We start from the raw sequence: 121,896 nt of genomic DNA on the forward strand, positions 1-121,896 counted from the left end.
AGTAGCAGGCAGTATTTAAATAGGATTTAAGAAAAGAGAGGAGGAGCTGTGTGGATAGTCTAAGTCTGCCATGTATTCCACAGTCCAGGATGCAAGGCACAGCTCCTCACACTGTTAGGAACAAATGTGATGAGCCTGAGACCTGGGGCTCTGGGGACCAGGACAGGCTGAGCTCTGCTCTGTTGTCCTGGTGTAAATGATGCCACAATCAGGGATGGGATCTGTATTTCCAACTCTGACTCTCTTTGTAGTTAATGTGAAACCTATGGTAGAGGAAAGCATTTAGAGGAGGAAACACTCTGGTTTCTAGCTGAGGTCGCCCCTTGCATGCCTTAGCTTCACTGAATAAAGTGAGGTCCATGGGGTGAAATGCTTTGAGAAAAGAACCATATAAAGCTATATGTTTATGGCCATCTATCATCTTCTGCACTGCATGCAGCACGCTGTGAGCAGTTTCATACCTGTACCCACCCTCCAAAGTGTGTTTCCTCGTGGCTTTTTATGTTTTAGCAAAATGTCTGGTCAAATAGTGAGCGATGATTTCCTTCAATTGTCGCTGCCATCCTCCACCACCCTCAAAAATATTCATTCTAAAGGAAATTTAAAAAAGCTTTTGTTTGAGAATTCCCTCCCTCTAATTGAGTGCATTGTACAAAGATCAAAGCACTGTTTTTAGTGGGGCTTAGTAGGCAGGAGTTTTCTGAACAGACTCCAAGCTTTTGGTGTAGAGTGGGTCAAGATGACCTTTGCTTTCTCCCCCTTCTCACATTCATACATTAGGGAATGGCAATTCACATTAGCTGGCATCGCCTAGACTTAATTTTTAGATCAATTATTCTTATAGTTTTCAGACAGAGTGGGAGAGTAAACAGTGCTCCTAAACTGCACACATTTGAATCACAGAACTTTGCTCTAGAAGTGGGAACATACCTCTCAAAGGGTTTTGATGGATATGCTTCACCTCTACCAGCTTTCCACTCAAGGGACCTGAATGGAGAGAAGTGGGTAGACGACTGAGCCCACAGCAAGCAGCCATCTAAGAGGTCCAGATTTCACATGTGGCTGCCCCAGTTTCCTGAGGCAGCACTCTCAGAGGTGGACAGAAGCAAATAATAGCTCATTTTGTATTCCTGAACACAGAAGTAAAATGTTGAACTTTGACAGAAATATTCATCACAACAGGGAACACTGTGAAATGAAACCAAGTAAATTTTATACATTTTTATACAGGGAAATTTTACACGGTTTTGTAAAGGGAAAATCTCCTCACAGAGTGCCAGATACCAGTCTTGGTTTGAGTATTCCCTGAAATGCTAAATCACTAAATAAGGAAAGGAGACATCTGGTTTAGTATGACTGGTTCCAAAGCTTTGTGTAGCTAATGACCTTTGGAAGGAGCCATTCATCACCTGTAGGAAGTCCTGCATATGGACAGGCTAATATGTTATCAGAGGAAACCAGTGGTGGGATGGCTTCAGAGAAACGTCCTTGATGGGAAAGGGAAAAAAAAAAAAAAAAAAAAAGTTGAGGAAGATAATGTGAGGGTTTACTCACAAACAGATGCTTTTCTTCGCTGCCAAAGTGTCAACCCTGTTAATGAGGGTTTAGAGAGTCTCTTGCCAAGTAACTAATATTACAGTGTGTGAAAAAGCTCAGGTTTTCTTAATGCATGCCTCTCAATCTTCAGCCAAAACCAGCTGAATGCTTCCTCATTTAATACTTGGTAAAATGTTTTATTTAAATGTACCATAATGTGCTCAGTGTTTCTATTACATTCAAATGCAATTTGGATGGTTTAAACCCTGAAAATACCATCACTTTGGAGGTTTGTTCAAGCTACCCAATACATCATATTGCCCTCCACTGCTATATTCGGGAGTATTTTGTGGAGAGACAGTAGTCCAAAACAGTATTCATGTTACAGTAGTTTCCCAGTCTCCAACAATTTTTTTCCCTAAATTTCAAAGTCTGCAACAATCCATCTGGAATTTTACATCCATGATCTTCTGGAAGAACAGGCCTTTCTTTCTGGAAAGTTTGAAGTAAAAATGGACAAAGTGCCTTTGAGACCTGGAGGTTCAACAAATGAGGTGTTTTCTCTCTTGGAGAAGTTGCCCAGTTTGTGTTTATTTTGGCTCATCTGATCGTGTATGGCTAGACCAGGGAGGATCAATGCTTTTCACCAGCTCTTAGTAATGTTGTTTAGAGACAAGGACAGGAGGCCTGGCCCAACAGGCGCAATTAACAAAATGGGCCAACATGCTTCAGTTTAAAGCTGAAAATCTTAACAAGAAAGATCACTGAGTCCAAGAAGCAACTAAATTAGATTTGTCTAATTGGACGAGGTTCCCCATATGGTACTCTATGGTGATTTAGAAAGGGGGAGGACAGTTAAACCCAAATTAAATGCAATACAATTTTTCCACTGATTCACTTTGGCCTTCCTCCCTTGCAGAGCCATGTCGCAAGGCTGTGGGAGCTGAAGTCCTGCTGGGCTGCAGCTCTTCCCCTGGTGCTGCCTCTCCTTCCCATCAGAGCAGACAACATCCTGCCTCCGCTGAAGGTCCACAGCCACCCTCACACCCACCTTGAGTTTCATTAACATTAAGCTTATTTTCTTCACCTCATGAGGGACAAGCTCCTTTTGACATTTTTAGCAGTTGTAAGTCAGTTTCCCTACCCCCCAACTGTTCTTTTGTAACTATTTGGGCATAACATATTGGAAACACGCAGCCTGGCTGAGGAAGTCCCTGGACCACAAATTGTTAAATCCTGTTCTATGCTTACTCTCTCCTACACTCTTTCTTAGGCATCTGCTATTACATGAGGCTCAGAAACAAGACATTAGGCTAACAGGACCTTTGTACAATCATGTTCATGTTCTTGCACTCTTACAGTGCATCATTTGCTCTATCCTACATTAATTGTAGGTCTGCACAAGTGATAAGACTGTATATTTTCAGGAAGGGTGTTTCTTCTTTTAGGTGGAGCACTGATCCATCTGTCTTTATAAGCTATCCTTTGTGTCTTATTTATAAAGGAAGTGAATTTGGAACTGTCTTCTCAGCACAAAGTGTGATTGCAATCGCAATAGCTCAGTCTAATCAGGTTGTTAAAAACAGCAGAGACAAGACAGTGACACTGGCTTTAGCAATCACACCAGGAATAATGGTCTCGGGGAGTTCGTATGGGGTCCTTGCCACTCCATAATTTGGTGTAAAGTATCCTGCTTTCCCAAGCAGGATGCCCAGTGTGAGCCTAAGCTAAAAGCATCTCAATGACAAAAGATGTTCTGCACTTCTATACACAAGTTTGTCTCTTGGGTGTAAACTTCAGTCTACAGACACTGGAAAGACTGAAGTCCTGCTGAAGCTGTACAGCTTCATTAGTATAGGACTGCAACATTTAGCAATGAAGTTTGAAAAACCCTCAATCCTTCACGACACCAAGATGTCTTTGAGGAGTCACAAGAGACTGAAGCAACCCTTAGCCCATTCTTTCCCCAGTCTGACAGTGGAGGGTTGGCAAAAGTCCTCTGTTTTGCCCTGCACAAACTATTAAAGACTAGCACAAAGTGACACATGACAAATGTTCCCTCCAGCTGAGAGATTACCAACATGTAATAATGCGAGATCTATATAACAATAGGAAAAGAAATAATAATTTTTTCTTTTCTAATGAAAAATATATGTGTCTATACTAACAATATTTTCATGACCTTGGCCAATTGGCTTCAGTAAATATCATGCAAAATGTCTCCTAGGAAGAATTTAGGACACCGAAGAGTTTGGGAATTGCGTATGAGTTATATATAAAACAGCCTTCCCTCTGAATTAAAAGCCAAGGTGATGGAAGAGTATAGTTCCTGAATGTGACACTCCACGACCACAAGGCTGCCTGTGTTTGGTTGTACACACACAAATGCCAGGGAAATAGTAAACGATTTACAAGGAAGTAAAAAAATCATTTCAGGTCCTGGATGGGAGTATAGATGGGAGAGGAGCGGTATAGTCAAGGCCTGCATCTCTTGATCTGCAGCCTTCTAGGCAATGCAACTGTTCTTTTCAATTTACCACATAAGCTGCCTGTATAAATAAGTTATTTCTGTGCAGTACAAGGGTACTCTCTGCCTCTGGAAAGTCTCAGTCACTTGGAAACAGAAGTGGCAAATGCTGGCTGTACTAGCATAGTCATTTTTCCATCACCCCTAATGGAAGTTGTTTTCTGTCTCCAATCTCTTTTATATGAATGGTCTGATTTTGTAAATATATATATGTGTGTGTGTATGCAAAGGAACCCATTGAATCCAATAGCAAGAAAACATGTTTAATATGCTCATTTGGGTGCTGTCATAACCTTGGTATTTTTGAGATGTGTGAGCTGCCAGCTTCATAGTTGAAAACCTGTATACTAAGACCTTCAAAATCCTGAGACCACCTTAAAAATCACAAGATGGTTGAAAAATTAACAACAGATTTTTACTAATTTGAATTCCAATGATTTGAGCATCACGGTTCATATTTATCAGAATCTTTTTTTGCAACAACAGTTTGTATTTTCGCTTTCACGAAAGGTGAATTCTTGTGTAGTTGCCCATAGGAAAACAGTCATAAAAATTCATAGAGACTAGTAATTTCTCTTTAGTCAGATGCTTACACAGATACGTGCAGACTAAGATGCTGTGGTCTCATTACAGGTCTTGCAATGGTCTGTTTTGCTAAAGGTCCATTGGCTAGAATAAGGAGATATGTATGAACAAAGTCAACTTTCAGTCAAAAATAAAAAATTTCTCGGCATTGACATTGCAGAGAGATACTCATACGTATGAAGTGGAGAATCAAATGGTGATTCAGATCTTAAATGCATGACTTTTACAGCGAGATGCCGAAATTTATGAGCAAGTCCCTTGGAAATGAAGGCCTTTGGGTTGGGACATTAGCTGTACTCCAAAACATTCAGCTGACCTGGGGAAAACCTGGTCTGTAGGTAGGTGCACAGGCAACACCCCTGCTTATACACATGCTCCTGTTACAGGTTTATGTGTATAAACACAGGCCTGCCCATGCTTGTTACAAAACCCTGACTGTTAACAGCAGCAAGTACTAGGAGCACTGAGAATTGTTTGATTTCTCTAATTCTGAGCAAGGTTTTCCACCGTGAAGCTGTCCCAAACCTGGGAGGCATCACAACCTGGATTCATCTCAGGCAGCTGTGAGGTTAACCTTAAAGCTGCCACTTAAAAGCCACCACACAGAGCAATTTCCCAGCAGGACTGGAGCTTCAGCAAACTCTCCTTCCCACCAAAGAAAGGGTCCCCAGGCTCCAGCAGATGGGATTGAATCCCAAGTAAAGCAGTCTGGACTCACACTGGTCCTCCCAAGCTAAAAGTTTATCTGTTCATGGGGCCTCCCTCAAAGCCATCCTGCTCTTGAAGAGGAAGATCAAAGTCATACACTTTTGAGCCTTGCTGTTAGGAAGGTGGCCATGGGAAGCCAAGTTCTGGCACTTTCCAGACAAAAAAAAATAATCTGGTGCATCCAGGGGCATGCAGACAAAATCACTTCTCATGCATGTATATATCGCAGCTGATTCTTGACTCCAGGTCTTTAAATAATAGTTCACACTGTAAAGGCAACAATTAATAGAGGTAGTGTAGCATTCTTGGGCAGGATAGCTGAGGTTCTGTGATGTGTATTCAACAGTCACAACAACACATGCTTTGAGATCTCTGACGTCTGTTTCCATTTACCACTCATATGAGTCACTGACCAGGATTAAAGCTGCAGCCTTTCACTTCCTCCACTCTGAGTGCCTGTTCCTTGAGTTATGGTGCGGGTCATATCTGTCCCCATCATTCCCAGCAGCACAGGATGGCATAGGCACATGCACAAGTACCTGCAGGATGCAATAGGGTACCGAGCACTGCGATCTGGGGAGTGTTTCCCTGTACCAGAGAGCACCACATCACCTCAGCTACAAACACAAGTGAAAGCTCTTCTCTCACAATCAAAGAGTTTCATCAATCTGTATGGAGCCTGGATGTATCTAAGTAGCCTGGCTCCAAAAGAAAAGTCTATAACCAGGTTCCAGAGGCAGAAAGTTCAGCCTGTGCTTTCTGAAAGCCGTAGGACAAAGTGGATCACTTTTCCTACGGAAGGTCAAACCATTGCTCAGCTCCTACCTCTGCCCACAAGGACCTCAAACAAACTATCTGTTAACTTAGACTGCACACGGGTGAATGATGGGCAGCCCCTCCACAGGGCAGAGGCTTGAGGTCATGGCTTTTAATACAGCTATGAACAGCACATCGATATTTACTCCAGGCTGCAGAAGTGCTGGGACTTGTTCTTTCTTAGAGCTGGTGCATTCACACATTCCCCCGAGCTGCAGCGTGGCTTCGAAGCCTCTTCAAATGCAGGCTGGAGCTCCCCGCGTGGCCACAGGCCCACCAGCAGCAAGGCCAAATCCTGCTGCTGAGAAAGAATGCAGTCAACAGCCCCGTGATGGAGCAGCCTGAATCCATTTTCCCAGATTTTTATTCGCGGGGTGTTTTTGTTTATCCAGCTCAACCATTTGCATTTGCTGCTTTGCTGTTTCGTCTCACAAGAGCTTGCTAAGCAATTCTCCGGGGCTGTGAGCATTGGCACGGCGCAGCCTTCCACCAGACAGTTGCTGGGACTTTTCTCCAGTTCTGCAGTGAGTCAGTGCAGCACGCTCTCCTCCCCTCTTTTCTTTCTCCCTTGTGAGCAGAGACATTTGTGAGACACAAAAGGATAAAAGTCCTCCTGTGAACTGCTGGGCGAGTGCTGACACTTCTTGTCGCACAACTGATAGGACTAAGTTTATAAAAATAAAACTCCACAATAAAAAGCTCAGAAGATTGTTAAACTAGAGAAGAGCATTTTGCTCAGCTGGAGGAGTCTTTTGGAAATCTCCCCAAGGAACTGGGTTCACCCTATTTTCCTTCTGTTGAGCCAAATCATTTTTATTTTCATCAAAGCACGACTTCCAGAAAGGCATTCAGTGTTGATTTGGAAATGTCTTGCTTCCCCTCCATAGTTTGTGCTATGTGTTGATCAGCCTTGCTGTTTTAATTATTTTTTTGCATGCCTTGTGAATTTGACTGCCTTTAACTTCCAGGCTGAGCTTCTTCTTACTGGTTCTTGTTCTGCTGCAATCTGGCTGAATCTGAAAAGTCCTCATAGTGCCCGGTATCTCTGGAATGTACTTGGACACTTAATCAAGGCAACTCATCCTTCAGTCTTCCTTTTATTGTCCTATTTATCTGAGGATTGGAGGGAAATCAAGCACAGGGTGACTGCCCTGGGGAAATCATAGGTACCTGGGGCTGTGTCCAGCTCTGGAGGGATAGCCCCAGCACATTGCAAGGGTTCACTCATCTTTTTTTTTTCTGTATTTTTTTGGAAGCCAGGAGATCCTGGGAACCACCCTAGTGAGGGCTTCTTTCTTCAGCAACCCCAGGATCCTCTGGGAACACATCCCTGCCCTGAGAGCATGTGGGCTGTGTTATGAAAAAACAAAGGGCCATGATGGTATGGCCTCTCAGTGAAAGAGGGGGGACCGTGATCCCAGCACAGAATCCAAAGTATTCACCCAGGAACCCGTGTTTATTTGTTTTTCCTGAAACAAATAAAGGGGAGCTTCACTCCCCTTTACATGGCTGATCATACTCCATCATTCACATTGGTACATCTGGCCTTAAGGTGACTGCCTTCCATTTTCTGTCCTTTCTCTCTGCATCACAGACCACACATTCCTGGGAGAAAGATCATGGTCTCGCTACCTTTGCACAGCACCAGAGGCACATGAAGAAGTTGCATTCCCAGCATAAGATATGCTACTTTTCGGTGGGCATAGGCATCAAATCTTTTTCTGGTGTATACTTCACACATATTTGCTTCCTGGCATGTCCAGTAACATTCTGTGCAAGCTGAAGCAAGGCTCCATGACTCAGTTTCCTCAACCACTGAGAGCACTCCAGGAAGATAATCGGTGTTATCCATGGGGGCACACGCACTCCTGTTGGAAGTGGGACCAGGGGTATGGTAAAAAGGTGTTCCTGGATCTAAGCAGTGTTACTCTGATAAGAAATTGCTCTGGTTGCCAGCAATTGCCTCTTCTTGATTTCTTGTCCATGAACTGAGGGCTTCCTCAAATTTCATAGGGAAAGAAATAGACCATTCTTGCAGTGGAAAAAAAAAAAAAATTAACAGCAAACGCAGAAAGATCCCATTTTTCAGCTTATTGGCAACAAATTTTTGCACCCTTTCACTCTGAAATGGACCTAGAATTCCTTCCCTCAATTTTTCTTGTCTCAAAATCCAGGTTGGTTTGTTGAAATAAGAAGTAAACATAATGACTTTAATGGGATGAGCTTGCGGGGCTGTTGGCTGACTGAGGCCACCCAGCTAGAGTTCAGCATGAGACAGTCTACACCTTATAAGGCCAAGAGATGAAGGCATTTAAAACAAAAAAATAAAGGATCTGAACATGTTATTTAAATCACGGTGCAGGCAATTTTTTTTTATTCCTTTTTTTTCCCTTCTGGTTCATGACAAAACCTGAAATACGCAAGTGAATGTAACGTCTAACATTTGTTAAACCCAGACTGAAGGCCAGCCAGATAGCACTGAAAACAAACTGTGAATATTTTAAATGGAGTGAGATATACATGACAGAGTAAATAAAGGGCACATACCACATAAGAAAAATTGGACAAAGTTCAAATGCTATTCATCTTGGAGAAAGGCTTTTGAGCAGAGTGGTGCAGCTTGGAACACTTGCATGTGCATTTTGGTCCATTATGGTCTGCCAGCTTTAGGGGCATGAAGAATTGTATTATTAAAATGAAAAAGAAAAAGAAAAAAAGAGAGAGAGCGAGAGAGAGAGAGAAAGATTGGGAGTGACTGCACCCAGGTATTGCATGCTCTTAGGTAAGCATGACTCTGAAGAGCTAGGAAAAAAGAATAGGGTTTGTATTAGGCAATAGATGGAAGTGGTCCAACATGTCAAGAGTTCAATGCTACTTCGAGGTCTTAAGTGCCAATAAAATAAGCTCCTAAACTGCTGAAGGCACATGTCCAGCCCCGAATGCTTTCCAGTTCCTTAACAGCTATTATTTTTATTGTTTGATATGGCATTTTTAGCTCTACTTACCAAGCACAGAGATAGTCCCAAATCTTTCTTGTTTTGTCTTTCTTCGGGTGCTCTTTTAATTGACTGCGCTTTGGAAATTGAAGTTACTGAACAGCCATTCCTGTTGTGCATAACGCTACTTTTCCAATATTAAAAGCCTCTCTCAGTCTGCTGTGAATTCAGTGGAAATAGCAGCTATGACAAAAGACAACATATACAGTACATACAAGATGGAAAAAAAATGGATTTTACTTACCTATGAATCAAGACTTTGCTCTATGCATGCAATAGACCAAACTGTATGACTGGACAGAAGCTGCTTACAAGAAGAAAATGACCATCCACAAAAGTGGAGAAGGATCGGAGAGCAACATTAGCCCTTTTAGGAATATTGGGACTGGGCTTTGGAGAGGTCAAATGGAAGTGGTAGCTCCACACCACACCGTAATTCCAAAACTTCCATTGGAAATTTTAAATCTCTCAGTGGAGAGCTTTAACTTGAAACAACCCGTCTCAGGAAGTTTGCAGTGAATTTTGTTCCTGTGAGAGCTGCCGACATACTGACAGATCAGCAAGTGATTTGACACATCTCTACCCGTGGACTCCTGCTCCTGAGCCATCCTCACAGCCCCTTCCCCAAAACCTGCCTTGCCAGTCTTCTCCCTCTGCCAAAAACTGACAGCTCTTGGCAGCCTGGCTCAGTGTGGCTGTTGGTTTTAATCATGTTGCTTAATTTCTGTTTTCACTTCATGTTCGTGTGTCTGTTGCCCGTGAACTCTGCATTTTAATAGCAGCGCATCAAAAGAGCTGTTTAGATGCACTTTGGCGTCTGAGCAGGGAAGGCTCATTTGTCATCTTCCACAATATCAGACATCTCTCGCCTGTTTGGCCATCTCTACAGGACCTGTTTGCAAGGGTGGAAGGCGACAATATTTCTCCAAAGAATCTTCTCTCAGTCAAATGACAGGGGTCTTTGTGCTACCTCATGGGAGTCCCTCTCACCCCACACTGCCCTTGGAATAAAAAAGCAGAGAAGCACACTGCTTAAACATGCATATAAAGCTCTGCTGCACAATAGATTAACTGCCATCAGCTTTCTATTTACTGTGAGGAAAAACAGTAGAGATTTTTAATTGATAATTCAGAAAGACACCCCATTGAATGGTGTTAATAATTACATCTGCCTATTCTGAGCTCTTCATCTACGCAGGGGTAATAGAGCCTTGTCCCTCAGGGACTGGAGCCCAGCTGAGAAGGCGGGACACCAAGCAAAGGAGTTGTAATTTGTATTTTGTCAACAAAAGCTGCTTAATCCTCCAGAAAGGCATCCTTCAGAGAGGCAAGCCTTTGTCCCAGGGTTTTCAGAGTGGAAGGGGGGAATGGGGAGGGAGGGCGAGAGGGAGAAAAGGGAATTACTGGCCACATGTAATTTATGGTTGAAAAGGTTCATTTATAGCTATCCCACCGTTGTATGCTTAGCCTGAGACCCTACTAGCTTCTCATTCTCTCATCAAGTTTGCCTTTTGTGGCTATACGAATGGTAATGATTTGAGGAGAGGTTGGTCATGGTTGTTAAGAGTCATCTAGAGTGATCAGAACTGAAGTCTCAAATTGATATTCGTGTTTAAATACATTTCACCAGCATGAAATTTGGGATCCCTGCAATAACCATCCAGAAGCAGGCAGCCATGATTCAGGAATATGCATATATTTATTTATTAGCCATGTTTCAGTTTGTATTCAGCAACTTTCATATGACATGAAGGATCTTTAATATCTGTTAGAAATTATTAAGTGCATATGAAGAATAAATACAAAATAAAAAGACCGAGTCTCAGACCTAAAGACCTCTGAGTTATGATGATGCAAACACAAAAACAGGTTTTGCTTTGGGATCAGAAGAAACCAGAAGACAACTATCTCTTGGTATACACATGTATATGTGTGTTGTATCATCTGTTCATTGATGGGTGCTTAGTCAAGCTGGAATTAGTAACACGTCTTCCTTTGCAATCAGCTCACTCTGACTTTGAGCACAAGCCAAACGAATGCCTACAGGATAAAGGCTAGAAGAGGAAGATCCTCCTTTTTCTTCAGTATGGGAAAGCAAAGAGGCTGGGAGAAAGGAAGTCCATATAGGCATGGGGCAGTAGTGAAGATAGCATTCAGCAGGATTTGAATTCAAAGCACAGTCTGGGAAGAGAAGTGTTTCTCACTTCCATTTCTCAGGAGGAAAGCAACCTTCTCCAGGAGTTCAGAGCAAGGTCTGCAGAGGTTCTTTCTTTCCATCTTGTCCTTCTTCTGTCCATCTTTCTAAATGAAACTGCACAACCCACCACTTGTCTAGGCTATGCCTTCTTTCTACTTTGGAAGACAATTGTTGCAGAAAGTCTAAGTAACATGAAGTTACCAGCCTAAGTTCAAGACTAGCTGATGATTTAGTTTGAGAGCTTCCATTCTCACTTTAAAGGAAGAACAAAAGTAGCAAGGGCATTTCTGGGATAGAAAGAAAACGTATTTTACAAAACCAATCAGTAAGTATTTCTGCAACTGCCTAATTATTCATATGGCATTGTTTCAGTGCACACATTCAACAAGAAACTCATGAGCTAGGCAGTTATTCTTCTCTCTGCAGTATACACCATGGACAATGTTTTTCATTTGAAGGAATTGTCTGGGAGAGCAATGGGAAAAAGCAAGGATTACGCCACTCTCATTGCACCACTGTCATTGAGCCCCTTACCCTTAAAACTTCAATGAGGTTGTGCCCAGCCTACAAATCTATAACATTGATGTCCTCATAGCTAACCAATCTATAAGCATGTTAGAGTACTTTTTCATCTGTCTTTTTAACAAATAGAGAGTTGAAGGCCATCTCTGAATCTCCATACTCTTGTCAGGTTTTTCTCAAGTCTCAGTGCTTCAGAAATGCAGAGACAAATAATATGCATGTGCATATGGACAGTGCACAAATCATTTCTGGAGTGAATCCACTGAAGGCAAACTCCAAGTAAAGCAAGTAAAATCATTACCCAAGTAATGAATGTATTCCCTCTGCATTATCCTGGCTAATATTGGCAGTGAGCGTCTCTTTGGAGCAATTGGTTGTCATGCACCTGTAATCATGCTTTAACACAGCAGCTTCCTTGTCCAAGCCCTTCCAACCACATTTGACCTTGCATCTGAACCACAAGGGCCAGCTTATTACCTGGTTACTAACCTTGGGACTGAGTAACCTGTCCTGAGTTAACAACTGAATCAGGGGGAAAAGGAGCATTGCAGGGAAAAAAAAAAAAAAAAGGAGAATTGCAGAGGAAAAGGAGAGCAAGGTGCAGCACGTGTTGAGCAGGGTGGATGCCTGGGACGTTTTTGGGTGGCTGAAGTGCATATGGTATTGGGTTACGGTTGAGTATCGACTGATATTGATGTATGCTTGCGTTGATATGCTACAGCCACAGTACCAGGGGTTACCTGTCTGTGTAGAGGCGTCACTCTTTGTTTAGTCCCTTCGGTTGTTTGGTAACTATTTGCTTTGCCTTTCTTTGCCTTTATTATTAGTGAAGGGGGACCAGTACATTCTTAATTGGTTTAAAATAAAATAAAAATAGGAACAATATCTTGAGGAAATCATCCTGCTCTCACAAAGCCACCAGTGACCCAGTAGAGGTGCTGCTGAGATTGAGACCTAGACCTCCCCCCCAGACACTTGGCTTTTTATTGCTCTGTATTTTCCTGGTTTATAAGCAAAACCAGAAAGCTTCTTCTCTCTTATCTTTCACAGGATGATGGCCGAACATCAGATCACTTAAAAACCAATTAGCCAAAAGCCTTTCACTCAGGCAGGAGCAGGATCAGCTTGACCAAAACATTGTGCTCTGCGCCTGCGTTTGTCAGGGGATGACTCCAAATAACACTTGGGTTCTAGTCACAAAACAAAACCAGCTAATGTTTCTGCTGAGCCAAGACTGTTTAAGGATTTCATATGCAGCAGACCAGCTTCAGACAGAGGGACTGTGCCAGACTGGTGAATTCTCTTAAACACTTCAGTTTGTCTAAATCAGAAGGGGAAAAAAAGCCACTTTCAGCAAGGGACTTAAATAGCTGTGCTAATTTACCCCGTGTTCCTTAGGCAGTGTGCCGAAGGGAAGTCTTTTCCCATGTTTACAATTTTGGTCATGGAGAACATACTAGGAAAAAGCCAAAATTCAGTTCATCCTGTCATAACTTACCAAACACTGCTCATTGCTAGCAGCTGGAGTAGCCTCTTTTGGGGCTTACAGGATCTGGTCCCATCTAGCTTTTCTGTGATTCCCTACCTTTCAGGGAAGAAAGCATGTATTGTCCTGAAGAAAACAGGCTTCGGGTTATTCCCAGTTCTTTTATCTGCTTCCTGTATTAACCAGGAAAACCATTTCACTGCCACTACACATTTCATTATCAGCCCTTATCTTGCTGGCTGAAATTTTCTCACTGCTTATTTCTGTATCCTGAGAAGCGATTTCCCCAGAAGTCGCCTTTTCCCAACAAATTGCCAGCACTGTGACAATTTTCCATCTTTCCTCCCCCTACCCTACCTCATTACAAGATATTTGTGCTGACAGATGAAGGTGGGACCAGCAGGCATCTCCCTGCACTCAGTTCCACATCTCAGGATGTGCCATCCCTGCCAGAAACTGCCCAAGCACTGTTCAGGCTATGCCCAGCCTTACCTCCCTTGGCTCCTTCTGGAAGCCTGTTTCAGAGCCATGCTGCTCAGGTGGCTGGAAAACATCTTCTAATTTCCTGACTATGTTTATTAGTGACCAGCTTATATGCATTTGTTCTTCTGCCAGCCCTGCCTTTTGCTCTTTTCCCTCCTTCGTATTTACTTCCCTGATGTATTTATAGACAGCAATCACGCTCCCCTCATTTTGCTAGGCTTAACAAGCCAATCTCTTTTAGTCCCTTCTCATAAAACAGGCTTTCCAGGCCCTGATTATGCGACATCCTTGTTGCTTTTCTCTGCACCTGTTCTTGTTTGAATTCATCTCTTCTGATAAAGTCAAAACAGTTTAAAATCACCGAAACATCCCCCTGACTGAAGCACTGGGCTTGATTAGTTTTCAGCCAGAAACATTACAATAGGCCTTGATATTATATTATAAGAGCTATAAACAAAAGCAGCCAATTTTTTTTTTTCAGATTCAGATATAATCTAATTAGTACTTGAAGGACCAAAATGCTTAATAAAGTGGCTATTCTGGCTACCCAGCAGATGTGTGGCTGTGATTGGCACGAAGCAGATGCTGGCTCTGTCTACGACATTGCTCCATTCACTGCTGGGGGAGAATCTATTTATTTAACTCTACTGGTTAACCTTTATTTTTTAAGGTTTTCTGTATCATCCATCAAACCGGGAGGATTGCTTTTCACAGGTGCAAATGAGTCATCACATGTGTTCCAGCTTGGAAAGCATTCAAAAAACTAGGGGCTAGGGCTAAAAAAAAATAAAAAATAAAAAATAAAATAAAGGAGAGAGAGGGAAGAAACTACAGTCTCATGGCCCTCACTGGGATGTGGCTGTCCCGCGAGAAGTGGGGATGGTTTTTCTTCCACCACAGGTTTTGTGCTGGTTTCTGAGATCCTTGTCAGCAAACGTCAGAGGCTCTAAAGCTGAGCCCGACCCGCAATGAAACAGTTATCCCAGCCTTAAAGGCAGGATTAGCTCCCCGAAGTGGAGCAGAGAGCCCCTCTGCACTTTTTAACACCTCATGAAGAGATCTGGCTGCCAACAAAAGGAAAATCCTAATGTGTAAAAAATGCATAATAATAAGGACTTTGGCTGAGTGGAATTCCATCACGGATCAGATGAAATTGCCTTGTGCAAGTCGCTGAGGGCTTCATGCTATGCTAAATGACCTTTGTACCATGTAAAATGGGCACTGCTGCAGGATGCGGGAGAACCAGGGGCTGGGCTGCTCTTTTCTTTTCCCCCCCTATGGAGTTCAAGCTTGTCAAGAATACAACAAAAACGAGGGGGAGAAAGAGAGGGGAAGAAACGTCCCATTGAATTTTTCATGAATGATTTTTGTCAGAGGAGAAGGAACATCTGTGTTTATGAAGGATCCGGTGGGGGGGGGGGGTGTGACACAGACAAGGCAGGATGTGACCGACCGGTCCTGGGTGCCCAAGAGCATGTGCAACACCTCACGTGAGTTGTAAAGAGCAACCTGCACTGCAATTTTTAAGGCTGTAGTTGAAAAGGACCCTGCCTTTGCCTGCCTGAGGCTCCCTGCTGTGCACTTGTATAGGGGTAGATGATCCCCAGAGGGTTTGAGGCCGAAGTTTCAGAGGTCTGGGCAAGGTGCTGATGCTCAGCACTCTAAAAATCAAGCTTCAAAATGATGAAAAAATCCACAAGCATCTCACTCATTGGGGATGCTTTTTGGGTTTTTACGAGCAGGCAGGACCATGCCCTTGTGCGCACAGGACATAGGGCTGTTCCTGGGGGCCTGCAGGCCCTGGGAGAAAGTTTTCTTTCCCCACTTTTTTTTTTTTTTTTTTTTTTTCTGGGGTTTCCTCATCTTCCTTGGAGGAACCTGACACTGGAAAGGGGAGGCAGGGAAGGATGTGTGGTCTGGTCCTCCCAGAGGTGTTAACTGACGGTGGCCTGGGATCACCCATTTGGGGCTGCACTTAGCACCAGATTAGAGACCAGGAATGAGAGTCCCCCGACTCAGACGCGCAGGAGCAGTGGGGTTCTTTACCTTTGTCTGCAGTAAGGGCTGTAACCATTTTCATAAAGTTGAGGGGGAATTTTACTTAATGAATTTCCTCCTCTTGCATGGCTGAGGACACCTGGGAGTTCTCCCACAGCTTATAGCACAACTTTGGGTCTTTTACTGAAAGTTTGTTATGGGGAGCAGGGGAGATGCCTATGGTATGCGAGCACAGCTACTGAAGGCATGTGGAATAGCTACTCAGTGGTGGCTTTGGGACTGAACATGTGTTGCAGAGCTGCCTGGGGTGGAGGACTGGGCTCAGCATCAGGGCATTTATTGCCAGCCCTGCCTCCATCCCATTTACCCCACTAAGGACCGGGACCAACGTGCTAGGAGCCACACAAGCACGCTGCAAAGGCTTATACCTGCTGACCCAGTGTGCTGCTAACAAATAAATAGTACAGAATGATCCTTTAATAACAGAGAAAATAAATTGATGCCCAAAACAGACAAGAGGAATCCAAAGATATTTCAACAATCGTGTTATGCATGTCTACTGAAGCAGACTATGGATGTCTGCTGTCATTCGCCCCGTGGCTTTTTATTTGATCTGGCTGTGCATCAAATTTCAATTTTCTGAAGAACTCACCATTCAAACCATGGTCAGATTTCAAAATAAATGTTTTTCACCAGAGCTCCCCAGGTCAGCAACCACTGAAAGTTTGCCCAGAAGGCTGATGAAGGGCTCTGGAAGAAGAAGCAGGACTGCTGCAGGCACACAGCACCCAAAAATCAGCCCTTGATTTGCTGTCAAGACTTGTATTTCTGATGCTGCCTGCTGCTCCCAAATAATCCCACACTGCCCCACACCTACACACCCACATCTCCCAAAGGGTGAACAAGCCTGAACAGGCAGAGATGAGTATCAGCTCAATGGCAGCAGATACCTGAACTGCTTCAGCCTCCTGACTGCTCCCCATGCAGCTCTTTAGGCAAAGATGCCCCTGAGTAGAGATAAAAACTCACGGCACAAGCGGTGCTCCCGAAGGTCAAGTGGCACAGAGAAAAGCCAGCCAGAGAGGAGACACAGAGCTGGACTCTTGGCTTCTCTTTCTGTGCACTCCACTGCCCTTTTGCATGACTCGAAGCTGTTTATTCACTCTGCCTCCAAATCTCTTTTCACCTATCTGTGGAATTCATGCCGATCTGCCAGGAATTTTTCATGAGTTAATTTGGTTTGGGATGCTTGGAAGAGCTGCTACTGAAATGTGAAGGGGATTTTTTTTTAATATATATTTATATATATTTATTATTATTAAACCTTGTTCCTCCCCCTGCCTCTCTCTCCCCACGCTGCCTGTGGCCAGAAGGTAGCTCTGCTCCTTACGGAGTGAGCGATTCCACAAATCTCCCTTGAACTTTCCTCCTGAACGGCTGGTATCAGATTCTGTTGGAGATCTGATCCATCTGGAGATAACAGGAATAATTTATACTTTACAGCAGTTCATGCTCTTGCCCAGACATTCCCAGTGCTGAGGCAGGGAGGAGTCTACCTCTTGGAGGACAAGCAAGAAAAATTGCCCCAGTGCCTCTTTTCCTGGTGGTGTCAGAAACATTTGACCCCGGTGACATCTGATGTCCCTTCCCTAGCTGAGATGGCCTCTGAACAAACACAGGGAGCACAGGGACCATCCTCACAACTCTTCCTTCCACGCTGGCATCCCTTTTGGAGTGATTTTGCTGTTGATGCATAGCTGAATACCTGGGCAAAGCCTAAGGGAGGTGGAGGTCTCCTCTGCCCCACCAGTGCTGCTCATGGTTGCACACCCATCACAACAAACGTGGTAGCACCAGGGCGGCTGGGCGAGTCCCTTCACCTCTCTAATCCTGAAACGAGGTCCTGGTACCCCCTGGTGAGGCCCTGAGGACTGTTCCCCAGGCCCATAGCGGGACCTTTATGTATTTTTTTGTTGCACTGTGCCCCACGGAGCAGAGCCAGCAGTGCTCTTCCAACCCTCGCGGCCCTGCGGACACGGCACGTTCACCCGCACGGCGCCTTCCCCCCATACCAAGCAGTTCCCCACACAGCAACCCCTTTCTTCTTCAGTTCAAAGTGCCCTGGCACTTCATCTGGAAAATCCTTTAAATCTACATTACCTCTGCCTTATTTAATCTTTTCGGGAGCGCTGACATCCAGTGCATGAAAAAGAGATTTTGGGCTGAAAGGAAAGCTGCCCCCGATCACTTCTTGGGGCTAAGTTACAAACTGAATTGGAAACTGGAAGGTGAAAAGAATATGTTACCTTTTAAGTGTCACATTTTCCTCTGAAGAAAAAAAAAAAAAAGCCTTTTAACTGAGCTGTTGCAGAAGGAGTAGAAATAGCATCAAGCCACGGCCCTAGATTTTGTTTTGTGCTTTGAATGCTCCTAAACAGGTGTCTTTGGGTCTCATTTTTTTGTTTGTTTTCCTTTTTTTTTTTTTTTTTTTTCCCCCAGAAAACAGAGCTACCAGGCACATACTCTGATTCAGAATTTGAAAATCCCTCAAACTGGGGTTAGTTTTATATCTCTGTGCTGAAGCACTGATGTGCAAGTGCCCATTGCTTATGGCACTTCATAGCACAAGGCAGATTCATCCTCAGCATCAGCAGCATAGGAAGGGCCCTGGGCACACTGAAAACTTCAGAAGGAAAAGCAGAAGGGAATCTTCAGGCAGCACCAATGCAGCTGAACACCATAAGTCTCTATTTGTGATAGCACAGGAGTGCAAACCGCAGCACTACTTGGGGCTCACTTGGTTTTAATTTGAGGTGTCACAGACTTTGTGTGTCCCACTTGAAGGATGTGCAGGGATTTCTTGCACAAACTGATGGAAAAAGGGTTTGTAGGTGCCAGTGGCAGGAGGTGAGCACGGGGGCAGAGACAGGATGGGGAGATGCAGAGACGCACTGTGCAATTCAAAAGAAGATGGAGGGAGAAGAAAGACTTGCTGGAAACAACGTTCCATGTCTGTTTCTTCCCTGTATATCTCATAAATACCATCATCTGCAATCTCTTTTCTTCCCCTTTCAGCTGCACCAGGATTGCTTGGCTGGACTTGGGGTCACCAGCCCCTAGGGAAATTCCTATATGGTGACTGTTCACTGGGCTCCTTGCATGGGCAACCCTGTCCTCCCTTTTCTGAATTTAGGTTCTGGCAAAATTCTCTGCCTCCTTTTTCTCTTTTTGTTCAGGACATTCAGCTCAGTTTTGACAGAACTTCACTTTAGTAGAAGTTTTGACCAATTAAGAAGAAGAAAGCCATCATTTCCCTACAGAAAAGATAATCACTGTTGTTTGTGAGTGAACAGACTGTAGGACCCTGATAAGAGCAGTGTAACAGAATAAAAATACTATTTATATATCAGACAGGCTGACAAATGCTGATTAAAATGTCTCCTTTCACAATCAAATGACAAATATAATATAAAGGCATATTTTCTTATCTATTAAGGAGCTTTCATAGCAGCCTAGGCCAGAAACCCTGTGATATTGCACAGTATCCAGTAACGGGAGAGCTCTTTACAGAAACAGGCATGAGCTACAGGATATCTTGGCTCAGCCCTTCCCTCTGACAGTGACTTAAGAGGTCCTATCATGGCTCTATTCTGTTATTTATGCTTGGGCATCTAGTGCTGTTGGGCTTGGCCTTCAGTGTCCTTAGTTCAGTGTCCTTACTTCAATGTTCAGTGTCCTTACAGGGGAGCCCTGTCCTGGCGCACCAGTTAAAGGTTTGTTGGTCTTCCTCGGGAGGCTGGTGAGCTCCTGTGCATGCTCCTTCTGCAGTGAGCCCACTGACTAGCAAAACCAAATACAAACAACCAGGAGCAAATTGCGTTGTCTTTACTCAATAAAGCTGATGGGCATGTGGCGTGGGAGCAAGGCAAGCCCCAGGTCAGGCTGCCGAAGACTTCCCCATGGGTATCAGGTGGAGCCTGCCCTACCTACAGCTCTGTGGTGCTTCATCTTGTTCCCATCCCCTCTGACAACCCAGAGGGGTTGGGAAGCCCTGGTTCAGACAGCTCTGACTCACCAGTTCTCCCAGCCTCCTCCTGGAGCAGGAGTGGAGAGCAAGCCCACACCAGCCCCAAAATGATTGTGTGTTCTCCCCCACGGCAGCTGCATGAGGATGTGACCATGGGGAGATGGAACCACATCGCTGCTCCTCATCCTTTCCATCCCACCCGTTGCATACAGAGGACAAGCACAGGGGGTCCTGCTCATACCTACCCCTGGACCTACAGCCCAGGATGCTCAATGTGGTGGCAGGAGACCAAGACTAAGAGGACAACAGCACAAAAGGACGGTGACAAAGCAGGGAGCTCAGCTTGCATCCCTGGGAATGAATCCCAGTTCACCCCACTGGGAAGGAGACCCCCGCCCCATAAGGGAAAACACTCTCACTCAGCACCCATTTTGCCAGTGCTTATGCAAGCACAAATCTGCCATTGCTCCTCACCACCATCAGCCTCTGCCTCTCCTAGGGCACCCCAAATGTGTAGCTTGTACCTGGGGATGCCTGAGGCGAGACAGGCTTGGCTCCCACAGCGGGCAGACAGGTGAGCGCTGCTGGTACCGCGGCTCCTCCGGGGGAAGGACTGCCTGATTTATCTCCAGCCAAATCCTCCCTGATGTAAATTGTAGGAGCTCTCTTGGCAGGGAGCCCCATCCCCTTATATAAGCTGAAATATTGCCCTGTGAGATTTGGCCACGGCTGCCAGATTGCTGAGCTGTCTGTCTTCAGAGAGGGCCCCAGGAGAGGAGGGAACGGTTGTGTTTGGGCCACTTTTGTCTGCAAGGTAAATATTATTGAGCTTTCTGGATGGAGATGCCTCCGCTCTGCTGTGCTAAGATGCTAGGAATTCAATTTGACCCCGTAAATGACTTTCACAATTAAATGTTTGGTCTGGGTGGGATTTTGAGGGGGAGAGGGGAGTTTATAGGCTCATGCACGCACACACAAAAATTATTTTTTTTTAAAGAAAAATTGAAAATGTCACAGCACTGTGTATGTGGATAATAGCTTTTCAGATGCTGTAATCCCTTACCCCTTCTGCCCTTCTTCCCCTCCTTCCCACACACACACCAGCATCCCAGTCCCCACCAGAGCCAGCAGACTGGCTGGGGTTCAAAGTGTTCCTTACATGATGGCAGGTTTCAGAAGAAAGCAAAACTGGTGCTCTTATGTTTGGGTTTTGGTCTGCACTGTGGCTGCTGACACTCCCCAGTCCACTGCTGGCTGCTGGAACCAGAGGACTGGTGCAGATGCTCATGGGGGACATGCAGCGGCTCCATCTGACCTCAGGGACTGGCTGGCTTAGGGCTTTGCTTGTTCCCAGTGGTCCTGCCACCACGTCCACCCAGCCAAATTGCTTCAGCAGCATTTTGGCAGCCACTGAGCTCACATGGAGGTGAGCAGAGAGGGGCTGAGGCTGTGGAAGTGGGCTGTCTCTGGGGTACCTATCCTGAATTGTGGCTCCTATTCTATTCTATGGCACAGCTGGTAGGAAAGGTCAGTGCCCAAACTGATGGCAAAGCGCTTTTCAAGCTACTCCTATGCTCACAAAGATTGGGCTTGAAGCCGTGCTCATGAAGAAGGAGCAGGAGAGCCAGGTCTGGACTTCTGGACTTCTGGACCTGGTGACAACTCAAAGCCCCATGCAGCAACCACAGAGGATGATGATTGTCCCAGCTCTCTGAGGGAGACCTTTCCCTTTCTGTCCTTGACCTCCTGATCCCCTTCAGGAAGACCTGTTGCAGCACGTCCTGCCCAACCCTTCTTAAAATCACCGTGCTTTGAGCCTGGCTCAGCTTTGCTGTTTCTGCAGCACCAGGAGAACAGCTGGGATGTGCTTTTCTCTACCTGCAAGGGCAGTGAGGAAGCAAATCGCTGACTGTGCTCTCACTGCCTTCCTCAAGGACTCTTCCACTCATTGCAGACCCCTTTTCACCAGGCAGCAGAGAAGATCCTCACCTGAACCCCCCAAAAAAGCAAACCGGGGACTTGAAGCCTGAGATGCTGAATGGGGTAAACCCCAACTTTACAGTAAAACAGCCCCCCAGCCACTACTGTCATGTTTCTCAAGGGCTGGGGTCCATTGTTAGAGAACAATGCAGCATTTTTATAAAAGAGGAGAGCACAGCTAATAAGTTCACTAACTGAGAAAAACACAGCCTTTTAATATCTCTCTTTGTGACTCATAGTGTGAGAGCCAGCTGTTACTACTGGAGTGAAATTCCTTGCTGATTAGTCTTTTAAAGGGCTTCCCAGATAATTAAATAATGATTTCTCTCCCCATTCATTCCTAGTGACAGGAGAGCCTGGCAAACCCACTAAGCATGGAAGGGCAGCATGTTTTCCCAAGCCTTATAGGAGCTTAGCTATTCTGTGGCTAATCCGGTGCTTAAGCCCAGCCGTGGGTCCCTGCACCAAGCAGGAGGCTGCCCTGCCTTCCTGATGCTCCAGGGGTGCCTTGGGTTTTGCTGCCGAGACTCCAAAACAAGGCTGTAGGCCAGGGTCCTGTTTTCACCTGCAAAAATATTACAGGAAGGATGGCCTGACCTGGCCAGGCAGATAAATATAATTTTTTTTGCCTAAACCTGTGAAGGAACCAAGCTTCTCCTGGGGTTTGCATGAGCTCAGCAATGTTGAGGATGAATCCATCTCTCTTTGTGCTTCCCAGAATGTGTTCAGGGTCACTACTAGAACAAACCAGCATCTGAAATGGAGACAATATAGGGTATTTCTGGGATAACCTGAACACATCTGACTTTACCACCAGATTTCTGAGTCACGGCACCATTCACAGTGTATTTGCTCAGACAAGTGTTTGAACTACACAGCCACATGGCCACCCTTGTGTACCTTGCCATTGGCCTGGTGGAGTTGGTCTGGATCTCCACCAAAGCACAGAAGCTGAAGGAGAACCCCCCTATTCATCAGGTGCAACGCTGGGGCATAGCTGATCAATGTAGCATTTGGAGTAGGCATGCCTTTACTTAAATAACTGCATCCTCACTTTGTTTCAACTCATTTTCATCTTCATTTTTAGAGGCTTCTAATCTCACGCATTACTAAATCAGCAGGAAATTTTCAGGGCTTGATACCTCTGCAGAAATTAAGGTCAGAAATTTGTTATTTTCACCACCAACAGAAAATGACTTTTCCTTAACACATATTTTACCAAAGAACAAGAGTGGCTTGTAGCTTCAGTTCTGCTGAAACATTTTTTCCAGTGAACAGATGCTTTTATTTAATTGAAAACCAATCAGAAATATCAGCTGAGACAGAAAAACATTGACCAACCGTATAAATATGTGGAAATGAACTTGTGAGGTTTACCCACGCCTAATTGAGAATCTGTTCCCATGGTTAATTGAGTGTCTGTTTAGGGGCAAGATAAGGGTGGGATAGATAAAAAGGAGGAAATATTTAAGAAGCAAGTGCTCTATCAGCAGCATACTGTAATGAGAGTCTAGCAAAAAAAAAAAAAAAAAGATTTTTTTTTTATTATTTTTTTTTAACTAAGAGCCATCTGGCCATCTTGGCAAGGAGAAAAGATGCACCATTAGCAAAAGGCTCTTTCTGAAGAAGTTGTTCCAACTGAAATGCAACCCACAAGGCGAATGTAGGCATTTGGAAATGTTATAGATATATCAGCACTGCTATAACCATTGAATTGACAGGTAAACTGAGGTAAAAGGTTGTTTGAGTAACATGAGCATAGGACGAAATCTGTCAGTGGTAAAGGCACAGACCCTTCCCATCTCTTTGCTCTGATGGTGAAGGAAGCATCACCCAGCTATAATACAACGAGGAGATGGGGAGAGCTCTCTGATGGCAGATTTTGTATGAACTCTCCCCAAACCTGCAGCCTTGGAAGCAGTGGGCATTGCAAACTTTTCCATGAAAGCCTGGCTGGGGGAGGATTCTCCTATAGAAAGCTTGCATTTAAATAGCATTGAGCACTTAGCTTGACAAAAGGCAGGAAATTCAAAGCAAAGGGTGACACTCTATCTTTAACTTACATTTTTATGCCTTTTATTCCTTTCTTCCCCACAGTGCAAATCAAGGACAGGGGGTCAAATTGATCCCTTCGGGAACTCCCTGCATTCAGTAGTGCTCTACCAGAAATGTTTGGTGGCCCAAATCATCAGAGTGTTTTTTTTTTTTTATCTTTTTCTTTTTTTTTTTCTGGGAATAGGAAACTTAGACATGATTTTCAGATTCACATAGCAGAAGACCTCCATAGCCACCAGAGACCCAGCAGCACGGGTCCCAGTCCCCTACCCCTGAAGAAAAGGTTAACACCAGACAGAGATGGTAGGAGACAGGATGCTTTGTAAACTGATAGTGTTCCCTTTGATCTGAGAAAAGTGAGGGAAGGCAGAACCTTTTCCAGATAACCCGTGGAAAGAAAGCAGTTCAGAGCATGAAGGCTGAGCTTCAGCAGAGGCTGGAAGAAAGAGGAATCTCTTTTGAAAAGATAAATGCTCCAAAACCCCAAAGCTGAGCTCCCCTGGCAGGAGCTATCTTCTCTATCCACATTTTTAATTCAACAAGATATTATTTTTACGTATGTTGAAACAATTTTAAAATGCCGAAAAATAAAAATAAAAATAACCATAACACAATAGAACAAGGTGAATTTGGGGGATTGTAGAGCTCTGCCTGGAGTCTCAAGCATCAGGAAGAAGTTCAAACTTAAGGTCAAAGTGCTACCACCCCTAATTCATTTTTATTAACTGTGTCCTTAGGAAAAAAAAAGAAAGAAAGAAAAAAAAAAAAAAAAACACTAAAAAAATCTCTCAAGCATCACACTCAGCCCATCAGACAATGTCATTTGCCACAAGACAGGTCCCTATTGATCTGCCTGTACATTTCTAAGGACTCTCAGTGCAGGGGCATAATGGAGGACACCTTACCTGAGCAGTTTAGGATTCTCTTATCCTCAGTGCCCTTGACTCCCATGAGCCAAAGGACACCTGTTAGTCTCCTCCTGTGCAAGGGCAGTCACTGCCTACCTCATCTGTCTTCAAGGACGGTAGGGGAAAAATTAGTGACTTTGAGAGAGAAGTTGGAGTTGTAGTGCCTCTCTATTCCTCCCACTGGTGAGGATAAAACTGAAATAACTGAAGACTGTCACAGCCTGCACTGGAAAACACATCAGAAAATCCCCCTGTGCTGTGGTGAAGTCTGCCCAGGCTCAGCCCCTGGACCAGACTCCTGTGACAGGTACATGGGACAACCTCACTGCTTTAAGCACGTAATGCCATCAGGGGATGCATAAGGCCTCCCTGTAGTGCTGTTCTCGTGCACTGAGAAGTAGATTTTTCCAGCAGTAAGTAGCTCACTAGACAGGGATGGATTTCACTGTAGCAGCTTTGCAGCTGTAAGCATGATGCACATCGATACCATACAACAGCTCAGCCCTCCCAGCACAGGCTGGACTTCTGCATGAAAGAGCAACTATCAGCTAACTGAGGGGGCTTTCACGCCAGCAGCAGAAACCCTCCAAAGGGATTGCCTTGCTGTTTCAAAGGGAGCCTCTGGGTGAATAATTACCCTAAGGTTGCATCTTGGCCTTCCTAGCCTTGATGGTCCCTTTTTAACCGCACCGGGAGGGGAGCAGCAAGACCACAATGATGCTGTTCATGTTTGCAGGCAGAGCTGCGTGTCCAGATAACTCCCCTTCTGTTCGCCCACCAAGCACAGCCTTGGCATTGTGGCTGACACTAAAAGGCTGATTTCTGGTGCCTTCAGCTGCTTCTCGCAGCCAGTCCCCAGCAATCTCGGCTGGAAGCGTATTGATAAAGCAATGAAACCCCAGCCGTGGGAGAAAGGTCCTCAGCCAAGCTATTTGGGGTTTTGCCTTTTTTTTTTTAACTACCAGGGAAAAATGATAATCGAGTCTCTTTGCCATTCTTAATTGGCAAGGGGAAAAAGCAGTGCAAGAAGTAATTAGTGGAGGCAACTTTCTTTTAATAGGAGACCACAGTCGGCTACCCCAGGCGACCCAAGCACATCAGATCGTGCAGGGACATTCAAAAGTCAGCCACAAAAGCAGAGGGACTCCTCCGCATCCAAATGTTACTGCCCCCCTTATATTGCACTATAAAACCGAGGTGTCAAAAAGGCTAGAGATTTTACACTTCGTGTCAGCGTTTTATAGTCATTAGACTAATTATGTCGGTGTTTTTACCACCTTTATTCTACTAATTGGCCTAAAAGCCAAACAGGGACATCATTACTTTACACAAACAAGCAATTATTGGGCTATAAACACACCCTGGTCTGTGTTCGGGGGTGAGGAGAGAGCGCTCCTAATGCTCTCTCTGTGGTGCCTGCCACAATACCAGGCATTACAGATGCACTTGACTTCAGGGCTGTTGACAAAGAGGCCTCAAAGCCGCTGATACACGAGAGAAACTGGATATTTGTTACCTCCCTACAAACAGATTAAGGAAAATGGCAGGGGTCCAGGTTCAGCCCATGCGTTGCTCTTTCAGTGCCAGGGTAGCTTGGCTTCGTTTTGGGTTGGGCTTCGTCGTGTATTTGCTTTCCTAGAAAGGGACAGCTCTGCGAGCAGAGCCAGAATAATTTGTTTATGAGACACCCATGAGAAACGTTTTATTTCCAAGAAATTTGGTCTCCTTGCAGGCTACTGGGTGAAACATTAGCTATGAGTTTCCAAGACTTGTCATTGCCTAGAGCCCTGTGAAATACATCTGCTTTGTCCTAAAGGGCAGCGCCTTCCCAGGTTGTACTGCCTGGCAATTCCTCACCGGCTATTTCTCTCCTAGCTGGGCTGTTTCAGCAACTGCTTCCAAAAACCAGTGACTGCCTCCTTGCTGTACTGCTGGCTACACTATTTTGTTCTATGGCTTGACACATCTTACGCATTTAATCACTGTCTGTGTTTGAAATTAGACTTGGAGGAGAAGAAAAGTTGGCAGGAGGAAAATTAGCCAGCATTAGGAGAACCAGGGAGTGTGTCACCTTCACCTGGCAGAGATCTGGGCTCTTTGTCACCCACAGCAAGACTTTGTGGTACTGTAACTCCTCCTGGAAACCACATCACACCTATTTCCAGCAGCTGTGGGTGCAAGGGATGGTTTGGAGGGGCATGGAAAAAAAAAAAAAAAAAAAAGTGAAGTCCCACATGCATACGCTGATATTACCATACTGGCAATATCAACAGCATCATGATCTAATAATTTTATTTTGCCTCCATAAAGATACCTTAACATGTTACCATCAGATGAAGTTATAGACTTGGATTTATCTTTGGTGACATGTAAAGCCCACATATTGACTGTTCCTTGACTTAAAGAGGCCATAGAGATTCTCTGTAAGCACTGGCGTCTAAGGAAAAGACTAGGGAATTGGAAGGGGGAGGATTATTTCAGGCAAAACAGGGAATGATGTTGCACCTCCCAAAATTCTCTTCACAGTTTCCTCCCAAAATTCCCTTCCAGCTTCCCCTGACTGTGATAGTTCTTAAATCTGATATTAAATTGAAACACAGCTTTGTTATGAACCGTTAAATAATAAATGTGCTTCATATGAGGGAGCTCTGATTTTTAATGTTGGTTGAAACTATCCGTGTAATTAAGCTGAATTGTGATGCTGAAAACGTCTGTGTTTAGCCTAAGTAAAGTGCTGGAGACTGAGACCTCCCCAGGCTGCTGAAGGGCTTTGAAATCCTCGTCTCCTCTCTGTTGTTTTATGCTCTTTCCCTGAAAGGCATCATCGGGGACTCTCACTTCGAAACTGATGACACATTAGAGTTAAATTACACATGAAGTAGAAGTCAAATGCTCAGTATATCCCAAATGTGTTCTGCAGAACGACGCTGGCTGCTGTATTTACTGAGCACATCAGATCTCTGACTCTACGGTTCCTTAAACTAGCCAAGTTTTTGTTTGGTTTTGTTTATGCTCCATAAATCCATTTAAACCGAGCTATAATAGTTATTTTTAAGCTATCTCTCAAACGTTTTTAAGTAACTTCTGTAATATCCAACAGAGCTGGCTGCTCTCCTTTGGAAATAAGAAAACTGCAGCTTCAGGGAGAGAGGCTATCTGAACAATGTCTCCTCTAAGCAGCCCCGAAGCACCGCATTTCCAACTCTAAAGGGAATTTACATGTGTTTTAGCATCAAAGGTGGATCCGACGCTATCATCTAGGGACTGTCATGTTATCTAAGCTCCCGCATATCAGGAGCACGATAACATTGTGTGGTTCACAGCTGCTCCGGGAACTACATATTTTCTGACTTAGCCCAGGCTCGGATTTATATAAACTGCCCGTGATAACATCTGCCCAGGACCCTCCTTTGAAAATGTGCAGAGATCCTGCCCAGCTCCATGCTGGAGCCTGCAGAATGAAAATCAAGTCAAAACTGGAAAAGAAAAAAATATAATAGTAATTAAAAAAAAAAAAAAAAAAAAAAAAGTGGCAAAACACTTCTCTTTCCCCAGCCTTGGTTTCGCGATGCCCATCTCAAGCAACACGTAAAAATGTTTGGCGGTGAAGGTAGAACAATGAAGATGTCAAGCTTCTTGGGAGCGAGCTGCTGTGTCTTGTCATGCTTGGACATGAACGGGGAAAAAAATGTCTTTATTACCCAGAATGGTAACCTTGAAGTGCAGCGGCTGCTTGATCCTATAACTTTCCCATTAGAAGAGGGCGCCCACAATCTTAATGAGGCACAATAAGTAGATTATGAGACCGCCTTTGTTTTGCTAAACAGCAGCTTTTCTGCACAGAGCATCACAAAGGTGTGCAGGGGCCTGGTGCGTGGGGCCGCTGTGACCGATACGCCGATTTGTTCGGTAGGGCTGGGGAGAAGAATTGAAGAAGACAGCACCAGTGTGCAGCAGAGCCACGGGGGGCGGGTGCCAGAGCTGCCGAAATTAGACTCATCAGTATAGAGGCTCTGCCCATTGTATCTGGGCTATAAAGCTGTCAGAGGAGAGCCCGGGTGAATGTTCCCTCGTTCCTACCCTGGCGCTTCCTCCACTCTCAGCGGAGAGCTAAGCCCCAGGATCTTTTGTTTGCATGAGAAACCACTGGCATCTTACATTTATAAGGACTTTTAAGGCTCTGCTATGAAAAATAACTTTGTCTCGAAAATACAGGGGATTTGGTGGTTGCTGTTGGGTTTCTTTTAACTGCCTGCAAACCAGCTAGTGAGCTTGTGTTCTTTGAGAAGTCTCTTTTGCAGAGACATCAGTGGTTATTTAAGAGGCAAAAGAGAGCATAGCCTTTGACCAGGCTGCAATCTTTCCACCTTGCATATTCATTTCAATGCCTGGGTAAGGAGACTGCTCCAGGGGCAAAAAGCAGCCAGATTCCTGCCTCTGTAAAAGGGCTGGATCTGGTGAAAAGATAAGAGGAAAACGGTGGGAATAGCAAGTGGGCTCATCATTGCCAAAACAGGCTCTGTAGCAATGTTTCTGCAGCCATTCCTGTGCTGGATGGATGGGGAGAAGGGATCAGTAGTGGTTGAACCAGTTTGCAGGCTGAGGTGTAGCATGCAAAATTGCATTCCTGTTCTCTGCTGGTTTTAATTACGGCTTCCCAACGTTTGAGGATCAAGGTTGTGGAGCTGCAGGTCAAATGAGGACCCTGTAGCAAGGTTGTTGATGTGAAAGTAGAAAGGCTGCACAGCTGAGGAGAAAGTTTTGTCAGCCCACTCAGATGTTTGTTGGCTGCTTGTCATTGCTCCGGTGGAAATGTAGATATATGGAGAAGAGTCTCTCCTATTTTACTTTGGCATCTTCATATGAATCTGGCAACAGACAGAGAGAAAATATAAATCTCGGGAAATCAAGTAGAAATAGCTGGGTTTTTGGATGTCTGGGAAGCTCTGGTTTGTGTTACAAATGCACTTCTGGTTCACCTGGTGAAGGTTGCTCAGTCCCAAGTTTTACCTCTTCTCATCCACATGGGGAAGGGCATGCTGTGAATTGCAGTGCAGAACATCCCATGGCCTCTGGCAAGTCCATCCCAGACCTCCCTCATTCCTTGGGCTCTGCTGCTCAATACTAAGTATTGAAAGCCTGGCCACAAGGCTTTTGTAAAAGATTTTCTCAGGCTAGAATGAAAATTTCATGCATTCAGTTCTTTTGATGGATCTGTAATTATTTGCTGGGGAGTTTCCCTGCAAGTCCTTGGTCTGGATTTGCATCTGGAATTATGTTTTCCTGTTGATTTAGTAAGTTCTGAGTTTTCTAACCTCCCCCCCCCCCCCCCAGAACTAATGCAAGTGTTCCCACTGAACGGTGGCAGCAAGAAGGACAGAAGGCATTTTCATCTGCAGTTTGTCACTGAGCACTCCTTCCTGAGTGTGATTACTACTGTTTTAATGCTGGTTTTAACCATCATGGACTGAGACCCCAATATGAGAACTGCTGGATCAGAGCAGATAGGAATTGGAAAGCTAGCTCCTTTCCCAGAAAGGCTGAGTTGGGACACCGATAACCAAACATGAAGCCAAGTAGCCAACTGTGTCATCCCCAAGAGCAGACATTTTCTTACCTAGTCATTTCTCACAGCACAGGAAAGAAGACTCAATTACTTGGTCATATCAAGCAACTCTTGAACCAGTGGCTGGGATCATCTCAGTCAGATGAAATTAAGTGCAGCAGGAATGTAATGGAACTGATTAATGTTACAGCAAAAAATAATGCACATAGGGAATGGTTTTAGATGTCAAGTATCTTGAATCTTCTCTGTATTTGCTAAAGAGAACTACAAAGCAATTCTTCCATACCTGATCCAAGCAGCTACTAATGCATCTTACCTACAATGAGGCAAGTTGCAGGTGTCTTGTCAGGACCTCTCAGTCATACATTTGCTAGCTGTAGCATTGTTTTGGGCCCAAGTGGCAATGAGTGACTGAAAAAATCCTCCTGGACACATCATCAAAAATTAATCTCACAGTCTTTCCTTTAAACTGTCCCAAAGAAGTTTGGAGAATTTTCCCAGAAGATTTCCTCCTTGATCTCTGAAATCCCTGGTTGGTTTATTTTTTCCTCCCCACTGCTGCTCCCTCCTCGCTCTGGGAGCTGCCTCCTTCCAGCACTTGGCCAGGGATGAGGGCTCAGCTCTCAGTCATGGCACAGCCTTTGCATCTTGGCAAACGCATCGCAGAGCATCACACAACAGGCAGTATTTTTAAAACCTCTCTTTCCATGGAATCCAATAAAATAAAATAAAATATTGCAGCCTGATCTCTGAGAAACCCGGGAAGACCTCTTCAGTGCTGGCATACCCAAGACCATCATTATGAGCAAAGAGTCCATTACCCCCTTCTCCAGGCTGTAGATCCTTGGAAAACCACTCTGAGAGCCCACCCTGGACCCCTCAGGAGAGCAGGAGATGCAGGAAGGCAGCTGGGGATGTGGTAGCACCAGCATATTCCAATATAGCAAACGCAGCCTCGGGCTGCCCGCTCACACCCAGGACTTCTCTACAGAGCATCTAGGGACGTGTTTAGATAAAAGATATTGTTGAAAATCAATCTTGTTTTACAACCTTTTTGTTGTTGTTGTTGTTGTTGGCAATACATGGGTTGTTGGAAAGGGGACAGTTAGAAAACAAATCAGAATCTGTATTGTTGTCCAAGGGGTAAAACTATTGTCCAAAATCAAGCATAAAACTTGTTAACAAGCAAGTGCACTATTGGATTTAATGGCAACAGGAGCAGGCAGAAAATTATCACAACTTGCCCCAAGCACTCTGAATGCAGCCCTTATGAACGAGCCCCTTTGCAGGGATGTTGTTTTATTCCTTTCCTGTTAATTTTTTAAGGGTTTTGTCTTATTTTTAGCAGCAATCCTGTTTTGTTTTTTTTTTTAATTTTTTTTTTCCTGATATATTTCTGTAAATAATAATCAGCTCCTTTGTGGCAATGGTTCCATATTGGCAGTGGTGTGTAATGCTTTCTTGGAGGTGGCAAGAAAAAAGGGAGTGATTTGTTTCAATGGGTTATTGTTGAGTGAATGCAAATATCTGCAGCCACTGGAGCAAATAGGAGCAGGGGATTAGGCGCAGGAAGCTGGCTGAGTGGCATAGGCCATCTGTCCCGGTCCTGAGAAAAGAGGAATCTTGTTTGCAGTGTATGTTAATTAGTTAGCTGATTGGTTCAGCTGTCACCTTTGCAGAGTGAAAGCGCATGGACACAATTAAATGCATGTCCATCTATGTTTATCAAAGCACGTGTTTTTAGGCTGCATTGGTTTTTAGGTGTAATTTTGTCTTCTCAGGGACCACAAGGATTCCTTGCTATTGTGCCCACAAATGAAGGGGAGGAAAAAAAAAAAAAAAAAAAAAAAAAAGGAAGAAAGAAAAAGAAAGAAGAAGAAAGAAAACACCTTAATTAAGACATGATCTGGATTGTTTGCTGAAGCGTCTCTGACCGCATTCTTTAATGCACTTGAAATTATCCATTTGCATCAATAGGCGTTAGCTGAATTTATTTCCATTCAAATGTATTCCCTTGATGTTTCTGCAGAAGGTGGTAGGTTTGGAAATACATGTATGGCAAGTTTGGGCTCCTACAGTGCCCCCATTCAAACACAATGTCAATATCCTACACTTGAAAGGGACCCGTTAGTTAAAGTAAAACACTCCCCGGTTTGGGGTGGGTTTTGTTTTTGTTTTCATTACATTGACATCTCCAAGGCAGCATCGCCAGTAACTTTCCTTGGGAAGAAGTTGTCTGCTTGCAAGCCCCGGGGAGTTATTTCCCATGGTGTCATTTCAATTATTTTTGATTTATTTGTTTACTGTCTTCCAGTCCTTGTCAATGCACAATGGGCCACGTCTCCCCCTCCACCAGCATTCAGGGCCCTGCCCGCAGGGTTTTGGGATGCTGCAGAGTGCCGTCAGAGCCACCAGCACCTCGCGTGCTTTAGGGGCTTATGCAGAGAGGGAAGGCGAGGGGAGAAGGCAGGTCAGGGGCGAGGGATCCTCCCCGCTCAGAGATGCCGGCGTTGACCTTCACACAGAGGCATGAAAAATCTTCTGAGGTTCCCAGTCAAAGGCCTGGAGGAGCAGCCGGGGAGCTTCTCTTCTGAAGCTGCTTTGCAGCAATGGAGGATTTTTCCTCACTTGCCCTTGGAAGAGGAATCTGTCACCAAGCCCACTTGGCTCAGGCAAGTCCCAGGGAGAGGAGCTGCACAACCAGGCTGTGTTCACAGCCTTGGCTCCCCAGAGGGCATGACTGGAAGGGAACATGAGTGGAAAAGACACAAACATCTGTCGCAGCCTTCCCATCCTCTGGTCAGATCTGGTCCCTGCTCCCTAGGTATAAAACCAGCCAAGGGACACATCTCCATCCCCTGGGGAGATGACCCCCTTGGTGTGCTGTGCCCTTCACCTGCATGTGCCCACCTGCAGGGACTCCCCAGAAGCCAACAGGCTGAGTCACAAGGAAGAAGAAAACTCCAGGAACTTCCTTTATTGCAAGAACAAGTGCAAATACACTCAAAGGTCCAATGGCCAGAAGAAGGGGAGGGGATGTCCACATCCAAAAGTTGCAGCTCCCAGTTGTAAGCCATGTAAAAGGAATATGCATCTGTATGTTAAGGGCTTGCATCCTGCCTGGGGAAAATGCACTCTACTGGGAGCCTGGAGTTGGGTGAAGCAGGGCTATGGGATGTCTGTGTGGTGATAGGGTTGTTCCCAGCTAATGGGCCATTTTAAAAACCTAGGATGTTTGAATATTCATCTCTGCAGAGATAAGACATCTCCCATGCATGCATAAATTGCTAAAGCATGTAGCAACCTTCAGAAGAATGTATGTGATACCTTCTTGTCCTGTTTCATAGGAGTCACCCCTTGATAAGATGAGGGCTTCCTTTCTTCCTTCCCTTCCTTCCTTCATTCCTTACTTCCTTCTTTACTTACTTCCTTACTTCCTCACCTCCTTCTCCTTTTTTCTAACCTGGAGTACAAGATATTCAGCTATACGGAACCTCTCTGTCCTGTAGGAAAGGTGAAAGTGAGGATGGGTGAAACCACTCTCTTTTAGTTAGTGATGCTAGATCCCACCAGGAGAAACACCTAGTCAGTGTCACCAGTGTGGCCTTTGATGGGTAAGATGGGCAGTCATGGAAGACTGCTCAGCCCCTGGCAGAGTAAATTAAACACACACCCCTGGCCGTACTCCTCTTTTTCTGTATGATTCATGGCTCCTGGCCAACTGAAATATTCACCAATACCTTCCATTGGCATCACGCTCTTCTGGGTTGTGTGCAGATATGTGTATCTTCTTCCTTTTATAAGACAAAGCACTAAATCAGCTATATTTATAGAGAATCAGCAGATGGCCAGCAAGCTGTTAAAAAAAATAATAATATCTGTCAGGCTTGCAAATCTGAAAGGAGAGCTCAAGCAAACCTCAACAGCACCTGATGTGATTAATTTCTGGAGCTGTATTTTCTCTGTGAAACTATCCAGGGCCTCTAGCGCACAGAGGGAGCAAGAAGTTACATGGGTGCCATGACAGCAGCATTTAAGAGATCCTGGGGCATTCTTGCAGCCCCCAAGTGTCCTTACTGCTGCCCAAGGTTGTGCTGAGACTCCTGCGTTAAAGAGGGGAACCAAAGGTGGGCTGGGGTTTGGTTTCGATGTGGGATGACATGAGATGGATGCAGCCTGGTTCCTGCACCCAGCTGCTTGGGGCTGGAGTGGTGCAAGGGTGACCTACTGACTATGCTATTTCATTGGCTCTTCTGGAGATTACTGAATGTCCCAGGCCTTTACAGGGGCTTTTGGGAAGCCTGGGAGAAACCCCTGGGAGCCCCAATGTGAAAATAAAGAGAAAAGCTGCTGATGCTGAGGAGGACAGACACAACCCATGACCATTGCCAACAAGTGAGGGTCAGATGGGAGCCCTGAAGGAGCAAGCAGACTTGCTCCCAGCATGATCTCAAAATGTCCCAACCAATGCAAGACTGGAATTATCCCTTTTTAACTTAACCACTCTGCACAATGTTTCCTAGCAAAGGGATTCATGTCACAGTGCTGCAGTATTTTATCTCTTGTCCAAGCTCGCCTATAACCACTCTTTAAAACCCAGCGAGCAGTAGGCATAGGGTGTCACTAAACAGGGCCTAAAAATGCATTTAATAGTGAGGACTGCCAAAAACCCTAATTAAGACAGGTAACACTGTATATTAACATCAACTGGGCAGAGTAGCCCCTGGGAGTTTCGCCTCATAGCAAGTGCAAAAACACAACTTGTCCTCTCTCCAGGAGGCTTTAGGACGCATTAGCCAAACTGTTTTAAAAATACACTTTTCCTTCTAATTTAAACCAGCTCACTGCAGCCAGTTGCTTTGGAGTCAGAGTTTTTACAGGCAGAGAGTCAGTTTTAGTAAGGGATTTAATTCATGGCAGAACATCGCATGACAGATCTGTCTGGCATTGGGGCTGGGAGCACCGCTGTGCAGGAGACATGTGTCATGCTGGGGGTCTCAGCACCCACTGGGTGACACCGCCTCACTCGCATCCCACTGAGCAGGAGGAGTGAGTTCATGCCCGAAACTAGCCAGTCCTTCCTAGTCATTACTCTTAATTGCACTACTACTCGATTCCGGACTGTCAGAAAATTATCCTGATTTGCCACTGCCTTTCACAGAGGTTTATACCAGCACAAATTGAGTGCTAAGTGGGTGTAAATCAATACCAACCCTTGAGCTGAGACTTCTGGCATGGCAGCTTTTCCATACATTTTCTCTAGCTGTAAAGGATACCCTACGAAGTGGAAAATCAGCTCCTCCTTCCCTAACATTGCACACAGGACCCCTAACACAGGGAGCAGTTCCCATTTCCCAGCCTGTCCTCAGCAGTGTAGCTCATGTGCCCACACACGATTTTCCTTGCAAACCCTCGCCACCTCACTTTTTTAACTCCGTGTTTCCAACACTGGGTGATAGCTGAACATCTCCCAGGTTGTTTGTCTTCAATGGAGATTGGTAATGCTCTGTGTTACAAGAACCCTCTCTCAATAGCCAAGTTTTTCCTCTGAAAAAATAAATAAGGCTCCTCTCCCCACCCCTCAGAGAAAAACCCTTCCCAAAACCCAGTGAGAATCAAAGAGCTTAGCTATCCGGGAAAGCTTATTTCTTAAAAGGGACCGATGAAGTTATTTTGGAAGACAACTACCGGAGGTATTGCGAGACCGTTGATATCCAAAGCTGTCATAATATTTGACCCTCAGAAAATAGGAACATCCATCCCCTGGGTAAACTGGCTGCAATAATATCAAACAGGGAGCAGGAAAGAAAACACTTGATGTCTTTCGGCAGAGGGAAGCGGTGCTGCAGCAGCGCTCCTGGGCCAAGCACACAGGTACAGCAGAGATCAAAAGCCAAGCTGCAAGTGCTTCCAGTCAGGAGCCTTTCATCTGCAGCTCTGCAAGCGTTTAAAGATGAAAGTCCTAGAGTTTCACTGGGAGTGACGAAAAACATTCCTTAGGACCTCGCTTGAAAGCATGGCTGTCTGGAGAATGGATTTATATTTTGGGGTTTGCTCTTTTCTTGTTCCCCCCTAACACCCATAGGATTTGTTATACATGCCGGGACAAATGCAGAGGTAGGTCAGCTGCAGGCAAAGGTGGCTTCATGCTCCCCTCTGCAGCACTAGGACATACCCATGTCCTTCTCCACCAGCCGAGGGTTGCAATCCCCTTCAACCAGACATGTTGTACCTCGAGCACTGTTTTCAGTGTTGGGCCTCTCACTACAAGAAGGACATTGAGTGTCCCAAATTTTTGCAGAGAAGAGCAAGGGACTAGAAAACAAGACTTATGAGGAGCAACTGAGGGAACTGGGGTTGTTTAGTATGAAGAAGTGGAGGCTGAAGGGAGACCTCATTGCTCTCCAGAACTATCTGAAAGGAGATTGTAGCGAGAGCGGTGTCAGTTTCTTTTCTCAGGTGACAAGTGATAGAACTCAAGGAAATGGACACAAGTTGTGCCAAGGGAGGTTTAGAGTGGAGTGGATGTCAGGAAGAATTTCTTCATGGAGAGGGAAACACTGGAAAAGGCAGACCAGGGAAGCAGCAGAGTCCCCATTCCTGGGGGTATTTAAGATATGTGTGGATGTGGCACTAAGAGACATGGATTAGAGATGGGACTTGGTAGGTCAAGTTGATGGTTGGACTTCGTGATCTTGAAGATCTTTTCTAACTTAGATGATTCTATGTGTGCAGGTAACATAGTTTTATTCCCCCAGTAAAAAAAAGTTTTTTATTTAACCTTCTCCCTCCATCACAGGTCTAAAGAGACATGTGGAGATCTCCATGTTGAGCAGCCAGGGAAGGAAGCAACTAGACCACAGCTGCTGCAGGAAGCATTGGCCATGCAACTATTCAGTGAATTCTCGCAAATGATGGTTCTGTTCTCAGAAATAAGGATCACTCAACATACGCCTCACAAACAAGAAAAAAAAGAGCAGGGGGGATAAATTCATGGGATAATTTATTCACAATGAATAATTCAAGCAGAAGTGACTACTCCAAAGATCAGGTCAAAAGTTGAGTGCTTGAATAAATGAATTGCCCTTTCACAAATATATAAAAAGCAGAAATCTCAATATTTATCATTTGCAGACACACAAATATTCCAGAACAACATTTTCTAATGAAGTGGGGAGGGGTGTTAATAATAAATTCTATTGATAACAGGAGTTAGAAAAGCAAATAATAACTGACTGGAACATGTTTATATATGAAAAGTGACTTTTCAAACAAACTGTCAACAGTGGACTGCATTATAAGACTATTAGGAAATAGGAACTCTGTAAATAACTTGCCGACCCAGGCAATTACTGAACCTACTGCCAGTAAATAAGCATTACCTTGGAGCACGAAGCAAGCTGTCGCAAGCTTGGAGACATATGGCGAAAGCACAAGCAAAGAGGTTGGAGATCCCCTGCTGAGACCAGACATGCAGGCAACTGAAGTAATAAATGGAAACCCTCAGAGACATCTCCTGGTGTCAAAGCCCAGTCCCCACCCTGGCTCGGTGCGAGCAGGGTTTTGTAGCCACTGCTGCCCAAAGACATGGGGCTGCCCACCTCCAGCCCAGCCAGCATGGCTACTATGTTCCTCTCCTTTTCACCAGAATCAGCCACATCTAGGCTCCATCTCGCTGGGGCAGACACATGTGAAATGCTCAGCTGTAATGTGCATGCCCCATCAGATCCTTCTCTGCAGTAAATTGCCCATGCAGGCTTGCTGTGCTTTCTTGCAAAGACATTGTCTGTGGTTCCTCCAGGGCTTAATCCTACAGAGATCCAAACTGTGACTACTGTCTCTAGATGCAGTCATAACTTGAGTAAATGTCAAGGCCCCACTGTGGCTCCTCGTGACATTTCACAGAATGATAGAATATCCTGAGTTGAAAGGGACCCACCAGGTTCATGAAGTCCAGCTCCTGGCTCCACACAGGGCCACCCAACAATCAGACCCTACGTCTGAGAGTGTTGTCCAAATGCTCCTTGAACTCCATCAGGCTTGGTGCTGTGACCACTGTCCTGTGGAGCCTGTCCCAGTGCTCGACCACCTCTGGGTGCAGAACCTTTCCCTAACCCCTAGCCTGACCCTCCCCTGTCCCAGCTCCATGCCGTTCCCTTGGGTCCTGTTGCTGTCCCCAGAGAGCAGAGCTCAGCGCCCACCCCTCTGCTCCCCTCATGAGGGAGCTGCATGCTGTGAGGCCTCCCTTCAGCCTGCTCTGCTCTGGGCTGAACAAACCAAGGACCCTCAGCCACCCCTCACACATCTTGTCCTTTCATTAACAGCCCTGCTGCTATGTCATGGTGGCAGATCTGCTCATTTCTGGTAATTATGGGTGCAGATCAATACAGAGATCCGGACTTTCCAAGTCATATCACCCAAGTTATTGTCAGTGATGCTTGCTCATGGCTGATCTAAGACCTGACTGGAATGTGTCCATCCTGGGCAGTCCTCTGCCACCTTGCTTCCAGCAGAGCATGACCTTCATCTAAACTAAGGGGAATTTGGTTCACTGGAGTTTGGACAGATCATAGTGAGGGTGCAGGTCCTGCGGGCCAGCCTAGTGTGATCCTCAAGTCATACCTTGAGAATGCATGAAGGCACTGGGTGGAGAGTGAAATGCAGTTTTTGCTTACTCCCTGCATAGCTGCAGTGAGCCCAGCTTTCAGAGGATTGCCTCTGGTACATGGGGTGTGGGAAAAATAACATGAGGCACCAACAGCCCAAAGTGAAAAAGGAGGTGGATGAGAGACTGAGGCACAGCCAGCTCAGGTGCTCCTCTCCATTTGTAATGGGGGTGCAGGCTGAAACCCTCACAAATTCTGGCTTCCTATGACTGCCCCAAAGAGAAACCAGCTCCTCCAACCACCCTGGAAAACAGCTTGGGTTTATTGAACTACAGACGACTGCGAAACACTGCCCAGATATTTTGACAATGCAGCCGGGGTTTATGGCCTCGAGCAGGGGCTCTGCTGGGATGGAGAGCCTGGGAAGGCTGATCTGGTTATTGCTTCTCTTTGCTGCCAAGGACCATGGACCATAATTTGGTGGCCAAGGTAAGACTTTCACCCTACTACTTATGCAACCACAGCACAACCTTTGTGTTCAACTGCAGATCCAGATCACAAGAAAGTTGAGAAAGTTGGTTTGATTTTTTATTTTATTTCAAAAAAAAAAAAAAAAAGAAAAGAAAGAAGAAAATAAAAGAAAAGTCCATTCTCGACTTGGCAACAAGAATAACAAACACATGAGTACAAGAGCTGACAGCCTTAATTTGCGGTTACATTTCTACAGCTTCATCTCAGTAAAGACTCAGGGTGCAGGGGAGGCAAACAGTATTCCTACCCTATAAAAGAGGTACAGGGGGGAAGAATGTGGTCCAGTAATTATAGAAATGGTCTGGAGTCAGAAGGACTCCACTACGAGCAATTAAAAGGAAAATTAACTATAAGAAAAGTTTTCTTTCGGTTTTATAGCTAAGCCCACAAATAGAAGAAATACTGTACACTCAAACTCCAACAAACAAGCATGCCTGATTTTAATGAGCAAAATGAAGGGCTTGTTTTATGGGAAGTGTAACGTAATAGTCCCAGGGTAAGGGAGCCTATTTCTCCATGGTTCTGCACTGCATACAGTTATTCCAAGTGGTGAGAAGTGAGTGTAAAATGCTACTGAAACTGGACTTCTTCCTTGTATCCTCCTGTGGTCATATTCTTTCCCTCTTGTATGCATGCCTGCATAACTGTTCTAAATGCAAATCAGCAGATTAAAGCAAAAGTACCAGGACTGTGGATAGGAAAGGAGGGAGAAAGAAGGAGGGAGATTCTGGAATCACCCTCTGGCCACAAACTGCCTGAATGATCCTGGTTGAGTCACCTAGTTCTGGCTAAAGGTGGGCTGGCAGGGCTCTGGCAGGGGTCCGGAGCTCCACATCACTGGTGAAGGACGGGTGCTCAGGGCTTGCAGCCCATGCTGTGGCCAGGAAAGTGAAAATCTGGCAGCAGCAAAGGTGCAGCCCCAAAATTTCCCCAGGGGAGTTGCAGGCTGTTGAGGTTTCCCTGCACATCTTGGGTTTCCACCTGTATGAGGGGCATACAGCACCAGCCACACATATCAGCAACTGCATCCCCTTCCCATCAGACACACGTATGAACTGCTGTCATTTACTGAGCTCTCACTCACACCAGTCAAAAATACTAGCGATGCTTACAGCCCCCACTGCCACCACCCTTTGCCCCAGAGACTAATCCGTTCTTACTTGCTCAAACTTACTGAAATGAAAAGGCAACTTGGTGTTTATAAATACAAAAGAAAACACATAATTCATTTGCCAGGGAAAAGGTCTTAGGGCTATATAGCAAAAATTATTTCCAAATTGACTCCTTCCACCCCACCAGTTTCAAAGAACCAATTTGTTGGCTACTTCGTTGCTTAATTCAAAGAAAAAAAAAAACCTCATTTTTCATTTCATTTTTCTTGTGGCAAGAACAGAGCAGAGGCAAGAGCAACATAGAGCAGAAGAGAGAAAGGTCTGAGCAGCAGCTGGTTATGAGTGAAAGCAATAATCTTCAAAGCTGGCTTTCATTTCCCAAAGCCCATATGATAAAAGACTGATCTCATCCAGAGTTACGCTTTCTCCTCCTTCTCCTTCTCCTTCTCCTTCTCCTTCTCCTTCTCCTTCTCCTTCTCCTTCTCCTTCTCCTTCTCCTTCTCCTTCTCCTTCTCCTTCTCCTTCTCCTTCTCCTTCTTTCTCCTTCTCCCATTTTTGGGTACTGCCAGGAGAAGCTGCCCTGTTTGGAGAAATACAGCCTGCTGTTGCACCCCTCAGCCTGCTATGATACTCGTGGGCATCCTGGACAACAATTTCCAAGGTGGTAAAAACCCAGGGCCTCTTGCTGGAAAGATGCATTTGGCCACACAGCAAAGCAGCACATTAGCATGTCCAGGATCATCTCCAAGCAACTTGCAACACAGGGGCTGAGGGCCACAAGGCTTGTGGAAATGGGTTCATAACCATAATTATTGTACCCTTATTTGTCCCACATCTGCCACCAGCATGCGTCTTGCAATTTAGAATTTTTATTGAACCACAAATACCTCTGACCTGTGTCTGGGCCCATTGCTGCTATTGATGAAGCACACGTTGTGCTGGGTTGCAAATCGCGAGGCACCAGCTGCAGAGTAGCAGCTGGCTCTGCTGGAATGACCCCAGCTTCTGCCAACGGCCAACAAAACTCTATGTGTAAATACATCACACCACAAAACTCGATGGATTTGCTGTTCCTCAATAAGACCAACCGATGATCTCACCAACTGCATCCCCCTTCCTACGTCCTGGCTAGATAATGAGCAAGCTTCTTCACCCACTGGTTCGCTGGAGGCTTGGAGTGCTGAGCAGAGGGACAAGAAGACAACATTGATTTGACACTCACCTCCAAAAGTGAGTATGTTTTGTTTTTTTTTGACTAACACCAAGTATGCCAGAAATCGATGATTTTGGAACATAAAATTCCTTGCAAATTCAGGGTCATCTGAGCTAACAGTTTCAGCTAGAGGAAAAAAAAAAAAAAAAAAAAGAGAGAGAGAGAGAGAGAAAACAGTGGGAGGGGAATTCTGAAAAAAAATTTCGAAACACATTGTTTCAACATCTTCTAAACAAAATGGGTTGTTTTTTTTCTGAAATACCAAAATGTTTCATTTCAACATTTTCACATTCATATCTCAAAACAGCTTTTTGTTTTAAAAATGAATATAAATCAAAAGAAAACAAGGTTAAATGAAAAGGTTAATAAATACAATAAAATATTTGGGGTTTGGACTGAAGAAACTATTTGGGGTTGACCCTACAGGAATCTTTTCCTTTTTTTTTTTTTTTTTTTTTTCAGTTTGCCAAGAAAACTCAAATAATTTGTTTTGGTTTGACCCAAAACAATTTATTTATCGTTCCTGGAACCCAAAATCCATTAATCCATTGTTTACCTAGATCAACACATCAGCTCCCTGGCACCTTTTTCTTGGGGGAATTAGGAAGATCAAGAGGGTTAAAGAAGACCACATCGAGCTGGCTATGAAGAGGTTGTTACTGTGGGTCTGGACTTTTTGATCACAGTCAAGGTGGTTAGGTGCTGTGGTAGTCACAGTGCCCTCAGGACATGAACCGATGTGGGGAGAGGTGGGATCTTTTATTTATTAGACCAAAATAAAAGATCTAATAAAAAATATTATCTACAACAACAAGACATACTTTGCCTGGAGGACGAGGCATGGCCTCTGCTGAAGCACAGCTCTTTCCCAGGGGTCACTGTACCATCCTGACCAACAAATTTTGGACTTTTTGGAACGAAAATCAGCAGGTCCAAGTTTCTTGGCTTGCCCTCTGCTTGGGAAAATAGGGAATAAAAAACATCCCTGTTGAGCCCCTTGGGAGATGTCAGGCAGGCACTGGGATGATGTAGAAGCCCCAGAAATGAGACCTAGCCCCAGGTTGCACTCCTTGCTGTGCCATGCCGGGGACTCCTGCGTACATGTTATTCATTTTGGTTGCGTAATGCTGCGCTGTAAGACCTCATCAGCTGCTATTCATTACTCAGGCACAGCCCTTCTTGAATAGAAACCATAGCAGAAAATAGATCTTGGGATGTAAAAACTGACATCTTGAATTCATAAACCAAGCGACAGCATTCTTGTTTAGAGTCTGAGGGTGGCCTGTTCTGAACTCGCCTTTTTTTATACCAGATGAGTCTAACCTCAGAGTCAGGATGACTCCAGCAAGTATCATTACCCCAAAGCGAAGAAAAGAACATGAGTCAAGTCTACACACTAGAGTCACTACAAAGCGCCCAAGCAGGGGACACCAAGTCTGATCCTGCCATCCATCCAGACCCATCGTCTCTCTGTCATTCTGCTTAGTCCCAACAACAGCAACAACAAAGGGTGTGATTCTGGGCTGTAGTCAGACTGCTTTGCTCACACATGCAGATTTTCAAGCTAGGATAGTGCTCTGGAAACCCCCAGGTGCTAGAAAATACTGACAAAAAAAAAACAAGACTTCCATCTTCCATCTACCCCACTACCAAACCATGTCCACAGCTCTGAAAACACGAAGGAGTTGTTCCAAGGATGATTGCCCTCTCTGCTAACACCAGGCTAAAGGCAAAGCCCGGTCTGTAGCTGAAGAGGAGGCCTAGAGACACGAGACCTTTCGAAGCGCCAGCATCTCTCATTGAAGCTGTGACAACTCCAGCCCCACCACAGAAGTCGCATCTTCTTGCTGCTCTGCTCTAACTCAGCTAAAGGAGATTCATTTCTCCCCAGGTAGGTAGATGTCCAGCTGCAGGCTTAAGAGTATACTTGGCATACAGAAAGAAAGGCTGCAGGAATCAATACCCATTACCTTCCTCACCCAGAGCCAGGTAAAGGAGAGGAGCAAGCTAGATGATTTCCATTAGGCGATAGAGGGACTGGGGGACGGACTCAGTGACCTCTCAAGGTCTTTTACAACCTGATTTTTTAACAGTTTTATGAACCTATTTCATCAAGACATGGCTGTGGGGAGATTTGGGGTTTATGCCAGATTTCCTGTATGAGCCCAGACAAGATGTCTAACCTCTCCCCACCTTTACAAAGGCAGGGTAATGCACACTGACAGACCCATTTCTGCTACTGATACAGTTGGATAACTGTGCTGGAGACTGAAGTATCTGGCTGGCCAGCAAGCACTGAAAATTTGCAGGAGTAACCTGAGATGACATTAATGTCTTAAACACACCTCATCGTTGTCCCTAATCAGCAAGGTCCTTTCCAGCAGCTCCTTGTGCTCTCTCTGCTCGGTGCCAGCATCACCCTTTCACAACCACTTTCAGGGGCAGCTGGCAGTGCAAGTCTCTTTCTCACCTACTTGGTAGGAGGGAAGAAGTCAAATATACAACGTAAAAACGCATCCTGTGCAGCAGCCTGGTTTAAGCATGTTGTCACTGGGGTCTGTCTATTTATTCTTTATCAGCTCTTTCTACTTTCTATCAGCTCCATCTTTCCTCACATATTTTAAATCTGTATCTAATCCAAGTACTGAATCCATTTATTTTCTTAATACTTTTATTCCCTGAACCGTGTTTTTATGGTGGATAGCCGTCACTGCAAGCACAGTGCTGAAATGAGGCACTTATTGGCTGCAGCTCCAGGGATTTTAACCGGATATCTGCCTTTGTTTAAATTAAGTAAATCAGGATGTTTCCCAAACACCATAAGGACAGAAGTTCAGACTTCTACTGAAATCAAGTTTTTGACCTCAAGCCAAAAATGTTTCCGTCAAGGACGTTCCTGGATGTATCCATGGAGTCTGAAAATCCCCCTCAGCAGGTCCCCGGGCTCTGTGGCTCAGCCTGTTGGAGGCACCAGTTCTGCTCCCCTTGGTGGGGTTGCCTGCCCCCATCAAGCACAAAGTGATTACTGGAAGATGAACTTGTTGTTACTCAAGATTGACTGAGATACATCCCACACTTCAAATGCATTTTTTTGGGAGTACAAGTCTGTAGTTTACGTACTTAGAGCCAAATTAATCCATTTCACCCCCAGATGAAAACAAACCTGCAGCCATGACGGGGTACGGCTTGTTGTTATAAACACGTCTTCGATATGGGGTTTGACAAAGCCGTGAACTGATGGATATTGAGTTCCCAAGTACCTTTTCCTACGGGAATGTTTTACCTTCACTTTTTACTCAGTGAGGAGTACTGAAAGTACTGAAAGCTGGACATAACACTTAACTTAAAGTAAAATAGAGATTGGAAGCCCGGAAGCTAGGCATATAACTTCTAAAAGGAAGAAAAAGTGGCAGATGGACAAATCTTCTAAGCAAATCCATGGCTTTTGGAGACTAGAGAGTCCCAAAGGCTTTTAAATGGATCTGTCCATCCTGGGATGTGCAATCTGATTTCCTTATGAGGACCAAACCACGGTGGCCCCACCATAGTCCACAGGCACCCAAATGAACCAGAGTTCCAGCTCACCCAAAGGAAAAAGAGACTGCTTTGAATATCAGGAGGAGAATGAGAATGAATAATTTCTTTCAGAAATTGACCAAATTATTGGAAATGCTGACAAAAGCTAAATGCAAAATAAACTACATATGTGCCCAGTACTGGGACACTTTGAACTAGCAGGAGCTTTGCTGTCCTTCAGCCACAGGCCACTGACAAAGAAAATAGAAACTGCTGATGAAATTAATCATTAATTGTCTTAATTAAACAACTGAGAAAAAGCTTTGTCATCAAATGTCCACCTTCCACTTGTTAGGGAAAGCTAACATGTCTGCAGCACAGGGCCAGCTTTAGACAGATTGCTTAAACAGATTCCCATTTGAGACTTTGAGGTGCTCAGCTCAGTTGTTTCAGTGGGAGGGAGCTTCATTCTCAAACCATTACCTGGGCTTTGCTCTTCCAATTGCTCTCCTCAAAGTCATCTGGTCTATTTAAGGCAAGAGGTGCTTCTCCTAATGAACGATGTTAGTAAAACATGACCAGCAGTGCTTACTTTAGCGTACCTACAGAGGTCACTTGGCTTTGAAGACCTTGTTAAATATGCTTTATTTATCTCAGCTAATGTCAGGGTGGTGATTCACCCTGGAACATCTCACAGTGTTTCTTCATGCCAGCAAAATGAATGAGCATCATTAATGTTTTAAATGAAGGTGCAGAGTGCATAGTTAAATGTGAAGTTGGGTGAACGCTTTCATGCAGGCACTGACGTCATGTGGGGATGTTTTTCTTCGCCTCTCCTCCTTGGCATTGCCCAGGACTTCACTTGGAGAAAAAGTGTGCAAAGATGCAACACAGGCCTTGTGTGGCTCACCAGCAGTACCCTCCATCATTTAGATTTTACTAGCAGTGCAGTTTTTTAGATGAAAGCAGTACTGACATATAAGTAGAGCTCAAAATCTTGTCCAGATCAGCAAAAAGAGGTTAAGTAATTAGCTGTAAAATAAATAAATAAATAAAATTTAAAAAAGCAAACCTAATGAGAAGCCAGGTAATGCCTAACTCAATGTGATATTAGAAAGCAAAGGAATCTCAGTGAGGCAATTTACATATCTTGGCAGCAATGTGCAGCTCAGTAGGAATGTCTGGAAGGAAATCACATCTGTAGTCAGCACAGCAGTGTTAACCAAAATTTGAGCCTTAAAGATCCACTGCTTAAAGTCATATCATTCAGGCTCCACTTTGTATGTTATTCCCACGTTAACAAATAGGTAGAAAACCAGAAAAACCCTCCAAAGCTCCAGACAGACAGACGACTTCAGGTGCAAATGCCTTGAGAAGAATGATGTACCTGATTAAATGAATTTATTGCAGAAAGTGCAGAACTTGATCAAAGGCTCTTCTGCAGTGGAGATAACTTACAGACATACCTTGAAGCATCTTTAAACCTGCTAATCACTGCATCGACAGCAGACTAACCCAGCAGCACAGTGGAGTGACTACCTACATACTTATAATGTTCTTTGGGTGGGTTTTGCTACTATTTTGCTCTGCACCTGCAGCTACAGATACCTGGTTTGAATCCAAGGTAGAAGTGTCTGCTTGGCATTACGGCCACAGCTGTGATGGCAGAGTGATCCCAAAGACCTCATCAGATCTGAATGCCCAGCATCACCCAGTAAGGGAAAAACACACAGACAATATGTGTTAAAAATGAAAGCAAAGCAACTGCAGAGGCCGTCCTGCCGCCAGACAACTGGAAGGAAACCCAGATGGAGACAGCTACAAGCCACTCATCAAAGAAAGCTGGAAGAGAACATTTATGGGACTTAAGCAACTCAGAGGACGTGCAACAAGCTGCTCAAGCCAGACAGGGGTGACCAAGAAGTTGCCTTAAGCCTGTGATGGTGAGGGAAGCATTCAAACTCAGATTCTTCAAAGCCTTGTAAGTGGGTAAGCAGAAGCACTGAAGACAAAAGGAAATAATTCATTTTTCAGCTTGTTTCCACTACCATCCTTCAGTGCCTTCAGAGCTAAAACTAAGTGCCTGAAGCTCAGCTGTGTAAACACAAACCAAACCAAAAACCAGTCTGCTATTTGAAAATATCTCCACTAGCTGCTCATTTGCAACTATTTCAATGCCCTAGCCTACGCTGTGAGAATTTAAAACTTGCTGGACACCCAAGGACACGTCTGTGTGGATGGAGCCACGCTGAGCTGGGAGCAAAGGGCTTCCCCAGCAGCTGGAGCTCAGAGGGCCAGGGGGACAGCACTGCTCTGCGTGATGGCCCTTGAGCAAACGTGCTTTCAAGGGCAAATGCTGTATCTTTTCTTTCACTTCTTTAATCTTATCAGTGCAGCCTAAACCTGGTCTAACAGGCCATCCAGGGGACAGCGATAGCCTCAGGGGTGGACATGCAACTGGAGAGCGCCTGCCAAGTATGCAGATGGTTGTTATCTGCAACAGCATTGCTGTGCAACAGGCTGAGCCGGGGCTCTCTAGCCATCTCTGAAGAAAGAGCACACCCCAAGAGCACGGTGCTTCCGTCCTCAGCCTTTTGAATCTGGCCTCTGCAGAGGCTGCCTTTGATCAGAGCATCACCGAAGCCTTGACAGACTAAACTCCACCAGGCGGATCCTCAGATGCAGTGGATCAGTGCGGCTCCCCTAAGTGTCAATGGAGTTATGGCGTAACTCCCCTGTGGAAGATCCAGCCCTGTCTTTCATCCAGCTTGAGCATTAGTGATAAATGCAGCCCATTTCAAATGCCTTTGTCCATTGCACTGGAAGAAAGCTGATTGTGAAATGGGAATTTGCAATGCTAACAAAATCCTGAGGATGGGCGGTGGAGAAAACTAACTGCAAACACACAAGGCCAAACCCTCTCCTCACTTAGAAATTTCACAGCATCCCAAGGAGATCACAGCAGGGAGGCAGAGACAGGGTTTGAATCCACCTCACTGCTTTAGGAGGAAAATCCGTAGGCACAAGGCACCTGGTGCCACAGGGGTGATCGCTAGCTGCTTTGTCAGCCCCCAACCTGCCAAACGCCCACACTGGCTCCAGCCCAAGGTGAAGGTGTTGTGCTGTGACATTTTGATGCCAGTGTTGTTTTCCCCTCACCTTCATGCAATCCTGGCCTTTCCGCTAAGTGCTGGTGCTCCCATGGCACATTGCAGCATCGGAGCATAGCATCGTGTTGGTGGGTGGCAATGAGCCCTCGTTAGGAATTTGTTTCTTCTCCCCCTTTCCCTCTGCCCACTCAGCTTCTCTCTGCTTTCTTGCACCTTCTCCCATTTCTGAGAAACCTGCCCCAGGCCTGGTCCCTCCATCTGTGATGTTTTTCTTCTGGAAGTAAAAATGGGGTTGGTTTTGGTTGCCGGCAATTCCTAAACTCAGTGTGAATATGAAGAGGTGAGAAGTGAAATCTAGTTTTCCACCAATTCTGGCCCAGATTGCAAGGATCCCACTTCTTGTATTTTCTGCCTGTGTGAACAGGCTGTGCAAATATATTTGGTGAAGAGAAGGGTTAGCTTCATTGCTTAGCCACAAAGTCCTCGGGTTCTGCCCTTTAAGGTTTTGGCATCCTGGGGGAGCAAAAAATAATATCACAGACCAAGGTGGAAAACACAGAAAATGGCAAGCACCCAAAAATTAACAACAGGTGATTTTGGCAAGACAAGACATCACCTTTTCAGAGTTGGACCTCCTCTCTCTCCTACCCCAGGTCCTCTCTCATAACAGCTCTCAGGACACCCTCGTGCTCCCCATAATACCCTCCAGCATTTTTTTCACCCAAACAACACCGTGTCTTCTGACTTGGATTCACCAACAGTAACTCATGGTGCCAGAGCACAGCCAGCTCCCAAAATACAGGGGCTTTATAGAAATAGAGATAGGTCTGCAGGCATGATGCTGGTGCAGCGTTTGGTTCCCTTTCATGTGGGTCATTGCAAAGGCAACGTGAGTGGGAGACATTTCAAACACAGGCTGGGAAAAAAGATGGAGTGCAACAGAATAAAAGGCACTGGAATAAGGACATATAAAGCACTGGAATAAGGACAAGTAATTATTGCACACACTACCCAAAGGAGCATTAATATTTTTTAGTCTTCCTCCATCAGGCACCTTTGACAGGGCAACAGTTAAAGCCCAAACCTTTCTCATTTTTGACCTAATAACTGTCACAGTTTGAATTTTTCCCTGAAAATTTCACCAACCCTGTTCAGTTAAATTCACAGATCTTTTAAAGTTTTCCAACATCACCAAGTAAAAAAATAAACACTCACAATGTTAAAAGCGCCGCAAGAGGCTGTTTGATTTGGGGAATTTTCCTCATTCACTCTCTGGCCCAACCATATGGTTAGCATTTTGACGTCCGCCCACGGCTGGAGGTGGGATTGTCCTGGCTGTGCTGGTGTGCAACGAGCTGAGGTTGCAAACAACGGGGCAGCTGTGTCTCAACACAAAAACTCTTCCACCTGCAAAATACATGGCAAAAGGAAAGGCCTTCCTCAATTTGGCATTGTTGGAAAGGAAAGCCAGAGAACTGGAAAAGAAAAAAGAAGAGGAAAGAGGAAGGAATCCAATGGCAAGAAATTATTTGTTCCCTTTTAGACCACCATTGGCCTGAGGTCATGAACATACACCATGGCTTCCAACTCATTTAACTGTTGATGACGTGGAGAAGCTGTGTCCTTCATGTAGTTCGGGTACATATTTGCTGTGGTCACCCATACTGCTTCTCAGAGCAGAGGGTGGGCTCAGGACAGAATCCACGTAGCTTTCCTCCTGGATGCCCTGAGAAGGTACACCCAGCTCCATTACGATAAGCCACAGCATCTTATTTTAAATTGTGTTTATTAGCAGTTTGACACATTACACTAATATTTAATTACAAATTTTTCCATGAAACCTTTCACTGATACGCTGATACATGCTGAAACAATATTAACTTCATGGTTGGCCTTAACAGGACCAATATTCACTAGGTTTCTGAAATCTGCCTGAGCCTATTTACACAAGAAAAACATATTTTTCCAAGGCTGCAGTGAGGTAGGAACAAATATGATATATTTCACACTTTGTAAGAGAAACAGAATTTAAAGTTAGAATATGACTCCATTTCCTAACACAAAACTCACATATTCCTCTTATCCTTATTCTGAACACAATATTCCTCTGGCAAAATAATCCATCACCAGCCATTGGTCTGACTTCAAACCTTTTGGCAATGCTTACAGTTTCCTGAAAAGTCAACATTTATTTTCAACTGTTTGAGTCAGGCTACAGGTAATTTATTGGCTGAAATCAAAATATGAAATCAGGTATTTTGAAAGCTAATGTACAAATCTGGATGAAATCCATAGTTACATGGTGTGTTTTTAGATAGTAGTAATACTTTTCACCAACAATTGTCATCATTTGCCGTGCTTATCCCTCAATTATATTGTTATGTCATTTACTTCTGCATAGTCAAAACCTGTGTTTTAATTTTAGAGCTGTCTCACAATGTGCCATGAAAGAAATGTATGAAGTAGAAGTAGCATACTTTAGTCATCTAGCATGTCTCTCCATCGACCTTATCTTTAAAGAAAACTATAATTGGATAATCTTTACTTAATGTAAACTTCAGAAAGCTGGAAGCCATTTCAAGATTGCTCAGATTAACTGCGGCTACCTGTGAGAACACGCTCGACATTTCTACGAATTCAGGGCGGATAAAATCAAGTATCTCCAGTATTTATGGAACGATTTTGGCAAAGAAGTGACTGGAAATTTGTCACACAGCCTTCAAGAAAAAATGATAACTTCTCTGTAGTGTCCTTGTCTTCCTTATTACCCTGCGAGCGGCTCAGTTTGCTGGAAGCACAGCGTCATTCTCATTTTCTGTTGGCTTGCAGACAGGGCGCTCCCAGGTTAACTCCAGCACTGTCAGCTGCAGGGAGGAAGATATTTTCAAAGTTCAGATTGTTTGATTTGGGTATTTTTTTTTCCATTTGCAGATATCCCTTTTAGCCTGGCTGCACAACTGCCCCTAGAGAAATCAAGCTGACGGTGGATTATCCCCCTTGCACTGCATAGTCAGATAGAAACTATTGCAAATATTTTCATATTTCTATGGTTTGAGGCATCAACAGCCACAGAGAAAATATGCCCTTTTCAACCAAGTTCTTACTTGTGTTCTCAATTGAAAAGGGAGCTAATATATTCCTGGCAATATGCAGCCTTTTGTTTTACCATGGCATATTATTAATACTATGCCTGAATTTCGGAAAACAACACAAATTCGCTGTCCCAACCAAGTGACTTGGATGAACCACAGTGGATACTGCAGCTGCCCACTCATTGTTGTTTCTCAAGTACCCAGCTTCATACACTTTTCCTTCTTCCTCCCAGAAAAACAAGGCTTGCACTCCTGTGCTGGGCTGGAGACATTTGTACGATCTGCAGTGTTTGCATCCTGCCTCCCATGAGCCCATCAAGAGCAATTAAGAAGCAATTAAGAAGCCATTTCTCTGTAAACTACATTAAGCCTTTTGGCAATTATTGCTATTTTCCTGATTCATTTGAACTCTTTTCTCTACACTTTGCATCAAGTTTGGCAACTCATGATTAAGAGGAGTAACTTGATTTATCCATTTATGTTTCCAGCTAATGTTGTAGTCACTGTCCACGTAGGGATATCGCTAAAACAATTGCAAATACCTAAATAATATTTAGATTCAGCCTTGGAGCAAACGCTTGTCCCCCCTCACCACCAGACCCACAGATTCCAGACACTATAGAGGCCGAAGTAGACAGTCTGTATAAATATATGGCCAAAAAAAAATCATATTTAGTTACAGAAGAATAAATACATAGCAGTTTTCAATCATTTTCACTGTAGTCTGTTGGTCTCTGGGGTACTCTGACTTCTTCTGAATGGTCTACAAAACTTAACAAGAAAAATGAGCCTATTGTCAGTAGTCTTCAATTTAAGTATACAAGGGTCTGAACCTCTGCTGGAAAAAAATGTGGATGTCTGCAAATGAAAAAGATGAAAAACCACTGACTGAAAACCACTGGTTATTCTGGCTGCCTTTTTTTTTTTTTTTAAGGAAGACTAGGGTTATGCTGTAAAAATGCCTTCAGAAGTACCTATATCCATTTCGATAGAAATTGAGATCTTTCAGATTTAAAGCTGCTGTGATGATGTGAAACAGCATCGGGTGCCGAGCCTGACCTCAGGCAGGGCAGTGGTTTGGAGAAATGAAGCCTTCAGTGACGACAGCTCAGAATCGGAGAGAACAAAGGTGAAATCTGCCTCTGCTGTTCCCAGCTCTTCCCCTTGCTCATGGCCAGATCCTGCAGTACTCAGCATGGCAAGGACACAGCTCTCCACCATGGGTCTCCCACCAGCTGCTCCCCATGGACTCAGAGGGATGCTGCCTCTCTTACCAGCCCCACAGTGAAGCCTTGAAGCCCACCTCCACCCAGAGAGCCACACCTGCTAAAATGGGGTGAAAACTCCCTCTCTTTGGCTGCTGAACATCCAGGATCCCTCTGTTATCCTCATAGACGGGCACCACGAGAAGCAGTTTAAGTTCAAAACCCCATGTTTTGGAAGCATCTGTCTCTCTCTATTGGCCATAGGGACAGCCCAGGTCCATCAGATTCCTACCTCAGGTGCTTGGCTGACTTTACTTGAACTTTTGTGGATTTTTCAGTTTTTGCAGACAAGGGTGGCAAACTGTTGCAAAGCCAGGAGATGCTCAAGGAGGGTGGGAAGATTCCAGAGTCAGGCAGTTAATGGCAAATCTGGGAGTAAACCGTGGGTCTTCTCCATAAAAAAAGAAACACACACCTTTGACCAGCTGGTCAATCGTTTACAAGGTTCTCGAGATGAGCGGTACCTGGCATCCAGTGTTTCTAAACGCTCATAAATGATTCATCCGATCTATTGACCTAAAACAAAATCAGTGAGAAAACCATGGCAAACCATGCCGGCCTTGCAGGACTGATCTCTACAATACATCTGTCCCCTAGCACTTCTATGGTCACATTTTATGTGACTCGGGGATTACTTTCAGAACAGATAGAGCTCAGATGTGTCAGCACTACAGGTGAAAAAATGGGGCAAAATCCAGCTGGTGAGGGGGCCTGGCTACCAAATTCTCGATGAATGAAAGATGAGCAATTTCTTACGATGAAAGCGTAATCCAGAAGAGAATTTCTTTCTTGGGAAGAGCTCCCAGCATTGACCTCACCTCTCTTTAAGAAGCCTGCTGGCTATTTTGCAGGGAAGAAAGCACTCTTTTTTACTAAACACAGCCACCTTCCCATCTCCAGCAGTATCACCAGGACACCCACCCCAGCCTCGTGGCTTGGCACACGCCGGCAAGGCTGCTCACACATTGCAAACCCTGCTATAACTCAAGCAATCAATTACCTCCCCGGGAAAGCCGCTGCTAGAGCATCGCAGTGTTCCTGGAATGTTTGGAAATACTTGTCAAAACACGACTCCAGTTTCATTGTTAGTTCTATTAACATGCAAACATTTCCCTTGTTGATTAAAGGCATTGGCTCCACGCAACATCTTAAAGTCAATACCTACCTGCCTCCTATCCAATTTCTTATGTAACTGCCATTTTCCACACCGCAAATGTTTTTCTCCTAATGATGAATGAAACGATTTATGCCACAATTACTATGCGGGGATGGTGGAGGCCAAACCTCCCCGACCACGGGTTGCATTCTTCATCGCGTTTGATCTGGACATCCAGCGTGCTGCGCGAGGGGAATCACGTTTCTGCAGCAGCACAGGATCCCTGAGCCAGCTATCACTTTGCTCGGATGAAGCTGGATGTGGTTCCACAACTGAAAGATGCGGACAGGGGGGTGGCATTTGGGAAGGCTGTTTGCCTTCCTGGACTCTGCAATGATTGTGTGTGATGTGGAGATAATGACAAAGCTCTCCTTGAGGATAGTTCCTGCAGGAGTTATCCCTGTTTATAAAGTATCCTGAGTCGCTTTTCCACCCCGAAGCTGCATGAAGGATCTGGAATGCATGTGCATGTTGCTTCTTATATCAAAGGGATATGAGAAAGTTAGGGAGCTGCTCAGTTCTGCAGCACAGCCTATCACAGAATATTTATTTCATACAGCAATACACGCCCGATACACGCTATCTCTGCAGGGAAATACACCCAGAGCAGAGCTTGCACCGCACTCCCTGGGAAAACAAAGCCACCACAGGGATTGCAAGGAGATGGATGTACAAGTCACCTCTCGATGTGGCGAGGCAGGAGGCAGGCAGGGCACTGTGTCAGCACTGCTTGCGGAGCACACAGGCGGTATTAACGCAGCGCGAAGAATGCCCGATTTGTCCCCGTACTCCAGCCTCTGCCTGCAGCAGGACAACGTGCCACTGAGAGAGAACTCACCTGAGAGCTGGGGTGGTAATGCCCTAATATTGCCCCACAGGCATCGTTCTGTGGGTGGCAGAGGAATAAAGAGGTTGTGGCTTCATTTTAATGCCCCCCAAAAGAAGAGTGTCCTGCTAGCCCATGTGTGCAATGCTCCAGCCCCACGCTTGCTTGAACCATCCTGTGCAGTGATGGCACAAGCAGATCTGGCAAGCAGAACTGATCATTGCCTCCTCCTCTCCAGGCTCCAGAGCTTTGGCATTATTCACTCCAAGGACCAGGAAAACCCAGCCTGTGCTGGCGGCGAATGGCACCTCAGAGAGGTATTTGTCAAGGGGACCCCGCAGCAGCCCCACGCTGCACGTGCAGCAGTTCTGCTGAGTCAACAGTATTTCAAGATCGGTTTGAAATCTGTGCTTCTCACACCCTCCACAGGCTCTCTCCAGTTTTTTTTTCCTCCCTGCTTCCTCCAATCGTTCGCTCACCAGGCTGCCAAATGATCTTACCTCTGCCAGCACCTCCCTGTACGCAGCTCCTGCAGAAGAGGCATTGTGCGTCTCTGTGGATCACTCCTTCCTTTTTCACTTCAAATTGCTCAGCCCCTGCTGGGACCATCTATTTCTCATCTCTCCACGCTGCTCCATGGGGCAAAACTTGTATGGGGTGAGGCTGTGCTGCAGCCACCTTGCAGGGGATCCATGTGCAGGCACAGAGAAAGCCTTCATGGGGTGGCTTAACCCCGTGCTGCGTTTGCCCTGACAATCATTTGGACCGTTAATCTTAGCAACAAGGATGATGGGCTGGAAATTCAATAAACCCACTCAGAAACGCAGTCCTTTGGGCTGGCTAGCTAATAAAAACTGGTTTAGCCATTCCAATGCACCTGACTGATATAAATGGATAGTGACGTAAGCTCTGGAAACATATCCCGGGGTCTGCCTCCGCTGCAGCTCTTAACCCTTTGGTGCTAAGGGGTGGGCAATTTGGGCTTCTACCCACACACACTTTAACCAATATTTCAATCCAGTCTCCTGTAACCTCACAGCAGTCCATCAGGCTGAAGGAGCAGCTTGTTAAAGAGCTGCTAAAGCAGGGCTGCAGCACTCAGCCTGGCTCACGGGTCCTAGCTGTGATAAGAAATATTTGGTGATGTTTATTCTGTGTACCTAACCCGATACGATTCAGGCTCGTGTGACCACGTTTCGCTGTAATTCTGGTCAATCTCGCCCAGCACATTAAAACTTGTAGCAAAGCTCAGCCTTCTTCTTTGCTCTGCCTTCAGTATTAATGCAGGAACTGTTTCCTGCAGCGTGCCCTCAGCATGCTCATGCCATCCCAACCCACATCATCCCGTGCTCTCATCCAGCAACGTCACCAAAGGTGACTCATGAGGAGCCCTGGCGCCAAGGGCTTTTGGACAGGCATCTCACAGCCTGTCCCATCCCCACCTTCTGGACGGAGAGGCAGAAGGGACTGCTCACAGCACTCACACCTGCAGTTGATTTTGCTGACAGCAGCCTGCATTTAACTTGTTTTGAGATCATCAACGGGTCGCACTTTCGGAGGGATTAGCAGCCTCCTTCTGGGCAGGGCTCTGGAAAGGTACAAAGAGGGGTTTTAGCCCTGTTTGTGCCCTCAGAGCATGCAAAGCTCCCCAAGCCCCTTCCCAAGAGAGCCACCTTGGTGGGATCTGGGCAGGCGGAGGCGATGGTGATCAGCTCAGACACCGAGAGCATCACTGATCACATCGTATTTCAGCTGCTCGCTTGGAAGAGAGCAGCCGCTCGCCATCCCTGAGCTGCTGAAAGGGGGTTGATTTTCATCACTGACAGCTCTGGATATTAAGAGGCTAACCGAATATAAAGTTCTGGGCAGGGAAAGCTTATAAAGGGTAAAAGGAGAACAAACATCAGCAGTGAGAGTACCCCAGCATGCAGGGGAGTACACGCTCCTAGCTTGAGGTGGAAGGAAAACATTGGGGCTAAATATATGGCTTATAACGTAGTAGTCCTAAAACAATGCAATTGTGTTGTGCAGGATTTACTAGTACATGGGATTTTTTATAGTAAGAAAGTGGCTGAGATGCAGTCCAGAGCCGTCGTTTCCAGCACACGGCACTGCAGCCCAGGCTCCGCTGCGGTGGCCACACGGTGACAAAGCAACACCAGGAAATCTGCGCTTAATCGGGTCTGCGCGTGCTGCCCCGGAGGTTACCCAACGGGAAACCTAAAAATATCCCACTCTGGGGAAAACTGTGAACCTTGAAGTCCTTCATGCAGGACTATCCCAATCCCTCTTTGATTTCCTGTTGTAAAGGGCTTCCAAATGTTATAAGCCTTTAGTTTTCCTCCAAATGAAAAACAGTTCAAAACCATTAAAGGACTTGATCTGAGATGCGGACCTTCATCTCCCCACAATATTAAGACTTGCCTGGTTGGGATCGGCCATTTCCATCCTATTACCCCGCTCTAGGACAATCATGAATGCCTTTGGCTTCACCTGACATAGTGGCATGGTCACAGCATATAAAAACCACCCCAAATTATAACATTTTGGCTTTAGCTGCGGGCTTAGGAAGCTCCTGATCCTCTCTGCAGCTCTGCTCTTGGAGAATGGGGCTCATATTAGTCACAATAACGGGTGTCGCTCTTCCCCTGCTGACTTCACATGAGATCAGAATCTGGCCCTGCTTTTCCAAAAAGTCATCTTCAAAACAATGACGGCAATGACGGTGCGGTGTTGTCCCCACTATAATTACGCCACTGCCGCTGTTTTTATTTTTATCGATTTTCTGGCACCTCCAGCGCAGCAGTTGCGAGAGCAAACATCGTGCAGCTTGACACGCTGCCAAGGCATCTCTGTGACGGTGAAACCACCACACTCTCCTTTCTCCGTCTGCTTTTCCCTCCATTGTTTTCATTTGAACTGCCGGTGTCACCGGTGAGGGTCTCCGCTGACATGTAGGATTTCCTCGCGGCGGCCCCATCTCAATGCCTCCCCACACAATGCGGCAGTATTGAGATGTCAGAGTCTCCCTGCCCCTGATAAAGGTGTCAGGATGGATCCCGGTCTCAGCAACAACAGTGCCAACCCCAAACCTCTCCACGGCGCTGGGAGCGAAACCTCCCCGCTCCCCTGGATTTCAGCACAGCGCTGGGACCCAAAAAACCCTGGCTCAGCTCTAACACGAGCTCTCAGTCTTTTTGGGCCCCTGATGCCAAGCGTTTTCAGCTCTGATAATATTTGCATCTATTTTTGGTGAACGAGCTGCTACTTCAAGGGGATTAAAGCAGAGCTGTGACTTCTCGGCGCGAAGCAGCTCGGGTGGCTCGCTGGCAGTGGCTGGTGCGCGTCGCTGTGGCTGGGGGTGCCTGAGATGACTGCAGCACCCGAAATCACAGCTGCTCAGATACAGGAGACATCGAACCAGGTTTTACTGGAGTAGCTGGTCGGGTTAGCGACAGCAGGCACGCAGAGCCCAAGGGGGATGCGATTACTCCCATCCACTCGAAACCAGCGATGCTGGGTGTTTGGAGGGAGTCCCTGGGAGCGCGGGCAGCACACCGGGGGCTTTGCCATGGGGCACAGCAGGACAGCCCTGTGGGCACGGTGCCTTTCTCCAGCACCCATCCCGGGGCTGAACCAAAGCCCTGTCCCACCTGGGCCCCCCCATTACCCCCGCTACCACCACCCCCGTTCACCCAAACTGCAGCAGCTCCCAAAACGCACTCTTGCCTCTCCAGGAGAAAATCCCCAAATAGTAAAAATTAAAAATAAATAAATAAATAAGAGTGCCGCGACACAGCGCCGGGTCCCACACGCACCCCACTGCCCTCCCCACGTTAACAAACCCCCCTTCCCTAAGAGACGACCTCCCCCAGTCTCACATCCCAGGGCGGTGGGGGACGGGGAAGGGGGGGAGCATCTTTTTGGGGCCGGACTCCCTTCTTTTTGGGGCCGGGCTCCCTTTTGGGGCCGGGCTGCTTTCTGGGGCAGGGCTCCTTTTTGGGGCCGGGCTCCCTTCTGGGGCCGGGCTCCCTTCTGGGGCCGGGCCCCCCCCTCCCTCTCCCTCTCCCTCTCCCTGTCCCTCTCCCTCTCCCTTTTTGGGGCCGGGCTCGGAGGGAGGGGAGCGCGGGCGGCGGGCGCGGCCCCCCGCGGCTGCGGGGCGGAGCGGGGGCGGCCGGGGGCGGGCGGCGGGGCCCGGCGGGCGGGGACAGCGCGGCCGCCCCGCTCCGCGCCCGAGCAGCGGCGGGCAGACGCCGGAGCGCCGCGGCGGAGGAGGGAGGGAGGGCGGCCGGCACCGCGGCCGGGACCCGGAGGACGAGAAGGAGGAGGAGGAGGAAGGGGAGGAAGAGGAGGAGAAGGCAGCAGCGGCTCCATGCGCGGTGCGCGGCCGGCCGCGGGGCTTGCGCAGGTAGGCGCCGCTCCGTGCTGCGCGCCGCGCTCAGCGCCCTGCCCGCCGCCGCTGCGGGAGCGGTGCTTCGCGATCTCCCGATTCTTTGTCTTAGGGTCCCGCATTTTGTCACTATTTGTCTTTCTTATCGGTTATTTTGGCGTTATTTCTTTTACTATTTATTACATCCTTACTTTGTTATTCTTACATACTTCGTTAGTTATTTTCTTACTCTTATTTCATTATTCTCACTTACTTTATCACTCTTATTTATTTCATTATTCTTATTTATTTTCTTGCGCTTAGTTCATTATTCTTATTTATTTACTCTTGTATACTTTATATACTCTTAGTTACTCTCACTCTTACATACTTCATATACTGTTACATACTTCATATGCTCTTACACGCTTCATATACTCTTACACACTTCATATACTCTTACTTATTTCATCATCCTTATTTATTTCATTACTTATGCCATTATTATTTATTTCATTAGTATTTATTTATTCCATTATTAATTATTTCATTACTTACTTCATCATTTTTACTTACTTCATTACTCTCGTTCCACTATCCTCCTTTATTTCATTGCTCTTATTTCATCATTCTCATTTATTTCATTACCCATACTATCCCATTACTCTCATTACTTTTACTTACCCCATTCCCCTTATTTATACCATTCCTACTTATTTCACTATTTCACCTTCCCCCACCCCTTTTCTCCCCTAGGGGGGTGGCGTGTCGGGGTGTGTATGCCCGGAGGGGGTTATGCATCGGGGTGTGCGTGCACTGGGGTGCGTGTGCCCGGGGCTGGGGCTGTTGGGGTGTGCATATTGGGGTGCGTGTGCCGGGGGGGGTCCCGTGCCCCCCCTGAGCTCCCTCCCTGCCTGTCCCCGCAGCGCGGCGGCGGAGCGGAGCGCTGAGCGGCGCCCAGCATGCGGCCGGGGGATGTCTGAAACGGGAGGCGGCCGAGGGGAGGCAGCGGCGGCCCCGCTCCCCCGGCGCCGTGCCGGAGGCATGGGGGCGGCCTGGGGCTCCGTCTGGTGCCTCTGCCTGGCAGCGGCCGTCGGAGGGCTGCCATCGGCTCGGCGGAGAGGCGGAGGAGCGGCGGAGAGGAGCGGCGGGCAGCCGGCAGGTAAGGGCTTCGCCTCCTTTGGTCGGTGGGCAGAGGTTGGATAAGGGGGCTGAGGGAGGCGAGGAGGTGGCTCAGGGGGTGGTTGTCCCCCCCACACCCCGTCGAGTGGCCTAAAAGGAGGGAAAAAAAGTCACCGAGTCTTAAAAAAATTTATACGCATCACCCCCGGTTTGAAACGCCGCCTCTCGCTGATACGCCTCAGCTGCTACCTGAGTCGCTGTTTATTTTTCGAAGCTGTTTAATGGACGGGAGCCCCCTCGCAGCCCCCCGTCTTCCAGCTTGCATGTACCCGGCAGAAAAGTTTCCATTGTTCACGAAAGGGTCTGAAGCCTGGTTGCCAAAAAAGTGACAGGGGAATAAATGGGCTTCGTGGAGGCTGGGGGTGGGGGCATTACTTTCATACCCCTTTTGGTTAAAGCTATAAATCACACCGGGGGTTGGTTTTGTTTTCAAGAAAGTCCTAATAAAACACCAGATTCTTAGTGTAACTCGTTTGGCTCATTTTTCACAGCCAAAAGAAATGATTTACGGGGCAAACATCGCCACCGCCGTGTCAGGGCGGCTGAGGTGGGTGCGGGCAGCCAGCAGCAGCCCCGTGTCAGCACCCAGGTGTCACAGCCTGCTGCGGGTCTCAGCAGTGGGGCTGTACCAGAGGGCCAGGGGGACAACATCCTATTTGGGACAGCGGGGAGCTTGGCCATGCGTTGGGATTTCCCGCAGAAATCCTTCTGATGAGGCTCATTCGCTGCAGAGTCGCTGGGAAAGCCCCCCCAGGAGCCAGGATCGGGCCCCCGAGCGGAGGGCTCCAGGGTCCCCATGCCACCTAGCGATGTCCCAAGGCTGTCCCATCAACCTGAAGCACTGGGGGCTTGCAACGGGGGCTGTGAGGGCAGGCACTGCAATGCCACGTGCGCGGGGAAGCAGCAGCCGAGCATCGCCCGGCGCCTCAGCTGGGCAGCAGCACCCGACCCGGGGTGGGAGAGAGGTTGTGCAAAAGCAACTGTAAAGGATATAAACCTTCCGCGCCGAGCAAAAACACGTTTTGCTTTTCAGCCTTTGAACAGCATGGTAAAAAAGCAAATTCTTTCTCCTGGTCAAATGGGCCATGGGGTATTGGCTCATTACTGAGGGTTGTTGTTCGCTGGGCTTTGCATTTACAGTCTAAGGCCTTATTTTCCATAAAGGGGCTTGGAAGGATTTTTCCCCAGTGATCTAATTCTCCACACGGGGCTGTGAAGGCTATAACAGCTACTGCTTTGTGCCTATACTCAGCTACATAAAACACACATTGAAGGGAGGCATTCTCGAGGTATGTGTATGTTTGCTAATATGAATACTCGCTATTAGCGGAGGTGGAGGGGGTGCAGGTTTTAACATCTCCGCAGGGAGGTGTTCGGCTGTTGGCAGGAAGGAGGCAGATGGCGGGGCTGTTGCTGAATAGAAGCTAAACTAAAAACACCAGGGGCCTCATCTGGGCCGAGTTTCTCTTCTCTCCCTTTCTCGGGGCTGCTGCAGGAAGAACAATGTCAATTTTTTTCCACCCCCCCCTTCTTTTTTTATGAATGAAAGTAGAGAGGCGAGGCAGGATTGAATGTGTATGTCATTCAGGGGCTATGACAGAGATGATTAGGGAGGTCAGTGAACTCCTTTGCAGCCTTGAGCATGCGGTCACTCTATTCAGCAGCCACAGAATAGACATCAATATAAAAAAGCCCGTCCAATTTGCATTAGTATTCAGATAAAGATATTACTCCGTACGATTTGTGAATGTCAAGTAACGCTGGCTGTTTTCTTAGAGAGCAGACCGACTGAAACAGCAGCGTTTCACTTTTAAAAGCTCCTGATAACTGGCCTGTCTCCTGTAGCTGGTTTGTAAGTGTCTGTCTGCCTACAATATACGTGAAAAAAAGGGGAATTTCGGGGCTCCTTAGCATTCGGGAGTTAGCAACCGGAGATGTGTACGCGCATTGAAAGAGTTGTACAGAGAGCCAAAAGGGTGGAAAAGGTGCCAATATGGGATTTAGCCGAGCCGGGACACGTATGGATTCCTGTCACTTCTCTGTTTGGAAGTGGCAGGAGATGCTCTGGGTTTGGACGGTTTGCTTTATGCAGCCAGCTTGTGCCCGGTGGTGGGTACGAGGTGCACGCTGCAGACGGCCTGGCTCTGTGTACCTAAATATTCCAAAGGTCACCCTGAAATTGCCCTCACCACACGGCACTGGAGCAGGGCTCAGGGTTCACGTGGTCCCTTCAGGGAAGTGTTTTTAAACCCTCTAAAAGAACCCCTGTACAAATTGGTGGTGCTTCTGACTTCATGTCCGAGACCTGAAACCGTTTAGATTCAGTGGGCAGTTAAGAGATAAAAAGTTGTCCTCTAATAATAGCAGCTAAAAAAGGCAATTAAGCCTTTAAAGTTGAGACTGGCATGTTTTATTGAGTAATAAAATAAGAGGACACGAGTGAAGGATGATGAAATATGGCTTTTTTTGGTTGTCTATCCCTTACCTGGCAAAAAAAGTCTGTTCCAGGGCAGAGGCTGACTCACCAACATGCTCGCCAGTGGCTGTGTAACCCCACATCTTCTACACGTATTGGCAAGGGTCACTCCAATTAAATCCGAGGGTGTTTTTTTTTTCTTTTAATTAAGGCTTCATTAACAACCAAGGGGTAGGGAACGTGATGAAAGTAAATCTGAAGATTGTGTTAGCGAAGTGTTGATCTGCTAATTAAATCATGCAATTAAACTAAGCCACTCTGACCAGCACGTTAACTTTTATGACTCTCTCCAACAAATCTTCAGGGCTGTTGGAGAAAGCGTACCTGTCCAGCAGCCTGCTCCAGCACGGGTTTTGAAGTTTTGGTGCAGCATCCCTGCTGCGCCAGGACAGTTCCCATCCAGAGGGACCCAGTCCTGCAGCCTGGACAAAGCGAAATTTCATGTGAAATTTTGGGAAGGGCTTTTTCCGCCTCCATAAGGCTGGGAAACAATTTTTTCCCCCTTCATGTATAGTCAGTAAAAGTGAACTTTGATTCTGGACTGTGTGCTCAGAGAGCTGTCCTCTCGGCACGCTCACTGCGTGCGTCTGCTCTTTCAGTCAGGGACCCAAAAAGGCAGGGGGGTGACGCTGATTTCTGACCAGTTAAAAAAATTTCCAGTTCACAGCAGCGTTAGACCAACACCTTCCTGACAGTGCCCTGTCAGCTGGCAGGCAGAGCCGTGGCAGGGCTGTAGCTGAAGCTCAGTGTCTGTGCCGGCTGGGACGTTTTGCTGGCGGTCATTGGAGAGGGGGCAGGATGCAGTGCCGGAGCTTGGGCATGAGCCCTGAGGCTTCAGAAGAGGTGAAGAAGTGGTCGTGTTGTCCCCAAGAGTTTAGCTTTTGGCAGTTCTTAGTGTACGTGGATGCTAATCAGGAATGCTACGAGTTCAGATATTTCTAGTAGGAAGGCAGGTGAAATTCCCTTCCTAGCTGGGCAACTTTTTCCCAGCTGGGCTGGACCTGATGCACAGGGATTGATTAAACCGATGTTAATTTCATTCTGTTTCCTCATTTGAAAGGACTTACCTCTTTTTTGTAGCTTTCTACATGCTTGTAACTTTCCCTATGCCCCAGGAGTCAGTTTGTCTGGCTCTGCATACCTTTTTCTGCTTTTTTCAGAAAAGAAAAGCAGCCTGAAACAGCCTGCTGACTCAGCACCCTCCGAGCCGTTCGGCAGCGCGGTTTGGTGGATGGCTTTCAGCGTTTGCTGTTTCATCCCTCTGAACACTGTTTGGTTTATAAACTTAATTCCCCTCCACGTACCAGGCCGGGTGCCAGGGGACAGTGGCTCGTTACAAATTCTCCATACACCCACCTTTTTTCTTTTTTTTTTTTTTTTTTCAGCAAACGGGGCTGGAGCTGGGCAAAGCTATGCCTGGTCCCTGCAAGCGGGCAGCCCGGGCTGCTGGAAGAGTAAATCCCATAGCACCCCCTGGGCAAAATGCAGGCTAAAGCCATGTCTGAAGACACATTCGATGCTGAAAGCACCTTAAATTACCTTGTGATACCTGGGCTTTTTTACCTAGGCCTCCTACGTAGCTTATCATAGCTAAACATAGTTTGCTGTCTGCCCTTCTTTGGCATGTTTATCTGGTGACCTCGTAAAAAAATGTGCTTTTTCCCTGAATTGGAGCTGACAGCCCCAGTGCCCCCTTCCCGATAGCTCGCAGCTCAGGTTGCCAAGTGCCGTAGATATGATTTAAAGCTCTGGATGTGTGAAGAAGGGCTTTTATTCCTGCGGCGAATGCGGTATTCCTGATGTTGCTTCCCCCTAAAGTATCAGCTCCTTGGCTTGAATGACCAGGAAGTTTCTGTAATATCAAAAGCAAACAAGAACTGTGAGATACGAGCAGAGTAAAACCTTTGGTAAACTTAGTAGTTAAAATGTGAAAGGTAATCAGACTTAAACCTGCCCTATCGTTCTGATAGGCTATCTGGGGGGGGTTGCAGCGTTCAGGTGGATAGGGACAAGCCCAGCAGCTAAATTGGTTTTTTTCCTTGTTTTTGTTTTGTTTTGTTTTGTTTTTTGCTGTGACGCTCAGATTACACAATTTAGCGAAGCTTTTATTTTTGAAGAATTGCAGCGCAGCAAAGCGAGAAAGCACTTCTCCAGTAACCGCTTCAGTTTCAGATGTATTCATCTAAAAAAGGTGTGGTATTTGTAGCAGAGGGGGAGCTAGCTTCACTGAGCTGGCCTTGCTTCCTCAAAGCCCAGAGAGGAGGGGAAGATAAAGACTCGGTTCAATAGGAAGGTTATATTAAACCTTGGAAGAGCGCTGTAGTCTCTTTATCGCGCCGAGCCGTATGCAAAACAATTACCATGTGCTTACACGTCGAGCATCTGTGGGATTTTGGGGCCGTGCCATCTCCGCAGGTTGTGAGGGGTTAAAAGTATTAATGACTCAGAAGGGAGAAGGCTTCCAAGTTCTCGGGTGAGGGAAGGACGCAGTCTGGGGCTGCGATCTGCGGCTGGAAAACCGTGCAGGCTGCCCTGCATGCCCGAGGCAGCACGCCCTGGGAGCACTGCGCCACCAGGACCAGCGGTGGTCATCCCACGAGCTGCTGGAGTGCCTTAAAACATCAGGCTACTCCATGGCAATGTGCTGATGTGTGTGGGTTTTGGAGGGAGATGGGTGTTTTCCCGGGGGAAAGCAAAAGAGACACCTATCCAGGCTTTTCTTTTGAGGGCAAGGAGGTACGGGAGATGCTCCTGGGTCCAGATGATGCGACCAGCCCTCATCAAGCTCCTGCTCTCCCTGTCAAACAACTGAAAGCTCCCGAGAATTGGGATTTTTCACTTTATCTGGATGCTTGGCAGAGTTTGTAAAGGCCCTTCAGGGGTGACTTTGGCTCCCGGTTCAGAGGGTTCGTTGCTTTGTTTCGGGGGTTTCACCGTTCGCTGCTGCTTGTAGTCCTGTAAAAATCATAATGAGGTCCTGATCCTGTGCCTATTGAATCCTAAGCAAAAAAGCCCCCATTGATTTCCAAGGGAGCAGGCTGGAGCCCTGAACAGATCGTGGTGGGAGCGACTGTTTAGCATAAGCGGGGATTGTTCACAAAGTTTTCTAATGACCCAAACATTTTAACAAGCAGAGGAAACTTTAGGGAGGTGGGGAGGTGCCTGCCTCTGCTGCTTCAGGGCCATCCCCAGACCTCCCGTCCCCCTGGGAACAAGCTGTCCCGGGACCTTCTTTTTCCATCTCACTTTTGGCCAGCAGCTGCCTTTGCACAGAGCCATTGCAGGTTTTTATGCCCCCTATCCAGCCTGGATGCAAATTGGTGGCATCTGAGCGACCAAAACTGCCAGAACCCCTCTGCATGGTGCTCTGGGGCGTCACTGTGGTGTCCCCACCAAGAGTTGGCGTGATGTGGGTTACAGCAGCAGCACTCGGCGAGGAACCACCATAGTACAGCACAGAAACCCTGGAGGAGCTTCCCCAGCACTTTGCAGGCATGGAAAAATGGTTTTCTCAGAGAACTGCGTTGTATTTTTTTCCTATTCCCTGCTTTCATGTGCAAGACTCAAATGCAAGAAATTCCCTCCCAGCAAAATATTTCAGCAGCTTATTAGGAGACTGTAGGTCTTGAAGTAAACAGTGATTTGATTTTTTTTTTTCCCTCCTAAATTTTTTAACTTCTCTGTATAGATCCCCAGGGTGAGCGTTTTATTTGTGGCCGATAGCAGGGTCTGTGCAAGATTAGCACGCTGGTTCCCCGAGATGTGCTCGGGGTATCGGAGCTAAAAAAGAGGGGGGGGGGGAACATTTGCAGTGGGAAGATTAGGGAGTTTGGAGTGTGCACTGACAACTAGCATGTGCAACCAAAGATAAATCCTCCATAAGCCAATCTTTAATTAAAAGAATGATCGGAATTAAACATAGCGTTATCTCTGCTGATCTGTATCACGTGGAGCCCGCACGAATAAAGCATTTTTGGGGAGGGAGAAGAGAAAAACACCAGATTTTAATCTTCTTTTGGTAGCCGATATGTCTGCCTTTTGAAAGGGCATATTTCTCCCTGTCTTGGAGTACCCAGGCTTGTTGACAGTAAACAACTGTCACTTGGCAGTTTATGAAAGAGAAGGAATGTTTAAGAAAACATGTCCAGTTTAAATAGTTATGTTAATAGCTGGGGATTCGTGCAGAAGTAGGGGGGGCAGTAAATGGAGGTGCATAAATTAGCTGGTATTTCCTGCGCAAGGCACGAATGAATGCAGTTGGAACAGGGGGGAACACTTGCAAAATAAAATAAAAAGTATATTCATTTTACAGCCAGCGTGTTACGCACGCTCCTGCAGCTTTACATGAAAGAGTTTTTTTGTTGTTGTTTTTTCAGGGAAAACTCAGAGAGCCTCTTTCTTGCAGTGTGTGGTGGGTTGGGTGCCTGGTGAGCGGGCAGCCCAGAGCTCCCCCTGCCCATCGTGCCCCTCGTCCTTGCCTCTCCTTTCCAGGGCTGGGGGAAGAGGAGCCTCAGCCTCCCAGTCCGCAAACTGATAAATTGCAGAAAGGAAGGCAAAAAAAGTAAGAAAGAGCAGATGGTGTCCTCTCTGCATCCTTTCCTGAAATTGCTACAAATCCATCAGCCACCTTCTTCTGCATTAAGCACTTGCAAATGTAGTGAGTGATGGCCGAGCGTGAAGCGTTCCTTCCCCGTGAGCCCAAAGGCATCAGTGTCAAAAGCGTAATGAGTGAGTGCCTGGTGTCAAGCACTCAAGAACTGTAATTAAGCATAAAAATAAGTTTCAGGCTTTCCAGCCTCCTGATTTCCCTGCCTAGGGAGCAAGAGTATAAAATGCTATTTGGGCATGCTGATGTTTGCTTTGGAGATCCCCAGTAAAACCATGTTCTTGTCCTCACACAGCTGCATCCCCAGCTCCCAGCCCAGCCGAAATACCATATAAATACAGTAAATACCATAGAATTTCAGTGTAGATACTACGTTACAAATCCTAGATCTTTCATTCAGCCTTGGGTATCTCAGAGAGAGGTGCCTTGACCGTGGCACCTTCTCTTGCCATCATTTCTTCTACCCCTTGTTAGAGGAGAGCAAGAGGCTCCAGCAAATGGGAGCCCCCAGAGTGTGGGCGAAAGGGTCGTATCTCAGTTTCTTTTGGCCAGTGGTTCAATTAGTGTTGCTGTCATTTAGACATAGAGGCAAAGGAAACCCAAATCTGAAGCATCCTGCCCCAGAAATGCTTTGGGATCTGCCCCTGGTTTAACCACCTGCTTGCAGCCCAGACAAAAAAAAAAAAAAAAAAAAAAAGGAAAACCAGTCCTCACACGCATTTGTTGAGTTGTACAGGGACTCCAAACTGTGTGATATTTAGTGGAGAAATGAGATTTCTCCCTCATTGCTGGCAGCGGGGGATTTGAGAAAGCAGTGGGCATCTTCCTTGGGATGTATTCATGGAGGGAGAGGAACCACACAGGCAGCTGGGGGGCACAGCAGGGTTCCCCTGTACCCTTCTCTCCATTGGTGCAGGAAAAAGGGACAGCTTTGTCCCTGCTGCTCCAACTTCTTTGGTGGGTTGCAGCCCTGCAAACTGGTCTGCCAGCCTGATTCTGGTTATCACAACCCCACACACAACGCAAATGCTTCCTGCTAGGAGTCCTCTGGATAAGGTAATCGTGTCAGTGGAATGTGCTAGTCCTGGCAGAAGGCGCCTGAAGCCTTCTCAGGTGCTTTCAAAATATGCGTAAACGTTTGAAGTGGAGGTTTTCGTCCCCTCCGCCCCCCTGCTCCCAGTGCATAGCAAATGAGGCACGGACAAGCAGTGCAGTCTTTGCAGGAATGGCACCCACTGCTGCTTGAGCCTGACTGGTTTTGGGGTGAGGAGGAGCTGTAGGAGCAGCACGCAGTGTCTTGGGGCTGGGAGGAAGAGGAGAAGATGATGAATTAAATGCCAGTCCTCCTAGAGGGAGTAGAGGGGCCAGAGCCCAGGTTTTGGGTCACTTGTGGGTCTGAACTGTTCAATGGTCTCACTGCTATAAGCAACTCTCACTCTTTGTACGGATACATACATCTTCGTGAAGAAATAGGTATAAATATGTGGGGAGGGTCCGACTTCATGTCTTGGCTTGTGTTGCTGGGTTGTGGTAGTTCATCCACCCATCCCACCCAAGGGAGCCCCACTGGAGCTTGCCATCAGTGCCTGACTTTCAGACAAATCCAGCCCGTGTGTGGCCACTGGCCTCAGATTTATGTCCCACGGTGTCTGTCTGCAGAAGAGAAATGGCTCTTTGCTTCCTCCTTCCTCTTTCCCATTGCAATGACCAACCCTGCTGTCGCAATGGCATCTGTTGCACAGGGATGTCTGGGAGCTCTCTTGCAGAAAGAAGAGATTTTAGACATGTTTTTTTTGGGGGGAAGGAAGGGAAAAGCTGAGAAGCTCAGACCACAGAGGATGGGGCAGGTGCCTGAGAGAGCCTGTGGAAGGTCCCAGGCTCCTGCAGGCAGGACCAGCTGTGTCCTGCTGCAGGACGCTCTGCAGAGAGTGCCTTTCCTTATGGATGCATTAAAATAGCTGCACGTGGAGCTGTCTAACCTGCTGCTGGCATTTCTGGAGCCTACCGTGGTTCAGTTCCTAGCGGATGATTATTTGGGAGCATTAAAGCAGTTTGTAGGGAGTGGGAACTGAGACACGCATGACTTCCTTGAACTCTCTCTTAATTTATTACGTGCAGTCAGAAACCCGCTGTAATAGATACGGTTGCACGAGACCATTAAAAGGTCCGTGCTGCTGAACCCGATGCCCTGCTGTTGCTGCTGGAAATGATAAAACGCCGCGTTCGGGTAGGATGGTATGCGGCGCTCCGTGTGTGTGCGCCTAGGCATGTATGCTGGTAAGTCCTGCTAATTTAGGGATTGTTTTCCAAGTCTGTTTTCTATAACTCCATAGACTTAATACAAATAAAGAGCTGACCAAGTTTCCTGTGAGAAGCCCAGAACAAACGCTAGCATGGGATTTGAATGCAGAAAGGTGAAAACACAAAATGTATACAGAAACAGCAAGTCAAACAAGCTGAAAAAATACTGTAAGGTTGATTTAACAGAGCAGTGAACTCCAAGCTGTCTAATCCCTTCAGCAGCCTTCTTTAAAGAGGAGAAATAAAAGAATTCTCTACAACTGCTTTTCTTTTGCCATCTCTCAAAACTCTTTCTCGTAACGCTGAAGGGTAAGCGTTGAGTTTAGCAGAAGGGCAAAGTGTTGCAACTTTAGTGAGATGTGCTTTCTAACTAATAAAATCTTGGTTTGTCATTCGCGACTTTAGATTACAACGGCTCAGCCTTCACGAAAAGGAGATTAGACTTCTGCAATTTGGGTACCTGGCACCTCCATCTCGCTTGAGGCATTGAAATAACAGGCTTGGTTTTGAAAGATGCTGAGCCAGGTCAGGCTCTGCATTTAAAGCACTTAAGCACTCTTAAAATCTGGCTATTCATTTTGATGCCTAGATATGGATTTCTGGGCTTAATCACTGACCTTTGCATTTCAAATGTTTGGCCTTTGTTTTCTTTGCTAAGAATGCAGACAGAGTGGCCCCCAAATTATTTTTTTTTCCTTTTACACAGCTGAAAACAGCGAGCAGAGAGGCCTTGAAGTTCTGTGTCTTTTTACTGAGAAATAGGGATTTTTGAAAAATGCCATTTTATGTAACTCAAGGGAAGCTTGCAAAGAGGGGAATATTTACTTATTTTCATTCATTGTAAACATGATCAGTAATATATCTAAAACCCACAATCAGTTGAAAAAAAAAAAAAAAAGAAACTACCCTAAACCTTTGCCCTCTCTTAATTCGTGTGTACCAGAGGGTTTTTTTTTTTTTTCAGATGTGCTTTTTCCCCCCCTGAAATAGAGGCAATTGATAGGCTCATAAACAAATACCAAACATTAAGCCCTAATCTCCATATAGAGGGGCCTGACCCTTTTTATGGAGAGAGAGGGTAGAGGGAGGAAACAGGGCCAGGAGTTTGAGGTTTAATGCTTATTAAAGTTTTAGTGGGTGGGAAAATGCAATCAATAAATTTTGTTTAATGCCTTGAAACTGGTGTTGGTTTTCACTAGCTACGCTGGAGAGTAGTTTTCATTTTGAAACTAGGACACTCGTAGTTGGAATGACAATTAATGTGGAGTGAATATGGTCCCAGTTGGAAGCCGGGTTTTGAATAGCATGAAAACTCCCCCCACCTCCCATCGCTGGCTCCAGAGTATGGTCGCTTCCGTTTTTAATTAGCGGGCCAGGCAAAATTTAGCTCATTGTGCCTTTCTGCTCTTTTGGCCCAGTGGCTAGCTTGGATTTCTCCATCTTGCTGTCATGAGGCTGTTCTTTTTATTTTTTGTCAGTTTTGGTGCAGGGAAGAAGGGGGGCTCCAGGATACTTAGGATTAAAGTCATTGTTCTGGGGTATTTACAGCCAGCTGCCTGCATTAAATGAAGATTAGAGGAGCGCACATGAGAAGTGCAAGGGAAACGCAGAGGTGCTGGGATTTGGTGGCTGCATAGCTGTGAACCGAAGGGGAAAGGTTGGGGCCTTATGGCAAATTTTTTCTAGCACCATGTGATCTCAAAACCCACTTCAGGAAGGCATCACAGGCACCCGTCTGGACCAGCCTGGGAATTGTATTCCCACTATTCTGGGTCTGCATCTCATAGAAACTTCCTCTGAGGTGAACCTCAACTGTTGGGCCTGGTGACTACGTATCGTTTAAAAAAAATGTCTGCAAGGGCACTGAAAAGGTGCTGCATGTTCTGCTAGCATGCACCAGATAGCTGAAAACCTGCCCTGAGGTCGAGAACTCTCAACGTGATGAGTTTTTGAAGGATTTTAGGAAGGACATGAGTGTAGAGGAGGACCCAGCCGAGTGGCCTGGTCCAGGAAGGCCAGCATGGTGTGCTGATGCCTGAAGAGCTTGGGTTTGCTCAGGACCTCTCTGTGCTGGGTTTTGTGCATTTTGGCATGGTTCTGGGACCCAGTCCTCCTTCAGTGGAGGCTGGGGATGAGCTTTGCTCAGGCCTTTAGGAAGCTGGGAAGCCTCAGTCTAGGCCTCAGTTTCTGTAACTGCCTCCACTGGTTTCATCCAGTTGTGGTTGTCATTTACACACTACAGTGATGATTTTTTTTTAATTTCCTTGGGCATGAGGAGCACAAATATAAAACCTCAACCATTTTGTGACAGGATCGGCCTATTGAGACCAAGCTAGGACACTGGTGCTACTCTGTGCAGCCAGTGATTTTGGCCTCACTTCTCCCAAACCAGCTTGTCACTCTATGGATCTGAAAGTTGGGGCTGAGTTGGCCACCACTCCTGAGGCAACAGGAGGCAGACACCAAACGGAGAACCCATGGTTGTGCTTCCCCTAGGATCAGCCCATCAAGCGTCCCATTCCTCTACCATGTGTAGGAAGAGGTCCAAGTTGACCGTGTTTGGCCACCATGGTTGGGTGAGGTGGGCTGGGTATGACTGTGTGTGGGCTGCTGAGAGCTCGTTGCTGGCCTCCTCTTGAGTAAAGCAGGTCCAACACGAAGCCTTTGGCACCTGGGAGAACAGGAACCATCTGTGTGGGCATCCTTGAGGTGCTTCAGCACAATCAAAGAGCTCCCACGGGATGCCCGGGGACATCAGCATCCCCACTCCCCATCTTCAGGAACCACTGATGTTGAAGCGGAGGACATTTCATTAGGTTTTCTTTACTTCAGAAAAAAAAAAAAAAAAGCACAGAACTGTGAGACAGATATGGATGGTAGCTGCTTTTTGTTCTTCTTCTTTTTTTTTTTTTTTTTTTTTTCATTAGAGGAACAAATGAAAATCTGGCCAAACTTTAAGGAAAATACCCATCAGTGTCTGTTCCTTTAAGCCAGCAAACTCCCAGCTGAAGGCTGTCCTTGGGACAGGCACTCTGCTCTCAGCAGCAACCAAAGCTTTGTGTTCCTGGGGTTTTGCATTCCCATTTTTCCTGGGTGTAGCCAGGAGACCCCTTTGATTTGTTCTCCTTTTTTTTTTTTTTTTACTCCTTAGGGCTTTCCAAGTGCCACAGGGAAATCCTCCCAGCCAAAGTGTTTTTGTAACTATTTTAGCTTTGTGACGATTTATTTCTTCTTCTAACTCTCAGCATCTGAATTGGGTGATTTGAGAAAACAGTCCATTAAAAGGAGGATACTGTAGAGTCCTGATGAATCCTGTTTTCTACTTGGCCGGTGGAACAGAAAGCTAATTGCCAGTAGTAAATCCATTCAAAGGAGGGCTGGAGGGAGGGAGAAAAGCTAATATTCCTTCTTGAATGCCATTTAATCTCTGAAACCTTTCATGCAGATGTAAATTAGGATTTGCACAACAGAGTCAACAGTTGCTCCGTAGATAAGGCAGATTTGCAACATCTGCTTTTCCATTTGAGAAGCCCTTCCAAAGTCGCTGTTGGGGATAGCCAAGCTAAACACTAGAGAGTTTTTTTTCCCATAATCTCTTGTTTATGAAAAAAATGCATATGACTTGCGAATTAAACCTGGTTATCATTCTGGAGATTCTCTAGGAAGAAAGTTTGCTTTCCTCCTAATACACAAATCTAAAAATAAATAAATAAATAAATAAAATAAATCCCTGGGTGGTAGTAGAACATAGCACACTTGTTAAGGCTGTCTGGTAGCAGTCACACAGGCACTGCAGTGGTAATACTGTATAAACAGTTTACCTTTCTTTATTATTAGGAAAGCTATTTTAAGCTTTTCCAGAACCCCCCCCCCACACACACACACCCAGGAGCAAAGACAGCAGGTGAAAGATAAAGCAGCCCCTTGAAATGGCTGAAGCAAACTGTTTTCAGGCATCATTTCCTAAAGGCAAATATCTAAGTAACAGGTTAGGCTTCTACAGAAGTGACCGAGTCATTTTGCTTACAGAAGTGAACAGGGTTTGGGGTTTTGCAGAGGTGTGAACACTCAGGAGCCTTGTTGAGTGGAGGAGATAACTTGGCTGTGCCTCACTGCTGGATATGATGTTGTTTCAGCCACGCATCCCTTGGGGATGTGCTCACTGGTGCCCCTTCTGCCCAGGTTGGTGGGGCTGTGGCAGGGAAGGGATGCTGCACTGACACCGTCACACATGCTGCAGAAAAAGGCGAAGCTTTACCTTGCATAAAACGTTGCCAAAAATAATAATATATTATTAAATATAAATATATAACAATTGATATATACTGCGGTGCTGTAAGGGTGACCAGAGATGGGCTCACTTTCCTACCGCTCCACCAATCTTTTCTGCCCTTATGAGGCAGGGATGGGGTGAGCAGGCAGCCCCACCATCTTATCATGCCCCCGCTCCTTGTTGCTCCCTGTGGTCTCACTGGGAGGACTAGTCTTTGGGGGCTGCTTGGTGGCAGGTTTGGGGCTTTTTGGGTGGGTTTCAATGTTCCCTGGGGCCTGTGTGCCGCTCTGGGAAGGGGGTGGCACATCCTGGTTTGGGAACATTGCAGGATGCTGGCACGGGGTTTGGCACAGTGGCTGCTTGTCACTGCTTGCCAGCCCTCCTGGCTGCCCTTATAAATGATGGCACATCCCAAAGGAACAACATGCAGCCAGAAAAGAGAGGTTTATTCCCATTTTCATCCATGGGGCTTGCTCTTTCCATGACAGAAGCCCCTGAGGGGAGGACATACATATATTGGGGGACACAGCGTAGCTAGCAAGCTGGAGCCCTCTGTTCAGAGGGATCAGGCTGATGAAACTTCATACTAGGACTTACTGGGTTGCAGCCGGAGGAAACTGGGCTCAACACAGCTGGCTTCTTGCCGTGGTGCAGACTGGCCAGCCTGCATGGAGGGAAAGGGAAAAACATGCTGTAGGTTTTGGGAAAAAAGAAAAAATAAAGGATTCTTTGCTCAGATTTTACTGTGGGACAGTTGAAAGCAGAAAGTGCTTTATTTTATTCCTGCATTTTTCCATCAGACAGCTGGGGGGGGGATAATAATACCATGGCCTCCAGTAACAGCACAGGACAGTTTAGTAGAGACCGGGACTGACCCCACAAGGAGGAGACAGCAGTGGTCTGAGCCTGGGGATAACCGGTGTCCTCTCTGGCACTGTGGCCTCTTTCATCCCAGCGATGCAGGGCATGGGGAGGTTTCTGTGTCCCTACAGCAGTGAGCCGTGGGCTCAGTGGCTGTAATGAGTTTTTCCTAGGAACAGGACACCAGTCTGTGCAGGAGAAAGCTCGGTGTGGTTGTTACCCCGTGGTCCTATAATATATCCTGTCACGGTGGATTTAGAGCAATAAAATACATAGAACGAGAAAAGAGTTTTGAATTAACCAACAGAGGGAAACGAGTGGAGTGCTGGTATCTTTCTGCTTATTAACACGGCAAATACGGCTTGAACAGAGGAAAATGCTTTCCACTTACACGTGAGCCACTGGAGCCGCTTCGTTGATGTCACCGCTGAGCTGTGAAACGATCACGGAAGAACCTCCCTGGGATTTTCAGGGCTCCGGATTGTTGTGAGGAATATTTGGCCTGAAGCCTGTCCAAAGTCCCGGGGCTATCCCACCCCACTGAGCATCCCCCAGGCACCATCGTCCTTCACTGTCCAGAGCAGCCGTGGTGCCTTGTGTCACAGCACCTGGAAATAGTCCCCAAAACCAGGGAGGGCACCAGCCAGGGTGCAGGTTGGCTTGAAGATTTTGGGGAGCGATAGGCAGTCCAGGAATATCAATCAGCCCAGGAGAAGTAAATCCCCATATATCCTCCTGCAGCTCTTGATAGCTGCCTGCGTTCAAACCCAAATAAAACACTTCCAGGCTCAGCCCGAAACAAGTATTGATGTCTAAGAGGAGCAGACATCTGATGGAAATACTGACACACTTAAGTACGCAGAGCTCTGAACCACACAGAAAGTGAATTATCGCTGGGATGAGCCAAGCAGCTACAGAGATGAAGTATCTTATCCTTATAAGTGAATCCACACAAAAGCATTTTGGTATAGCTGGGCCAGCTGCTTCTTGTTGTGGAAGGTGGTTGTGGAAGGTGCTTCCCAGCGAGTCACTCACTGCCTTTTTGCTCTGCTGAAAAGTCCAAAAATTGCCTCTTCCTCTGCAGCCTGCGTGCTACGGGCAGCAGCAGTAACGCTGCAAGTGCAGATCTTCCTCGGAAGTGTCTCTTGGTAATTCTCGACTCATTACAGCTTCAGCTAAACTAATAAATGGTTGAATTTGAATCATATCTTGGGAGCCCACAGCCTAAATTGCCTCCTTCTCACTACAAACCCATTAAAGCTGCAAACTCATTAAACCTGGCGCTGCTAGCAAGAGGCAGAGCAGCCTCCCATAGTCCTCACATGAGCTGATCCCGTCGTTCCTACCTGGGGAAGCCCGTGCTTACAGCTCTCTGCTGCGGGGTTTGAAAAGATGCTCTTAAGGTTGGCTTAATCCCAGTAGGAGTTTGCTTTGGGAGGGTGGCGTGGGGGGACCTTCATAACCTGACTGGCAGCAGAAACGCTTTAGGTTCAAAGGGGATAGCTGTTTGCCAGCAGTGAGGATGGTTTTCTTAGGATGCAGGACTGATACTCGGGTGATGGGAGTTGTAACCCCATCTGAAGTCTGAAAGCTTCTTCCCAGCAGCGCTGCTTTGCAGCGGGACATTTTGTGAGTGCCTACGTCAGGTGCGTGTTCAGATGCAAGAAGCAACTGTGTTGGGAGAGCTCGGTGCCCATTCCCCCTGCCGGTTTCTTTATCAGCTAGCAGTGGGAGATGCAGTGTGAAGAAGGAAGACAAACCCTCCCCAGGTCCCCAGGAGGACTCAGCCTCTCTGTGTTAAACCCTGTACCAAGATGTGGTTGGAGATGTAGGTTTCTGCTCGCCAGCCTGATGGCCAGTTGAGAAATAATAACAGTAAAAGAACACTGTCCAAGATCCCAGTTAGGCAAAGGGCTCAGGCACTTCAGTGCACGTTGGAGTACTTTGTAGAGGTCCTCAGTTTAGGTCCTGTTTATTGTTTAGCCATGGGCATATAAATTGAAACTTGAAAAGCTGTTTAAAGAATCAAGATTGAAACCATCAGTAACGTTCTCCTTTTAAGTCACCACTCCTTCGAATTTCCAGATATTGCATGCAGTCGATGGGAATAAAGTCAGGAGGACTGAAGTGTGTATTTAACGGGCATCAGATATCTGCTGGAGACCAGCTGGGGGAGATTGAGGGCAGAGATGTCAAAATGAAGGTGTCAGGAACAAGAGATGAGGCTCCTTTCCACAGGAAGCTACGTTGTCACTTTGTCATTAACACGGGTTCATTATGGTTTTAAGAAAAGAATGACTTCCTTTTAAATGGTTGAATGGTACAGTTTGGTTTGGGCTTGTTCCTGTTTGATAGGTTTACGATACAAAAGCCAAAATATACAAGTCTTGATCATTTGGCAAACAGCTCAGGTAAAACTGTGTGTTTTGTATGGAGGAATGGTGCAGCTGCATGGGGTTTGTTTTCCAGTAGATTAAATTAGCAACAGCTTCCATCCGAGTCAATAAAGAAAGATCAGTAGCCAGCCGTGCAAGTGCAGAGCTGTATACAGGGCTTTTTTATCGGAAGCCAAAGTTGATACCAATGAAAAAGTCCAGAGAAGAGAGGCAAAACCCTGAAATGAACATTTAAAATAGAAAATTCCTGTTTACCTGGTGCTGAACATTTCTTTTTCTCAACCATATTTCCCCAAGGATCTCCCCCCAGCTGGGAAGAGACCGTGGGCAAGCACTTGGCATCATAGCAGGAATGATGGGGATGCTGGTACTCCTTCATCTTTCTCTTTTTACTAAAAGTGTATATTTCCAAGGGAAAATTTTCTCATTAAAAATAATATATATTAAAAAGAAACCCTTAACTGTATGAAGACCACAGCATTCTGGCCAAAACCAAAAATAATTGAGTTGGAATTGCTGCCAGGGAATTAGGGAAAGGTGCTTTGTGACCCCAATGTGTGTGGGCTTTGCCTACTGCGGGATCACAGAATGATACCTCCCATGAAATACTACATTTTTAGGCCCCTAGAATTCATCGATTTTACCATGTAAGACTATCAACTGAAGCATTTTTGTATATTTAAATTTCCACAAGTATGAAAACTTGCATGACAAGAGGAGAAAAGTAATATATTTTTATTGTATAATCTGTTCCAATTCTTTCACTTAATAGCAAAGAGCAAGTTGAAGACAGTGCCCCGTAAACAGGTGTGCTGAGCTGCTGAAATGGTGGTTTCACAGTTAAATTCTAATTATGCACGTGCTTGAGCTGCAGAATTAGGATCTCTATCCATATCTGATTACTATCAGAGGTAAAGTTGGGCCACCTGTGGGCTGCCTGGATTTAGATCATGGGAGTCGGTTCAGACTGGTCTGTTTTGCATTACTTCTTATTTGTTAATTGTGTAATCTTAGCACCAGAGAGTCTTCTCCGCAGATTAGGATCCTGTGCAATACATAGTGTACAAAACCAAGAAGACTTGTGTATGGTGGAGCACATCTCAGAGCTGGTAGAAGCCAGAAAGAAACAGATGGGGCATTGCAAAGTGAAATGTTGTTTAGCATAGACAAGGCAGGGAAACTGTGCTCATGCTGTTCATATAGGGGGGTTGAGGGCAGCTGGGGAGGGATGAGTCTTCTTTTTTAAGTGGTGTAAAAGAGGAAGAAATTATTACATGTCTAAAGTGAGTTTACATGTCACTGCAAAATGAGTCAGAGGACCATGAGACCAAGGAATCACACTTTTAGCATGTCTCGTGTTCCTTCTTGGAAAGACTTCTGAGTCTGAACCTTTCCTTTTGTTGTAACCCTAAAAAACTCCCCAGCCCACAGCAGGTTTCCCTGTCTTCACTGGTGTAACAGGCCTCTGCAGCTGGTAGGTGGACTGATCTGAGGAATTTCACCTTTCATGTGTGGTCTTTGGTTCTGCACACCTTCGTTGCACAGAGCAGAGGGCTAGTAAGTGGGAACATTTTAGCTATTCCAGTCTGTCTGCTGTCCAGCCTTCTTCCTTGTTTCCTTCAGCCTGCAGAGGCTGCCTTTGGGCCACCCAGAGGCACTTGAAAAATTGGGTTAATCCCTATTCCTGCTCCTTGCTGAGTCCTACAGCACTTGTGGACAGCCTCATAGGAATAAAGAAGTCGAGATCCAGAGACCAAACTATTCTTCTCGCACACCTACTTCTGCCAGACCACCACCCACATGCAATGTTGTGTGTTGCAATGACCCTGCAAAGAGATCTGTGCTGTATTTTGTGATGCACCTGGTGGGGTTTTCATGTTCTGGTCCCTCCAGCATTGAAGCAATCTCTACAGATCAGCCAGAGACCTGGCTGTTTTGTGCAGAGCTGCATTTCTGCATTAGTGCCTACCTGGGGGGGTGCACAAGTCTCACCTCCGTCAAGAAGGTCTGGGTACATAGAAGCATCTGTAGGGCAAATAGAAGATATGTTTTGTTTTGGCTTGCTGTTCTGTTCTCTGATACCTGCTCTTACTCATTCCCATGTCTTTTTCCTTTTGCAGAATACTTGAGGAGTGAAACCGCCTTTCTGGAAGAGTTGGTGTTTGGAAGTGGAGATACCATTGAACTTTCTTGCAACACCCAAGGCTCTTCTGTGTCAGTTTTCTGGTTTAAAGATGGTATTGGGATTGCACCTACCAACAGAACTCATATTGGACAAAAACTGTTGAAGATAATCAATGTGTCTTATGATGACTCGGGGCTCTACAGCTGCAAGCCAAGGCATTCCAACGAAGTCCTGGGAAACTTTACAGTCAGAGTTACAGGTATGTGCAGAAACACGGCTGCTTCACTGATTTTTTTTTTTTGTATTTTTGCCCCTTCACGTGCTCAACATAGCTGGTGCTTTGCAGTGTTTTTCCATACTTGGTAGGTCTTTACCTCCCCAGCAACCCCTGGCAGTAATTAGTCTATAAAACAAAAAAACAATCAAAGAATGCTTGCATGTCTGTACCAAATGTTAAAACTTGATGTTAAGATAGAGACTTGGAAACAGTACTGGTCAGATTAAACCTCAAATTCTGCTTAACACTCAAATAGATGCAGTGCTACATGGGCCTTTGAAGTCTTTAGTGAGTGAACTGTGGCTCAGGGAGGTTCAGTGACTTTTTTTACCTTATGTGGCAAATCAGTGGCAGAATTGGATGTCAAAGCTGGAGGTTCCTGAACAATGTATCCCTATTTTAGCTGATAAATATCTCTTCCCTCCACCCCAGTTATTGCAAATGACTAGTTCGTTTCAGAACTAGCTTATCTGCAGACTGCATATCTAGAATATGTGCTTCATGAGAGGTACTTGCTGCAAACCATATATTGCAAACAAGTGGTGCGTTAGCAAAGCACATGCTGTCATTTGCTTGGCCATATTTTCCATGATGGGGACAGTGGGACAGAACAGCTACAAGCTGTCTAAGCTTGGATTGTTCAACAGAGGGTGCCAGAAAAAAATGTTGTTCCCAGATAGCTAACAGATAACGTTAAGCTCATCTTCATGATTTCACATTGCTGCATTGGTAGGAGAATATCTGTCACTGAGAGCTGATAAAAAGCCTCCTAATCACACAGACTAGAGGCCTGAATTTTCAGAAGAATTAACCCCTTGTAGATCTAAGGTTTTGAAAACTTTTCTTCCCCTATGTGCTGTTGGAGCCTTCTCAAGTATTCCCAACACAGTAGGTCCTTGCCTCCAAAGGTTGTGTTTCCTCAAAAAGCAAGGGGCTCCATTTGAAAACCAAACACAGAGATGTCTGTGATAGCAAATCACATCCACTCCATAAAGGTCTTTCTCTTGCCAGAAACAGGATTTTGTGTAAGTGAGAGAATCAAACCATCGTGAGAATAAAAGCTCGTTTCAGCAAGCCTTCACCAACATCTGCTTTTCATTGAACGTTACTGGAGATTGCTGTGAATGCTTCAAGGTCATATCAATTAAATGGTTAAAGAAGTATTTGGCCCTTGAAAGGCTTTCTTTAACTAGGTACGATTATTGGGACTACCCAAGGAACTGCAGGTTGTTAGAAACGTTACTCTCTCTTTTTTTAAGTGACATTAAAATGCTTTTGAGTTCAAGGGGCAGCAGGGAAGCAGAAGAGGGCAGCTGGTTACACATTCAAATGAAACAGCTGCCAGCCCCAAAAGTTTGTAAAGTGAGAAATTGTTTTAATAGTGGAAGGGCTGATAATCCTCTGCTTTTAGAAAGTTTAAGCCCCTGTGTTTTTCCTCTTCACTAATAATAGCTAATAACAGCTTAAGAACAAGCGAGTAACCTGAACCTGCTTTCTGACAGCATTACAAGTCTTTGATTCTATTAGCCCACTGTCATTACCACCAAAGTGCTGGTAATGTGGGAGTCTCCATTTTAGTTGTCAGCAGCACTTGTTCCAAACTTTGAAGCCCTGCTCGGTGTGGCAATAGTGGCGCCTCTCATACGCTCAGATATTTCTTCATAATTGTTATTGATTGCTCAGTGTTCCGCTGCGGAGAGGAGATTGTTATCTGAGATCTGTGGTTTGCGTTCCCACTTCTTAAAGGTAACACCAGCGATTAGCTCAGATGTCTCGCTGGGTGTTTATGTGGATATCTGATGTACGGGGCTGGAGTTGTTCTCTTTGTTAAACCGGGTTAAATCCGTACTAATGAACTGGAACTGCTCTGATCTGTACCCGTAAATGAGCAAAGGAGGCTGGCTTGACAAGATGTAATACTCAAAGCAGCTGATAGGCACCTAAGTCCCTTTTTGAGAGCAACTTCCAGATCGTACCAGGATTTTCCAGTTTGGGACCATGAGTTCTGAGGTCGCAGCAAACCAGCTCTTCCGCAGCAACGTCGTGTGCCCAGTGAGATGGCTGATGCTGAAGGTAGAGCAAGGAGATGCTGGAGCTGGCATTTCAGGGCTTTTCCAGGTGGGCATGCTGTGTAGTCATGCTGGCAAGACACACTTCTGTCCCTGCAGACCCTTCTGGGGTTTGGAGGGCACTCAGGTGATGGGTACAAACCAAGATAGTTATGGACTGCACAAAGCTGGTGTCAGCATTAGGAAGCATCAGGTACCTGAGAAGGGAGAAGCTGCTACTCTAAACTGAAAACCAGTCTGATTAGTAAGAGGCTTTGATTTATTTAAAATGCCTCCAGTGACAGACATGGGCTTGATTGCTTTACTAGTTCACAAGAAGAAATGTACTGCCCTCTTAAAACACAAACACTTGATGTGAATCACAACTGAAGACTGCATGCCCAAACTGATCTCCAGGCCTGTTGGCAGAAGCTCTGCTTCTGCAGCCATTTCATGCACGCCCTCTGGATTTAGTGGCCGAGCGGCACCCCTGGGATGAGCAGCATGGGCTGCAGGCTGGTATCAGTGAAAAGAGCTTTCAAAGTACCCAAGACCAAGCTCCTCAAGCCGAGTGACTAAAATTATTAAGCCCTTCTTGCTCATAAAGAAAGCCCTTTCAGAGTAGCATCTAGCCGTTTTTGCTGATGTCGATAGGTGTTGTCTTGTGGAAAGGATTACAGGTTCAGTGAATGATTAACAAATAGCTGACACATTTTTGGTCATTTTTTGAAGGTGGTTTTTAGTAACCTGAATAGGAGCGTAGCTTTGAGCATGGGATAGTTCGTCTTAACTCACGCTGAAGCTTCCCTGCAGAGATCCCGTATGAAACATAAGCAAGGTCAAAAACTCTCCTCATTCTTGTGCAAACATTTTGAATTGGTTTAAAAATTGATTCTGCTGCTCTGGTCACGATTGGTTCATTTGAAACCAGACGTAAACTGTGATCACATGTTAATATATGGGTAACCGAATCTCAGAGTGCAGGGCTGAGAATGTACTCGTTCATCTGTCGATGCTGGTGGGTATTTGGCAAGGTTTCTGCCTTCACCAGGACTTGAGTAAACCTGCTGGTTCTGCTGAAACACCTAAAGAGGCACTTGACTTTCAGCAAGCCCCGTGGCATTTCCCTGGATCTGCTGCCAGCAGGACCCTAGCTGTGGATCTGCAGTGAGATACGTGCTTCATGTCTGCCCTGAGTCTGTGCCAAAGAGAGGTGCAAAGCATGATGCACGACTGCAAGCTGGTGCAGGGAGCTGGTTCCTGGGTTACTTGCTGCTGTGTGCAGTGAGTATCTTTGGAAGTTCCTTTCAAATTCTGCAGAGAAGTGACGTTTGTTACTACCTTTTCCATCCCTTTTGATTTTTACCTCCAAGCTTTTTGTCGCTGGGCCAGTTAGAGAATGGCAGAAAACTCGAGTGCATCTTCCTAGGAAGGAGTCTTGGTCTGAATTGGTGTTTTGCTTTTCTGGCCACATGTCGTACACTCATAAAGTTTCCTGTTTTCTTGTGCTTAGTGTCAAGTGCTTTTACCTCTGTCTCAGAATATAAAGGCTGCTGCATTGTTAGCATTTTGCCTTTATTTTAAAAAGAAATTCCTGGAGATTATATAAAGTCAGAGACACTAAATCTTCCAGACACTGAATTGTACTAAATTGCGTAAAACTAAATCAAACACTAAGCTGCTATTTTATCATGGGATTTACATTTACAGTAGTTGCTCACGGGCAGGGAGGGGGATGGAGGCTTCATTGTGGACAGCTTGGAGAAGGTGAGGTGTTAGACCACATCAAGAGAATGGGTACAGAAAGCTTCAGAGAGATACTGATGGAAAATTCCCACCTGTTAACCTGTATTCAGTTACAGCCTCGAGGTGCCTCTATAGAAGGAATATAACTGAAGGCAGCTGGGTCAAGGAGTAGCCAGCAAAATGTCTATCTGGAGAGAGGTTTGATTACAAGGGGAAGTTTTAAAAGCCTTGGTCTGAGTAGTTTAGCAAGGAGTTAACACAGGGAGATGTAGCAGGGATATGCTGAGCTAAAAGAACAGTACAGAGAAAGTGAATTAGAAATGCTGACCTGTCGTTCTGAGACTTGGTGAGATAAAAAGTCTTCAGTGTGAATGCAGGGGAAAAAAAAAAAAAAAGCAGGGATAGCTTGTTCTGCAAAAATAAATCTCCCCTTTTGGAATTGCTTTTGTGTTTAGGAGGAGAGCACTTTGCACATGGAGCAGTAGTTGGCACTGGAGCCCTGCTCTCCAGTGGCAGAGCACTGGCAAGTTCATGCCCCCCTCTCCTAGTTTAGAAAGCTCCTGGCTGGTCATCCTGGGCTGGTGGAGGTACAGGGGAGGGAGACACATCACTCAGATGTCCTGTCTCGCTGGAGGACTGACACCAGCAGGCTTATCCAACACAGCATCCCCATGTGCCATCTTCTTTCTGCTTCATTTCTTTCCCCTTCTCTTCCTAGATTCGCCTTCGTCAGGTGATGATGAAGATGACGACGATGAGTCAGAAGATACAGGTAATTTGTTTTTATGAGATACAGAGATCTTTCCTTTACAAGAGATGTGGCTGCCATGTGGAGTAGCTCACCTGGATATATGCCTAGACTGACAGCAGCTCTTCGTCACGTTGAAATTGGTGTCCTTAGGACAGGAGTGCAAACTCTTTGGACCTGGCAGCAGAAATTTAGAAATAGATGCCAGAGTGGTACAGCTGCTCTGTTATCTTACTGATATTTGATTTTTTCAGCTGCTTGGTTCTGTGCATTTGACTTGATGAACTCAAGTTATAATTTCTCCTTGCACTTAAAATCCAGCCAAAGCCTCTCTGCCATTGCTTTTTTCACTGTGCTGAAGTTACACCTTGCAGTTACACATCACAAACCTTAGTCTACTTTATTTTTAGCGGGTTTAATTCTGGTCCTTACAAGCATCTTGGCTGGAGGCAGAGGCAGCTCGGAGAATAAAATTCACGCTAGCCAAGCGCCAAATTTACTGCTGCCGTAAGCAGGAGCAACCCCTTTGGCTTTCCTGGCTTTTTCTTTGACTCGCATGGGGAAGGGAGCCCCAGAACAGAGCCTCAGTGCTTTTTACACTGAATCTCTTTCAATCCCAGTGCTTGTTTCTTTAAGTGCAACATCATTAATCAGGATCATTACATGCTTCATAGGCGTTAGTGTTGTGTTTTATTATGCTCTTTATATTTCTGCAAAGCGAGCTGCCTGTGCATATGTGTTTTTAATAAATAAATGTCTTGCATTTGAACTCCAAATCAGCTATGTATGTTGGCAGAAGTTCAACATGACTGGAAAATTTCTCCTGCCCATAGCGTTGGAGGACTCTTTAAAACAGGTCTCCCACTGTAATAAATTTGTGCCGCTGTGTCGTGCAGTATGTGGACAGTAATTGTGAGCTACGGTGCCAGGCAACCCATCGGCAGCAGTTAGTGGTTTTCTGATAGCTTCTAATTATGGGCTGGATCCCACACATTGAAGAGCACCTTTGCAGAGGTGCTCAGCGCTCCCAGTGCCTGTTGAAGCCTGCTGGAGACATGGGAAGGGTCAGTTTTGGTCAGGGTTTGCTCTTGCTACAGAGCAACTTCTGATGAGCACAATTAATCGCTCTGTGCTTTTTTAAATGTGGTTTGTAGTAAACTTCATCTCTTAGCAACAGGTATCACAAAACATGGGCTGTTTTATGGTACAGAAAGACACGTTTTTCTTCATGGTGAGGGAAAACACACGTTTTGCCATATGTATTTATAGCCTGTATTCTGGGTCATCTTGACTTCAAGGCTGTCTCTTTTTTTAGACCCGAAGGTAACCACTGGCTTTGCTTAAAGGTCTTGCTATAAAAAGTTGGATTCTCTTTTGCTTTAAAAACAGTTGATTAGCTTCAAGTGCCAGAGCGATGAAGCCTTGTGGTGTGCGGTGACATGAATGTACTTTATGTTGCTTTGTTTAATGTCAGACCCCCCAAGTTAACATTGGCAGATCTTCTGTTGAGTGTGGGGAGCTGTGTGTTAACCCCAGCAGCACTGCCACTGGGACATCTCACAGGGGCTGCTCGACCATCCCGAGCAGGATGCGTGGGTATACCAGCTGCCATGTCCTGTGGACTGCTCAAATCCCATGTCCTCCATCCCTTGTGGCAAAAAGTACTCTAATGAGGTGTGTGAGCTACTGCCTGGTCATCAGACATCAGGAGTTAGAGCACTGAGGGCAATAAATGCTTCTCACGCAAAAGCAAAATATAACCAAGAGTTGTTCTTATGCAGAGGGAGATAATGTGTCCAGGACTCTCTTACTGCGTGTTGCCACGTTTTGCACATCACTGAGTAATAATTTCTCCAGGCCCCTTCTGATGCTATGTGCATTTTCTGGCTTGCTTGTGTTGTTCAAGAGTTTTTAAGCCTCATATTTACAGAGAGGGGCTTGGAGAGATGACAGTAGTAGTGGTATGAGTTTGAAGCCAATCTCATTAATTTTGGAGATTTCACCCAAGACGGTTGAAATCCAAGCTGGAAATAGCAAAGCTGGGGGATGAGAAGTTTCACCTAACGGAAATGAAGTATCTGGCCCAGAAACCCTTGGAGAGTGTGGAGACAGCATCACTTAGAGATGGGTGGCCAAAGAGAAGAAAGAGGAACCTCAGCAACTTCAAATCATCATCCCGTTTGTTGCAGCCTTGTCACGAACTGCGATCCGCCTTTGCAAAAAGAGGCTTTCCAGTACCTCTGTTCTCTACAGCTGTTTTTCCTGGCCCTGGAACAGAAACCAAACTCCCTTTTCACACAGTGCTCTTCTGCCCCAGTGCTCCCTACTCCTCTGTATCTGTTTGTTTGGAGCCCCTGCTGCGTTGCCCCAGCACCTTCAAAGAGCCCCTATAATCTCCAATTAAATCTGGCTGTGTACTCGGAGGTGTCAGCTGGGGAAATTACACAATTAGAGTTGATTCTGTCTGCTGCAGAATTTTGTGGCAGCTCCTAATTGCTAAATGAGCGCTTGGCTGTATTAATTATTCCAAGTACCGCTCTCAGTTTTTTAATTGGTCATTCCAGGCGGATGGGTGGCCAGTGTCTTTGACAAACAAAACGGATGGTCGGGCTTAGTGCTTGATGATGGGAAAGGGACGGCGACAGTGTTTGTGGATCCCTTTTTTTCACACCTGCACATACAGAATCATTGCTCGTAATTAATTTAGAGAGAGTGGCTCTGAATTATTATTTTTTTTTGCTGTCTTTCATCCTTCCTCACTCCCAAAATTCTCCGGAGCTTTGCAAGCTTTGTGTGAACAGAAGAGTTGAGCAAAAAATTTCACCCCCTTTAAAAAGGAGTAATGAAAGGACTTGGAGGGCACAGTAAACCAAAAGCACTGATGTTTTTGTTCGCCACTCCTGAGCGTGAGAACAAAGGCACCATGTTGAATGCATGGACACTTTTTTTCCAGTTCCAGTTCACCGTGCATGATGCCCTGGTTGTTGGAAGCTTGGGATGTTAGCCCAGGGTGCCAAGCCTCAAATCGTATGGGAGAGCACCCAAACAGAGGGGATGCCCTCCGGGAAGAAGCCCTGTCTAACAGCAGGAGGGAGGAGCGCATCCTGCCTTTGCTCCATGTGGAGAATATCCCTGGATACTCAGAAGAATAACAAGCAGCAGGTTATAGAGCTGCCCTTCTCTGCAGCAGCACGTGGGGACTTTGCTGGCAGTGCCTGGCCTCTCCCTGAGCCCTCCCTGCAGCACCAAGAAAAGTGCATGAATTCCTTGGGAAGTCCGGGTGTGTGAGCCATGCAGTTCTTTGCTGTTTTTCTAAAATATTGGAAAGTGAATGGCTGCTTCCATCTAGCCCATGTTATCATGCAGCATTTGAGGCCTCCCCAGATGTGCTGTTTGTTCACAGCGAGTTTTGCTGCACAGGTATGCACTCCACGGGTGAACACCACATTCCTCTGATAAATGGAGCTGACTTACAGGAGTCGAGGCGTGTTGTGCAAGGCAGTCTGAGGGCAGATGCAAGTCCTTAATACTGAATTTTGCCCCCTGGAAAGGTTGTGACACTACCGAGGCACCTGTGTCCAGCCATCCAGCTGCAGAAGTGTGAAAGCATGAGATGCAGGTGCTAAAATGGTGTATGCTTTAGCTGAGCCCTGTGAGCCTGCCTGCAGAGTCTCTGGAGCTCAAATGCCATGAATTGAAGAGCCCTTGAGCCCTTTGAGCTGTGGAGGTGGGTTGCACAGCAGTGAGCTTTACCACCGAACACCTACGGGATTTATCCCAGCAGAAGCAGCCCCCTCTGTGACACCTCCCCAAGGACTGTCAAAAAAAACTCCCCTCTTTGTGCGGGTGGAGCCAAGGCAATATTTTGCTCTGTGTTTGCTGTAATTGTCCTTGTAATACTTGCAGGGCAGGGGGGAATCTGCTGGAAGGGCCGGGTGTTGGTGCTTGCCAGCATCCTCTCAGCTCTTCTCTAAACCCATGCTTATGAGAAATGAGGGAAATCCTGGTTCTGCAGAAGCAAACAGGCAAACGCCCCCTTGGCTCCCTCCTGCCCAGGATGTGTCCAGTGAGGCTGACGTTAAAATTGAGTATTGAATTTCCAGCTGGGAAGAGAGGAGGCCACTCCAAATTAGAGGCAGACGATGTAAAACTCTTGTCAGGCCTACTTAGTTGTGCTAGGCCTGCTAGGTTGTGCTTATTGCGTGCCTTCAAAACCCATAATCCTCGTGCACCCCTGGGAATGCAGAGTGCTGTGACGTGTTTCTGTCTGAGCAATGTTTGTGTTGCACTTTCGTGTCTGGTCTGTGGTTTTTAAAGGAAGGTGGGGTCACCACTGCCCTACCTGGAGCAGGATGGGGCTCAGGGAACCTGACATGTCAGGGCTGACTGTGCTGGGAAGTGCTGGAGAGAGGGAACAGCTTGGGTGCAGCTCAGAGAGGCTTGAAAGGAGAGGGAAAACCTTGTACACCCTTGTATTGAAGAGGAAGGGGCTACAGAGGCTTCACTGAGGTGGAGCTATGATCCTGTGTGGTGTTTGTGAGTGTATCATCCTTGGCAGTGCTCAAGGCCAGGCTGGATGGAGCTTTGGGCAACCTGGGCTGGTGGGAGGTGTCTGTGCCCATGGAAAAGGGTTGGAACTGGATGTGCTTTAGGGTCCCTTCCAACCCAAACCATTCTGTGATTCTGTGATCTTCACCACTGCAGGAGAGGCTGGCAGTGATGCTCTCCCAGCAGCTTTGGTGGCCACCATGTTTTCCAAGACAGGTCTTGCAGGACCAGCACCTTCGGTTTGTCTTGGCCAGAAACACACAGGGCTCTGCAGCCAGTGGGGTTGGGTACTGTGTGCTGGTGGGTGCTTCCTTCCCATGCACTGGTTACACTCCTTGGCCTCCTCTTTGCTATTTTGGTAGGCACACACAGTGTGCCCCCATTTGTCTCCCTTCAGTCTCGGAGCAGGGCATGGAGCTGGCAGGGCGAGCACCCTGAGTGCAGCTCTGCAGTGTTTCCTTAAGCAGAAACGAAAGCTTGGGAGGCTTGTTTTTAGAACTTTCTCTTTCTTTCTTTCCAGAATAATAAGTTTGCTGCCGCTGCTGCCTTAATTTGGAGTTAATATGTAATGTTTGTAACGATGCCAAGAAACATTGCTGTACTTAAGGCAGATTATAAAAAGTATCTCATGCTAACACTGGTATTTTAAAACTTATCCCTGTTCAAAGGTAACATGAATCTTTAAAACTAAAATCACTTGAACTTTAAGAACATAAACATGATAAACCAGTTTGGCACTGTCTTTTTTTCCCTTTCCTTCCCTTAAGGAGGCTGCACTATGTTTATGCTCACAGAGGAGCAAAATTTTCCAAAGCACTCAGCTAATACTTTTTCTCTGCTCCCTTGCTGGCCCATCAGCATTTTTTTACAATTCCAACATCATTCTGCTCTTCATGCTTCTTGACTACTATTGTCCCGAAGGTACATCTGTATCTTTTTACACACTGAAGCCAAACTCTCACCCTGATCTGGGATAGCTCTCCCCGTTGATTTAAAAGCAGCTACTCTAGACTTACACCGGCATTACCAAGACAAGAACCTGGTCATGAACTTTTCATCACAAACCTAAAATGCAAACACCCTGTCTACATCTATAAGAGTCATTTAGCTGGAAAGCATTTCTGTGTCATTTATCTTAACTGCAGCAGGTAGCAATTTAACTGTCACTCCGCACATGCCAAAGCCTCCTCAAATGCATCTGCTCACCAGCTGATATCCTCTGCAGCAGAAACGGGACTGTTCAGCTTGTCTTCTTTTTCTCAGGTGTCCCCTTCTGGACCCGGCCAGATAAGATGGAGAAGAAGCTGCTGGCAGTTCCCGCCGCCAACACCGTTCGCTTCCGATGTCCGGCGGGTGGCAACCCAACTCCCTCCATCTACTGGCTGAAGAACGGCAAAGAGTTCAAGGGAGAGCATAGAATTGGGGGCATCAAGGTAAGGCCTCGGTTTGGATCTCTGGTTTTGTCAAAATTTTTCTACCGACTGTAAGAAATTGTGTTTCACTGTAATTAATGTCGGTACATGTAAGAGCATGGTCCCAACTGCACAGGAATGGGGATGTTTCTGGCAGTCCTAGCAATTGTTTGACACCAAAGTGTTAGATAGGGCTGCTGTCCATCAGGATTCAAGGCTTAATCCCCTCTGAGTTTGTCTATACTGGCCATTCAGGGTTTAGGTAGAAATGAGGCTGAGTTTATGGGTGCGTTGTAGACAGCAATGAGAAGGTAATAATACTCCTAATTTCTGGAGATCAGCCCAGTGCATTCAGATGTGCATGACCAAGCCATAGCTACTCATAGCTTTTAAGGAAAAATGACTCTGTGTTGTTTGAAGGTGTGGGAAGGTCCTCACCAAAGAGCTGGACTGCTGTGTTGGTGGTCATTAACATTCTTGTGGTATAAATCATTGACCCTCGGTCAAGTGTTAGATTACCCTATTTCAGAGTAATAGCATCTGCTCCTTGGCTTCTTCCTTCTCCTTCTTCCCTTTCTACCATAAGGTGTTCTGGAAAATGTTCTCGCTCAAGTGGACACCAAAAGTGCACTCAAATGACCAAATTATCTAGAAGTTTCTGTGCTACTGTACATAACAAATGAGAGGACTTGTAACTAAAGAAAACCTGCTGCTCTGATTTTGTTGTTGTTGTTCCTTTGTCCCCTTGAGGTCACGATCAAACATATCTGGGGAGCATAAAGCTGGCAGTAGCTGGTTAGGACAATACCAGAGCAGAAGGAAGGACTCCTGAGCAGACATTTTCAGCCTATACCCTGCCAGGCCTGGCGTCTCCCTGGGCTGCTGGTGAGGAAGGAAGGTGGTTTTTCAAAAGGCACCTTCATCAGTACCTTAAATAGCTCTGTGCTGATGCCTACCACATCTGTAACGCCGTGAAAGGGGGCTAGGCATGCGGAGTGTGCAGGGCTCCAGAAACCAGAAAAGGATTCGAAAAAGTCTTCCCTCCCCACACTGCTTTTGGGTTGTTGCTTTCCTGTTAGCTCAGGCCCGTTCCTGAAAGAGCCTATTGTGGTTGTTTCAGAGAAGCCTTTGAAGGTCCCTCCTCAGCCCTGTCCCCGTTCCAGCCTGGATGAGGCTGAGGACACACTTGCTTTTAGATCTGAAAATTTAAGGAGAGAAAAGACTCCTGTCTGTAAACAGTCTTACAGCAGATAACAGTTACAAAGCACAAGCATCTTTTACTAATTGCACGCTGTAAGGATCATCATGAAATGTTTTCAGGCTTGCGTGCGCTGTTTGAACTGCTTTTTACAAGACTGTGTGACATCAGCTGCACTAAATTATGCTTGCAGAATAAAATCTAAAGCTGAAAGCAATTCTCCTACCCACTTCCCGGTGGTTTTAATCTATCCTTGAGTTTAAATTGACACATTTCATCCTCTGCAACACAGTAGTGAGTCTTTGGCATCGCTGTGCTTTGTTTCTCTAGGGGCACCTTCCAGCAACAAGCCAATGCTTAAAGTGCTGTTGAAGGCAACGTCAGGCCAATTACAGCAAGATTGGTTTAAACTCTCTATCTGTCTAGGTATAGTTCTTTGTCCCTTTCCTGATATAAAGACATCTTTCTCGCTCTGTAATTTTCCTTCTCTTATTTGCTTGTTTTTGCTCTAGAGCCACGGTTAGATATAAGTAGTCTAATGTAAATCTCATCCAATATAAATAATACTGATAGATATCAACCAAGATTTGAACCAGAAAAAGAAAGTGAAAACCTCTTCAGTATTTCATGTATTTAAGATTTAAATTCCCAGTTACAACTTAGCTTCATAACAGGATTAGGTAGCTTGAAAAGAATAGGCAAGATCCAGATCTGGCAGAGTTTGGTTGGCTTGCTTCATCTCAAGATCTGGTCTTAACCCAGAAATCCTTGAGCTGGGAATTTTCTCATTTGTTCTCAGTGTGCGGAAGAGTTTAAACATTGATTGTGAAAGGAGTGTGGTCAGCAGATGAAAGCTGATCACTGTTCCACTTCTGCCTCTCGCAAATGGCATTTAGATCCTGTGTGATTGTCAGAGCCCTTTGTAAAGTCTGCAAGAGAGAAGGGCAGGCTAAAGAGAAGGCCCGGGCTAAACTGATCTTCTTACAGTTCATCCTTAACTGGTAGAGAGAAGAAATTCATATGACTTATCATATGAAATTTCCCAAAGAGCATTAATGGTTAAATCCGTGTTGGAATCCCTAATATCGTAAGCCTGTGTGTGTTAAATGACCCTAGAAGGGAAGATCGAGGGGGAGGGGAGATAGGGGATTATCCCTTCCCCAGACCATTGCACATACCAGTCTGGCAAACACCGACTGAGTTTCCAAGTGTGTCTGCAAATGTTTGTTTCACAAGAAGCCAAGAATGACAACACCAAATAAACCAGAGGGACTTCCAGTATCTCACCAACTTGATTAATGTCTGCACTAAGTCACCTCTTTTTTCTAGTGTTTTATCAAGTACAGCAATTATCCGAACTTGGGAACATCCCTTTTTATTATCCTTTAAGTCTAGACCCAGTGTCAACCTAAAAAAAGAGCCCTGTTCCTGCTAGAAAAGTTCCCAAACAAGTTTTCCCCAAGTTTATGCCCGTGGTTCCGCAGTATCATGTCTTTGTTCAGGGTCCAAAGTCCCTGTCACAAGCCCAATGATGAGACATTACTTGAAAGTAAATACAAGACATGCTAAGTAAAATACCTAATTTGGAGCTGATTTTATAATACAGTTCAGACTAGGGAGTTGATCTGGTGTCTGGAGTCCCATTTCCTTGGAGTAGCTCCTTGGGGTTCCACAGGAAAATGCTTTGCAATGCTGAAGAGTGAATTAAAAGAAGTCTTTAAACAAAACTACGAGACAAGCCAGTATGGAAATGAGCCACTGAGCAGCCACAAATTTGCATTCAAACTTCCTTGACAGTCTGGTATGTTCAGATGTGAACCCAGGGGTTCAGGCCCTCAGCTCTCACTGCTTCTGTTACCCTGTAATTGCAGCACTGTTGAAGAGCTGCACCAAGTGGGATGTTGCATTACAAAAGGTGAAATGTTGGCTATGCACAGAGCTCCATCTGTGCCCTGAGTGGGCAATGAGCACAGTCAGACCCGGCCAGACAGGACTGCTTTGCAGGCTGTTTAAAACAGCCATGGCCTCCTGAAATGAAAGGAAAAGTGGGGTACTCAGCACTGCTCTCCCAGGGATGTACAAAGCAGGGGGCTTTGTCAGATGGCTTTTGCTTGCTTGGGTTGAAACTAAGCAAGTTGTTTAAGCTGTCTGGTCCTATGACTTCAAACCTTCTCTTTCCAAAATTCTGGCTTTAATTGCGACTTGGCCCTTTAAAGGGAAGCATGTGGATGCAATTTATGTGTAGCAAAAGAGGTTAAATGACTTCATATTGGAGTTCACCTGCTGCAGCAAGAAACCTCCAGGAGCAATTACACCCTTGTTTTTTTCCATCAGCCCTTGACATTCCGTAGCACAGCATTATTGTAATCTCCTGCTTCTGTGTCCTTGGAGTCACCTTCACCATGTTTAATAAAGTTAAATGTGCTGCTCTGGGCAGCAGAAGGCATCAAACGAATATCCAGAGATCTGCAGAGCTTTTGTACTCTATGCATCCTGAAGTCATCTTTGTTTGGGTTGGTTGCTTTCTGTATTAATTCAAGATTTACTTCCCATATCCGTTATTTCCTCTGCACTCATTAGAAGTAAACGTTCCAGCGGGGAGCGCAGGGCAGTGGGTCAGGCTGGATACCTCTAGATATAAGCCCTATCCAGAAAAATAAGTAGCATGAGGCTTAGTGCAGAAAGAGAAGGGCTGACCAAGCATCCTAGGGACCGGACTTGAGGCTGGGCATATTTTCTCCTCTGTTCTTGACAGACAATTTAGGGGGTTCACTCAGTTGTAGATAACCATTTCTGTTCAGACAGATGCCATGCCATGTTGTCCCCATAGCATAGTTGTTCAAAATACCTTATAGATAGGGTAAGAAGTATTATCTTTATTGTTTCTAGTTATCTTTACGTGTTATATGTAGCAGTTGGTAAAGATCTGCAGACAAGAGTCCAATATTTTGGGCTGACAGTCTGCGGACCAGAGTGGTCTCACAAAGAGGACAAGTGGATTGGGGCTACCTTAGCTGATGTCTTCTAAACTCGTTATTCTAATGAGAGGTGCCATAATCAGTGCAACTGTCAGCTGATTTTATTCGTGTTATTATTGTGGAAGCATCTACAGGTCCCCGTTACAATCTCAGCATGGCACTGTTTATGCACTGGTCTTAATTCATCTTCAAATTAAGCCTTTAATGACCCTTGAAATGGGTGCTTGTGATGTTCAGGCCAGCTCGGGGATCCGTTCATGCTGGCTGTGTGTGTAGAAGGTCCCTGACTGTTCACTGATTTGAAGGCTCTGGTGATGACCGTGCTTGACCATGGGCCTGATGGTTTGATTTCTTCTTCTAGTTGCGACACCAGCAGTGGAGCTTGGTGATGGAGAGTGTTGTGCCGTCAGATAGAGGAAACTACACTTGCGTTGTGGAGAACAAATACGGCAATATTAGGCACACGTACCAGCTTGATGTATTAGGTGAGATTTCCCTGTTTTCCCTCAACAACTAATCTGTGGTGATGTTGAACAGGCACATGACGGGATAAAGGAAGCAGGAACTTGGTTTCTTTCCCAAATGGCTGAATCATGCATCTTCTGAAGCCAACAGGAAGCCTCCTTTTGACCAGCACTTCAGCCTCGGATCTGCGATCAATAAATTACCTAGCTGGTCTAGAGAGGAGCCAGAGAAGGAATGGCATGAGTGGGGCTGAGATCCTCTGCTCTCGGGTGGTTCTCCCTCTTTTGGCTTGAGAAGCATTGTCTGGCGAGGTGGCTGGGACACCTGGAAGGGATGACAATCCCAGTTTGTACCCTTTCTGCTGAAAAGCAAGGAGATTCCCCATCTGAAACAGCTCCTGCCAGGTCGCAGTGAGCTGACACCACTGAGCAGTGTTGTCCCTTCCCATCAAGAGCGCTGAAGGGTGCAGAGGGGAGACCTTGCTGGAAGAAGGACGGGTAAATTAAGATTTCCTTCTCCTCTGTGTTTCAGAACGGTCACCCCACCGACCGATCCTGCAAGCAGGGCTCCCTGCCAACCAGACTGTGGTGGTTGGGAGCAATGTGGAGTTTCACTGCAAGGTCTACAGCGATGCCCAGCCTCACATTCAGTGGCTGAAACATGTGGAAGTCAACGGCAGCAAATATGGGCCCGATGGGACACCCTATGTCACGGTGCTGAAGGTTGGTACTCGCTCCTTCTTTTCACCCTCAGGGCAGTCTTTCCTCTGCCTTGGTCTCAGTGTTACAGAGACAGCAGCTACATTGTGGGGATGCTTCTCAAAGAAACCCACTGTCTTGTGGCAAAAGAGATCAGCACTGTATAGAGGTGCTCGCCGTCAATGGAAGCCATAAACTTTTATTTTGATGTTTGTTAATGAGCCCTAGACTAGCCCTGCCATGCAAACCAGAAACTCCCATCAAAATATGCTAAATGCCCTGGAAGGGTGCTTCCAGCTCCTGGAAGGGTGGTTATTATTTAAATCAGATTTTTGGGAGCTCCAGGTTTCATTTTATGTAATCGTTTCACGTCTATAAGAAAAAAAAACATTGAGAGTAAGCCCCTGTTGGGATTGTTCTTTCCTTTAAAGCCTGCGCAGTAGAATATTCTACTTTTGGAGGGGGTACAGCAAAAATGTCCTGAAGTTGATGTTCCAGACTCTTCTGCTTGCCAGAGATAACACAACTACTGTAGTGGCATAGATAAGCAAAGTAGTTGTAAGGGCTGAGGCAACTGTGAGAAAAGCAGCATAATAAAAGAGAAGCTGTCAGATTGAATTTGACCTAAAATTGTAAAAATAACTCTCTTTTACAGCTTCAAAAGAGGTATTTTCAGGGCTTACTAAAATAAAAGGCTCCCAACTAAAACACATTCTTTCCCTTTCCAAGTAAACATACTGCAGCACACATGTGCTAAATAATGCTCAACGACCAGCACCTGAGAGCCAAGACAGTCTTGTTGTTCCAGCCACTAACATTTGTGAGCATTGCTATTATCCATGCTCAGGAAAGCTTATTTTTTATTGAGCAAAAGCTCACTTAGTAAAACTTCACTTGGTTAAAATGCTTTCTAGAAAGGGATCTTCCAGCTTGCAGACAGAGCAGAGCCAGCAGGTCTGGTTTCTCCTGAACTAGTGCAGATAATAAAAGTTAGGAACAGAGAATGAAAAACAAATTGAACTTTTAAGCACCGCCCCCCCCCCCTTTTTTTTTAAATAATTAAAGGCATCCTGTGTTTGTATTGTATTCATTAAAATATGTAGTGCCAAATCCAGTTTTTCTGTCTCTGAAACCAGATTTTGTCCCTGCAGTTTTGAGCAGAGGTTGTCCTCTGCATGGGCATTCGCTGTGCACATCCTGCTGCACACACCCTTTTATCTCTTTGTATGAAATTAAAAAAAACACCAAACTTATCAGACAGCATCTACAAAACTGTAACTCAGCCAGATACATGATAATAAAAGCCAGAGACCCTGGAAATAATTACATAGATTGAAATAACAGATCAGTTGGAAGAAATGGCTGGAGACAGTTCTCCAGGATTGGCAGCAGGCGCTTCTCGCGAGTTGATAAAACTTTTATTTTCTGTCTGTGTCTCCAAATATGTTTGAATTATGCATATTTGAATTTCCCCCTGGTTTCACAGCCCAGTACCACGCTCTGAATAGCTGGCTGTGTCACATGCCATCTCGTATAGTCTCCGAGCTCTGTGTGTGGTCCCCATGGGATAAAGTGCTACCTTTGGGAAGTTTGCAGAGCCGCTGCGAACAGTGGCTTGTGTCACAAGCACAAGCTCCCATTTTGCTGTGGCAAAGAACATATAAATAGTCCGTATAAATAGTGTTTTAAAATTACGTTTGAGCGGCACCGGGGTGGCTAGGTAATTAGAATTGCCAAATACCTTCTCTTCTGTGGACGGCAAAGGCTCTGCATTCCTCGAAGGGGAGCACAGGCAGGCGTTTGAAAGCAGAAGTTTTGTTTGGTTTTATTTTTGCTGAATAGGACCAGCACACGTCTATTTACTACTTCTGGTTAATCAGGAATGCTTTGAATTGTATTAATGCCGGCATCAGCACTGGGGCACGGAGCATTTCCATTTTGGGATGCATCTTTTGTGCACCAGTACTGGGCCTCCGCAGAGCTGTATCAGGCCCAGCTTTGCAGGGATTTTTTTTTTTTTTTTTTTTTTTTTTTGGGTGTACGTGCTTGTTTGCTTTTTCAAAAATAAAGATGATCTCGCTGTCATCTCAGGGCCAGTCGTTGGGCTGTATGGACTCGTTGCTCTTGTGCCATGCGGTGCTGTTGCTTTGAGCCAGGATTCTGGCCATGCTGCTGGAGCAGGGTCCTGCTAGCAGCCCTTTTGACCTCTGCTGCTTTAGAAGGGGCTCCCCACTGCCCAGTACTTTGGTGTCTGCAGGGAGATAAGGCTTTTTTATCAGCCTGTCCTTCCCTCCTTCCCTCCTGCCTTCAGGAGATTTTGTGGAGCCTAGGACCTGCTGCGGGGCAGTTTGTATATGGGGAGCAGACCAGTCTCCATCAGAGCAAGGGGGAAGGAGAGGAGCCCAGCATGTGAAATTCCCCCTCACATCTAAATCACAGGGACAAAACCCACCCCAGGCCAGATGGATAAACTGAATGCTGTACTTTCAACCTATTTTTTAAGCAGCCTGACAAAACCAAGCCATCACCTGCGTCAGCTCCTGAAAGCCGGGCTCATTTGTGATCAAAGGAAAGTCCTTGTTCTTTGCAGAGGAGCACTAAATGCATTCCAGTTTTGGAGGGGGGCTGGCAGCACGGTGCCCGAGCTTTGTCAAAGGCTAAATTGTACGTTCGGCATTGAAACATGCCCGCTTTAATTATAAACAAGGCAGCAGCAGCAGGCAGGCACATTTCCCCCCTGGTCAGGACAGACAGACCTTGCAGCGTGTGAGCCTCAGAGACGAGATCAGGTCAAAGCCAGCAGCGTTTGCCATCAGATGTGGACACCAGGGCTCCTTGCTGATGCCACCTCTGGGTTTGACTTCCAATAACCTATGAGATCTGGCAGCCCTGCTGATTTTCATGGGCTGAGAGTCACATTGGCAGGCTCAGGCCCTGAAATCAAAAGCATTGAGATGGAGCTGGAGGACATAAGAACAAAACTGAGAAATGCGATCATTTTATTTTAATTTCCAGGACTGAAGCTGATATTTTTATGGACCTTCCCTAGGCTACTTCTGAGGCCACCCAAAACAGTTGTGCTTTTTTTTGTGTGCGTGCGTTTTCAACCAAAATAAAAACAACTGTTTAGGAACAAACTGATACGCAGTTGTGGCAGCTTGGAAGAAGAGAAATAAACCCCTGCTTAACAGCCTGAAGTTTGTTTGATTTATTTAGTAAAGAAGAGGCTCCTATAAGCAGTGGAAAAAATTACAGCTAATTTCTGAAAGGCAAAGTCAGCAGCACGTTTCAGACCGCCGCTGCTTATATTTTGTTTCCAGATTCTATTTTGGAATCTGATAATTGAAACAGTATTTGCCGAGCCGGGTTGCAAACACAAATCTCTGCTTAAGCCCTTTCTCTGGTGCTCCTGTCTGCAGAGTTATTAGGGAACTGTAGGGCCATTGACTGCTGTCAGATGGAGAAGTGGGAAATTGTTCTAAGAAAGAAATGGCACACGTGCCTCCAGCAGCAGGAACACCATCGAAGGGGTGGGAGGTCACCTATGTGTGGTTTGGGGACTCCTCTTCTTCGCCCAGGTCATGGGTAGGTCTCTCACCACAGGGCGAGCTGGGGATGGTGCTACAGCCGGAAAGAAAATAGGCATGAACAGTCAATCCTAGCTGATATAGGTTCGATGGAGGTATTGTTTGGTTTACTGAAGTTCAGGTTTCTGTCTATTCCTGCAGTCTTGGATCAGTAAAAACGCTGAAGCCGATGCTAACCTAAATCTGTTCAATGTGACAGAACAAGATGAAGGAGAATATCTGTGTAGAGCCAACAATTTCGTAGGCATAGCCGAAAAACCATTTTGGCTCCACATTCGCAAACCAAAACCAGGTAAACCACAGACTCTGTCCCAAGGCCCTGGCAACTGCAAGAATGAGCTATAACATTTTAAGAAGCTAGTGATTAAAATTACTATTCATTTTGTATTACACCCTGTCAACTGACACTGAATGGCTTTATCTTATTTTCTTGCTAATTTTTTTTTACAAGAATGTAACGCCTATACAGCAATTGCCATGGAAAAATTCCCACAATAAAATGACTGTCAAATTTTGCTATCAACTCTTCACGCTTTTATTCCTTTCCCTTCCTTACAATTGAGTGCTGATAACAGAATTGCATGCTAATGACCTGTGACGTTCGGTGCTATGGAAAACCAAGATTTTTGCCCCTAAAACTGATACAGTCGTTACGGACTGACTTCTGTCCGTTTGATGCGTAATTGGGAAATAAATATCAACGTTGACTTGTATGAGCAAGCACGTTAAGCAGAGAGCAGTGCAAAGTTGTGAGCTCTCTGGTGTGACTCCAGCTGTTTCACTCCTGGAGGGTTCAGCACCTTCTTGGGATCAGCCAGAGTCACGCTGCAGTATCAAGGGCTGTATGATAAATATTTGGCTTAGAAATGGCCATTCTGAAAATAAGTCTAAAAAATTTGACAATTCTGAATATTCTTCAATGAACTCAATATTTTTATGTTCATCTGGTCAGCACTTGAGTCTTTCCCCACTACCTCTCACCTCCTTTCTCGTTTCTTTCCTTCTTTCCTCTTTCCTTTCACTTTCTCTCTCTTCCCCCCTGTACTCACCCTACTAACTGAAGGTCAGTCATATTGTGGGGGCAATTTTTCGTTTGGATGCTTTTGCTTGCATGCTTCTTTAGTGGGACAGAGTAAGAACCTGGTGAAGGGAACTTTTTTGCTTTTGACTACAGGTTGCAGAGGGGAATGAATGAATAAATGTGGAAGATGGGCCATTGGAAAAAAAAAAAAAAAAAAGAAAAACTTTAATCTGCTTTTGAAATTTGCCTGTGGTGTCCTCACACTTGCTGGGAATGTGGCTTATTCTCTGTTTTCCCTCTTTCTATATGTGTGTGTTTTTTTTCCCCGTAGACGGCAGGTGTTAACACAACGGATAAGGAGCTAGAGATTCTGTACTTGCGAAATGTTACTTTTGAGGATGCTGGGGAATATACTTGTCTCGCAGGGAATTCTATTGGTTTCTCACATCACTCTGCTTGGCTGACGGTGCTACCAGGTATTTCCTTCTGTGCTGGCCTCTCCTTCCTTCTCCAGGGTGCTTTGATGTTTGCTGTAGAAATGCCAGGTTCCTGCTGACACGTTCCCCAGGGAGGGCTCCCCTCTGGGATTTGCCATGCCAGTGACGAACCAGTGCAGCAGAAGACCCCTGTTGCATACTCACAGCTGGCAGATTTTGCATTTCGTCTCGGGATTTAAATTACTATTGCAGCAATGATACAAATTGCCCAGGATCCTTTTAAACATGGATAACTCAGAGGTGCTCACAGCCTCTGCATTAGGAGACTGTCTCTAGGTGCCAAAATTAGTCGCTTTGTCTCCTTATGCTGCAAGCGTACCTAGTGGGAGAAAGAAACTCCCCATCAGATGATCCAGGACACCTATACTGGTCGTGTACAGCGGATCATCAAGGAGAAACCTTTCTGTCCAACCTCATATCTCAACCAAAAATGAGATGCACAAGTAGTCGGTGTGAGTACCCCCGTCCCTGCCTGTAGCATTATTTCCGCTTCACGGATGAACAGGCGGAGAGAGCGATCTCGGACGGGAGGTCGACTGGAGTCATCTGTGGACAGAGCCCAGGAGTGCTGGCTCCCAGGGGCACTGAATTCTGCTTGCTCCAGCTGAAACCGATGAAAGCTGCCACAGGTTTCAAACCCAAGGCCAGAGTGACCTCAATTTTGTGGTCCTTTCATGTGCAAAGCTCTCACTGACAATGAAGCCAGCACAGAATATGCAACAGGAGGGGTCTGCCCTCCAAAAGAAGGGGCCGAGGCTGTGCTGTGCCTTCACCTGCAAATTCTGCCTCCAGCTATGGAGGCAGCATGAGCACAGCCCAGAAAAGTACCAGCAATGTCTTACATGAAATCTAAGTGGGTGTTGTGCCTTGTAGAGGGTGCAGGAACAGACCTGCAGTGTGTTCAGTAGGCCCTTGTAAGCATCCCATACCCACAGCTTTGGCTCACCGAGTCATAGACCACATTTGTTTCTATCTCACAAACGTCTTGGGATATGTTTAGGAACCAGGAACTTTGGCATTTCTAAGCTTGACTTTATCTGTGTGGGTGATTTGGTCATAAACACTTCTCCTGGGGCTCAAGAGGGTTTCCTCCACGCCTGACCCTGCTGCCGGTGGGATCTGCTGGTCTTTTCTCTGTTTATTTGCCAGCTCTAAAATAGCTGATCCTATCCTGTTTCTGCTTCTGCCATCCACTGGATGACAAATCACTTCCTTTGGTTAGAGCACTAATATCCCTGTTATTTAAGAATCTCCTGATCCTGTCTCATTCAACCATTACACTGTTTTCATCATGTATGAACTCACACCTCCAATTTAAGCAAAGAACAAACGGGAAAAAAGAAAACCACCTGAAGTGGAACTTTATATTGAAGTCAGATGCAGCAGAGGACAGCTGGCAGTGCAGCAGCAGGCTCCAAAGTGCTGCCCAAAGGGAGGGAGGTGCGGGATCCAACCCTGATGGGGAACCTCACTTTGTGAACCTGTCCTTGTGGAGCAGAGAACGACATGCTGTGAGCTTTGGCACCGACCTAGTGCCTGATCCCAAAAGATCTGGTAACCTTTCCCTGCAGGAAAAGATCACCCCCTGGCAGGATCAGGCCCTGCACAGCTGGTACATAGGCCCACATGCTCTGGATCAGCCCCCACAGTCACCCATGACCATTTCTCCATGTGCATCCTGGAAACAGCCACCGAAGACCTGTTTTGGAGCCTGCTGCTGCCAGCAGAAAGGCTCCTGCTGCCTGCCAAAGCCACTGATGGACATGGGATGTTAGCAAGCTGCCCACACTGGCATGACTTCACTGTAAAGCTTCCTGCTGCTGACTGTTCCTCTGATGCTGGTTCACCTCTGGGGGACAGAAAACCAGTCCCACCATGGCTCCTTCCTCTGGTCCAAGTGCCTGTCCTGAAGGGAACAAGGGGAGAATTGCAACTGAGCCTTGTTGGCCCCAAAAACACCTTGCTCTCAGGTGGCCACTGCTGCTGGGCTCATGCCATTGCCTTCCTGGCTCAGCCACCTCTCCAGGCCAGACCTTCCAGCCTCCTCCCAATAAAACTTAAGTTTTCACAAAATAATTATGTAGATCTCTATCGTGAGACATTTTCCCGTTGTGATGCCTTACCCCTGGGAGCCCTTCAAGCCCCTTTGTCCGTCAGGGCAGGCACTGGTCCGGTGGAGATCTTCACTGGAGCTCTGGGCACACCCAGTTCCGTGGTTTGGATGTGCAGAGAGAGCACGACGTGGTTCAGAGGAACAGCACAGACACGTGGAGATGCCTTCAGTCTAGAGCAGTGGTTTTCAACCTGTGGCTGAAGGCCCTCCAGCATCACATCGAAGGGCAGTAAAATCATCCCCCCCCAAAAAAAAAGCAAACCAAGCAAACATTTTAGCTACAGCCACAGGTGGAAAACAACTGGCCTAGGAGGGTCCCCTCGCTGAAGTCAGTCAGAAAATTGGTGTGGATGAGCAGGTCCTCCCCAAATCCTTCATGCTGCGTGTTTGCGGTTGCGTGCGGGCAGCCGCTGGCCCCATCCTGACTGCTGTCTCTTGTCACCCTGCAGCAGAGGAGCTAATGGAAATGGACGATTCAGGCTCGGTGTATGCTGGCATTCTCAGTTACGGCACTGGCTTAGTTCTCTTCATCCTGGTGCTGGTCATTGTGATTATCTGCAGGATGAAGATGCCAAACAAAAAGGCCATGAACACCACCACTGTACAGAAAGTCTCCAAATTTCCACTTAAGAGACAGGTAACAGAAAGTAGATACAAGATTCCTATTCCCCCCTATGGTCATTCCTTTTTTTTTTTTTTTTCCCCTCAAAATTTCCTTTCTAGGTGCAAAACTACCAGAAAGATGTTGCCCAAGACATAAGTTGTCTGCAGTCTAAAAGTCTAACGCCCTTTTATTCATCTGTTTCTGTTCCAGTGGAGCAGTAGCTGGTGGCATCTGCCTTGGGTTCAAGCTCCCAGTGCTTGCACAGAAAGCAGGTCTTGCCGGGGAGCAGTATAAACCTGGCAGAGGGGTAATTTGGGGAGCAAGAGCACAGTAAATGTGCCTCTTCCTTGCGTTCTCATGGAGATGTAAGGGAGTCATCTTTCTCCATGCAGTTAGAGATGCTCTGCCATTGCAGAGGGGCAAAAGGCACCACATAGAGCCACATGGTAAAGTACGTGGATTTCAGAGCTCGTGGTGGGCAGTTACAGTGCCAGGATGGAACCACAGCTTGTACGTGCACATGTACACGTGTGCAGAAGCACACAGAGCAAAGGAAGGGCTTGTATCACTGCTGCCAGGACTCTTTCCTCCTGGAGCGCACTGGCTGACCCATTCCTCCTTCCCACCAGCGAAGACGGTGACCACGTGTGCCTAAATCAGCTCATTTCTGCAAGGATGGGGCGGATAAGAGATGGGGGGTAGGAGGGATTTCCCATTTCAAAATTACCAGTGAGATGTCAGAGATAGCTCAAAACCCCTCAGTGACCCACCTAGGGCACGTTCCCACCCGCTTTCCCGCTGGGAATACAGTTGGCAATAACACTTCATTTGCTCTACCCAAGCAGGTGTCGTTGGAGTCCAACTCTTCCATGAATTCCAACACACCCCTGGTCCGGATCACGCGTCTCTCCTCCAGCGACGGGCCGATGCTGGCCAACGTCTCCGAGCTGGAACTGCCTCCAGATCCCAAGTGGGAATTGGCACGCTCTCGGTCAGTCAAACCCACAGGCAGGGTCCCCACATTTCCCAGATCACCATCCTGATACCCACTAACACGCCTGTTATTCCTCCCTCCAGCCTGACCTTGGGGAAGCCGCTCGGTGAGGGGTGTTTTGGCCAAGTGGTGATGGCAGAAGCAATCGGGATTGATAAGGACAAGCCAAACAAGGCCATCACGGTGGCTGTCAAGATGCTGAAAGGTATGGGGAGCCCACAGAGGGCGGAGCAGCATCTTGTGCTGGGGTTTCCTCTCTTTCCTTCTCTTTTAAGTCTTTTGTACAAACAGATCCAATAGAAGAAAGCAACAGGGGCCTTTCTTCCACTTCACCCACATAGCCTGGGGGTGAGGGCTGTCTCCTTGGAGAGGATGTTAAGGTGTAAGTCCCATCAAGAACAGGCAACCCGGTTCTCTGCCAAGGGCTAATATGATCACTGAGGAGAAGGGAAAACACCTTCACTTCTAGCCAGCCCAGTGAAGCAGTCTGCTCTGTACTCCCCCCATAACCAATGGTGACTGTTTTACCAAAAGCTTGTGCAACAAATTCAGGTGAAGTTTGCAGAAATTCATCTGCCAAACTCCTGACCTTTCACTTAAAAAAATCAATCCAAAACTGATGAGAGATGGAAGGGAAGCCAAAATGGGGGATGCACGGGGCACCTCTGGAGGAGTCCCTGTTTCCCATCCTGCTCCCATGCAATCTTCTGGTAACCACAAGTGAAATCCCCCTGCAGAGTTCAGCTGGAACAGGCAGGGCAGATGCTCTGTCAGTGAGCAGCCCAGGTCTGAGGTTACACGGGGTGACATTTTTTAAACAAAACTATTTCTTATCAGAAAAGGATTCTTTAGATTTCCTTCAGTCTGTCTGGGGTTATTTTTGGAAGCAGGAACATTCTCATCTCTCCAAACCAAAGCATTCGTCTGGGGAGCTCTTCCCTCATTTTTCTACTGTTGTAGAAAAATTACAGGTTTCCATGCAAAAACTACATTCCTTCTTCTGTCCAGTATCCCAGATCTAACCTTTCCCCTTCCTTAACTTTACCCTTTTCCCCGGGAGATAAGAGAGAGAAACAATCAGTACAGGAAAATGATGCCAAGTACCCAAACTGTCTTTTTTTACTTTAATGTTCATCAGGGTGAAAGAGAAGATGAAAGGTATTACTGATTTTCATAGGAATATTTATTTCCATTTATTCAATTTTTATTTTTGAACAAATACTCTCTTTTTTGGATAATAGCTTTTGTTTTTATTTTGATTCTTCTTCCCACAGTAGAAGAAAAACAAATACTGACAGTTTTTGCATACTTTTTCCCCATTAAAACCCCGCATCGTTGTGCAGCAATATTTTACAAAACACTTATTTTCATCCTGACGTTTTCTTTCTCTTCCTCCCTTGCTTTCTCCAGATGATGCCACAGACAAGGACCTTTCAGACCTGGTCTCTGAGATGGAAATGATGAAGATGATTGGGAAACACAAAAACATCATTAACCTCCTTGGTGCCTGCACGCAGGACGGTACGAGCTCGCAGGGTGACGGGAGGCTCAGGGTGGTGTGTTTCACACTCCTGCATCCACAGCATTGCTTTTAGTGCTCAGCAAGGGTTTGTGGAGCTAATCTCACCCCACATAGGACCTGCCTGATGTATTTGATCAGTACCAAGGCATTTTTCCTCCTTCCTCTGGCTCACTCACACATTGACTGTGTGAGACCTGGCCAGGCCCTGCTGACAGCCATATAGCTGGCATCAGTAGCAGACTCCTGCCTGTGTCTGATGTGGTTTGGCTTGGGTTGCACCTTTCCCTGAGGTCTTCCTGTACGTCTTTCTCCTTTTCTCATCAGTATAAAACCATGTCCTGGACAGAGGCAAGGTTTGTGACTGGCCTCTTTATTAACTAACTGTCCAAAATGTCTCAAAAAATAAGATTTCAGGGGTCAGCCTGCACACGCTTCTCTTTTTCTTCTGTATGCTGACGGTGTTCTTGCTTGCAGGACCACTCTACGTGCTGGTGGAATATGCATCGAAGGGGAACTTGCGGGAATACCTCAGGGCACGTCGCCCACCTGGCATGGACTATTCCTTCGACACCTGCAAGCTGCCTGAGGAGCAGCTGACATTTAAAGACCTGGTTTCCTGCGCCTACCAGGTGGCTCGGGGCATGGAGTACTTGGCATCTCAGAAAGTGAGTTTGAGAAGTCTCGTTTGGTAAAAATGCTGGTCAGAGCAGTGTTCAGAGACGTGTGTGTGTGTAAGCAAATTCAGGCAAATTTGCCTATGCAGGTTTCTCCCTTTAGAGACCAGATTTTTCAGTACAAAGGACCTTAGTATTTTTGCAGAAGGCTGAAGCTGTAGAAGCCTGTTACCCACGTGCAGGCTGTGTTCGTGAGCTGTGCAGCTGAACAGCCCTGGCTGTCCCCTGCAGGCCTGTTAGCATCTCCAAAGGGCATGCAAAAACACAAGCAGCCCAGACCCTGGTGTGTGTCCTCAGCTGTTCAGCCTCTACCACTTGCAGAAGTAATTGGTTTCCAGATGTGTGATCCTGGGGCTTGTCCTGCAGTGGTCTGGGTGGACATCACACAAAGTTGTGAGCTTCCACCCTGGGAGGCATTACCTTAAACGACAGAGTCAGGAGCTCTGTGTGCCCCTGTCTTTTCCCCCATCTCTCTTTTGAGATTGCTGAAGATAGAGGCAGCTAAAAGGAAGCTGAGATCCTGCTTTTGCAGTGCACGTGTTTGCAGCTGTCACCAGCACGTGGAGGCTCGTTTGGAGCAGAGCTGGCAGTGGATTTGGCATGGCCATGCCCAGGATGCTCCCTGGGGAGTACTTTGTTGGCGTTGAGCCGGCTGCTGTGTTTGCTTACATCACACCCCGGGGATTAGTCCTGATTTACCCTGACACCAGCAAGTGGACGATCAGGCCTTTGAGTTAGCTAAGCTGTGCACCAGCTGGTGTGACCTCTTTCTGGGGGTAGGGCACATGAAGTCAAGAACAAATTCAGCTTCTGATTTCAGGTGTGTTGGCCCTGTGAGTGCAGTTCAGAGTGGATGCTTCGTGGTGGCTTTCAACTCCCTCTCTGCACAGTGCAGGCTAGTTTAGCTTGTTCCTCTGCTGACAGCTATTAGATATTTGGGTGTGTTGGCAAAGTCTTAATTTGAGAATTTTTTTTACTCCGGACATCAACTTTCACTCCTCTTTGTGGAGGAAGGGGGATAAGAACAGTTTCATGTCCCAGTAGGCACCCATAGAATAGGAAAGTTTGACTTCTCACCCATCCATGCATCCACTTCGGAGAAGGAAAAGCTGCACGGCCGTGTCAGTGCTGGGTCTGCCGATTAGGTGTTGCTAAGAGGTGGCTCCCACTGAGCATGCATGATGCAGCAATGACACAGAGAGCGAGGAATTAAGCGGTGCTCACAGCTTTATGAGCTTGGGAGTCAATGAAACAGCAGCTCGTAAACCACACGTTGCTGTTAGTTGCAGGCGCAAGCAGCTAACAAGCCCTTATTTATTGACTTGCTCACCTTTCACAGTGCATTCATCGCGACTTGGCAGCCAGGAACGTGTTAGTCACTGAAGACAATGTGATGAAAATAGCTGATTTTGGCCTTGCTAGAGACGTTCACAACATCGACTATTACAAGAAAACCACCAATGTAAGTACAGAACTGCCAAGAACTTGCAGCTTTCTTTCTGGCAGGGAACTGCTCTCCCTGCAACAAGAGGCCCTCGCTCCACATCTCCCTTTTTAGAGGGGCTTAGGAGGAAGAGATCTGCTGTTGGCCTCACCTGGTGATGGACCATAGATAGGCTGATCCCAGGAGTCCACCCACCATCCATTTTCTTTCTGACAGATGCTGCTGGTGCTAGCAGCTGGTTGAGAGGTCTCAGCTCTGCCAAGAAGGCTCTAGACTAAGAAACTAAGGCTTTTACCAAAGGAGCCTTTCTGAGCCTGTTGCACTACTGTTCATAAAGGTCCCAAGGAGCCAACCTCTGGCCCTACCAGAGCTCTTGAGCGAGGAATATCACCTTTTATATACCTGGAGCTACCTGGCTTTCATGCACTTTTCTCTCTTTTTTACAACTGAACTCCGTGTGTCTGCTACCAAGGGTGAGAAAACAGCCCTAGCCAAGGGCTGAGTCCCAAAGCAGTTCAGATTTCTGCCATGCTGCAGGGCACACAGCACTTCCCAGTGCTCTGCAGCAGAAGAGAAAAAGCCACAACTACAACGTGGTGCAGAGGACAGCAGTGGAAGAGCTGAGTGTATTGCAGAGCTCAACCGCTTTGCAACTGCAAGGGGTTTCAGTGCTCAGGCAGTCCTACAAAGCCCATGATGATCCCATGCAATATGAAAAGAATATATTTTAAAAAATATATTGTGAATTTCAATTACAGCTCAGATGGATTTCCCATTTGAGCTGCGTTGGACAGCTGACAACCTAATCCCATTTGTGCATGTTTATGACCCTGATGTAGAATAGCCCCCTGGAAACCTGGGTTCAGGCCTCCTTCAGACTTCAGTGGGATTAGGGTGTGATTCTCAGAGGATCTGGCCCTTGATTTCACTCTAGGAAATTTCCCCTCTGGTTCAGCCTAAGCAGGATTTGGTCTGAGCATCAAACTGATTCTTCCAACCAAAGAGATGGAACTGTTGTCCTATGTTCTCTGCCTCAAAGCTAGCTGCATTTATGAGCAATAGAAACTGTTCCCACACAAAGATTTAGATGCTCTGATATGTTAAACCTGCCTTGGCAGAGAAACACAGTTCACAGAGAGCATTTACTGCAAAGATTGTTAGCAAAGATCCAGGGATCAAATGCTGTAATCTGTTTATATGTGTCCACTACTGCTTTGCCCAGTGACCGGGAAGGCAGATGTGGTTGTTAATGAAAATGTTTCAAACTGGATTAGAAAAGAAGATTCAGATGGTGCCGTTGTGGCTGGGGGAATATGCTGATGGGATGTTCCCATTGTCTTCCTAATTACAGGGTCGGCTGCCTGTGAAATGGATGGCTCCAGAAGCATTGTTTGACCGGGTCTATACTCACCAGAGTGATGTGTAAGCATTACCCACACTTTTTTAAAAAAATAAAATAAAATAACAGTAAAATAAACACCCATACTATCCCCAAAACATATGTACTGCTAAACTCAAGCAGGGCTTGCTCAGTGCTGGGGCGCCTGGGGATGAAAACACAAATGATTCAATTCTAAGCTGCAGCTTTGCACACGTGGTTTTGCTTTTCTGTTATCTAGTTGCTTTTAACTAAGGATAAATCTCCAGTAGGCTGCTGAAAAATTACTGGGAGGCAGGCAGGTATTTCTTGTGCAGTTTTTAGATGAGGAGATTCATCCTGCAGTCAAAAAAAATCATGAAGAGAAAAACCATTAAAAAGTTACCCTTGACTTCTTCCAGACTTTGACCCAGGCAGACTTCAGTTGAGTACATGGGATGAGCTTGAAATATTCTGCCCAGCATTAGTAGAGGTGATTGGAGAATATTCAACAGATACATTCTCAGATTAATTTTGCTGCTTCATTTATTTACCTTTATTTTTCCTTATCCCATCTTGTCGGTTTTAGTCTCAGTGTACTGTAAGCAAACAGCAGAGCCTATGTAAAATGTAAATCTATCAGGGTGCTGCCTTAAAGGTTGCTCTTTCTTTATTCCTGACTTGAATGGAAAGTAGAGCAGTCTGGGAAGCAGTTTCAGATCACATCTAAACTTTGCAAGGACTGAAGTAGTTCAATATGCACACCGGCTTTTTTATTTCAATATTTGGATGATAATAGCTTTTTACAGTAATTTAGCAGACAGGCTGCCGGCTCCCCAAGGCTCGCTGCTTGCAGTTGGACAAATGAATCATTTCTATTTCTGTAAATTTCACATACTTTGGCTTTATTGATCTTAAATCATAGTTTCCATGCTTAGGTAATGCTGCATTGGGCATGACAGATAAATCAAAGCTAGAGAACAGGAGAGAGAGCATGCATGAAAGAGAAACAGAGACAGATAATCCCTGTTTTTAAAAAGAAAATGAAGAAGGCAAAAGATATTTTTGAAAAGAGGACTTTTAACCAGAGCACAGCTGCAGGACTGGAGTGTGTAACATTAGTGCTCTGCTGATTTTTGTTGGGGTATTTTTCTCCCAGCTTGGCCAGTGAAATGAGTGTTGTAACAAGCAAGTTTTGGTATCAGCTTGCACAATTAGTGGCCTGTGGTTCCAAGCCTGCAATTCAGTGAAGCTGTGCATGAATAATTTGATTTGTTCCATTCAGTGGAGCTGGTGGAAGACCTAACAAAGAGCTGGGGGTAATAGATGGGCTGTCACCTATCTGATTAAATGCTCATTTCAATTTCAGACTTGGTGCCTGGGATTTCTTTGCTATTGAGTTGGATCAGCAGAGATCTCCAAGTAACTAGTAAAAATGGCCTAGGCAATTAGTCATGCTATTGATGACTTTGTTAGCTATGCATGGCTGCACAGAAATAAAGCAGAGCAGGGGGGAGGGGATATGGGGGGTGGAAAAAAAAAAAACAAACTCATTGAATTTTAAAGATCTTTCTTTGGTTTCCAGCTGGTCCTTTGGAGTGCTACTATGGGAGATCTTCACTTTGGGAGGGTCTCCGTACCCGGGAATTCCTGTCGAGGAACTCTTCAAACTCTTGAAAGAAGGCCATCGGATGGATAAACCTGCCAACTGCACCCATGACCTGTGAGTAGAAGGAGGGTGACCCAGCAGCTTTCCCCTCTCCTCTCCCTTTCCCCATTCCCTCTGTGGCCACAACCACAAATGGCCTGCTTCGGGCTGCTGGGGCATCACGTACCTGCCTCGTTCGATGGGTGGCAATTCGGGACACAGCTCGTCTTTAGCACAGGTCCTCACCCGGCTTTGAGAGTGCGTATAGGTGTGAGGTGATCAGTAATGAGGGCTTGGCCCCACAAAACCCTCCTCTTCCCCTCCCCGAGGCAACACCACCCTCCTCACCCCGCACCTAAGGGATACTGTCCTAGAAGCTGGGGCCGCAGCCTGCTTTGCCTCCCAGAAAATGATGCAATTACATTCAGTTCCTCCTCATTACTTCATCTCCAGTGACTCCCCAAGCCAATGTGAGCAGAAGAGGCTTCTCCTACCCATGCTCAGCAGGGACCTGCTGCCGTCCCCTCAGCACTGGGCTTTGTCCCCGCTGCTTCCTGACATGGTGGCTGGGGCTGAGCCATGCTGCTCCCCTCTCCTCTAGCTTTTCTCTCAGGCATACATGGTTTTGGGGCGAGCTTTACCACAGGTGATGATCTCCCTTTCCCTGTCATACCCCACAGGTACATGATCATGCGTGAATGCTGGCATGCCGTCCCCTCGCAGCGACCAACCTTCAAGCAGCTGGTGGAAGACCTGGACAGGGTCCTCACCGTGACGTCCACTGACGTGAGTTTGGTGTTGGTGGGGGGACATGGGGAGGGCTGGTTCATCCCCAAGGGTGCTGACGGGTCTGTCACCCCCTCAGGAGTACCTGGACCTCTCGGTGCCCTTCGAGCAGTACTCGCCGGCTGGCCAGGACACCCACAGCACCTGCTCCTCGGGGGACGACTCGGTTTTTGCACATGACCTGCTGCCCGATGAGCCCTGCCTGCCCAAGCACCCCCCCTGTAACGGCGTCATCCGGACGTGACAGCCTCCCCCCCCGGTCAGACGGATGGACATACGGATGGACGGACGGACAGGCAGCGCGCCCACCCCGGCGCGAGCGTGGGGCGCCGAGGGCAAACCCGTAGTGAAGGATGTTTCCGTGAAACTGCTCGGCGACGCTGGAGGATTTGTGTTGTTGAGCTGTTCAGGGTAAAAAAAAAAAAAAAAAAAAAGAGAGAGAAAGAAAAATCTTTATTTTTTATTTTCCCATTTGCTGTATAAAAAGTCAAGAAGCACTGTTTGGCCTGAAGGAACTAATCTCTTGCCAAGATGATCTATCTTGTATGATTTTTTTTTTGGTATTTTTTATTTTATTTTTTCCTAAGTAGAATGTTAAACGTGGGGGTGCTGACCTCCAGCCTCCACAGTCACGTGCCGAGTGCCAGAGTAGCCGATCTGTGCCTGCAATACGAAGAAGAGAAAAAAAAAAATCTTCCTTTTTTTTTTATTAAAAAAAAAAAAGCTAACGGAAAAAAAAAAAGTGTAAAGAATGTAGAAATTCTTTGCTTATGCAATCTGTACATGAACCTTTTTGGTGGAGCTGAAAAGCCACGTTGCCTGCAGGGATTCATATATTTATAAAAATATCTATATTTTTGTTGTCGTCGTTTTTATAGCTTCATGATCTTATTACCCAGCTACATAGAAGGAATCTTTTTTGGAAGACGAAGAAGAAAAAAAAAGTAAAATGCAAATCGTCATGGAGAAAGGAAAAGAAAAAAAAAAAAAGAGACAGTCAAGTCATCCTAATTGGAGGAGAGCATCACCCTGCCGCTGGCCAGGTCCCACAGGGACCGAGCACCCATGCTGCTTCTCAAGCCCTGTCCCAACCTGCAGGAGCAGCTGTTTTGGGGAAAACCTCACTTTCTGGAGATGGGGGTTTGCATACTTTTGCTTGCAAAGGGTGAGTTGGAGGGGAGCTGCTCCTCCGGCCCTTGGTGCCAGCGGTTTGGCTCCATCTACGTGCAGTGACTTGGAGAAAGAAGTTACGGGTACCTGTAGGCAAGAGCCTTTAACTTATATCAAAAAGGTTTATTCCAGAGAATCTGTGTATATATCTATAAATATATCCTGTATATATATAAATAAATATATGGAAAAAAAAAGAATGTATAATACTAATGCAACATAAAGCAGTACTGAGAGAGAGTCTCAAAATATGAGCATTGCAATCTAGGATATACTGATCTGGGTGAAAGAGAAGATTTTTTTGTTTGTTTTATATCTTCACAGTTTTGTTTTAAAAATTGTACCTTAACATGTATATTTGTAAAGTTATTTATAGACATTAACATATCTGTTCATCGGTTTAAATAGCGTAGCGTTACTGTAAACTTTAAATTTCACTGAGTTTAAGGGTGTTTTTTTAACTTATTAAAAATGGAGAAAAAATATATTAATCAAGTTTTTCTTTTGTGTTTATGGGAAATATTGAAAGAATGTATAGATGTACAGTCCTTTAACAAATTACATTTAATGTTATAAATATATATATATATGTATTCGTTAAAAAAATATTAGTTTATCCTGGATTGCAGTGAGCAAAGGTAAGTTTATTTTTCAATACATCACCAGTGGTTAAAACCAAACAAATAGCAGCAGAGAGATGATTTTTACATATTTCAGAAAAACAGGGCCAAGAATTCTTCCATCAGTTTAACCACTGTGCATTAAGGGGGGTGTGGGTGTTTATTTTTCTATTTTCGAATGAAGGTATTCTTTGTGGTCGAGTTAATAACAAGTACGCAGCAAAGCGAAATGTTGACTTTGGATGACGCACGTTAATTTTTTTTTCCCCCCTTTGCCAGTACCGTTGTATTTTGGGCTTAAGAAATACCCATGTGGGCAAAACAGCAAGAGAAGTGACACTGTTTGCAGGGGAGATGCAATGACTGCATATTTCTTTTGCATCTAACACACTGAAAAATGCCAGTGATGTCTAATTTTCTGTGTTCAGAGTGCTGTGCTATTTTGTTCCTGTACGTCAGATTGCAGTTTAAAAGCACGCAAGTGAACTAGAGAATCTTACTGTGGCTCAAGGTGACAAAGGGGGAGGTTTGGGTTGGCTTTTTTGTTGTTTGTTTGTTTGTTTTTGTCCAGAAGACTTTATCTACTACCACAAAGAGGCAAGGGTAATTGCATCCTGAATTTTCTTTACATTTTTCTCTGGTGCATATTACATATCAATGTTTCAGAATAGCAGGATGGCAGCATCTCATTTTAAGTTTTTTGTTTGTTTGTTTTTTTCCTTCTTAGAGCCACAAAATCCTTATCCTAAAATAAATAATTTATAGTTTGAGGTTACTTCGATGGAAGTTTGAGAAGGTAGATTTCTATAGATTTTTGTTTTGTTTTGTTGGAATAAAAAAAAAAAAAAAGAATTTTTTGGTATTTTCTTACAAATGTCTGCTAATTGTGTACATTCCAAGTACTCGAAGCGTTGAGTTTCATGTACTGAAAAAAGAAAATGTACAAAACTGTGCATGATTTCAAATGTTACTAGATATTATAAATATATATATAATTTATTGAGTTTTTACAAGATGTATCTGTTGTAGACTTGTTGACTTAACATTTCTTATTCAATGCTTATATAGTTTTATAGCCTGGACTATTATCTTTAAAAGCTTAAAAGATTAAAAAATTCCAATTTTGTTACATTTTATACTGTTGATGTTACAATCCACAGGTTTGCATAGCGTGATTTTTCAATGAGCAACTCTGTTCAGTTTATTTTAATACTGTATTTCTGTGCCTGACAGCTGCAGCTGTCGAAGGTGTGAGATGAACACTAAATAAAACTATTCTGCTTTTGTTAACATGGCAAACTTACTTTTACCAACAGAAAAATAATAATAATAAAGATAAACAAGTTGTTAAATTTGGGGGTTTATTCCTAGTTGTGAGGGTCCTTTAAAAAAAAAAAAAAAAAAAGTCTGTGGGGTCTGTAGTGACCAAACCTGCGCCAGGAGGGTATATTTTACAGTGCTTCACAAATCCTGGCCAGCACAGGTTTTATATTTGTAAGCAGTCATGGATTAGCAAGGCAGGATTATTTCTTTAGTAGTGGGTGTATTTATGTCCACACAGGCCATTGTGTGCATGCAGGATCAGGGATGTTTTGCTCCTTCTCCCATACAGGACCAAGTATATGCCCCTAGCACAAGGGCAGGATTTTCTGATGAAACCTCAGCCCTGGATTTTGTTCAGACCTGGAAGTCTCCCAGCATGATGTGGTGCAAACACTGTGTTCAATCCTGCTGTGCGCAAGGGGAGCCCCTGATAGGAGAGAGAATGGGGATTTATCCAGAGCAGGCAGCCAGCGCCTCGCAGGATGGGTACAAGGGACCTCATCCTGCCCAGCATCCAAGGAGCAGACCCACATTCGGTTTCTTTGGCTCTGGAGGAACATGTAAGGAAGCTCCCTAAATCCTTGCTTTGCCAGCAGCAGATGGGGTGTTGCAACTTGGGGAGCACTAGGCCAATCCTACCAGCATGGCCATATAAAATTAACATACTCCTACAAGTGATCCTGTTGAACTGCTTCCCAGAAACCTCAATTTTTGGATGCAAGTTTATCCAACTGTGTGTAGCCTGCCTAATTTTAAGAAAGTGGTGTGGGGGGATTCATGCATCTCTGCAGGTTACATCTGCAGCACTGGAAGCATTGTTGCTCCTGTTGCTTCCTAGAATTTACATTTTATTTATTTATTTATTTACTGAAGATAGATTGTATGGCATTTAGGTCATTTCCTTGCTGTTGTAGGAAAAAACTTTTTTTTTTAGCACTGCGCTGTGGGAGGAGAAGCCTTGCTCCTTGCCATGGATCGTTTCCATGCTTCCCGGACACACGCTGACGATGGTCAGCCCCGAGCCCTGCAGGAGCACCACGGGCTGAGGGATGCTCTCTGCTCATTCATCATGGCACGGTGCTGAGTGTATTGTGCACCCCTGGCCACCAGGATGGGAGAAGCAGGATCGGGGCAGGCTGCGGTGTGCAGCACACCCATGCTTTATAGCTGCCGAGAAAAGTCCTCGGAGCACACAGCAGAGACAAAGTCCGTCTGTGACTGCCCTGTGCATGGAGCTGGCGGGATGTTTGCTTTCCTTCTTGGGTTTCATGATGTCATTCTTCCTCTGCCGGCCTCTGTGCGCAGCGCTATTTGCTTGTGGGTTAGGGAGGGGGGTAATATTTTACTTCAACTGCCCTGCGATGCAGCCAGCCCTTAGACGAGGATGAATTTTTGGCTGGCTTCAGCGGGCGAGGTGAAGTTAGCCATGGGCAAAACAAGCTGAAGGACCATTTGTGAAGCTGCCCCAGCTGCATGGCTGAGCCATCACGGCTCATCCTCCCCGTCGGTGGCCACAGCTTTCCACCCAAGCCATACTCCCCTTCCACATGAAAGAGGTATTTTTCAAAACAGAACAAATGTCTTTTTTTTCCCCCTGTGGGTGACTACACAAATAGGGCCTCACGCTGGCCCCTGTGACCTGTTTCATAGCAACGTTCAAACAAATGACTAATATTGTCATATTTTATGTGTTCTTGTTGGTCACGGTTCCATGGTGAGCCAGGAAGGGTTTGGCAAAAGGACGAAAAAGTCCGAAGCCCTGCAGGTGTCAGTAGGAGATGGAGGCAGCTAGAACTGAAATAGCAAAGTTTCCTGGAGCCACCTAAAACCCTTGCAGGTGGTGTCTCCTGCTGGTGGACTCCAAGTTAGTTCCTCCCAGAGGGTACCCAACCCGCAGAAAGGGAAGATGGAGACATGGGTTGTGTTGATATGAAAAGGGAATAGAAAAGGTGAGTGCTGGATCTGGACCCAGGACCATGAAGAGAGGGAAGGGATTTGTCACATTTGCCTGTACCTTTCTGATCACAGTTTCACCTTCTTGTACCTCTGATTTCATTTCTCTGTTTCATCACCATCATGTTGGTTTTCACAAGCAGCATCTTGGGTGTAGGACAACACATCAAGCAGAAGCAGCACCATGCCCTGCCCCAAGATCGCTATCTAAAACCAGGAGAGAAGTCTGTGTCCAGCAGACAGCAATCCCATCAGCTCTGAGGCCCTGTAGGAATATTCGTACCCACACACACTGCTCAGTGTGGGATCAGCTCAACTTTCTGGTGCCCACCGAGGAGCAGACCATAATCACTGTGCCTGTCCCAGGTCTTTTTTTGAGGCCAGCATCACACAGGAGCATGGGATGGGAAAAGAAGGCATGCAAGGAGAAGAAAGATATCTTACTGAATGTGTGAGTGGAACTGGTCCAGGAATGATTTTGCTAAAGGCCACAATCTGCCTTCTTCCCCCACCTTGGCATAGGCAAAGCAGGCAAGAAAATCAGATAATTTGGCAGTCTCTGCGGCAGTTCTCTGCCTGTGAGAAGTGCCACTGCTTGGCTTCTGGTTTGGGCATGGCTAGGGAACTGAATAACATGAAATTACGTTTTTTCGGTGTCCCTTCCTAAATACAAGCCCAACACAAGGCAGAAGAATCAAATGCCATTGCTCTGAAGATGGAGAACCACCAGGCTGGCAGAGCCACTGACACTCTGCTTTCTGCTGAGCCCATCCCCAGCTCTGGCAGCAATGCCAAGAGCTGGAAGAAGCCCCTTGGGTGAGGGTGGTCCAGCTCCTGCCCCACCAATGAGGGAATATAAGCAAGTGCATCTGCCCCAAGGAAAATGAAAACACCAGGAGAAGGGAGATTGCTGCTTTCAGATGGGGCTGGGCTGACGTGCAGCTTCACATTTCCAACCAAGGGCTTCATTCAAGCAGGCACTGGGCACCAGAGTCAAGCAGTGAAAGCAGGGGGAAGTTTGGCAGCAGCAGATGGATGCGTGCGTCCTATGGCCCTATGTGTCAGGTCAGAAAAGCAGGTAGCACAAACTAAAACTGATGCTGAGCATCACAAGATACGCCATGGATAAACCCTCTGGTGGTAACACACCCTGACTAGTTGTTATTACAGACATTTAGCCAAATGCCATGCACATTTGCCCCTGGTGCTCCCTCACCACCCTCTGCATCCCCCTGGGGCATGGCAGCACTGCCTGACATCAAACCCAGCTCAGGCAGGCACTGTGTTTGGGCTCAGTCTGCCCTGCTAAAGTCAGTGTGGATGCTAATCAGAGCCTTCCAGACAGCAGAGGGGGATTACAGGTTGCAAGCAGGGGTGGTGAGCGTTAGCTTTTGACTCATTCTCCTTAATATGAGAGGAGAAGAACTGGACGTGCCGATGAGAGAAAATCCAGGCTGAGAAAGGCAATATAAAACATAGCACATGCGCTGAAGCCTCTTCCAGACTTGTGGAGCTGGGCAAAAATAACAAATGTCTTCCTATGAGCCCTCACTGAGGCTGCCTCAGGGAAGCATCCAGATCTGAGAGTAACAGCCCCAGTGATCACAGCCTGCTCAGATCTGAGCATGAAGCTCTGCGGAGAATCACAATCGTGCCCCAAGCGGTACATTTGGGCACATCCAGAAAGGCTGCCCTGATAGCCAGCAGCTTGTGCTTTCCTGGGAGCCAACATTTGCTCTATCAGATAGTTCTGGTCCTACCAAAAGATCCTGAACCCAATCCAAGAGAAATCACTCCATGTCTTTCCTGGGTAGCACCATGGGTATGTGTATATTTTTTTCCTAATATAGACAATAACTGTTCAGGAAATGATTCTTTGTGCTGACCTTCCATAAGGCACTTAGCTAGTCTGTTCAGTAAAGCAGAAAATCTACTTATTGGTTCCAATCAGTCAATGTCAATTTTCCCCCTTCCACACCATCAATATGGAGGAGGCAGGAAAATGCAATATTCTCCAAAAGCAAAATATGGCTAATCTTTGTGGAAGTTGTTTTCAAGCAGCCCCTGGTATTAAATCTGCTGTAGTTGTACTAGCATGTAATCCCTTGTTTTTAATCATCAGAGGAGAGAGAGACCTGTTATTCTCTTATGCCTCCCTACAGCATTTGGCTCCTTCAGCCATTTCTGTCCTGGAGAAGATCACAGAACCACACATTTTGGTGTTTGAGGCCCTTGAGGAGGAGCAGACTCAACAAGCTGTGGTAGGCAGTCACTCCTGTTTGTTGCACACCTCCGTTACAGGGTCCAAAAACAACCCTTTGCCTTCCTGTCCCAGTGCAACCTGTATGCATCTTCCCCACGGGAAGACACTCTCAGGTACTGATGTCATGGGGAAGATGCTCACATCTTCACTGGGAGGGCTGGGCAGCTGGACAGGACCAGCTCTTGAAGTGTGTAGGTAGCTCACTGTGGCCAGTGGCTTCAGAGGATTGCCAGTTCTCTTTTACTCTTTTTTTGCCTAATACTGTCTTTTAGGGACGTTTTCTCTCATTTGAGGTCAGTGAGGAGTTTGCCTTGTCTTTTCAGACAGCAATCTGGCCTCTGTTACACACTTTGAAGGGAAGCAGAGCAGAGAATTGAATGTGACCATGCACCACAAGAAAAGCACGGAGATGTTTGGCTGGTGAGGGCAGTAAGAAACCAAAAGAGAAGAGGGGAGATGGGCACAAGGATGGTGAAAGCTGAGTCACTTTCTTACAGGGAGGGAAAGGACCAGGTGGTTTTCCAAGGCGGATACAATCCCTTTCCAGGTGCTTACAAGTTCACACACTGGGAATGTGCTACTGGGTCCCTTCCAACTCAGGATATTCTCTGCTGCTATGATCCTACTGTCAGAAAGGGGAAATCATATATAACATGCATGTGAAGTGTCCAAAATTGTGGCAGTCTGAGTCTCAGCATTCTTGTTATATAAGAAATGCAGATCTCTGGTGTTTATTCTCCCTTGGACAGAAACCATGCAGCCAACTCTACCCCACAAAGGAGATGGAGGAGGATTTTAGGGCTGATTGATCTGGGCATTATAAAATGCATTTGTGGAAGCACCCTTGTCGGTATGTACATTCCTATCTAATGCTTCTGTTGGAGGTTTATGGCTTGCACATGAAAAACTTCTGCGAATACCTCCCAAAGGCATTTATGGTCAAAATCTCGGCAAACACCTGGAAAATCCAGAATTGGACCGTCTTAATGAGACCCTGCAGTCTCCCTCTTCAAAAAGATCGTCCCATTCAGAACAGCCCTCACTGCTTCAGCCTGGGGTGTATAAACACCCAACTAATAAAAGTCATCTGTCAAACAGCCCTTCAAACTACCCAATGAAATGTTTCTGCCCCGACTGGAGAAGTGGCAGAAACTCCTGAAAATTTAGATCATGCTTTTGCAAGCGTTATCGCCTTCCAAATAGCCCAGGAGAGAAAAGGAGAGGCCATGCTATACACCCTTAATGACCGGGGAATTTTGTCTGGCAAAGCAAACACCGAGGTCTGAAACCATCAGACTTGGCTCCTGAACAGCACGGTGACTGCTAGATAAAAAATGCAGATAAACACAACACAGGTTGTGAGGCTGACGGTGAGCACAGAGATCCAGACAGGGGTGCAGGTCCCTGGCTGTAAGCAAGGGATGAGAAAGAGCTCCCAGCTTTTTGTACGGGCTGAGCAGAGATGTTCATGGTGTGAGCAGAGCTGACCAAGCTCTGGACTTCCTCCAGTCCAAGAATGGCAAAAAATGGTTTTTCAGCTAAGATCAAAGCCTGTGGAGAGGCCAATGTACCTGGAGCTATGCCAGGTGGGCATCCCTCCCTTTTTATTATTAATATACCATTATAACCATATGCTTGCAATTTACAATTTCAGCACATGAAGAGTTTTGCTGGTAAAATGGAGGTTTTTAAAACTGCCTACCACTTTTACTGACTTTCACTACTAAGGTCAGAACTCTGCCTTAAACTGAGGGAAGTCTCAGGTGGGCTGAAATGTGCTAGATACACCTCTTCCACCTCCATTTAAGCCTCTTCTAATTAAATTATGATAAGATTTTTTTCTCACAAAGGTCTCAGAGCACAGGAGATACGTGCACATTCGCACCACATCTTACTTTTATTAGGAATTACTATTTATTTGTGAGGTTCATGTTTGTTTTTTCTCTTTTTGAAAAATAAACAGGAGGTAAGTAACCTGAGCCAGTGGCAGCCCTCTGATACCACTGATGATAGCCACTTCACACGATGCCCCGCTATCGACTTTCAGTCTTTGAGAGTGATTTTAATGACATTTTCAGGAATTAGGTTTCCAAAAGCAAGGCTGTTATTGGATATCCAGAAAACAGAAAGGTAAGCGCTGTATTCATTACAGCACTACAATGTTATGTTGGTAGAGAAATGCTCTTGACTTTTCCATCAGACTTGTGCTTAAATATAGAATTTAAGAAATTTTTACAAGGTTGAGGAAGGGCAAAAAATTATTGGCAAAAGGTTTTGAGGTTACAGAATCCAAAGTAATTTTGGTTGGCTGGGCCAAAGCTGGTTAATTTTCCTGAATGCGACGCAGTCCTCATGTAGGTGGTACCAGCTCAAATTTGCTTTCCCTGGATCAGTACATTGCATAGATTTTGTTAACGGGGAAGAATTTAAGTGCAGTACGAGCCCAAGGAGAGCAGGCAGCTCTCCAAAACGGGTACACTCATCCTCCTCATCAAAGTCAATCTGAAGAAACCATGTAAAAGGTGACATTTTAATTATTAGGCAAAATTTCCAGCAAAGCCAAAGGAGGTTTGCTTGTGTGGGAGGGACCTGAGAAGCAGGGCCTCTGTGCATGCATGAGCATGTAGAAGAGGGCAGAAAAACAGTTGTTTATGCAACATTAAAATTGAGAAATGAAGCAGTCAAGAAATGCAGCGTTAGGCCTGAATGCTCAGCTGTAATGTTGCCTCCCAGTACAAAGGGCTAAGCAGCGGTGCTCGTACATCATTACGGATAAATGCAACAGGCAGGCTTCCC

The 121,896-nt window shown here is 46.0% G+C and overlaps 1 protein-coding gene and 2 long non-coding RNA genes across 8 annotated transcripts; 1 reads left to right on the forward strand and 2 right to left on the reverse strand.

Annotated features, from left to right (window-relative positions):
* Nucleotides 1-10,848: 10,848 nt before the first annotated feature.
* LOC311436402 lies at nucleotides 10,849-37,885 on the reverse strand. The gene is made up of 2 exons (XR_014692816.1): nucleotides 37,773-37,885; nucleotides 10,849-11,652 (listed from the first exon to the last, which is right to left on the reverse strand). It is a non-coding gene; the product is annotated as an uncharacterized lncRNA (long non-coding RNA).
* A 21,212-nt stretch (nucleotides 37,886-59,097) lies between these two features.
* Nucleotides 59,098-112,207, forward strand: FGFR3 (fibroblast growth factor receptor 3). Of its 6 annotated transcripts, none has more exons than XM_084517500.1 (18): nucleotides 59,098-59,225; nucleotides 60,113-60,348; nucleotides 79,402-79,665; nucleotides 84,196-84,249; nucleotides 90,037-90,206; nucleotides 94,723-94,846; nucleotides 95,358-95,548; nucleotides 99,253-99,403; nucleotides 103,192-103,385; nucleotides 104,192-104,337; nucleotides 104,424-104,545; nucleotides 105,751-105,861; nucleotides 106,337-106,527; nucleotides 107,876-107,998; nucleotides 109,332-109,402; nucleotides 110,923-111,060; nucleotides 111,666-111,771; nucleotides 111,851-112,207. In XM_084517500.1, the coding sequence occupies exons 2-18, from the start codon at nucleotides 60,162-60,164 to the stop codon at nucleotides 112,013-112,015; spliced, it is 2,508 nt and encodes an 835-aa protein (XP_084373626.1). In that variant the 5' UTR covers nucleotides 59,098-59,225; nucleotides 60,113-60,161; the 3' UTR covers nucleotides 112,016-112,207. The 6 variants fall into 6 exon arrangements, with proteins under 6 accessions (XP_084373626.1, XP_084373627.1, XP_084373629.1 ...); XM_084517501.1 differs by having other exon boundaries at nucleotides 103,192-103,379; nucleotides 104,189-104,337; XM_084517503.1 differs by having other exon boundaries at nucleotides 103,192-103,379.
* On the reverse strand, nucleotides 74,453-76,259 carry LOC311436322. The gene is made up of 2 exons (XR_014692758.1): nucleotides 75,277-76,259; nucleotides 74,453-74,688 (listed from the first exon to the last, which is right to left on the reverse strand). It is a non-coding gene; the product is annotated as an uncharacterized lncRNA (long non-coding RNA).
* Nucleotides 112,208-121,896: the final 9,689 nt, after the last annotated feature.

The sequence above is a fragment of the Aythya ferina genome, assembly GCF_964211825.1.
Source record: "Aythya ferina genome assembly, chromosome: 4".
Lineage (NCBI taxonomy): Eukaryota > Metazoa > Chordata > Aves > Anseriformes > Anatidae > Aythya > Aythya ferina.

Excerpts from the sequence above, each read along its gene's own strand:
- FGFR3 (XM_084517500.1), top strand. The coding sequence starts at position 60,162 with ATGTCTGAAACGGGAGGCGGCCGAGGGGAGGCAGCGGCGGCCCCGCTC. Across the intron at positions 106,528-107,875 it reads AGTACTTGGCATCTCAGAAA|TGCATTCATCGCGACTTGGC; the intron begins GTGAGTTTGAGA and ends CACCTTTCACAG. Across the intron at positions 109,403-110,922 it reads TATACTCACCAGAGTGATGT|CTGGTCCTTTGGAGTGCTAC; the intron begins GTAAGCATTACC and ends TTTGGTTTCCAG.